The sequence below is a fragment of the Erpetoichthys calabaricus genome, chromosome 3, assembly GCF_900747795.2.
Source record: "Erpetoichthys calabaricus chromosome 3, fErpCal1.3, whole genome shotgun sequence".
In the NCBI taxonomy this organism is placed as follows: Eukaryota; Metazoa; Chordata; class Cladistia; order Polypteriformes; family Polypteridae; genus Erpetoichthys; species Erpetoichthys calabaricus.
This window is the reverse complement of record NC_041396.2, coordinates 251,783,731-251,916,286: the sequence shown is the minus strand read 5'-3', so window position 1 is coordinate 251,916,286 and position 132,556 is coordinate 251,783,731. Positions and strand designations below refer to the sequence as shown.

The 132,556-nt window shown below is 38.2% G+C and overlaps 2 protein-coding genes across 4 annotated transcripts; one reads left to right on the top strand and one right to left on the bottom strand.

The window, feature by feature from the left end:
• The first annotated feature begins 14,145 nt into the window (after nt 1-14,145).
• Nucleotides 14,146-35,735, top strand: LOC114648795 (protein S100-B-like). Its single transcript, XM_028798050.2, has 3 exons — nt 14,146-14,334; nt 25,970-26,106; nt 34,300-35,735. Exons 1-3 carry the CDS (start codon nt 14,274-14,276, stop codon nt 34,447-34,449), a joined length of 348 nt encoding a protein of 115 aa, XP_028653883.1. The 5' UTR covers nt 14,146-14,273; the 3' UTR covers nt 34,450-35,735.
• Nucleotides 35,736-37,675: 1,940 nt separating this feature from the next.
• pan2 (poly(A) specific ribonuclease subunit PAN2) lies at nt 37,676-96,406 on the bottom strand. 3 transcript variants are annotated; one of them, XM_028798047.2, is made up of 27 exons: nt 96,320-96,406; nt 92,979-93,077; nt 90,676-90,977; nt 89,741-89,910; nt 89,495-89,615; nt 85,830-85,907; nt 84,238-84,505; nt 83,691-84,036; nt 83,081-83,177; nt 75,056-75,175; nt 74,855-74,974; nt 71,026-71,154; nt 64,521-64,720; nt 64,033-64,181; nt 63,797-63,903; nt 62,163-62,261; nt 51,315-51,388; nt 50,935-51,076; nt 43,349-43,486; nt 43,202-43,261; nt 41,531-41,621; nt 40,263-40,420; nt 40,030-40,173; nt 39,742-39,921; nt 39,260-39,353; nt 38,640-38,846; nt 37,676-38,169 (listed from the first exon to the last, which is right to left on the bottom strand). In XM_028798047.2, exons 3-27 carry the CDS (start codon nt 90,967-90,969, stop codon nt 38,144-38,146), a joined length of 3,612 nt encoding a protein of 1,203 aa, XP_028653880.1. In that variant the 5' UTR covers nt 90,970-90,977; nt 92,979-93,077; nt 96,320-96,406; the 3' UTR covers nt 37,676-38,143. The 3 variants fall into 3 exon arrangements, with proteins under 3 accessions (XP_028653880.1, XP_051781167.1, XP_051781168.1); XM_051925207.1 differs by lacking the exon at nt 96,320-96,406 and adding an exon at nt 94,318-94,338; XM_051925208.1 differs by lacking the exon at nt 96,320-96,406 and adding an exon at nt 94,318-94,336 and having other exon boundaries at nt 92,975-93,077.
• Between the last annotated feature and the right edge of the window lie 36,150 nt (nt 96,407-132,556).

Below are 132,556 nucleotides of genomic sequence, written 5' to 3'. Positions count from 1 at the left end.
TTGTTTTGCAGTTTGTCTTGCTAATACCCTCTCTTTGGAGCTCTTCTTTTTAGAGCTAAAACAGTGAGGACATCCTCTGAAATATCAGAAGAGAATGTCAGTGGCACTTTTATTATTTTAATGATAAGCTGGAGTTTTTCTTGTCCGTTATGAGAGATGGACATCTAGAATTGAGCTCTGTTAGCAGCTGCGTCATTTTACCCTTTTTTTTTTTTTTTTTTTTTTTACTATCATCGCAAGTCATTGTCAATGTCAATGTCAATTTATTTATACAGCACATTTAAAACAACATAGGAATGCTGTGGCCAAAGTACTTTACAATAAAAGAAGGAAAAACATACAATTAACATAAAAAACATAAATAGAAATAAAATAAATGAACATAAATAAAATAAATAATAAATAGAAGTAATGTTACATAATCACAATGACGAAACCATCAGTATTACTGAAGGTCCTGGAATGCAAGTAAATAGAAATGAGTCTTTAATCTTGTTTTGAACAGTTCAATTGTAGACGACTCCTTTATATGATGAGGTAAAGAGTTCCACAGGCGAGGAGCAGCAGCTGCAAAAGCCCTGTCCCCCTTGGTTTTACACTTGGTACGAGGGACAACAAGAGACAACTGACCAGAAGATCTAAGCACTCTGGATGGCTGGTGTAAAACACACAATTCAGATAAATAGGCAGGAGCAAGCCCATGTAAAGATTTAAAAACTAGCAACAAGATTTTAAAATCAATTCGAAAACTGATAGGCAGCTGGTGTAAAGAAGCTAAAATAGGAGAAACAGAGTCATACTTTCTTGCCCCAAACAGAAAGCGAGCGGCAGCATTCTGGACCAACTGTAACCTGCGTATCAGGGATTTGCTAATCCCAGAATATAGCGAGTTGCAGTAATCAAGGTGAGAAAAAATAAAAGCATGAGTAGCCTTCTCAAGATCCCTAGAAGAAAAAAAAAGGCTTGATCTTACCTAATGGACAAGGCTGGAAAAAGCAATTCTTGACTACAGAATTTACTTGTTTCTCAAAAGAGAGGTTACTGTCAAAGATAACTCCTAGATTGCGGATTTGAGGTTTGCAAAAGACAGAGAAAGAGCCGAGAAGTCCAAGACCAATTTGGGCTTTAGTAGATGGACCCACTATAAGCACCTCCGTTTTATTTTGATTCAGATCAAGAAAATTATTAGCCATCCAGGATCTTAGTTCAAAAAGACAGTTGTGCAGTTGATTTATTGCAGAGTTGCAGACGGGAATATAAACCTGTGTATCATCAGCATAGCAGTGAAAAGAAATGTTAAGTTTCCTAAAAATATCTCCAATAGGGTGAAAGTATATAAAGAATCGGATAGGACCCAAAATAGATTGCTGAGGAACACCATATTTAAGAGGAGCAGTAGACAAAAAAGAGGAATTTAAAGTATCCTGTAATTGCCACTATACACAAGTATAAATAAGCATGAGAAGAAAACAAAGGACTCAGGAAGAAAAGGAAAAGGATAAGGCATCTAAAGTTCCATCAAAGCCTAAACCGGCCTCAAGTTCACAGTATGGCGTACCAGATACTGACCTGAAACAGATCTTTCAGGACATGACACTTTGGCATCGGCAAAAGCCAAGAGCGAAAGTGGGAACGAAACTGAGTGAGGCGGATAAGAACAATTGGTCAGTTCCAGGAGGATTATTAGAACTGAGCATGGCCTCTCTATTCCCACTGTTAACTACAGCTAATACCGCCCAGGAAGTTGGCAGCATCAACACCAGCTGGACTCGTAAGTATGCCTATGGAGAAGACCGAAACGCTCTGTCCGAGCTGAAGGTAATGATTGCCACACTTGGGGGATGGGACGTAAATGATATAAAGAGTGATATGAAGAAGGATGTAATGAATATAAAAAAACAAATAAAGGACCTAAACAACAAAAATGAGAAACAACTTCAGGATATACAAAGACAAGAGGAAACATTTACTACAACCGTTACAGAAATTCTGGAAAATATGATAAAAAAACAGGAAAACACAAGTAAGTTGGATGGTAAAATTAGAGTACTTCCTGCTGAGCATTAAGATATTAAGCAAACATTTATGACTTGTATAGAAATTGTTGAACAATCGACATCCGCTGCTGATGAAAAAGCAATGGCTGCAAAATCAGAATGCAAAGTGTTCGTGACAAACTCACTGCCATGGAAGACAGACATAGAAGGAACAACATCAGAATCAAAGGTCTCCCTGAAAAACGTAAAAGTCCAAACCTAGTGAAATCAGGGTTGTGTGGTCAGGGGAGGCAGGTGAATGTCATCATGAAAAGTAAAAAAAACTAATAATGATAACATAAAATAAAATTGTCCACTGGTCTGTGCTATAAATTTGTTTTCTGTATGATTCCAGTAATTTTGATAATTTTTAGTATACTGTATAGACAAAATTGCTGAATTGCCGCATTTCCTGTTCAGATACAGTGATGAGCCGAGCCGCACCTCGGACTGCGCTCTCCCTCACACACTGGGCTGATGCATGCAATTGGCGCATGCCTGTTGCTGTCTCTCTGTATATCCCCAATATAATGTTTGCACAGGTGTTATTATACACCCTGACTTTCCACAGTCTGGCTAATATCTTTAATGAATGTGTGTGACATATCTAGTCTTGCTGATCGGACATAAAACCGTCAAAGTAGGAGGATGTGAGCCCAACTGGTGCTTATTGCAGCTGTTCTCCAATGCAGAGGCCCTGGGCGCCAATAAGTTAGCGATATCAGAAACTCAAGGGCACTGCAATATTTTTATCTCTGACCATGTCTCTCTTATCAAGGAGCTTAAATTACTATGCCTTACACACTCATCTCGTAGCTGGCCTGTCATTAGCTGATTGGCACTGTAAAGAATTCATATCCAAGCAAATTGACTATTTTCTAGAGACAAATGCATCCTCAAAAGTCTCCATAGAAATACTTTGGGTAATTCTGAAGGCATTTTAAATAGGACAGATTGTTTCATATCTTTCTCACAAAAATAAATTGGATACTAAGAAGGCATCTGTGTTAATCAACGAGATTACTAGAATAGATCTAGAATATGCCAGGTCTCCAAATTAGGCACTTTATAGGCAAAGACAGGTTTTGCAATCAGAATTTAACCTCTTGACAACTAAAGAAACAGAACATTTCATTTTAAATCACAACATCATTATTATGAACATGGAGAAAAGGGCTAATAAGGTCTTAACTATTCCACAAGCAGGAAGTCCGCAATGTAATAACAGTAATTGCCAACACAGACAGAGATAAAATCATTAGCCATAAAAATATAACCCATACATTTACTGAGTACTGTAAGTCCTTATATTCTACTTATTTTAAAGAAGATAAGACACAGTGTAATGAGTTTTTCGATGCATTACAGGTACCAACCATGACTAGATACTCTTAGTGTTGTGAAACTGGATAAACCTCTGAAACTCTCAGAATTACTAAATGCTATAAACTCATTTCAAAGTGGGAAAGCAACTGGCCCAGATGGCTACCCATTAGAATTTTATACAAAAATGTTAAATAAATTTGCTCCACTATTATTAGCAACGTTTATAAAAGCTAGAGGCAACAAAATTCTACCTCAAACTTTTAAGCAAGCACTAATTTCCGTCTTTACTAAGAAAAATAAGGACTTACTACAATGTGCATTATACAGACCAGTCTCAGTCCTGAATAATGACATTAAGATACTCTCCAAAGTTCTAGTCAGAAGGCTTGACAAAGTGCTTCCTTCTGTAATATCACAAGACCAAACCGGATTTATTAAAGGCAGACATTTAGCTTCTAATCTTCAATGTTTGTTTAATGTAATATATTCACCTATTAAATCTAACACCCCAGAGATTTTATTATCTTTGGATGCAGATAAAGCATTTGCTATGGCTGATTGGGACTATGTACTCACTACATTACACATATTTGGGTTTGGCCCAAACATATGTGCATGGATCAAACTACAGTAATCCCTCCTCGATCGCGGGGGTTGCGTTCCAGAACCCCCGGCGAAAGGTGAAAATCCACGAAGTAGAAACCATATGTTTATATGGTTATTTTTATATTGTCATGCTTGGGTCACAGCTTTGCACAGAAAAACAGGAGGTTGTAGAGAGACAGGAATGCTCACACCCCCTCTGTCAGGAGCAGAGAATGTCAGAGCAAGAGAGAGAGAGAGAGAGAGAAAAGCAAACAATCAAAAATCAATACGTGCTGTTTGATCTTTTAAGTATGCGAAGCACAGTGCAGGAAGCATATCGCTTGACAAAGCAGCCACAAGTAAGCCCAGCAAGGAAGGGAGCAATGTGAAGGTAATCTTTCAGCGTTTTTTGAGGAGCGGTCGTATCCTCTAGGGGTGCGAACAGCCCCCATGCTCACAATATATTTGAGGAGTTTTATTTAATACGTAATACGCGCTCTGGTTGGGTAGCTTCTGAGCCATCTGCCAATAGTGTCCCTTGTATGAAATCAACTGGGCAAACCAACTGAGGAAGCATGTACCGGAAATTAAAAGACTCATTGTCCACTGAAACCCATGAACCAGCGAAAAATCCGTGATATATATGTAAATATGCTTACATATGAAATCCACGACAGAGTGAAGCTGTGAAAGTCGAAGCGCGATATAGCGAGGGATTACTGTACTCTATACTAGTCCAGAAGCCTCAGTTTGTATTAACAACCTTATTTCAGAATACAAGAAATGCGGTATTCGACAAGGATGACCCTTGCCACCATGCAGTGCTCTTTGCAATCGCCATTGAGCCATTGGCTGTTTACTTTTGAAATGCATCAGAGGTAAAGGGGATTATCAGAGAAGGACTTCAACAGAAAGCATCACTATACTGTATGCAGATGATATGGTACTGTATATATCCAACCCACAAAATTCCGTGCCAGCAGTCCTAAAAGCACTAGCATACTTTCAAAAGATATCTGGACTCAGAATCAATTTCAATACAATACAATACAATTTATTTTTGTATAGCCCCAAATCACGCAAGAAGTGGTGCAATGGGCTTTAACAGGCCCTGCCTCTTGACAGCCCCCCAGCCTTGACTCTCTAAGAAGACAAGGAAAAATTCTCAAAAAAAAACCTTGTAAGGAAAAAATGGAAGAAACCTTGGGAAAGGCAGTTCAAAGAGAGACCCCTTTCCAGGTAGGTTGGGCGTGCAGTGGGTGTCAAAAAGAAGGGGGTCAATACAATACAGTACAATACACAGAACAGAACAAATCCTCAATACAGTATAAAAATAAAAATTTTAGAAGTACATTGCAGAATTTAACAGTAGATGATATCACATAAATATGATTTGGATTTGTTTAGAGTCCTGGAGACCTCATCCATCAAGCTGCCTCCCATATTTGGCCATTCCACAGATGAAACAGCGCTGGGCCAGCCAATCCGATGAAATGACCCCTCTTTCCCACGATTCCTGTGATCCTCCATCAGGGATGACTTTACCTTAGGCAGGCAAAACAACTTGGCAGGTGGGCCGTGGCACCAAGTGCCACATTTTAGTACCGAGAAGAGAAACAGAGTAGGTGAAGGATAGTATCCAATTATAACTATCATGTTACTTATGTTTTAGTGTTAATGACTAACAACAGAGATGCAGTATGTACAGTTAATCAGCAGCTCCAGCCAGGATTTGCTAAACTGAAGCAGTGAGTCTTCTGCCGGTATTTAAAAGCTGAGACAGAAGGGGCATCTCTTATAGTAGCAGGCAGACCATTCCACAGTTTAGGGACCCTGTAACTAAAAGCTCGACCTCCCACTGTTATTTTATTAATCCTTCGAATCATAAGCATCTTGAGATCTTAATGTGCACTCTGGTTTGTAAGTTATGATAAGTTCAGACAAGTAAGCCAGACGAATAAAAGTGTGCTTTTTCCAGTGAACTTTCTAGCACACAATATTAGACTGGGCACCTTCCCATTTACCTTAGCAGGTCAATTTAAATTCCTAGTGGTAACTATTACAAGTAAATATAAAGCTCTTTTTAAACAACCGTTTGCTATCGGCATGGAAAAACTTAAACAAGACGTGCATAGATGGTCTACACTCCATTTCACATTAGCAGGGAGAACCAACACTGTTAAGCTGACCATTGTTCCCAAGCTTGTTTTTCTATTTGAAAGCATCCCCATATACATTAACAAATTATTTTTTAAGAAATCAGATTCAATCATAACCTTATTTATTTGGAAATTGAAATATCCATGCATCCAAAGGGCAATTCTACAATGACCTAAAGGAGAAGGTGGCATGGCGCTATCTAACTTTCAGTGTTATTACTGGGCAGAAAATACACAAGTCATAAAGACCTGGGGCCTCATGCATAACGCCATGCGTAGAATTCACACTAAAACATGGCGTAAGGACAAAAGTGGAAATGTGCGTACGCACAAAAAAATCCAGATACTTAAATCTGTGTGTATGCCAACTTCCACATTCTTCTGCTACATAAATCCTGGTTCTGTTTGAAAAGTAACGTGCATGCGCCTGCTGCCCTACCTCAACTCCTCCCAGAATTACACCTCTTTGAATATGTAAATCAATATAAATAGCCCTTAAGCTCAGTGTTCTGTGAAAAGGCAATGGCAAAAGAACGGTGGAAAATAGGGGAATTTCAGCGAATACCAAGTGGAGGCAAGGAAAAACTTACTATTTGTTGGTTTAAACAGTGGTATAAACAACAAAAGGAAGTTGATCAAATGACATAGAGTGTCAGAGAAACTCGAAAGCTCAAGTTCACAAAGTCGCACAGTGCCCGAAATAAAAAAGAAGTTGTCAGATATCAAAGTCGCTGTGAAAAGGCGAGTCAAAATTTCCACTTTAATCACGTAGTTTATTTTGTCATTAAAGTAGAACATCATAAACTTCATCTTTAAATCTTTTAATTTACTAGTTTCTCAAATCCCATTGTAACTAAAGTAGCATGTTAAATGCTTTGTTTGTATTTGATCTTCTATGTACTTTATGTGTATGAATCACTACGTGCTTCTTTAAACAGTCTTTCTCTTCCTCCGACAGGACACAGAATCTATTACATTCGTGATATTACGGCTCTCTGAATAATTAAAATACTGAGATTTATACTTGATATGATTTTCATGATGATAGGAGTTAAAGCATGTTATTAAACATGGGAACACGGTGGCACAGTAATAGTGACGAGCTGGTGCCCTGTCCAGAGATTGTTCATTCCTCCTGCAAGATGCTTGCTGCACGACCTTCGATGAAATAATTTATTGCAGCAGTACTGTCTCTTTCAAACATACTAACCTCCAATTCCTGTCCTTCCTTATCTTTCTCCAAGTAACCAATCGCCACACAATCAGCTCTGTAATAGATGTGAAGCCACCTGTAAGCATAGAATGCTGATTCTTCAAAACTTTTAAGGAACATTGAAATATCTTCGTAGTATATGTTTAATTATTCTATCCATCTATCCTTCCAGTGTCATGCCAGCCCCAGCAAAAATACGGTGCGAGGCAGGAACAATGCCTGAACTAGCTAGCGCTGCGACACTGTGTCCTCACATGTAGAATTAATAACAATATAGATTATTTAAATGATGTTAACATTTTATCTGTATAAGGTGGTCTTCTTCTTTTTCTTTCGGCTGCTCCTGTTAGGGGTTGCCACACGGATCATCTTCTTCCATACTTTCTGTCCTCTGCATCTTGCTCTGTTACACCCATCACCTGCATGTCCTCTCTCACCATATCCATGAACCTTTCGCTTAGGCCTTCCTCTTTTCCTCTTCCCTGGCAGCTCTATCCTTAGCATCCTTCTCCCAATATACCCAGCATCTCTCCTCTGCACATGTCCAAACCAATGCAATCTTGCCTCTCTGACTTGTCTCCCAACCGTCCAACTTGAGCTGACCCTCCAATGTAGTCATTTCTAATCCTATCCATCCTCGTCACACCCAGTGCAAATCTTAGCATCTTTAAACTCTGCTACCTCCAGCTCTGTCTCCTGCTTTCTGGTCAGTGCCACCGTCTCCAACCCATATAACATAGCTGGTCTTACTACCGTCCTGTAGACCTTCCCTTTCACTCTTGCTGATACCCGTCTGTCACAAATCACTCCTGACACTCTTCTCCACCCATTCCACCCTGCCTGCACTCTCTTTTTAACCTCTCTTCCACAATCCTCATTATTCTGTACTGTTGATCCCAAGTATTTAAACTCATCCACCTTCGCCAACTCTACTCCCTGCATCCTCACCATTCATTCCACTGACCTCCCTCTCATTTACATACATGTATTCTGTCTTGTACCTACTGACCTTCATTCCTCTCCTCTCTAGAGCATATCTCCACCTCTCCAGGGTCTCCTCAACCTGCTCCCTACTATTGCTACATATCACTATGTCATCAGCAAACATCATAGTCCACAGGGACTCCTGTCTAATCTCGTCTGTCAAACCTGTCCATCACCATTGCAAATAAGAAAGGGCTCAGAGCCGATCCCTGATGTAATCCCACCTCCAACTTGAATGCATCCGTCACTCCTACCGCAGACCTCACTACTGTCACACTTCCCTCGTACATATCCTGTACAACTCTTACGTACTTCTCTGCCACTCCCAACTTCCTCATACAATACCACAGCTCCCCTCGAGGCACCCTGTCATATGCTTTCTCCAGGTCCACAAAGACGCAATACAACTCCTTCTGGCCTTCTCTAAACTTCTCCATTAACATCCTCAGAGCAAACATTGCAATTGTGGTGCTCTTTCTTGGCATGAAACTGTACTGCTGCTCACTAATCGTCACCTCACTTCTTAACCTAGCTTCCACTACTCTTTCCCATAACTTCATGCTGTGGCTCATCAATTTTATTCCCCTGTAGTTACTGCAGTCCTGCACATCCCCCTTATTCTTAAACTAGGGGGCTCCGCCCCCTGCTCGCTTCGCTCGCCAACCCCTGGTGTTGGGGCATGACAAAGAGTGAGATGTATGAATTAGATATAGAATAGTGTGCAGGTTTGGATGATGCCTATATAAATACAAAATAGAGTGTTTGGCATAGAGTAATGTTTTATTGGAATATTTCTCTGTATACAACATTAGTAGTAAAGATGGTGTCTTGTCTTTGAATGAGTCTTCCTTGGCATGGATCATTTTTAACTTTAACTTTAATGTGAGATGAACGTCGAACACATGAGAAGGCAACATAAAGTTGTCCATGTCCAAAAACGGGTTCAGAGAGGTAGATGCCAACTTTGTCCATGGTTTGTCCTTGTGATATGTTGATGGTCATGGCAAATGCATGTTTAATGGGGAACTGTCGGTGTTTCAATGTAAAAGGTAATTCCAGGTCAGAACTCGTAAGGTCAATTCCAAGAATTAGAACAGTATTGTTAGCATGTGAATCTGAAAGAACTGTTGCTTGAATAACATCGTGTGTTATGGTGTTGACGACTAACCGTGTGCCATTGCATAAACCCTGTTTAGTGTTAAGGTTTCCTAATAGCGTGATTATTGTTCCGTTTTTAAGGGTAAGGTTGTGTTGTGGTCATCCGTCCGGGTTAATAGTGTTTAAATATTCTAAGGGTAAATTCAGATGTTCATTGTTGTCATCAGAGTCAACTTTGTCAGAGCTTAGAAAGAGCCGTGTCTCTCCAGGAAGTAATGAAATGACCTGGTTAATAATGTGATTAACATTAATATTTTTTGGACATAATATAGTGCGTTGTGTTAACCACATATGCGAAAGCAGTATGGGCCATTGCCTTTTGGTGGCCTGATATCTACTCCGGTAGATGCAAAAGCAAATGAACTATTGTAGGATCTAATGCAGTTCATAAAGTTTTTACTTTCAGGCACATCCATAGTTATAAGCTTCTGTAGATATTCAGGATATGAATGTAAAGGAGGCTTTCTAATCTGCCCCTTTTGACAACAACGTGTAAATTCATTATTTGTATTGCAAGTTGTTTCTTCTGTGAAGTTAAGTGAATGACAATGATTGCAAATGACATTCATTAATCCCAATGAATTTTCCTCAATAGTGGACTCATTATTGAAAGCGTTGTCAGCCAACTGGCGTAAGCGTTTAGCAGACGTCTGGCGTTGATGTCTGTGACGGGCATGTTTTGCTTGTGGTGTTTGAGTGCCGCGTTGTTGCATGTCCATTATTTGTGACGCGCTATTTTTGATTTTTAATTGATTCGCCTCCGCTTTGCGCAAAGTCCGTTTCACTCTACGTCGTGCATTGTTTGTATCGTGCCTTGTCCGTTTTTGTATGTCGGTCAGTTGAGCTTTCTGCTTTTTGAGTCCTGCTTGCTTGTTTTCTGGCCGGTCATATGCGCGTTGCTTTGCTCCCTTTTTTGTATGTCTGTGACGCGAGCTCTTTCTTTTGAAATCGTGCTTGTTTCGATGCAGCACTTTGAGACCCGCGCTGTATGCATCTACGTTCAATGTGTCTGTTCATTTGGGCATGTCTCTGTAACGGGGTTACTTGAGCCTTGCGTTTTTTGATCCGAGACATTTTTTCTCACGTATTTTCCGAAGCGCGTTGTATGCGCCGCCGTGTATTCTTTTGGTTTCATTCGTGTTCGTGTGTTTGGTCCCGTTATCCGATCCGAATCGTTTTGTACCCGTGACCGTGTATGCATGACTTGTTTGTTCCTCAGCGTGCGAAATATGGATAAGTAATAAGGAGGATCGCACTCACTGTTAATATGGAGCCTTTTCTCCAGTTGAACGGTTAATAGTGCTTTATTTTAATGAGATCCACCTATGCTGCCTAGTGTGAAGGTTTTGAGATGACGTATGTTTAATATGGACGTTTCCTTTAGATATGTGGCTTTGGGTGTCACTTCTTATTGATTTGGGGGGGGGGGGGGTGTGTGGGTGAGGATTGTTGTTGCGCGAGCGTCTTCTTTCGTTTTGTGTTCCAGGGGCTTGTTGAATCCGTCTCTTTGTGTGTGTCCCGTCCGTTGCTTGTAGGGTGTGTGGGGTGGTTTTGTGTTCTTTTTTTTTGTGTTCCAGGGGCTTGTTAAATCCCCCTCTTGGTGTGTATCCCGTCCGGTGCCTGTAGGGGGGGGGGCCTTGCCGTTGTGCGCGAGCGTCTTCTTTTTTTTTTGTGTGCTAGTTTCGTGTGCAATGGGTTTCGTGCGGTGCCTGCCTTTGACTACATTTTTCTTTGCCTTTTCCTTTTTTCTGTGCTTGCGGCGTCTCATTTCTTTGTCCTCTTTTTTCTTTGCTCACTGCTTTTTTCTGTGGTCTTGTCCGCCTCTCGCGGCCCCTCATCCGCCTCTCGCGGCCCTTTCTTGCGCCTGCGCAGTACGTCTTTTTGCAGCTACGGCCCATGGCCGGATGTGCCTGCGTCCATCATCCGGTTTAGCATTCTCGGTTAGTAATATGGATATGGGCACCAGTACACTTCTTCTCCACTCCTCAGGCATCCTCTCACTTTCCAAGATTCCATTAAACAATCTGGTTAAAAACTCCACTGCCGTCTCTCCTAAACACCTCCATGCTTCCATAGGTATGTCATCTGGACCAACGGCCTTTCCATTTTTCATCCTCTTCATAGCTGTCCTTACTTCCTCCTTGCTAGAAGCTTTCAGCTGTGGACAGGGTTCAGCATGGCCACTCTAACCAGTCTGTGGCTACACAGCCCCATACGCACTTTGTGTTCTCACACCTAGAGAAAGATGTAGGTTTCCCTTGTGCTGCTAGAACAGCTCTGACCTGTTGGCCTGGCTAGCATTACATTTTAAAACCTTTTTATGCTACTGAAGCTCTTCTGTAGGAGCGGACCAGATGGGCTAGCCTTCACTCCCCATGTGCACCAATGAGCCTTGGGTACCCATAATCACTTTTGGTGGGTTACCACTGCGTACTGGGAACACCCCACAAGACCTGCGGTTTTGGAGATGTTCTGACCCTGATGTTTTGGCCCTTGTCCAAGTCGCTCAGATCTTTACGCTTGCCCATTTTTCCTACTTCTAACACATCACCTTCAAAAACTAACTGTTCATTTGCTGCCTAATATATCCCACCCTTAGACAAAAGCCATTATGTGATTCACTTCACCTGTCAGCGGTTTTAATGTTGTGGCTGATTGGTATATATATGTACAATTTAAATATATATACTGTGTGTATAAATATATATATATATATATATATATATATATATATATATATATATATATATATATATATATATATTCACGGCATTCGTAGTCTGTGTCACAATCTGATTGTATGGGTGGTTACCTACCAGGTAACGCTTGTGGTTGGCCAGCAATCTGCTAACATCCGCCACGGAGCCCTCAGTTTGTGAGGAGCAGATCATAGAATGGTTGAAATAGTTTACTGTCAAATAAATGCAAAGAGTACATGACACGTGTTTCGCCCTCATTCTGGGCTCATCAGGTGTACACACTCCACTGCACTCCCTCTCAGGAATCGAACCTCGGACGTCAGCGCCAGAGGCGATGCCCCATACGTTGTGCCATGGCGTGTGGTTCGTTTATTTGACAGCATGTAGATCGGGATAATTACATTCACGGCATTCGTAGTCTGTGTCACAATCTGATTGTATGGGTGGTTACCTACCAGGTAACGCTTGTGGTTGGCCAGCAATCTGCTAACATCCGCCACGGTGCCCTCAGTTTGTGAGGAGCAGATCATAGAATGGTTGAAATAGTTTACTGTCAAATAAATGCAAAGAGTACACAACACGTGTTTCGCCCTCATTCTGGGCTCATCAGGTGTACACACTCCACTGCACTCTATATATATATATATATATATATATATATATATATATATATATATATATATATATATATTATATATATATAGATGGAGACACTCACAATTTAAATCTTCTGCTTGGGAGAATCAAGCCCCACCACAAATTCCTAGATGGTGGATTGAGAACTCTGGATACCTCAGCCTGTTTGGTGCCACCTACTGGAGGGCACTGGAAGTATGCTGGATAGGACACATCCTAGTAGACTCACTGGAAATTCAAAGGAGCCAGCTCCCAGGAAAGCTGGGGTGAAAAATGGAAAACTGCCATTTCCAGTAATGTGAATCCAAAAGAGAATAAAAGCTGATCATAATTGAAAGCTGATATGAATGAGAAGCAGACACTAACACCAGAACCCTAGCCTGCTAACAGGGGGCTAGCATTGCGTATTTAATTTGCCAATGATTCAGTATTTCCTTCAAGGGAGAGCATAATTCTGTTAACTGAGGAAAAGAAGTCTCTCTCCTGAAACAAGAACTGTTGAAAATTCAATTTCCAGTATGTCTGGAAATAAAGACATTTACAGTATTGCTGACCTGCAAGGTGCCCTATAAAATTATGCTATACTTTATTGTGTTTGCCATTTTCTCTAAGGAAATCTGGATAAGAATCATGGTTAATATGTCAGATGCTCATGCATGTGTGGTTACTTTAAAGTTACTTGCAATTTAATATACCGCATGGCATATGAGATCATGTACCCAGGAAATTAGAATCAGATGTTTCAAAATATATTAAATGTTGTGAAAAATGCCTTTGATTTTGACAGAGTTTTTGATTTTATATATAGAATGTTAAGCCTTGCCTATTTTTATACAGTACTTGTAATTGAAATTAATGAAAGTGTTGTCATCATCATTTACTTTCAGCTTTTGTATACTGCATTTTAAGAGATGCTATTAAAACTAGAGTTCCAATACATTTGACCATGTATTTATGTATGTGTGCTCACACACACAATTTAGAATTTTAAAAATTATCTATTAGAAAATGAGTAAAAATAGCATAGTTGTCCAGCTTGTGCATTCTGCCATGTGCAATTATGCTGAAATCTGAATGAGAGACAAGGAGAGGGCAGTGGGTTCCTTGGTGTGCTTAGAATGGAGATGGCATGGAGTAAACTAACAAGTTACACATCTGACGGAAAGATGGGGAATATCTTTTTTAAGCTTAAAATAAACTTTTAACATTTTTTTTGCAACGTGCTGTGCTCATTCCTACGCTTTGCCTTTACAAAATGACATTAGTGTCGGTTTAAGTACCTCCTCTGCTCATCTGCTTACTCAGTTATGAAGGCATTAGGCTCGCGCCCCGAGGGATACCCACTTGCCCCGCAGCAACCGCTGAAAGCCTTTTAGATGCTGTCAGGCAAGGAAGTGGGAGCAGCGACTCGAAAGGAACAAGGGCGGGGTGTTTATATAAGGGACTGTCTGCAGCAGTATTTGGGTGACACGCAGGGATGTGGAGACGAGGTTCCAAGGGGAAGGAGAAGAGCGAAGCCGATGAGTCCACCTCCTCAGGTACGTTACGCCGTTCAATCGATGCGCACCTCTCAGGTGGGTAACACGTGAGCCCTCGTTGCCCTTTTTAACGGCCTCACTGTATACAGTAATTCAAAAAAGGAGGCGATTAAATTAAAGAGAAGGAAAAAAATCACCGTATGAGTAACCGCGTGTCACGTCACACCAAAACTTATTACCGCACTGTTAAAAGCGTTCCATAGGCAGTGAAAGGGGATAACATTATGTGAACCATCCTGTTTGTATGAGTCGGGTGGAGTTGTACTTGAACACTACGGGACTCTCATAAGCAACCGCATCCTGATTGCTCGGAGGACCAGGCGGGGTTGTGGTGGAGGAGATGAATTGTATAAACTGCAGTAATCTACTGTGCTATTCCCTCTGTAATTAGGGCGGAGTGTACGTTTACGTGGTCGGTCTACACCGGCGCTTTTTCAAAACATTCATTTAGACTAAATAGAAAACTTATAGTCATAATTGTTCATCTACTTTCTAACCTGCTCTCCCATTTTGTGTCGCAGAGAGCCCATGCCGCCCTAAGCTGACAAATACGGGCGCAAATTGAATGACATCCCATTACTGGACCGCTGTGCACGCCCCGCTAACCCAGGCGGGATGGGCTTTAGGAGGAGGAAGACTGGAGCAGGGGGCTCGGACTTAATCAACTGTATTTTGTATCAGCCTTATTTTATATAGCGCCTTCTACAGCGGACACTTTTTTTACCACGTAGACGACGGACCTGTTAATCAAAGTTGAATAAAGTCAAAAACGGTACATGAGTAAAAGTGGAAATACTTCTTCCAATTTTTACCTTTACTGAAATAATAAATATTTTAGTTAAAAAATATCTGCTTTCAAAACTACTCAAGTACCTAAGCTAAAAGTACATTTTATAATTATGAGAAGGTGCAAGGCTTTTTCTAGAGAACACAATTTGTTTATTTTATTATTAAACAAAACTCAAACAATATTTTTTGCTACAGAAATGCACTTGAGAATAAGGAATCACGCAAATGCAATCCTTTAATAAATGCATAATTGCAGTCAGTGTCATGGTGATAAACCAAAGTGTAGTACTATTGAGTGTGGATATGACGTACACTGTGCCTCCCCTATTGGGATACCCGGAAGCAGTAGCTCAGCACCCCTACTCGAGAGAAGAATAACAAACTAAAATACAAAAATAAGAATAAAAAATTCGAACGTGTGCTTCAGTAGGCTTTGCACCCAAGGAACTAAGTTACCGGAACTATTCTATAACATTTCAGTAATTATTTACCGCTCTTGTGCTTATCTATCTGATCATAAAATAGGTAATTATGATAGCAATTGATGAGAAGAATTCATAATTAATTGCAGAATTGCGGTATTTAAGGGTTCCTCTAGAGTGCCTCTTTCTCTTGCATGATTTGGATCAAAAACTAATCAGCACATCGTTATCTCATAATAGGCTTAAGTTTCAAGTTTGGTATTTTTCCGTCCAGCTTCTTTAGCTCTAGACCATCCTCAAGAATCTGTGATGGACAGACACACACCCATCATCGAGGTACTGATGTTTTCTGTATCAGGGGACCCTAAAACGTTGAGATCCGTCAAAAACTGGACATCAAAACATTTGACATAGACTATAAACGATAGGTTAAGTGAACATCTTTTAACCTTGCCACTTGAGTAGATACACAATATAAAAAATGAATGAAAGAAAACACAGTTTTTGTTTATTATAGTTCACTGAAGTAAAGATGGATTTTAAAAGGGCAGTTTGTACATTAAATAGTAATACAACAATTTCAGAATTGTGGTTTATTTTTAACAAAATTTCTCTTAAGAACGCTCTGGTTTCCTTTATTCAATTTGGTACCCAATTTTATTTTTAAATAATCCGCTTGAATACTCATATAAACTATGGAATTAACTACAATTAAACTCAACACATATTATTAACTCTCCTGGCATCACTAGATGTACAGTAGTTGTCTCATAATATACTGCTGAAAAAAATTAAAGGAACACTTTTTAATCAGAGTATAGCATGAAGTCAATGAAACTTCTGGGCTATTGATCTGTTCAGTAAAGTAGCAGAGGGAGTTGTTAATCAGTTTCAGCTACTGTGGCGTTAATTAAATTAACAACAGGTTTACTAGAGGGGCAACAATGAGATGACCCCCAAAACAGGAATGGTTTAGCAGGTGGAGGCCACTGACATTTTTCCCTTTCTCATCTTTTCTGACTGTTTTTTCACTAGTTTTGCGTTTGGCTACGGTCAGTGTTACTACTGGTAGCTTGAGGTGATACCTGGACCCTAACAAAGGTTACACAGGTAGTCCAACTTCTCCAGGATGGCACATCAATATGTGCCATTGCCAGAAGGTTTGCTGCGTCTCCCAGCACAGTCTCAGGGGCATGGAGGAGATTCCAGGAGACAGGCAGTTACTCTAGGAGAGCTGGACAAGTCTGTAGAAGGTCCTTAACCCATCAGCAGGACTGGTATCTGCTCCTTTGGGCAAGGAGGAACAGGATAAGCACTGCCAGAGCTCTACAAAATTACCTCCAGCAGGCCACTGGTGTGAATGTCTCTGACCAAACAATCAGAAACAGACTTCATGAGGGTGGCCTGAGAGCCTGACATCCTCTAGTGGGTCCTGTGCTCACTGCCAGACACCGTGAAGCTTGATTGGCATTTGCCATAGAATACCAGAATTGGCAGGTCCACCACTGGCATCCTGTGCTTTTCACAGATGAGAGCAGGTTCACCATGAGCACATGTGACAGACGCAAAAGGGTCTGGAGAAGCCATGGAGAACATTATGCTGCCTGTAATATCGTTCAGCATGACCGTTATGGTGGTCGGTCTGGGGAGGCATATCCATGGAGGGAAGCACAGACCTCTACAGGATAGACAACAGCACCTTGACTGCCATTAGGTATTGGGATGAAATCCTTGGACCCATTGACAGACCCTATGCTAGTGCAGAGGGTCCTGGGTTCTTCCTGGTGCACGACAATGCCCAGCCTCATGTGGCGAGAATATGCAGGCAGTTCCTGGAGGATGAAGGAATTGATACCACTGACTGGCCCCTACGCTCACTCACCTGACCTCAATCCATTAGAACACCTCTGGGACATTATGTTTCGGTCCATCCGACGCCTCAGATTGTCCAGGAGCTCAGTGATGCCCTGGTCCAGATCTGGGAGGAGATTCCCCAGGACAACATCCGTCATCTCTTTAGGAGCATGCCCCTACATTGTCAGACATGCATACAAGCATGTGGGGGTCATAGAAACTACTGAGTACGATTTTGAGTTGCTGCAATGAAATTTCGACAAAATGGACTCACCTGCCACATCATTTTTTCAATTTGATTTTCGGGGTGCCTTTGAATTCATCCCTCTGTGTAGGTAGATAATTTTCATTTCCATCAAATGATGTGGCATCCTTTTGTTCCTAACACATTACCCAGTCCATATCAGTGTAGATATCCAGCAGGATTTTTTTCCCATTGAGATTTGATCCTTTATTTTTTTTCAGCAGTTTATATATATATATATATATATATATATATATATATATATATATATATATACAGTAGTCATATTTTTAATGCACTCCTATAGTCAATTAAATTTTATTGAATAACATTTTTCCCACACATGTAAGCATTAAGCCAACTTGCGTTAATGTTATACTACAATAATTCAAAATAGCAATCTAAGAATCAGTGGTCTGCTGAAGAATGCACTGCACGAGGATCAATTCTGTTAAATGTTTAAATGCACTCTCTTGAATCGTGTAAAGGACTAATAAGAAGGACAGCTCAGAGAAAATATGGCACACACTTTGCAATACAGTGTAGGTCAGAATAACAGTTGTGCAGTAATTCTTCAATAATTTACCAAGACTAATTATATCACTGCTCAAAGCTCACCCTTACAGACAGAACTAGAATATTCACTTAATTAGTTACCTCTTCCTCATTGTGGCTCTAGTAGATTTTGGTTGGCAGTGCAGTATTCTGTTAGTAGTCCCTGAGCTCAGATCCTATAAGTTACCAACAAAAACACTTATCTCCCCTTGACATAACCTTTTTTATTAGCACTTGCTTAACAAGAGACAGCAACACCTCCAGACACAGGGGCACTCCATTCACCTCTCGCAGGCCATGTGATTTCTCTTGAACCTGTCTTCTCCAGTTTACATTTATTTATTTGGACAGCTTACAACATTTGAGATTGGTTACAGTTCTTTTGTTTTTCCTATTGGAGCAGAGGCAGGTAAAGTGACTTGCTCATAGTCACACTGTGTCAGTGGTGGGATTTGAACCCACAATCACCCATTGGGTTTGAAAGCCAAAGCCTTAACCACTACACCACACTGCCTGCCATGGTGAACCAGCAACTTTCATGGCCAGTCTCACTCATGTCAATAACTGGGCACGTAGGAGTCTGCCACAATATCTTGTGCATACAATATATGGAAATTATTCACATAGTATATAACTAGAGGTGTCAAGAAAGTACATGTGTGCATAAAATTTTGTTTGCACAGAATTAAAAAGACTACATTTGGGACCATCAGGGGCCTAATATAAGACTGCTTAAGAAGTGGGAAAAACACCTCTGAATGCTTCTTTAAATTTGAAGGCAAATTTTTGAAAGCAAAGATTTCTTTAGGTGTTACAGAAGACACTGCATTATGTATGAATCCATCCATTTTCCACCCCACTGAATCCAAACACAGGGTCACGGGGGTCTGCTGGAGCCAATCCCAGCCAACACAGGGTGCAAGGCAGGAACTAATCCCAGGCAGGGTGCCAACCCAACGCAGTGTATGAATCACGTTTGCATTTTACAATTCAAATATGACTGTTGGGTAAAATGGCCATTCAGTTTCCATGCCTTAACAGTGAGCAGGAAGAATGGGGACGACCTACCAATGAGCAGTAGAAGTTGCGCTACTGTGCTTTTATCTTTGAATGATACGAGGTATCCTATTATTAATGTATACCGATGAATGTGTGGGAGTCACAAAAGGTGCGTGCAGAAAATTATAACCAGCTAAACAGGAGCTGACATCCTTAGGCTTAGTAGGGCAGGCAGCTGGCAAAGAGCAGCGCAGAAAGAAATGAACATTTTAGAGCAGGGCTGGGGAAACATTTTTGGTGGTGGCCTAAATTGTCAATAACAATTTATTTGTTTGCATTTTATTGTTTTTTTTAAAGTCAAATAACATTCCATACAAGCAAGTCAAGTTTAACAAAATTATATTCAAAACAAATCTAGTATCCACCCATAATAACAACTCATTTAGTGGGCCATATATAAAATCTAGGTGTGACCATGAATGCAATCTAGCATGTGTTAATGACAAGCAATACTAGGGTGTTGTACCGTGTTAGCCATTATGAAAGTAGTGAGATGTCAAGCAAAACGACACCTTTTATTAGCTAACTAAAAAGATTACAATATGCAAGCTTTCGAGGCAACTCAGGCCCCTTCTTCAGGCAAGATGTAATCTTGACAAGCATTAACTTAAAAAAGAGTTGCTCCATAAAACGGTTTAATTATTATTTAATTAAACTGCAATTGTTTTTCTTTATTAAATGCTATTATAACGAATGCTGAAACACCAATAAGTGAAGTGATTTTGCTCTGGCTTTATTCTAGTCATGAACAAGAAACTGCTTGCTCTTTGCTCAAACTGTGAATATCAACTGAGAATCCAGTTGTCACAGAAATGAACTCATCGCAAAGTTGTTTTTTTTTTTATCTGTTAGTAGGCTTCGAGTCATTTTAATTTTTGTAAGGACCTGCTCACAACTGAATAGGATACCAGTTAACAATGCATACACACAAAATACTTAGCAAAGTTTTAGAAAAAATCCTGAGTATTGTACACTGTTAAAAAAAAGGTTTCAAACTGGTTCTTCAGGTCAATGCCATATGAGAAATATTTTCCAAATGAGCCAACTGCATGAAGGCTCCACAAAGAATATTTAATTTGGATCTGCAACAGGTTCAATAAATAATAGTGAGTAAGTAATAACATTTTTGTGAAATACCAATGGCTTTCTGACATTAAAAGGACCCATGCTGCTCACTATACCACAGGCTAAGTTCAGCTTTTTTCAGTCTCTCACTATCCTGCTAAGAAGCCAACTATACATTAAAGAAATTTGTTTTGTTCACATATTAGAACCAACTTCATATACAAATAAATCTTCCCAGAATAAAAATGTTCTTTGTCAAGCAATGGTTCGACAAGGAACCAGACAACCCAGTAAAGTGTCATTAGAGAACCAGTCATTTTTAAGAGTGTGCAGTCAGCAGAAATAAAACAAAAACATTCAGTAAATGTATTTCAGTACACAGTTGCACTAGAGTTCAGTTACTTTCAGCAGCTAGAATTTTGGAGTTTTGTTCACATTAACAGCGAACATCTGCAGTAAAGTCAGGACTCAGGACGGCAACCTGAACTGCATGTCTGGCAAAGTCCTCAAGTGTCTGTGAGCCGTGATCATTCAAACTGGGGCAATGAGCAGGTTTTGCATGTTTTAGTTGTCTCAGATTACTGTAAAGTTTGAACAATGCAGAAAATATCTCCGTACCAATGCTGAAATGAGCTCACTTGTAACTGTTCTCTTCTGACTCAATGATGAAGCCTTTGAAAAACACGCAGCTTACCTATTGACACAGTAGAGATGCCACTGCCAGTAAGTGCATGTTACTCCTTGTCTCACCAGACACACGGGTTGAAGTCCAGGAATAACCAATTTTAGTTGGTCCACTACCAGAGACACATTTCCATTCTCACTCCCTTCTTTTATATTTGTAAGCGGTGCTCTTTATATGGCACAGACCCAGAGTCACACCTGAAGTTATGCTGTCAATAAAATCCATCATTGATAAAATTGCCATGCGCGCTCATATTCTTTAAAGTCATACGCACAAGACAAAGGCAACCATGCAGCTAAACATACACACTTCAGTGCTCTATACTGTCCCTATTAGTATGATAGAAGCGTGATTTATTTTATTATTTCGTGGATGACACTGTTTTGTCTTCGTAGGGTCCTAAGGTGACCCTTTTCACCTTTATACTCTTTATTATGTAGACCTTAAGAAACTGCAAAAAATCCTATCCTCTACTACTCTGTCTGGATTGACTGCTACTGTAGTTCAACACTACCCCCTTTTGTTTAACATTCTATGCATCCAGATGACTAGACAAAGTACCAGAACATGCAGGAGAGAAAGACATTATACAAACAAAGATTAAATTAAAATTTCCAATCGTGTCCAAATATAAGCATAATCAAAAATGTGAGCGTGACGATAATACTGACGACAGTAGATGCTTGTTACCAGGAGGCTCTCTGTCTTGTGTTTTGCTCCAGCTTTGTCTGGCATGCTGGCTGCAAAGGGCGGCAGAAATGGCCTCTACTCGGGATGGAAAATGGCAGAGAGAGCATGCCCTCTTTTTGCCTTTCTCTCAGCCCAGGTCTAGTCTTGCCAAGCTTGACACACCTGTTGATTGGGCAGACTCGGCCAGTTGTGGCCTGTTCATGTCCTGTCACTCGTTTTCTGCAGTTTCAAAGGAGGCACGCATTTAGTTTCAGGCAAACAAGATAGAAAGAAAGGATATACAGGTAATGAACCCATGAACTGCCTTCACAAACCTGCTTCTCTCTCAGAGTCATAAATTTACTATCTCCCTCCCCATCACTGTTGGCCAGACCACTTACAAAAGGTTTTAACTGATCTGGTAAATAGCAAATGTCCCAGAGCAACAACTGGCTTATTTGTGCATTTTAAAAACAGACAATAACTTCCCTTCCTGCTTTTATATTGTTAGACATCTGTAATGAAAATATTATAAACCTTAATGCTAGATATTATTCTTTGTTGCACACTGTATGGTAACTTATTATGCATAAACCAGCCAATTGCAACATCACTTTGTTAAGAACACCTGATAAGGTCAGGGATATTATAAATCTTTATAAGAAGCTTAGTGTACCTACTCCTGTTTTAGAATAAAACTTGTGGAGTGGTATGTGTGTATCGTTCAGGACTTTTATGTCAGCATTCCAAGTAGAATTTTCTGAAGGCAAAGTGTTCTCCTACTACTTATTTAGTCCTTAATATTAATATGGGGTTGTCATTCCTACATGGTGTGACCAAAATGTATGCAAATACCCTTAAATGAAAGTCTGCCTTGTGCACTTTGATCTCTTTGATTTGTAGTTTTAAACTGTGGAGCTGAGGGGTAAATCAAGGAAAAATGTGTCTTTGCCCCAAACATTATGGAGGGCACTGTATTGCTTAAATTGAACACTGGCTGAAATTTTGTTTGGAACATTATTTTGTTTCCATTTTTATTAACATTTTGGTTATTTACCAGTCCTCAGGGATGTGACTACATGCTTTATCCATATATTCTTCCACTGCCGCATACTGCTGATTCCTTTTTAGGTTTTTACAAATTCATGCAGCCATTACTGTGTTCCATTTCAAAACCACAAACTGGTGGCAGGAAGAAAGGATAGTAGATAATCGGTATTAAACCTTTTTGTGTTTCATGTACCCCAGGAGAATTTTGAATTGCTTAAACAGAGAAAAAATAATTAAAAATTATATGTTTATATAGCTATATAAACAATCTGAGTGCCAATGAATGTAAGGTACAGTTTTGCAGGCCGCATTCACACATACCTGATAAGTCCCAAAAGTGACCTGAATGGATAACACATAGACACGAAAAAAACCTGCAAACCGTCAGTGGATTTCACCTCCTTTCATCTCCTGAAAGATACAAAATATAAGAAAACAAAAAACAGACAGATCACTCTTTGTGCACTATGAACTATTCTTTTTAATTTTCTTGCTTTATAGTCATTCTGGTGTGTGTTCAGATCAAAGTGTGTATACATTTATTTATTTACTTGTCTATCTATTTATGTCTTTATCAATTTAAAGATCTTCTGTAATAAGCCAAATCTCCCCCTGGGGACAAAGAAAGTAAGTAAGTATGTAAGTAGGTTGGTTGGTTGGTTCATTGGTTCTATCTATCTATCTATCTATCTATCTATCTGGTTATCTGGTTATCTGCTGGTTATCCTATGAAGAGCCTTGTTGCCAAGCAAGGGCTGATGGTATGTAGTCCAAAAACATTTTGAGCTCCAAAATAAACAGCTTGTGTGGAAGATGTTAATAAAGTGTTAACTAATGTTCTTGAGATTCTGTCTGGTCATTATGACTAGAGCTTGATGATGATATATGTTACAGTATCTAAATGATCCTGTGCCCCAACCATTGGGATGAAGGCTGTGGAAGAAAACCCCCCGAGGAAGACCGGACAAGTTCAATCAATTAGATTTTTATTCAGTCACAGATGAGTACCTGGATTCTATGTTGCAAGGCAGAAGAGCAAAGTTACATTTTTTGATTGGCTTTTTATAATTTGTTCTTCCTCCCCTTTCCCTTTACTTAATCAAAAAGCATAATATCGTGTACTTAAGCATTTTATTTTATTACACTAATGGGCTATCTGTTCTTATTTTTTTCAATTGTCAGATAGACTCTAAAGAAGGAAAGGTCATCTTTCCTGCGTCAAATAGACGTGTTTCTAAAGAAACTGGAACTTGTCCTAGCTCAGCTTACTGTACTGTCTTATGATAGACGCCTGTATGAATTACCTGCTGTTAGAGCAAAATGGCTTTGTCAGCTATTAACCCTAAATAGCTTGCAAGCAGTTAATTTTTCTTTCACAAGGCACACAGTACATTACTAGAGTACCATTGTATGATATACACCTACATTAAATGACGCCAGCCAGTACAAATATTTAGCAGATGCTTTTTATCCAAAGCAACATACATGTTCTTGATGCAGAACAATTACTGCTATAAATTTAATATATACTGCTCAAAAAAATTAAAGGAACACTTTTAATGAGAGTATAGCATCAAGTCAATGAAACTTCTGGGCTATTGATCTGGTCAGTTAAGTAGTGGAGGGGGTTGTTAATCAGTTTCAGCTGCTTTGGTGTTAATGAAATTAACAACAGGTGCACTAGAGGGGCAACAATGAGACAACCCCCAAAACAGGAATGGTTTAACAGGTGGAGGCCACTGACATTTTTCCCTCCTCATCTTTTCTGATTGTTTTTTCACTAGTTTTGCATTTGGCTACGGTCAGTGTCACTACTGGTAGTATGAGGCGATACCTGGACCCTACAGAGGTTGCACAGGTAGTCCAATTTCTCCAGGATGGCACATCAATCAATATGTGCCATTGCCAGAAGGTTTGCTGTGTCTCCCACCACAGTCTCAAGGGCACGGAGAAGATTCCAGGAGATAGCCAGGTACTCTAGGAGAGCTGAACAGGACTGTAGATGGTCCTTAACCCATCAGCAGGACTGGTATCTGTTCCTTTGGGCAAGGAGGAACAGGATGAGCACCGCCAGAGCCCAACAAAATGACCTCCAGCAGGCCACTGGTGTGAATGTCTCTGACCAAATATTCAGAAACAGACTTCATGAAGGTGGCCTGAGGGCCCGACATCCTCTAGTGGGCCCTGTGCTCACTGCCCGGCACCGTGGAGCTCGATTGGCATTTGTCATAGAATACCAGAATTGGCAGGTCCACCACTGGTGCCCTGTGCTTTTCACAGATGAGAGCAGGTTCACCCTGAGCACATGTGACAGACATGAAAGGGTCTGGAGAAGCCGTGGAGAATGTTATGCTGCCTGTAACATCGTTGAGCATGACCGGTTTGTTGGTGGGTCAGTGATGGTCTGGGGAGGCATATCCATGGAGGGACGCACAGACCTCTACAGGCTAGACAACGGCACCTTGACTGCCATTAGGTATTGGGATAAAATCCTTCGACCCATTGTCAGACCTTGTGCTGGTGCAGTGGGTCCTGGGTTCCTCCTGGTGCACAACAATGCCTGGCCTCATGTGGTGAGAGTATGCAGGCAGTTCCTGGTTGATGAAGAAATTGATACCATTGATTGGTCCCCACGCTCTCCTGACCTAAATCCAATAGAACACCTCTGGGACATTATGTTTCGGTCCATCCGATGCCACCAGGTTGCTGTCCAGGAGCTTAGTGATGCCCTGGTCCAGATCTGGGAGGAGATCTCCCAGGACGCCATCTGCCGTCTCATTAAGAGCATACCCCGACGTTGTCAGGCATGCATATAAGCACACGGAGGCCATACAAACTAGTGAGTACGATCTGGAGTTGCTGCAGTGAAATTTCTTTAGCCTGCTGCATCATTTTTTCACTTTGATTTTTGAAGTGTCTTTGAATTCAGCCCTCTGTAGGTCGATAATGTTCATTTCCATCAAACAATGTGGCATCCTTTCATTCCTAACACTTTACCCAGTCCATATCAGTGTCAGTGTCCATCAGGATTTTTTTCCATTGAGATCTGATGTGTTTTCAAAGTGTTCCTTTCATTTTTTTGTGCAGTTTATTTGCAAAATAGGAAAATTAAATGAGTCATCAAGGACACACTGTGTATCAGAGGCAAGAATGTAATAAATAAGGCTAATTTCAGTCTAATATGAGTGGTAATGCTGCTTTACCAGTTACCAAAGTGACAGTCTCAATTTCGTGTGTCAACAGGGAGCGGCATGTCTAAGATTGAGAACAGCATGGTGTCCATCATCCAGATCTTTCATAAGTATTCAGGGCAGGAGTGCAAACTGAAGAAGGCGGAGCTGAAGGAGCTCATCAACAATGAGCTGTGCCACTTCATACAGGTGGGTGGAGCCATACCAGATGGGGAGGAGCCAATGGGCTGGCTGCTCACACATTTAAGCTCATGGGATACCAAGTCGAAGGATGTCATTTGCAGTGTGTGGAGAGTGATGACACCTGTTTCTAATTTTCTTGCATATTTCCAAGAGGATACAAAAAACTTGATGAGTCAAACTGTGCGTTGCTTCCTTAATTGTAAACATTTCATAGTTTAAAATGATTTTCAGAATTTTGGCTCTGTACACCATCACAATGGATTTGAAACAAAACAAACAAGATGTGATTGAAGTGTAGAATTTTAGCTTTAATTCAAGAAGTTTAACAAAAATATTATATGAGCTGTTTACGAATGACAGACATTTTTATGCATGGTCCCCCTCTTTCCAGGGCTTCTAAAGTATTTGGACAAACTAACATAATCATAAATATAATGATCATTTTCAATACTGGGATGAAAATCCTTTACATTCAATGACAGGCAGAAGTCTGAAACCCATGGCCATCTCCAAGTGCTGGGTTTCCTGTCTAACGATACTTTGCCAGTTCTTTACTGCAGCTCTCTTCAGTTGCTGCTTGTTCGTTGGACTTTCTGCCATCAGTTTTGGCTTCAGCAACTGAAATGCATATCCAGTTGGGTTGAGGTAAGTTGATTGACGTGGCCTTTGAAGAATATTCCACTTCTATGTGTTGAAAAGCACTTGGTTTGCTTTTGCATTGTGCTTTGGCTTATTTTCCATCTGTACTGTGAAGCACTGTCCTATCAGTTTTGCAGCATTTGGATGAATCTGAGCAGATAGTATAGCCCTGCACACTTCATAAATCATCCTGCTACTTCTGCCAGCAGTCATATCATCAATAAATACCAGTGACCTATTTCCATTTGCAGCCATGCATGACCATGCCATAGAACAGAGGTACTCAATCACGGTCCTGGAGGTCCGCAGTGGCTGCAGGTTTTTGCTCCAACCCAATTGCTTAATAAGAAGCACTTACTGCTCAAGTAACACTTCTGCTTCACTTTAGTTAACACGCTCGTTAAGATTTTGAACCCTTATTGCTTGTTTTAGTCTTAAACAGCTGTAGTCTTGGTTTTTAATTGCTCCTTATTAGCAGTAACATGCAAATGACAAAAGAGACCAGCATTTCTCCATTTAGCTTGTTACCACTTACACCTCTGTATTTATCGTGCACTAATTGGCTTAATTAAATATTTGGAAGGAAAGTGAAGAGAAAAAAGTGAAGGACTAAGAATCACTCATCCATTTTAGCGTTCAGATCATTCAGATGATATCCTTAGAAAGAGGAAGAAAATCCAGGATATGAGAATGACCTGACATAGCAGAGTAAAAGCACTAACGAGCCATGAAATTAAATTATTGGCAAGAATTGCTTTCTAATTAAGCAACCGGGTTAGAACAAAAACCTGCAGCCACTGCGGACCTCCAGGACCGTGATTGAGTACCCTTGCCATAGAACTACCTCCACCATGTTTCACAGATGATGTGGTATTCATCAGATCAGGGGTAGGCAACGTCGGTCCTGGAGTGCCACAGTATGTGCAGGTTTTTGTTCCAACCCAGTTCCTTAATGAGAACTCAATTATTGCTGATGAAGCACATATTGCTTAAGTGACATTTTAATGCTTCATTTTAGTGGTCTCGCTTGTTAAGGTTCTCCAACCTTAATTGCTTATTTCAATCTTAAACTGCTGCATTCAGTGTTTTAATTGCTCCTTATTAGCAATAAGATGTAAAACAGGGGTAGGCAATGTCGGTCCTGGTGAGCCGCAGTGGCTACAGGTTTTCATTCAACCCAATTGCTTAATTAGAAACCAATCATTGCCAATCGCAGACCTTATTTAATTTTATGGCTTGTTAGTCTGTGCAATGTAAGGCTTTTATATCGTAGATTTTTTTCCTTTCCAAGGATATCATCCAAATGATTTGAAGCCTAAAACAGATCATTTTCAGTCTGGCACATTTTTCTATTAAGTGTTTTATTAAATCAAACAGTGCATGATGAGCACACACAGATGTAATTGGAATAAAGCTAGCTGGAGAACTGCTGGCTGCTTTGTCTTTTACATCTTATTGCTAATAAGGAGCAATTAAAACACTGAATGCAGCAGTTTAAGATTGAAATAAGCAATTAAGGTTGGAGAACCTTAACAAGCGAGACCACTAAAATGAAGCATTAAAATGTCACTTAAGCAATATGTGCTTCATCAGCAATAATTGAGTTCTCGTTAAGGAACTGGGTTGGAACAAAAACCTGCACATACTGTGGCACTCCAGGACCGACGTTGCCTACCCCTGCATCAGATCATGAGCCATTTCCTCTCTTCTCAATACTCGTCTCTTTCCAACATTCTGGCAAAGTCTAATTTGTCCTTCCTCTGTTTGAGGTTACCAGTGGTTTGCACTTTGCAGTAAACCGTCTGTCTTTACTTTCATGAAGTCTTCTCTTTATTGTAGACTTTGGCAATGATAGGTCTACCTCCCAGAGAGTGTCCTTGGTTTGGCTAAATGTTGTGAAGGGCTCTTTACCAAGGACGGAATTCTGCAATCATCCAGCACAGTTGTCTTCTGTGGGTTTCCAGACCTTCTGGTGTTACTGAGCTCACCAGTGTGTTTCTTCTTTTCATAAATGTACCAAATGGTTGATGTGACCACTCCTGGTGTTTCTGCTATCTCTCTAAATCATAGATTCTCAACCTTTTTTGGGTCAAAGCCCACTTTTTCAAAGAGTGATTCGATAACGCCCCCCTTGGGTGAACTATACTATACTATATATCGAAAAACAAGGACAGATTTTAAACATTATTTTATTAGAAGATATTAACAATATCGTTGTATTGCTCAAAGTATGATTAAAAAATATTTATTATTAAAAAATTATTAGTGAAAGGACTGAGCTTGGTGTGATGACACTAATTTTTCAATGTTTGGTGCCATTTTTGTCATCAGCAATCTTAAATTGCTGCATTCCACTATTGACAATTTATTTCTTTTCTTTGTTAATAGAGTATTGACCATGCTAAATTCTCTTTGGGCCAAATATGATGGGAGACTTGTAGATCGTCTAATTCGTGTTGCCATCTGGGAAAAGTAGTGTTTCTTCCCAATGAAGAGGCCTATCCGCGAGAATTAAAAGATTTGTTGTTTGGTAAAAATGAAATCCACATACGCGAGCGGCAGAGACGTGAAGTGGGTGGCGTGTAGTGCAGGCAGAGGGTCCACGTAAGTTTTCATTTGAATGTTATCTATAGGTACTGCACTGCAATGTTAGGTTTGCACTTGGTCTGAAGGAATTCCAAAACAATCTGGTATTGATAAAAAAACTTCTCACGTATTTATAGTAATGTTCAATGAGCCTGTCAAAACATGCATAGATTCGGTACTCTGCACGTGCGTTAAGGATGTGCATGATCTGAGACTTAATGTACCAATACCGACTATTTAATACAGACGGGTCTTTTTTAATGGACATTTAGAATAATTGGTTGAAACATGCGTTCGATGATTTTTAGTATTAATCAAACTTTTCAGCATGTTCTTGTTAGTGTTGCCCAAGGGGGCAGCGGCTTGTCCTCATCGCCCCCTTAATATGTCTTGGACCAGAAATGCCCCCATAGATTTCTTCAGCGCCCACTGGTGGGCAGTACCGCCCCCGTTGGGAACCTTAGCCCTAAGTTGTATGTTTTGTTTTCTCAGCCTGGATTGTTTTTACTTGCATGGCCAGCTCTTTGGACCTCATATTGAGAGTTCACAGTGACAGCTGCCAAATGCAAATTGGAATCAATTCCAGACCTTTAACCTGCTTAATAGTTAATGAAATAATGAGGGAACTGCTCACACCTGGCCCTGGAACAGTTTATCAGTCAAATGTCCAAATACTTTTGAGCCCCTGAAAATAGCGGCACCACGTATAAAAATGGCTGTCATTCCTAAATACACTGTAAAAAATGTTTTGTTGGATCAACCTAAATAAATTACTTCACAATTTAATTGATTTCTTTCAAATTTTAAAAAGTATTTGAGTAAACTTAATTCATTTCAGTTTGTTTTAACCTTTTCAAAAACTTGAAATGTATTTAGCTCAAACCAAATTTCTTTAAAAACTCAAATTAACTGCGGTGGGCTGGCGCCCTGCCCGGGGTTTGTTTCCTGCCTTTTGCCCTGTGTTGGCTGGGATTGGCTCCAGCAGACCCCCGTGACCCTGTAGTTGGGATATAGCGGGTTGGATAATGGATGGATGAACTCAAATTTAAATTTTGTCCATTATTGTATTCACTGTAATGCCAACTTAAATTCTTAATTGGACTCAACTAAATATGTTCTTTATATGGTGTTGAATTCACTGTTAGGGTGAAATTGTTTTTAATAAAGCAAACCACAACAATGTTTTGCTTTAAACAATGTAAGCAATTATATTTTAAAATTTTTGCTACATTTTGTACAGTGCCTTCAAACATGAAACATGTTTTTAAACTGATCTAATGGTGGTGAATGTTACTGATCCAGCTATAGCAAAACTCTTTTAGATTTATTACTGAATATTTGCAACACAAAAATCAATTTTTGGTCATTCCTTGAACATGTTTTTTCTGTAAATATTCAGAACAAACATTTCACAAAAAGTACATATATACATATTAAATACACAATATTTTATAAGCTTTTCACAAAAAACGTTTATAAATTATACATAAAATATCTATTTGAAATAATTATATATACATATATTAAATACACCTATATATTTTGAACATTACATAACATTATATAGTATACATAAAATGTGTGTGTATATTATATATATATATATATATATATATATATATATAGTCACAAACTCGAGACAGAGTCATATAAAGGTTTGGGGCAGCCACCCGTATAATTTGGTTTCCTGGCTGCTAAGTTGCTTTTCAAAATAATACAACACTGATGTGCACAAAACCGAGTCCAAACAGAACTGAAGGAATAGGGAAAAGGTGGGGGCTTTTAAAGGGGGAGACAGGAAGTGAAGTCAAAGGGGTTGGGCTCATGTAGGTCTTCTGCCATTGGTGCGAGCCCGGACGTGACATCACAGGGGTCGGAGACGGCAAAGTCTCCAAAGCGATTTTTTGCTTTAGACCAAACAGAAGAAGTTACATTAAGCGACAGCAAGGTTTTTCAATTTGAAGTAAGGCAAAAAATTATGTTAGGTGAACAAACATATTAATATAGTTCATTACAACTACTAAAATTGCCTTAAATCAAAAAGAGCCCCTTTTCTCTTTTTAGAGTGTAGCTCATACAAATATTTTTGGATAAACCCCTTAAATTAAGGCTGACAATCTACACTTCAATTATATAATGGGTTGCTTTATTTCAAATCCATTGTGGTGGCATACAGAGCCAAAATGATGAAGATTGCATCACGGTTCAAAAACTTATGGACATGACTGTAATTAAAAAAACATCACCTCAGAATGGACTGTGTGATCTGTTATGAATAGATGTAGAATTGTAGACATTAAGGACAATTAACATACGAGGGGCGTTCAAATATAAACAGGAATTTATGAGCTACTCTTTATTTATTGAATACAATGAAATGACTTACACACTATTTTTCTGTATAGTCTCCTGCCACTGCAATCCACTTGTTCCAGTGCTCAGGAAGCTTCTTAATTCCAGGAGAGTAGAAGTCTTTTGACTGCATGTTGACCTATTCTCACACAGCATCAATAACGTTCTCTTTCGAGTTGAGTTTCTTCCCTCCTAAAATTCCTTAAATGGACCAAAGAGATGATAGTCCCTCTCTGAATGACTTGCACCACCATACACTCTCAACTGAGAGACACTTATCCCCAAATTGATTTTTAAGTCCCAAATAAATTTGAGGTGGAATAACTCCTTCATTTGTCAAAAATGTAATGATAATTTGGTGCACAACACTACTGTGTACCTCCTTCTCCAACGTGTTGATTACAAATGACAGGAAGGGGAGAAAGAGCAGCTAGCACTACTAACGACAGGTTCGTATATGCATGTGTTTGTCCAAGGAGTCAGGTCTACCTTGCACTATTTATAAGAAAAGAGCATGAAAATTCCTGTTTATAACTGAACACCCCTCGTACTTAATGTATGACAATTGCGTTTGAGCTGTAGCTCACAGACTGATGTCCACACATTCTTCTTCAGTACTTTCCTCAATTATGGCAAACTCCCCAGGCCTTGAAACAGCAAAGCATCCCCACACTATCACACTACCACCATGTTTGAAAATTGAGTTAGCTTAATGCCAGATGTAACCGAATCCATGTCTTCCAAAAAGTTCAATTATTTACTCAACAATCCGCAGAGCATTATTCCAAAAGTTTTGGGTGGTAATCAAGGTGTTTTTTGGCAAAATTTGGACAAACCTTTTATATATTTTTTATTCTCCAGAGGTTTTTGTCTTGCTGCTCCCCCGTGGATATCATTTTTGCCCAGCGTCTTTCTAATTCTGGAATCAGGAATGATGACATTAACTGAGCTGAGAGAAGCCTGCAGTTCCTTAGATGCCTGTCTGGGTTTTTCTTGGTCTTCCTGGATACGTTTTCAATGTGCTCTTGGAGTAATTTTGCTAGACTGGCCACTAATGGGCAGATTCTCCACTGTTCCACGTTTTCTCCATTTGGAGATTGTGGCTGTCACGGTTTTGTTGGAGTCCCAGTATTTTACGGATTGCTTTTGCAACTCTTTACAAACTGGTATTTTTCAATAACGTCTGAAATTTCTCATTATTTAGTCATGGTTTGCTGCATGTTGAGACCTTTTACTCCACTTCAGTTTGCTGGAAAGTGATGTTTAGATTCAGTAAAGCTGGCAGCAATCAAGCTTGGGTGTGTCTAATCAAATTTAACACATTATCACTTAAATTTAGTTCATTGATTGATCGAATGACCAAGGAGCAATTACTCTTTCTCATGGGTGATGTAGCTGTTTGTGAAGGTTCTTCCTTCAATAAACCAAATGTTCATTTAAAATCTGTGTATTGTGTTTACTTAAGATTGTCTTTTGTATTACTCTAAATAGTATATTTGGAGATCAGAAACAATCATATTACGAATAAGTAAAAATGTAGGAAAACAGGAATGGGGCAAATACTTTTTCACGGCACTGTGGATCCATGTAAACACACACCTTGCAGATCATGGGTTCTCTGTGTGGTAGCGCTTTGAGTAGTTAGAGTGTTATATACATGTAATGAATTATTTTTATTATTATCCCACACACATATTATATTCTATGTATATTTTAAACACAGTGTGGGTATTTGATATAAGTCTTACAGTTCAAGGTTGAGTTTTAATTGATACAATTACCAATTCATTCGCCCATTTCATTAATTTTCTCAATAAAACTTTATGCTTATAAGGTGATGGTGCCTTTTCCTATCAGCATACAATTCAAGATATATGCCAACACAGGAGGGGATGATCGACCAATGCATTGCAATTCTTATCTACCTGGATTCTCCCAGTGACATCAAATAATCAAAAGTAAAGAAAGATTGCACTTATACAATGTAACAGTTACCATGATTTACAGAAGCAGCAGCATATGGATTTGTCAATGCACACTGCAAACATTTCTCTCAGTCGCTTTATTTTAGTGGTGTTACCATTACATCCCTGGTACGGATGGAAAGTCGGATTGTTATTTTTGTGCAGGTGTTACAATTCTCTTGATGCTCTGTCTTTCCTGTTTTATTGTGCTAATAAGCCACATTACAACATGATTGGGACAGCACAGCAAATGTAAAGAATCCTATTGCTTAATCTTCCCAAGGGAAGGCATTATGGTGCCTTTGTCAGTATGACCTCACTCGTTGGAACAATCTGCCCAGAAATCCCCATCAGTCTTAGAAGCAGTCGTCTAACACACTTGGGTGGTAGAACTGGGCATAGCTTCCTTACACATAAAAAGGAATTTACTCTAGCAATACTAATTGAGAGAGCTTAATGTTCAAACAACATAACTTACTTAATAATTTCGCTGTATGGTAGAAAATAATGGTACATTATGTGTTCATCTTTAGTCAAGTCATGATTTATTAATAAAAACTGTGGTAGATGAGCAAAGACTTTTCAATTTCTGAGCCTATGAACCTTCAGACCTGTACAAGCTGTAATCTTGGCTTTCTTGGTTTCCTTTCTCTCTTAGAAAATCAGCGACCAGGAAACACTTGATCAGCTTTTTCTGGACCTAGATCAGAACGGGGATCTGGAGATCGACTTCCAGGAGTTTATTGCTCTAATTGCCATGGTGACCTCTGCCTGCCATGAGCTTTTCATTTCAACACAACATGAATAGGATGCTCAGATAGAACTTGAACATTGTCCAAGGTAAACAATAAAGAGACCTTTCAGTAACATTTTGATTAACATTAGACCCCCTTTGTGAGCCCTCTGGACTGGGGCAGATTTTTGTGAATGGAACATTCCTCTAAAACTTTTGTTCGAAATGAAGTTAAAAGTCCATTTTCCGTTATTTTTGATAGACTTTCAACTAGATGTCTTCCTTATTCTGTGAAGATGTTGAAGTTGCTATTTTCTTCTGTGTCATCTCTGGATCATAGCTAATCTGTCCTTCTCTGGTAGGACTATGGACAGGTGGTATGTGTTTTTCTCCAGTCAGCCCTTTTTTGTGTCAACTTTGAACAGAATGATTACAATTCAGCTTACTTTTAATGTAGCCACACTACAAGTTAGAAAACTTAAATACTTTGAAGTCATTAAATGCCTGGCAGGGAAACACCTGTTAATATGTACTGACCACAACGGTTTTACCTAGTAAATTATTTCTAAATTATGCCCACTACAGACTTTGTACTTAACCTCGTTACTACTCTTGAACTCCCTGCCTATAGAACAGGATTCTGAAATTCATCTCTGGAAGGACTGTTTCAGCAGAGTTTTACAACAGAAGCCAATAAATCCTGTTATTTAGATTTTACTCAACAGAGTAGTTTAAATCAGTGTCAGACATGCCTTCCACAGAATCTGAAGGAATTTCTTCCTGCTATGCTAGTCAACTTTGTACCTGTAAACTGCTAACTTAACCAGACTTCTTACTTCCCTCTTTTTACATCATGGCTTCTACAGAAACAATCTAAATAGGTCTGGGAAATTTTCCAATTTGTGAAATGTGGAGGCTGCTGCACATTATGTCATATATGTTACTAATAATCAGGCGACCTCAGTCTGTGCACTGGTAACTGACTGTATTACCGGAGACAGCAGCACTGAAAGTAAAATAAAGGAAGGGCCTTGGAATTGTACCAAGAGGGTTTAATATGTTATGTTAAAGATATAGGAGTATTAGAAAGATCACGTCAAACACAATGTACTGTGATTGAAGTTATGATAGTTTACCGTTAAACCTAAATGCAAACAAACATATTTTAAAGTTAAAAGACAAACCTAACCCCAAATATGGGTTTGTAGACACAAAGATACCACCAGGCAGTGTGTTTAAGAATCCTGCTCTAGAATACGGCTCTTTGTGGGGTGTATGCATGTGCCAGGCAGGCACCTAGGGTTAGTAATAGTACATTTAATATGGAACAATACCAATAAAAAGTTTCAGGCTGGTTTCCACTTCTGTGTTTTCATTGATCTCATTACAGCCAACTTTAATGTGTTTTTAAGAACATTTACGGAAATGACTGGCCATTACTTTTAGCACCAGCAAAAATCCACATGAATCAAACATGTGGCGCAGGCATATCTCACTTAGCAGAATTTGTAAGTCAACTGTATTATACAGCAAGGATGACTTGGGTTATATTTTACTAGGGGGCTTACCCCCTGCACACTTTGCTTGCCAACCCCCGTGGCCTGCACTATGTGCCAGCCACTTCACGTCTCTGCCGCTCGCGTTGAAACCCCCTCTTAAACAGTGATACAATAGGAAAAAATAGTTTTTTTACTTTGCTTGATCTGATGCTGCATGATCTTCATCTCACTTGGCACTTTGAACATTTAAAAGCCTGTACAGCAGCTCTCTTTGTCATCTATTCTTTGTCTTTAATTTCCGGCCCCAGGTGTGGTTAAATCTGTTGGCACAAAGTCTCGTCTCGCAGGATGTGAGTTCTTGATATTTTTTTAGTTTATAATTTAAAAACGAAATAAGAATCTGAAAATCTAACAACATCACATTAAAGTTCGATAAATTCTGAAAAGAATGATACCAAACATATATATGTAGGTGGTAAAATAAGCCCGATTTAAAGCTTGACAAAAAACGTGACATAAAATTGTTGCACTTTTAGGTTTAGGATTTTCTATATAGAGAGCAGATTATAAGGATGACTTGGGTTTCAAGGTAAGGTAGTTATTCTTACTAATCACAGAAGCAGAGATGTGTTGCATTTGATTATCACATTCAAGTAATTTCACTATACTCTGTAAATGTGACAATAATTATAGAAGAATGCATTGTTGAATTAATTACTGCAGCAAATTGTAAATGTGAAACAGCTACAATACCTCCCAGAATAGTGTGAAAGTAAATACATTCCCCTTCTTAATATTACGTATGTTTAAAACTCAAAGCACCATGTTACCCAAGTCTTTCAAAATATGACATGATAAATGACTGTTAAATGGTGAATTGTTTAAATGTAAGTATCCTACAGTAAAAATGGTAATCCTAGCATCATGTTTGTGATGCAGTTATTTTCTTCATTGAGTTTCTGATGCTGTGGTATTGTTTTTAAACAACTGTCAGGTAGCCAGCAGTTAATGCGCTCATTTTTAAGCCCTCTGTGTATTAGTTGCACACATAATTTGATTTAGAAATCAATTTTGTTTTAAAATAAGGCCTATAATTATATAAAATGACAGAATTCTTTCCCATTATGTACAATTGGAATGATACAGGCCAAAGTTGCTGTAATTACTTATAGACTGTTTTCCTTAGAAGCAAATCTTAGTTATCCTTCCCCTGCAGTGTACTGGGTGTAAGGAAGGAACTAACCTTGGATAGAGACAACAGAGCTCTACTCTAGTCTAATATGTACTCTTACACATGCAACCATGCTGAACCTAACACTCTCATGTTTGGTATTTGGAAAGAAACTGCCTTACACAGAGAAAACCGTTATTTGGACGGAAAGAACATGGAAATTCCATAAAGAAACTGATCGGTCTAAAAACTGAACCTGGACCCGTGAAGCTGGGAGGCGGCAGCAGCACTATCTTCTGTGCAATTCTACTGCTCAAAATTTAAACAATGTCTTTGCTACAATCCTCACTTCAGTAAGGCAACTTTTCTTAAGATTCATTAGCTTGACAGACATCTATTGATTGGGGAGAACAGACATACATCTGGGCCCAGTAAGACTGTAAACTGGATGCTGACTGACAAATTACATTAGGAATCACAATTGCAAGGGTTTGGATTTTGAACACAGCACACTTCCATTCTTTTTCCTTGTCTCATTTCTGTAGCATTCTGAAATGGGAACAAAGTCTGAGAAAAGGCTGACGGATGAGACCTGAATGCTTTCCTAACTTTAAGGAACACAACACAAACATAACAAAAATCAGAACTTTATTCATTTATAACGTTTTTTTTTTCTTTTTCTTTTTTAAATAAAAAAGTAGGTGAAATAACACCCGCCTGATAAGTTCAGTTCACAAAATAAAGTGAAAGAGTTCAAAATAATGCCTGTTTAACCCAGTTGTGCGAAACAGGTCCACTGGCATAGTGCTTGCAATCACGCAGATATGCCTGTCCTGATAAAAGGTGACTGAACTGCTAAAAAAAGGCCCACCTTGGCAGGATAAATCTATAACAGGTGGCACATCAGAAGTTGTTTGTTGAGGTAGTGGTAATTAATCCGTAATTACCAAATTAAAAAAGGAGGAATAGACAAATCCAGGCAGCAAAATTGCAATGAGGGGCAAAATGTTCATGGTTAACAAAAAAGATGAGCTTGTGCCAATTCACCTTCAGGAAACACTACTCTGGTTACAGATGTTTCTTCTTTTCAAGATTTGTCTCATAGTCCAATCACAGCAGGGAAGTCTGTAGAAACAAAAGGACAAAAAGTATTTCAAACTGGTTGCTTCAGCCCTTAGATTATGCAATTTCATTTTTTTTTTAATCAGATGTACTATGATTGGTTACAATGATACAGGAGTCAAAATTATGTCAGGCACAGTATCTCAAGGAGTACAATAACACACAGTACACCCTCCATCCAAGGTACGTACTACCAGAAGATTACAACCTCTTCCCTATTATATACAAGACCTTTAATAAAACTATTATTATTATTCTGCTTGAGTGAAATGTTTGGGACTATTACATGTGAATAAAAATGGGAACTTGATATAACTCTTAAGGGCACATGCAAATCAGTTTAAATTCTTTTTTAAATTTAAGAATATCTGTCAGATTGGACAGCTTCACAATATTTTTGTTGGGTTTTGCCAATCTGACACTTTCATGTTTAACAGCCTACAGTCTCTAAGAAGAACTAACTGAAGACTTACTCTTGGGACTGCTTTGGCCTTCATTGCCATCACAATCTGGCACCTTCCAGTCAATTTTTCTGCCTTTCTCGTATAATGCCTTCAACACCTTGCGGAAGTCCTCTTGACGGTTACCACCATGGCTAAGCTCCAAGTACTTCCTGTACAACTGCAGGGCAGTTCGTGCATCCTCAATGCTGTCATGGGTTTCACTCTGAATCTTCAGGTCTGTAAAATTGGAAACAAAAATGGTGGAAGCAGTAATTGAGGAATTCCCTATAGAAGTATTAAACAGCACACTGGTATTTTACGTCTTTCCCAACACTAGCTAATGACCCTAATCACAAAGATTAAAGATGACTAAAGGCTAAGTTGCCTTATTTATAATACCCTTCTGCACTATTCAAAGCTTCAGCAGGTGCATAAGTGACAAAACAGCAGGAGCATCATGTTTACTATGAATGGCAATCATTACATTAAATCAAAACCTGCTTTAACTGTTGCCTCCACCCACAAGCTTTAGTTTCTCAAAGCCTAAGATTACTTTCATTTACCACTGGTCACTACCCTTAGTCTGGAGGTGCACCTTAGGTTTCTTTATTTAAAACGTCACATAGAAGCAGAAACTTGGAAAGCCTCACCAAGAAAGTACCATGCCAGGAAGCGCAGAGAGATCATTCTCTTGCGGGGCATATGAAACAGATATACAGTGTCAATTACTTGGTCCTTCAGAACCTACAAGTGAGCCAAACATTAGGATATCAATAAATTAGCACCAGACACAATATGCAATTTTCATAGACTACTTGATAAAAAAAAAAGATATAGTGTGCTATGTTATCAAATAACACATACTTCTGCAATTGAATATATTCTACATTTCATTTAGAGGATTAATATTTATGTACTCCACTCTGTACTAAACTACATTATGTCTATTAGGAACCAATAAGAAGTTACTTCAGTTTCCCATACCAAGACCACTTCTTATAGACAGAGCACATAAGAATTGTTTTGTTTTAGGCACACAAAGACATTTAGAATGCAAATTAAAGGCATAATAATGGATTCATTTTTAGGTAAATAGCAAATTAAAATGCTTAGCAATACAAAATGAACAAACCAGAAGATTAATGACTCTGAAGTCCTTCTGTAGTCCATGGCCCACAAACTTGACCCCAACATCAATCAGAAAGCGCAACTTCAGGTAAGTAGATTTGAGAGTGGTTAGGTGCTTTGAAGAAATCTTAGCATCTAGGTCTCCAGGTTTAATTCCTGAGTACTGTGTCAGATAGTCCACAACCTTAGGAGTAAAGAAAGATGTCGTATTTGAAACATCAAGAATTGTGGGGGGAGCTTATGCTTGTGAACCATCAAAAAAAGAATGTTCTACTGTGAAAATGTTTCTAACCTGTTCTTGAGTAGAGATGTAGTCATCTATGAATGGAACCCCTTCATTAGGTCCTTGGCCACGCACACATGTGATTCTGGCCACAGACATCTGGCTTGGCTTGATGGTAGACTTTGTTCCATCACTTCTTAGCTCTGCCTCTTCCTGCAAGATTGGAGAGAAGCAAAGAGAGTATTAAGCATGTTTGTTATTATCATCTGGAGAAGTGCAGTGTTCACTAGTCTCTTACTCACTTGATTGAGTGTCACAAACTCAGCATCCAAGCCCACTAGATCCCCAGCCTGTGGCATCTCACTGAGCATTAGTGGGATGAAGGTAGCATGTGTCTTTCGCTGCTTCCTAGCAAGAGAAGCCTCAGCTAGCAATACACTGGCCTCAATGGGGTTCTTGACTTGCATTCACAAAAAGGTAAATACATTAAAAAAGTCAGAATTGGTAAGGATTACAGATACATAAAATACTGCTACATATTTATGATTGCCATTAAAAACTAATGTAAAACTAACGTTTTCATATGAAATGGCTGAAATTTCTTTTTAAATATAAACGGAAAACAGAAAGTAGAGGAAATCAGTTACACTACTATTGACCAATATATTGTTTAGCTAATAAATCACTAACTTTAACAGAGCTGTCAAACCACTCCCTTTATAATATGATATAAAGGAGTATATATAAGTAATTAAATACGAATGTAAAATCGTAAAATGTGTTTTCCTTAAGCATTTGAAAAAGAAATTATTAATACGTAAAACCTCCTTACATTCTTTAAAGATAACTTTATTTTTCATCTTTAATGTAACCTATACTTATTATGTAATATTAGAAAACCAACAAATTATTATTTAAAAAGCACCTATAGTGAACACCATTTTAATGTGGTTTACTAATACTGAAAGATAGTGCCACTGCTTACGCCTGGGAGGTTAGGGGCCTTGGTTAGGATCACACAGTTAAGTGACCGACACCTTGTTTTAGTTTAAAGTCCAGTCACTAGGTCACCTGCTACAGCTTTGCATTAACATTCTCCAGCAGTCAACAGACCAGTGGCCCCAGCATTGATCCCTGATGGTCGCCTAGTTCTAAAAAAAGGTTCTATAACACTTTGCTGCTTGTGTTTTAACTAGTTTTGCACCCATTTCACATTATGCCTTTAACTTCTACTTCTTTTAGGTTTATCACTCAAATCAAGATAAATAATATGCACCACTCTTTTGTTCCTTCCTCATAGAATTTTCCAGCATATTATTGAAACACATTTCCCTTCCAAGTAGACCCCATGCTGACTGTTCATTAACACTAGAATCCCTGAAGCCTACGAAAAAACTCGTAATACCAGGTCACCTTAAATTTCCTTGCACCTTCTCATCAGAAAAAAAAATGTACATCTAACTAAAGATTTCAATGGGGGATGAGACTGTGTTCTGCATTGAATAATATGAAATGTACTCATTCTAATTAAATGTTTAAAAATAAATAAAAAAAAGCCTTGGCCTCTTACTGCGTAGGTCGTATTTTGTATGATAGTTCCTCCTGGCATAGTACAGGATAGCAGGCACTTTCCAACTAAGATTGAACTGTGTTGATTCATACTGAAAGACAATGAAAATCCAAGAAGACAAAGTTCAGAATGGGAAAGACATAGTACAATTTTGTTCCTTATATATTCAAAAAGAGAAGCCCTTCACTATGACACTGATAAAAACTTAAGACGACATCCATATTACTAACCGAGAATGGTAAACCGGAAGGCACAGACGCAGGTACACGGCGATGGACCCAGGAGACATAGCGCGCAGGTGCCTACAGCGCACGTCTCATAAACCGCGAACGAAGGAGTTACGGCTCAAAAATGAAAGAGCTCAACTAACGTAAATAGGACATGAAGTAACAACGCGCCCATAGCTAACGACTAACGACACAAAAAAGAGGATTCTGCTCTGCACCCCAGAGTCAAACGTAAGACACTACGGAGTCTGCAAAGGTCCACAAAGATAGTACAGAAGGCGCGAGAAAGTACGAAAGGCGCAGGCGCCTACAACGCGCTTCTGAACTAAACGTCCACACTACACAGCATGGTCCGGGTAATAAGAATAAACGAACTCTCCGTATTAAACGTACGGCATCCTCACACGTCCAAACCATATAGCATATGTGAATCACATTAAAGTGATGCATTATTAACAGTACAACCACAGACAACGCTGCGTATTAACAGTAAGTGCTATTATCCATATTACTAAACGGTAGACAACGGATAACTAATGGAGTCACGGTCACGGCTCCAGCTCCAAAACGAAACTTTTCAACTAACGGACATACAGAAACGAGCCCGCCTGAATACAATTAATGAACACAGGCGCCTACAATGCGCCTCTCAAACAGCAGAGGCAATAGATAAATGGCAAAGAAAGGAACGACAAACAGCCGCTAAACAATTCCGCCAATTAGCTGACAACGCATTCTGTAATGCGTCCACTATTAATGAACATTCATTAGGATTAATGAATATCATTTGCTGTCATTGTCATTCACTTAACTTCCCTGAAGAAACAACTGCCAATACAACTAATGAGTTTACACGTTGTTGTCAAAGGGGTCAGGTTAGACTGCCTCCTTAAGATGAACATCCTGAATATCTACGGATGTTTCTGACTAACAATGTACCCAAAAGTAAAAACTTTATGGACTGCATTAGATCCTACAATAGTTCATTTGCTTTTGCATCTACCGGGGTAAATATCAGGCCACCAGCTGGCAATGGCCCATACTGCTTTCGCGTATGTGGACAAATATTACATCGGATTGGAACAGTGCACCCTAAGCCAAATCACGAACGCAAATATGCACAGATCTACGTGTTAGATCCAGAGGACGCAATCTATCAACGAATGAACCAATATATCTCATACATTCATCAATGTATTTCGGGTTACCCAACACCAGGGGTTGGCGAGTGAAGCGAGCAGGGGGCGGAGCCCCCTTGTTATTACATAATTTATCAGCTTTCTTTATGCACATTAGGTGGAGGAGTTTTCCTAGTTATTTAGGGGAGCCTTAACTGATGCAAAACACACACCCAATCTCCCCAAAAGAAACCACTCCTGTGAACTCAACACTTGAGTGCTGAAGTGTTCTCCCCACCCAGCATCCATTTGGTCGAAATTTTCACCTTGTCAATAGGTTCGATGAGGAAGTCATTAAAAAGGTACCATTGTTGATGAGTGACTCCCTGCAAAAAAAAAAAAAAAAAAAGACTACATATAAGGATGAACATGAGATACTAAGCTATGGAATGTATGTCTCAGAACTCACTCACCTCTTTCCTTTGATGGTAAGTCTCACTGACTTTGATATGTGCCACCAAATTACCTCCAGTTCTTGAGTCAAGGATGTGAGGCACAGTGGCCACCAGATCATAGACTACATTGCCAGCAGCCTCTTCTTCTGGACTCAGCTGCCAAAAAACAAAAAGAAAATCTCAGTGACCATATAACTAGGTGATACAGTCAAAATAAGGTTATTCCTACACTGGCATAAAATATACCAGAATTAGACTATGGCAGGGGTAGGCAACATCGGTCCTGGTGAGCCGCAGTGGCTACAGGTTTTCATTCCAACCCAATTGCTTAATTAGAAACCAATCATTGCCAATCTCAGACCTTATTTAATTTTATGGCTTGTTAGTCTGTGCAATGTAAGGCTCTTATATCGTAGATTTTTTTCCTTTCCAAGGATATCATCCAAATGATATGAAGCCTAAAACAGATCATTTTCAGTCTGTCACATTTTTCTATTAAGTGTTTTATTAAATCAAACAGTGCATGATGAACACACACAGATGTAATTGGAAAAAAGCTAGCTGGAGAACTGCTGGCTGCTTTGTCTTTTACATCTTATCCATATTACTAACCGAGAATGCTAAACCGGATGATGGACGCAGGGACATCCGGCCATGGGCCGTAGCTGCAAAAAGACGTACTGCGCAGGCGCAAAAAGAGTCCGCGAGAGTCGGCTGAGGAGCCGAGAAAGGCGGACAAAAGAGGCGGATGAGGGTCCGCGAGAGGCGCAGGCGCAAAAAGAGTCCGCGAGAGTCGGAGAAAGGCGGACAAAAGAGGGCGACAAACGCGGATGAGGGGCCGCGAGAGGCGGACAAGACCACAGAAAAAAGGAGTGAGCACATACAAAAAGGAGTCACAGAAATGAGGCGCAACAAGCACCGAAAAAAGGAAAAGGCACATAAAAAAGTAGTCAAACGCGGGCAAAGCACGAAACACATTGCACATGAAACTAAACACCCCCCAAAAAAAGAACAGACGAGCGCACAACAGCAAGGCACGACCACACCCCCCCCCACCCTACAGGCACGGGACGGGACGGGACAGGACACACACCAAGAGGGGGATTCAACAAGCCCATGGAAGACAAAAAAAAGAACACAAAACCACCCCACAGACCCTACAAGCAAGGGACAGGACACACACAAAGAGGGGGATTCAAACAAGACACAGGAACACAAAAAGAAAGAAGACGCTCGCGCAACAACAATCCCCCCCACACATCCATAACAAGTGACACCCAAAGCCACATATTCTAAAGTGAACGTCGACACCTTCACACTAGGCAGCATAGGTGTCGGCATAGGTGTCAGCATAGGTGGATGTCCTTTCAATAAAGCACTATTAACCGTTCAACTGCAGAAAAGGATACATATTAACAGTGAGTGCGATCCTCCTTATTACTTATCCATATTTCGCATGCTGAGAAAGAAACAAGTCATCAATACACGGTCACGGGTACAAAACGATTCGGAAAGGATAACGGGAACAAACACACGAACACGAAAGAAACAAGAAAATAGACGGCGGCGCATAAAACGCGCTTCTGAAACACCGGGAGAAAAAATGCCTCGGATCAAAAAACGCAAAGCACAAGTGACACCGTTACAGAGACGTGCCCAAATGGACAGACACAATGAACGTAGACGCATTCAGCGCGCGTGTCAAAGTGCTGCATCGAAAGAAGCACGATTTCAAACCGAAAGAGTTCGCGTATCAGACATACAAAAAAGGGAGCGAAGAGACAGAATAAATGAACGGAGACGTGTACAACGCGCAAATGAACTGACAGAAAAAAAAAAGCAAGACGCGAAAAGCACAAAGCTCAAATGACCGACATACAAAAACGGACAAGGCTCGATACAATCAATGCACGGCGTTGACTGAAACGGACTTTGCGCAAAGCGGAGGCGAATAAAAAAAAAGAAAAAAATAGCGCGTCACAAATAATGGACATGCAACAAAAAGGCAATCAAACGCAAAAAGCAAAACATGCCCGTCGCGGACATCAACGCCACACACCTGTTAAACGCTTACGCCAAATGGCTGAAAACGCCTTCAATAAGGAATCCACTATTGAGGAAAATTCATTGGGATTGATGAATGTCATTTGCAATCATTGTCATTCACTTAACTTCACAGAAGAAACAACTGGCAATACAAATAATGAATTTACACGTTGTCAAAAAGGTCAGAGTAGACTGCCTCCTTTACATTCATATCCTGAATATCTAAAGAAGCTTCTAACTAACGATGTGCCTGAAAGTAAAAACTTTATGAACTGCATTAGATCCTACAATAGTTCCATTTGCTTTTGCATCTACCGGAGTACATATCAGGCCACCAAAAGGCAATGGCCCATACTGCTTTCGCATATGTGGACAAATATTGCATCGCACTGGAACAGTGCACCCTGAAACAAATCAACAACGCAAATATGCACAAATCTACATCCTAGATCCAGGTGAGGCAATCTATCAACGCATGAACCTTCCTGAAAACAAACAATGCACAGAGCTTATAATGAGAAACGTCACTCATGTCATAAACAATCACCCATTAGCCAAGTCTATAAAAATGCTACATGAAGTTGAAAAGGAGGCAAATACAAAAGCAAATGCAGAAGGTATAGCGGCAACTACAATTGCTTTGGTCTTGATAAAGGACAAAGAACAAGATCCAAGACGATACAATCTGCCCGTCGTTAATGAAGTGGCAATTGTCTTTCAAAGTAAAGATGGTGAGCCTCCATTTCACAGAGATATTGTTCTACATTTACGTCCTGATAAAAACAACACACCTACATTCCAACGCATAGACATTTGCTTTCCGCTTCTTGATACTTTAACATACCCCATATTATTTCCAACTGGACAGGAAGGATGGAGTGCCACCTCTCTGAACCCGTTTTTGGACATGGACAACTTTATGTTGCCTTCTCACGTGTTCGACGTTCATCTGATGTTAGAGTTAAAATTATAAATGATCCATGCCAAGGAAGACTCATTCAAGGACAAGACACCATCTTTACTACTAATGTTGTATACAAAGAAATATTCCAATAAAACATTAATATATGCCAAACACTCTATTTGTTATTTCTATGCGCATCATCCAAAGCTGCACACTATTCTATATCTAATTCATACATCTCACTCTTTCTCATGTCCCAACGCCAGGGGTTGGCGAGCGAAGCGAGCAGGGGGCGGAGCCCCCTAGTTGCTAATAAGGAGCAATTAAAACACTGAATGCAGCAGTTTAAGACTGAAATAAGCAATTAAGGTTGGAGAACCTTAACAAGCGAGACCACTAAAATGAAGCATCAAAATGTCACTTAAGCAATATGTGCTTCATCAGCAATAATTGAGTTCTCGTTAAGGAACTGGGTTGGAACAAAAACCTGCACATACTGCGGCTCACCAGGACTGACATTGCCTACCCCTGGACTATGGCATTAGCAAATGGACTATACAAATTAAATGTGTTGTCAATCAGTAAATTTTACAGGTACCTGCAGAGAAAAATGTACTGCTTTTACATTCTCATATGGCAGACATCTTCTATTCCCATTACAAACTATGATTCCATTCCTGCTGTCTGAGTCCTTGAAACTGAGCAATATTTTTTCCAGCATAGAGGAAGGTGATGTTGTCTATATAAAGATCTCTAAGCAATTTAATCACAAATGTTTTCCAGATATTAAAAACTGCATATGTTTGCGAGGGTTGAAAAAGGTTGTTCTCATGCAGAGGTGCCACAGATAAAAGATTCCCCATCTTAAAATGCTTTCTACATTGTTTCCATATTGTGAGTGAGTGATGCCCAATTAGGGTATTAGTATATTGGTGATAACTTGCATTTATTGGGGCACAAAGCAGGGAATATAAAGAAGTACTGCAGGATTTTATTTCTATTGCGCACCAAGCCTGTGTATGTTCATCTATTTGTGTCCAGGTTTTTATAGCTTGTATGTTTGCTGCCCAGTAATAAAACTGAAAGTTAGGTAGACCCATGCCACCTTCTGTCTTAGGTCTTAGTAGGGTCGCTCTTTGGATACGTGAATGTTTTAAGTTCCAAATAAATAAGATTATGGTTGAATCTAATTGCTTAAAAAATTATTTATTGATGTATATTGGAATGTTTTGAAATAAAAAGAAAAGCTTAGGAAGGATATTCATCCTAACAACGTTAATTCTTCCAGCTAGAGTGAGATGAAGGGTTGACCATCTATGCAAGTCTTGCTTAATTTTTTCCATACAGATGGCGAAATTTTGTTGATAAAGAGATTTGTTTACTTGTGATATTTACCCCTAGGTATTTAAACTGATCTGCAATAATAAAAGGGAAGGTGTCCAATCTAATATTCTATGCTTGAGAATTCACTGCAAATAGCACACTTTTATGCAAATTAATTCTGAGACCAGAGATCTTTTGAAATTCTGTAAGTGCTGTTAAGACTGAAGGCACAGTATTTTCTGGGTCTGATATATACAGTACAATATTATCTGCGTATAGAGAAATTTTCTGTTCAAGTCCTTCTCTGATAATCATTTCAACAGTGAACTGCCAGTGGTTCAATGGCGATTGCAAACAGCAGTGGTGACAAGGGGCATCCTTGTCTGGTACCACGTTCTAGTTTAAAGTAGTCTGAACAAATGTTGTTAATACAAACTGAAGCTTCTGGATTGGTATACAGTAGTTTGATCCATGCACAAATGTGCGGGCCAAACCCAAATTTCTCTAATGTAGTAAAAAGGTAGTTCCATTCAATCATATCAAATATTTTTTCTGCATCCAATGATATCATCATCTCTGGGGTGCAGGTAAATATATTACATTAAACAGGCGTCGAAGATTGGAAGCTAAGTGTCGGCCTTTAATAAATCCAGTTTGATCTTGTGATATCACCGAAGGCAGCACTTTCTACATCCTTCTAGCTAGGACTTTGGATAGTATCTTAACATCATTATTCAGAAGTGAAATTGGTCTGTATGATGCACATTGTAATAAGTCCTTATTTTGTTTAGGAAAGACGGTGATTAACGCTTGGCAAAAAGTTTGAGGTAGAATTTGATTGTCTCTAGATTCTGTAATTGTTGCTAATAAGAGGGTAGCTAGCTGAGTGGAGAATTTCTTAAAAAATTCGACAGGGTGGCCATCAGGGCCTGCTGCTTTCCCGCTCTGAAGTGACTTTATAGCATCTAGTAATTCTGATAGCGCCAGAGGTTTATCCAGTTCCTCTGCACTAAAAGTATCTATTGGTGGTATCTGTAATGTATCCAGAAATGCATTAGATTGTGTGTTGTCTTCTTTAAACTCAGTAGAATATAAGTATTTATAGTAGTCTCTAAATGTGTGCATTATATTTTTATGGTCAATGATTTATCTTTGTTCGTGTTGGTGATTGCATTGCAAATTTCTTGCTTGTGGAATTGTTGAGCTAAGAGCTTACTAGCTTTCTCTCCATGTTCATAGTAATAATGTCTTGATTTAAAAATGAGTTGTTTAGTTTCTTTAGTTGTCAAGAGGTTGAGTTCTGAATGCAGAGCCTGCCTTTTTTCTATGAAGAGCCTCACTTAGACACCAGGCATGTACTTGATCTATTCTAGTAATTTCGCTAGTTAGCTCTGATGTCTTCTTGGTTTCTAATTTATTTCTGTGGAAAAGATACAAAATAATCTGTCCTCTTAAGAAGGCCTTTAGAGTTTCGCAGAGTATTCTTGCAGAGACCTCTGATGATGTATTTGTCGCTAGGAAGAAACTTATTTGTTTTGATATAAATTCTGTACAGTTCTCGTCTGCTAATAGAAGTGGGTTAAGACACCATCTACGAGATGAGCATGTGGGCCATAATGATTTTAGCTCCAAGATCAGAGGGGCATAGTCTGAAATAACAATAGTGTCATACTTGCAAGATTTAATCGTAGGAAAATTATTATCTATAAAGAAATGATCAATTCTTGAGTAGCAATGATGCACTGGTGAGTAGAAGGAATATGTTCTTGAGTTTGGGTTTAGAAACCTCCAGGGGTCTGACAAGTTGTGGTCAATTAAAAACTGTGTAATTGTCTTTGCAGTGTTAGATGTTATCCCCCCTGTGACAGGAGACCTATCTAAGAGTGGATTTAATACACAATTAAAGTCCCCAGCCATTATAATTTTATGAGTGTTCACATTGGGAATGGATGCAAATACATTTTGCATGAATTCCCTATCATCGACATTGGGTGCATAAACATTTATCAAAATCACTTTGCAGTTAAATAAATTGCCCATGACAATCACATATCTCCCTTAAGGATCAGATACTACATCTGATGCTACAAATGGGACTGTTCTATGTATGAGAATTCCCACACCTCTAGTTTTCTTTGTAAATCTGGAATGGAACATTTGGCCAGTCCAGTCTTTTTGCAGCCAGAACTGATCCTTGCTTAGTATGTGGGTCTCCTGTAAAAATACTATTTTAGCATTTAGACCTGTTAGGTGAAAGAATACTTTCTTTCTCTTTAATTCGTAATTCAGGCCTTTAACATTCCAGCTCACAAAGTTAACTGTCCCATCATGGAGACATTGATTCTGAATTTTTGATGTCATTTTGTAGTCTAAACTGGAAGTGAGACAGCTTTAACCTTAATTTCCAATTTTCCCACGAGTTATTGCCATGCAGCCTATTGTTATGTTGGTAATTATAAGGATTAAAAGGATAGATTAGATATAGCTTGCTCTCTTCTCATTCTCTCCCCCCCTTATCCCCCCACTCCCCATTCTGCCTCCCTACGTGAGGCTGGACCCCACTTCACAAAGTCCCAGTCCTCTAACATACCTTAAGACAGAGCACATCCAAAACAAAACAAGCCCCCCAGCAGTGGTGTTTGAGGATTAAAAAGTAGAGATATCTATTGCCGATAAAGTCTAAATACTACAAGCATAACATATAATCTTCAACAGTCTTAAAATATTAAGACAGTAAACCCAGGGAATGGTGTTAAAAAGTGGCCCTGGATAAGCATAGTAAACCCTAATGCAATAGTAACAACAACAATAAACCATGGGTATGATGTTAAACAGTCTCCTTTAGATGATGATTCCATTCCTAATGCACTGGGGCATTAGGATCCACAAACGGACCACAGGGTATGCTTCTCCTGCCAGCCTTTACTAGAAGTAATTCCAGCAGTAACCCAAGCTTTTCCTAGGTAGTCACTCATTCAAGTACTGGCTGTGCCCAAACATGCTTAGCTTCTGGAAGGATTACCTGTTCTAAAGTGCATGTGGTGTGTATTTCAACATCAATGCTCAGTTTTTCTTCTGCCTTCACCTGCTGTACTTGGGTCTTAAACCAGGTGGTTCGGCATGTGGTGGGTGCATGTTCCCAACCTCTCCCTATATCTTTATTTTATTAATTTAATTTTAAACACTTTGTAATTTTCTGAAAATGAATAAAAAGCTGGATACATCCTCAAAAGTTCGCATTCTTTTTGTTTCCAAATTTATCTCCCCCTCAGCTTCATTTCTGCTTTTAACAGACTTACTGGGATAATGTTTAATTAAATCCACTTCTTACCTCCTCTCCCTCATTCCAACTGCAGACATCGAGTTCTTTATTTTTGTTGAGGTTCAGTCGTAAGGACAAGGGAATCCACACATGCCTCAACTCCTCTGTGGAGCTATAGAGGTTCAACCCCTCTACCGTGCAGAGATCTTCCCTTTAAATTTGAACAAATGTTTATTTGTATGTTTTCATCAACAAGCTGGATCAAATAATTCTGGTGTTTTGCCAGAATTCTCACTTTATGGAAACAACAAACACCTTTTCTTGAAAGGTAAGATACAAAATTAGTTATTATTTAGCATACAAATCAGTCATTTTGGAAGCATCAGTAGCTATATGAACAGGGAACCCTCCTACTATGCTCCTTTTTCAAATAATGAAGCAATACATACCATTCTGTAGGGTGAATGTCTTTAGGTTTTGGGATATCCACCTCTTCCTTTTTCAATACTTTTTTGAAAGCATACTGGCATGGTAAGAAATAAAGAAAACAAGATATAATTAAATAAAATGGCTAATAATAGCACTCGGTATGGAAGGACTCTTAAATTCTAAATGCATTGAATTTATTGTCAAGTCAAGTCTTAGTAATCTAAACCTTGAGCCTGATTGCAATATGTGAACCTAGAGATGAGGGGAAGGCTACTATCTGACCAGAATGATCCAGCCTTTTCACTAACTCTTAACAAAGCAACCCAGGTCTTTTGAAATTCAGTCTCACATTTACGAAATTCTGATTTATTTAAAATAGTTCTGTATTTGATATCTGAAATGATGCATGTGGTCATTTTCTTTTTAAATTTTACTTTAATCTGACTTATTTTTGACTTGTGTATGCAATCAATACAGGTTGAAAATCATAATCCAAAATGCATGGCACTAGAAGTATTTTTGAATATTTACATATTTTGCATATTTTCATCTCCCTAAAACACCCACCTTCAATTTCACCAGTCTATGCATATTAAACTACTGTGCATTTTAAACTACCGGAGTTTCAGGGAGAAAGCAAAAGAAACGGAGCAAAAGTCTTGACACTGTGAGAAAGTAAAAAGCTAAAAGCTATTATCCTCTCAAAATCTCAGTAGCACAAGATAACTGAAGCTTAAAGATTAATGTGTACATGAAGAGACATGGAGACCAGTTTAGTTACTTGGCTCCACGTGTTTGAGAAGTGCTTCTGTCTATTACAATATCTTTCTGTCATTTTGACTATTGCATGGTCTTTTGACTATGGTACGACAACAGCAAATGGCATTTAGATAAGCATTGTGGTCTATTTATGTTAAAGCATCTACAGTATATTCAGGCATGACATGTTTGTATTTCCAACTGACAGTAATGTTAACTTCCTTTAGTTATTTATTCAGATGTATAGCCTGAAAGTGAATGCTATGCAGCCTTGTCTGTGCTTTTTCTGGTTTTATTAGGCACATTTACTGATTTGGGTGTTTTGGGTACCGTAATCTGTATTTGTTGTGGTTCTTTCTTATCAACTCTCTTTAAGAGCAGTCCTTTTCACTTCTTTCTGATTTCTGCAAACATAGCTGCCAATGATTTCAACCTTAGATCAACTCCTTCGCTATTGTTGTAACTGTACAAGAGATGGCATACATAGCACCTGTAACGTATCCTTTACTTTTACCACTAGTCCAGTGATGTCTTCAAATGCAAATGCATAACCGGAGGTTACAGAAATGTCTGTTCCTTGCAACAGGTTATGTTTATTTTAAACATATGCAATGTGTTCTCAGCACATATGACAAACATTTATATGGTTTATGTATGTATGTATTATATGTCTCGATCAGCGAGACTATGTTAGGAGTGAAAATTTTCCCTTGGGATGTCATGCATATGTTCAAAAAGTTTCAGATTTTCAAATTTCGGATTAGGGACGATCAACCTGTTTGTTTAAGTTCCTTGGAAACAATAGTGCCCGTCTACTATTGCTTCACTAATTCTGTTCTTTTATGTTTGGATTGTTGTTGGATACTATAACTCTGGAGATCCAGCTCAGACTTGTATCTGTCACGTGTGTTTAAATGTCTTGCTATTTTATGTTAAAAACTGAAAGAATTATATTGACACAAATATTACGATACTTTGTTATATGTACTGTATTTTTTGTGTCTTTTTTTGTCTATTGCTATAATCCTGTAATTTCCTTCAAAATTAATAACTAAGTTTGTTTATGTCCATCTACTATATTCAGGTCCTTTACTGTGACACTTGAAATATATCTCCGGTTCATCCTATTCTATTGATGATGATTCAGAAGCTGCTACACTTTGTTTGGATTCCACCTGTGGTAAATTCAATTGATTGCACATAATTGGAAAAGGCACACATCTGTCTATATAACGTCCCACAGTTGACAATGCGTATCAGAGCAAAGACGAAGCCGTAAGGTTTAAGGAATTGCCTGCAGATCTTAGAGACAGGATTGTGTTGAGCCACAGACTTGGGGAAGGGTACAAAAAAACACATGTAGCATTTAAGGTTCTCAATAGCACAGTGGCCTTCAAAAAATCTTAAATGGAATAAGTTTGGAACAACCATGACTCAGTAAAGCTTGTTGCCTGGCCAAACAAGAGCAATTGAGGGAGAAGGGCCTTGATAAGAGAGTTAACCAAGAACACAGTGGTCACTCTAGCGAACTTGAGAAACCTCCAAAAGGACAACCACCACTCCACTGATTAGTCTTTAGGACAGAGTGGCCAGATGACTCATGAAAGTCAGCTTGGGAGTCTGCAAAAAGACACCTAAAGTACTCTCTCTGCACTGGTTATAGTAGTAAATGACTTGGAGGTTAATGCAGACAGAGGCTGTATATCTGCTGTTGTTCTCTTAGACTTGAGTGCAGCATTTGACACCATTCATCACAGTAATCTTATAAATTGCCTTAGTCAAAGAGTGGCCCTCTCCACCAACATCTTAAATTGGTTTCATTCTTACTTAACAGGTAGAAAATTCTTTGTTAGTTGTGGTGATTATACCTTGGAGATCCATGATATTTTATATGGGGTACCACAAGGATCTAATCTGGGTCCATTGCTCTTTTCGATCCATTAGGTCAGATTAATCTCAAAGCATAAGGCCGGAGTTATACTTCACACAACGCGACGCATGCTGTAGCAGACGCTCCTGCTACGCAAGCGTTGTAGTGTTTATACTTGCGCGCGTACTTTGCATACATCTGGAGGAATCCACCAGGAGGCAGTGCAAGATATTATCACGGCAAGAACAGGTTCGGCTACACTGTGTTGTGAATTGCCTGGGACACCCATTAAATTCCGAATACACCTTACTGCAATATCTCTGAAAAGGATGTTTAATGATTAAATCTAGGGATGTGTCCATTCCAGCAAGCACTGGGCACGAGTGAGACACAATCCCTGGACGAGGCCTCAGCTCATCACAAGGTGAATACAAGTACACACATACACTAGCGTCATTTTAGTGGCACCAAATCCCCAAATCTGCATATCTTTGGAAGGAAACTGGAGCACACTGAGGAAACCCAGCAGGAAAACGTGTAAACTCCAGGCAGGGAATATCAACGACGTGACTCCCTGAAAGACAGCAGCGCTAACACTCCGCCACTGTGTCACACCCATGTGTGTAATTATTAACAGTATTCATTATTTAAACGAAATTACCGATTTATCTGTAAAATGTAATATACCTACTTTAATGCTTTTCATCATGAAAGTGATATCAAGTATAAATCTAAGGATTGTAAATGTGCAGAGAGTTGGAATATCATACATTTAATGTGCTCAGTGTGGCAATCTATTGCTGGCGATTCGCTGCTGTCAGGAGCAGAGAAAGCCCTAGAAAAAAAGATGCCACAGAAGACGGTATGTGAGACTTTTAAAATGTATCGTGTCATTACGATCAGGAATATGCGACGCTTGAATATAAAAGCACCATGAATACATCTGTATGTCGGCATTTTGCTTCACCACATTGAACCATTTATCAAATATCGAAGTGCGCACACCGATCTCGTAGGATCCGCAAAGCGACTTTCTGTCACATGTAGATAGTAAACAGAGACTCTGACGTCACATTCCAACTTTTAGCACACTGCGCCCCCTGACTTTTTACTGGTACTGCAACTCGCTCACGCGTCGCGTTAATTTCTGAGGACCTGCTCAGAGGACGCATCAAATGAACGCTCAAAATGCGTGACAGCCATGATGTGGGCACGTACGCGTTCTGAGCGTGAAGTATAAACCCGGCCTAAGGTGAGCTACCAAAGCCATATAGATGACATACAGCTATATTTATCGATGACCCTGACGCTCTTGGTTCTTTGATCCTGTGTCTTACTTGTATTTCCGAATGGATGAGCGGTAACATTCTCAAACTAAACAAGGAGAAAACAGAAATCTTAGTTATTGGCAAAAATGCATATAGTGAAGGTATTAGAAATAAACTTGATCCCTTAGGCTTAAAGGAGGTAAAGAATTTAGGAGTAACTATTGACTCTGACCTAAATTTTAAATCACATATTAATCAGATTTCTAGAAATGCATTGTTTCACTTAAGCAATATAGACTACAGTTAGACCTCTCATAACTTTGTAAGATGCTAAAAACATTAGTTCACGCTTTTGTTTTCAGTCGACTAGATTGACTAGAATGCACTCCTTACAGGACTACCTAAGAAAGTCATCAATCGGTTACAGTTAATGCAGAATGTAGCAGGAAGAATATTAAACTAGCAAAAGAAAATCTGAGCACATGTCACCAGTTTTAGTGTTGTTACATTGGTTACCCGTGTCATTTAGAACTGACTTATACCACTAATGGTTTACAAAGCCTTAAATAATCTCACCCTGTACTATATTTTGGAATGTCTGTCTCCTGACACTCTAAGTTGTAACATCAGATCTTCAAAATGAAGGTCTGCTTATAAATCTAAGAGCCAACCAGAAAAGAAGTGATGAGGTGGTCTTTTGCTGTTATGTACATAAAATTTGGAATACTTTACCAATAGAAATTTGCAAGGCTAATACTGCAGAACAAATTTTAAAAAACTGCTAAAAATGCATTATTTTAAAATGGGTTTTTCGTAGCTACATTTTAGTTCTCTCTCTATTACACTATAAGGGGATTTAATTATTTTCCTCTGGGTTCAGCAACTCCCTACTAATCTGTACTATTCTCTGCGGTCTTTTCCAGTTCTTCTTGGTGGCGATATGCGGCACCACCACCTGATCAAGGTACCATGATGCCCCCTGGATTGAATGGCAGGTGTCCCAGATGTCCACATGACTATCATCATCAATTACTTCCATGTGAGGCCTGAAAACCATGAGAACTAATTTAGAACATTTATGTTAGGTAGAATGCCCAGTGGGGATGTGTGGTTTTATGGCCTTAAAACCCCTGCAGATTTTGTTTCTGTCTCCAGACTAACACAAGTTGTCCCCCCACCCTGGTCATTCTAGTCATTCGAACTTACCTTTTTTCTTTATTATATACTGTATAATATTATTGCCTAATCTTGCTTGCTTATGTTTTATATTAAACTTCCTTTTATTTCATTTTGTAAAACACTTTGAGCTACATTGTTTGTATGAAAACATGCAATATAAATAAATGTTGTTGTCATCTCACTAGGACTAACAAGTTTCTTTGGTCTGATAAAACCAATATTGAACTGTTTGGCCTCAATTTTAAGTGTAAGGTCTAGAGGAAACCAAGCATTGCTCATCACATGTGCAATGCCATTCCAATGATGAAGCATGGTTGTGGCAGCATCATGATGTGGGGTTGTTTTTCAGCAGCAAGGATTGGGAAACTAGTTAGTGTTGAGGAGAAAATGAAAATATGAAAGTACAGAGGAATCCTTAAAGAAAACCTGACCCAGAAAGTCCAGGACCTCAGACTAGGCCAAAGGTTCACCTTCCTTTACCTTCCAACAGAATAATTAACCTAAGCACAAAGCAAAGACAACACAGGAGTGGCTTAGGGTCAGCTCTGCGAATGTTGTTGAGTGGCTCAGTCAGAGATCACTAATGTGTTTGGCCACATAAACCATGGCAATGGACACATATTTTTTTGAACCATGTGAGAGACACATGTATGACCATGGTTGATGCTCATTTGAAAATTTTTAGAAATGCAAATACAGTAATTGATTCCATAACCACAGTCAAGGCCATTCAAGAGTTGAGAAATCTCTTGAGACATTATGGAATACTTGAAATCCTTATTAGTAATAACAGATTACCTTAATTTAACCCTAACCTTTAATTCAGGTCTTCTAAGGGATCAAATACTATTTAAGAATACTGGACACTCTTCCACGGACATAATGGTTGTATACAGTTATATAAAGTTATATAATAGTAAGCATGTTCTGCTATGAGGGGGAGTAAGTCCTTAAGTGGTTTGAGGGTTGGGATAGCCTGCTTCCTACCACTAGTATAGTTTGTCATTAAATAAATTAAATTGCTTCATAATTATTTTTAAATGTGATAAGATAAAATGCAATGTAGGTGACAGTATCTACTTTGTAATGATCTCTGAATACAACTCACACTATATGACAAAGTAATTGCAGTCTTACAATGGGGGCATCATCTATAGCGGAAGTGACTATAGTTCAACATCAGTCTTTCATGTTACCACAAAGGAATTTTAGCCCACCCTTCTTTGCCCAGCTGCTTCAGTTCAGACACATTTATAGGCTTTGTGTATGAATTACCTGTTTCAGATTATGCCACATCATATCTATTGGGTGTAGAAATTAACTTTTGACTAGGCCAGTCCAAAATGTTAATTTTGCATCTTTTCAGCTATTTATATGTGAACTTGCTTCTGTTTTGTGTATAATGCACTTCAGCTGAAACTCATGGATGGATGACCTGATATTACAATTAAGAGTTTTCCAATAACGGGCAGAATTGATGGTTTCTTCCTTTATGGCAAGCTGCCCATATTCGAAAACAGCAAAATACACCTACACAATCACACTCCCAATTGCCACATTTGACAACTGATATAGTATTCTTACTATGGAATGTGCACATTTATTATGTCAATCATAATGGAATCTATCGTAGAACAGTCTATGAAAAGGCTTGAGGATTTTCCAGGCACTGTCTGGTAAATCAGAGATGAAGATTTATCTTTTTTTTCCCCCATTACCAGTGGTTTCTGCCTTACTAACCTCAATAAAGCAACATTTTCTGCAGGGTCTCTTTCATTGTGAAGTTAAGAACACTAGCTTTTGTTGAGGCAACACACATCTCTTTGGACATTTTTAAGATCCTTTGAGAGTTTCTGGATGATTTTACACTGTACCCGTAGGGTAATTTTGGCAGGCTAATCACTACTGTGAAGATTCATTACTATTGTTGGTGTTTCCCATTTGGAGATTTTGGCTCTCACTGTGGTTCGGTGGAGTTTCAGAGTCTTTGAAATAACTCGGAAGCTCTTTCCATAGTAACAGATATCAAAAACATTTTTTGATCCCATCAGCAGTTGTCTTTGATTGTGACATTAAATGCTTGGTGAATCGTTGTGATCACAACTTGACTCTGATGTTAAGGACCAAAATAAGTGAGGTTTACATTGAGTAGGTATGGCTGTAATCAAGTCTGGCTGTATTCCATCACCTAAATCTAATTATTTCTTAACTAGACTGAATTAACTAGAGAGCAATTGTGTTTTACAGTTCGTGCTCATTGGTATTGAACTCATTATATAAACAACTTAAAAATGGTCTGTGTCCTTTATCTATTATGAGATTTTGGATGAATGGCTGAAAGCATTGTTTCATAAATTTGCAATAATAGAAGAAAGCAAGAGTGGCAAAGTACTTTTTGATGTACTGTCTTAAAAACAGAAATAACAAAAAAAAAACAAACACTGGGATCCCAAAGAGAAAGGGGGACAGATATCCTAGTTAATTCATCTCATGCACTTCTTTAAAAATATTTCAAGGATTTTGATGAAAAAACGGCAACTGAACAAGCACATCATGTGTTTAAAAATGCCCTCCAAGAATTTACACTGTTAAATTTCTTTAAGTTCATGATAAAAAAAATATGTTGTAGCAGGCACAGAAAAAAGCACACAGTAGTATGAAACCATTTGGATGATTATCTTTCCTGTTTTACAATAAAAAAAACAAATTGTCATATTCGCTAAACTCATCTTCTAGGTAATATTCTAGTTTCTTTTCAGTACACCACAATTATACACAAATAGTAAAACCTTGCAATATGGTACACTGGTAGTTGTTGACCATGCTCCACTAGTTTTGTAACTCAGAGTATGACACTTTTCCACTTCAACTCACATTTGGAGATTTATTACTGCTAACCGATGATCTTCATACAAAGTGATATATTCGTTAAAAGCTAACTGTCTCTGCACATTTACTAGAACTCTCCGGAAAACATTTAATGAAAATCTAAGGAGAGAAACAACTTACTATGCTTCACAAAAAAAAAAAAAATCACAAGGACACCAGTATTAATCTTCAAAATTAATGATAATTATGCATAATCAGCTATACATAAAGAATTCTATGTGCAACCCGCAAAAGAAAGAGAGTGATTACTATTTAAATCATGTCATTCTTATTATGGACAGAGGAAAAAAAAACCTAACATGATAGCCTATTAAATATATAAGAAATAGGTTTAAGAGTGCTATTACAGAAACCAAAAATGCTGTTAGATGCAAAATTATTAACCACAGAGAGATAAGCAACATTTAAAAGAATATTTTACAATTCAACAAGGAGTTATTTACAAAACCAAAATAAATAATAGAATGTAATTACATTTATTAGTAGAGCACAAAATCATTGATGGAATCAAATGGGCTAACTTATTCACAATATTAAGACATTTTGGGTTTGGACCCAACATATCTGCATGGATTAAACTATACAAGGTCTGACAATTAAGTTCGCAAAACACATCCTAGAAAAAGTGCTACATACCTCACTGCCGAATATCATTACAGTCACCTTCAAAGTATTCCCCTTGGGAAGCTATGCACCAATGCCAGTGCCTAGTCCACCCTTCAAAGCAATTTTGGAAATCTTTTTCTGGAATGGTCATCATAGCTGTTCTCGTATTATGCTTGATGTCCTGAATGTCATCAAAATGTCTTCCTTTCAATATTTCCTTTATATTCAGGTAAAGAAAAAGTCATTGGGGGCCAGATCAGGTGAGTAGGGAGGGTGTTCCAATACAGTTATTTGTTTACTGGCTAAAAACTCCCTCACAGACAGTGCCATATGAGCTGGTGTTTGTTCGTTGCTCTAATGCAAGCTCTGACATTCTTGCGATGGCACATAAGAACACGCAACAACAATAATGAATGACACTCAGCAAGACACCGCCACACGTCGACATGAACACAGCTGTGAGACACTGACATACCAATGTTATGAAACCTCACTGAGCTATTTGTACAGTGCTGCCAACGTAAGTACATGGTGACAAGTTCGTAAACTTAATTGTCAGACCTTCTATATATGATGATTTAAATCAATAGCTATTGAAATCAAATCTCTTACCATGCACTTTTTTAAGCATTTGGAGATTTGGGAAATTGGAAAGGGATAAACTTAGAAAAAAATTTCTAAGCAGATGACTTGATACTCTACAGTATATTACTGATTTGTACTCATGACTTCCATATGTACTAATGCAATGGATGTGTTTTACAAAATTTCATGTCACAAGAATAACACCATATTTTTTTATGAACAGTCTTACATATTTGGTTATCTTAAGGAGATATTTTTCAACTGTCCTGCTGTGTTTCACATGCCTACAAGTCATAATTAAGTGGTGGTTTAAACACTTTCTCAATTATTTTATTTTATGCAACCTGATTAATTGTTTTAAACAACACCTTACCAACTTGACATGACTTCATGTCATTTTAGCTGGAAGAATTCATATTTTTTTCCAGTGCATTCCAATATATAACATATAAAAATCCTTCTTTAAAAACATTGGATGAAATTGCGGCTTAATTTATTTTCTGACTTTCAATTTAATACTTGGTAGCAAATATATATATATACTATGATACCATGGAAGGTATTGGACAGAAATAAACCTGCACCCATGTGATATAATTGGTGCCATAGAGAGAAAACATTACAAATAATACTCCATATAAGCTCAGCTCTGTGCACCAGTTTCCATTATGTCTGCCAACTATGAAGAAATTTGGTGATTCAATATTACCAGTGCAGAAGACACTAGAGCCTAAGATGTTATTCTGAACTGCGCCCTTCTATGGTAATCATAGTTCCACCATTAATAACATAAATAATATTTGTTATTTAGAATATTCTGGGCATTGGGAACCTTCAAAAGGTCTGTGCAAAGACAATATATTTACACCCTCTGAACAACTGTGCCTCCTATATAAACTTTTATCAAAATATTTCTACATACAACTAGAAGGTTCAGTAAAAGAAACATGGGCAGTTTTCCTAAACTAAATAACCAGCTAGTATATTGGTGTATTCAAAAAGAGTACGCCACTACATAAACTGAGACAGCGCTGGGAAGTGCATCTTAGACAACAACCTGCTTGTGGGAAAATGCCAGATATCTGCCTTATAGGGTCAAATCTTGGGAATGGTCTCTCCTTAAACGTAACAGGAATAAAACCTTTACTTAATTAATAGATGGTGTTGGGTTCAAAATAATTCCTAACTGTATATTTGCAGTATCACCCAATGAAATTTAAAAAACACAATGTGAACTTGCTCTACACTGCTAACACTGTCTTATCTTGCTCATCCAGACAAAATAGAAAAGGATGTCCTATTTTACTTACAATTTGCAAAAATAAAGACACTTTACAAGGAACATTTCAAACAAATAAAAGATATCAGGTATATTTCCATGAAATGATCATGATAGCACCTTGATAATTGACAGTAAATATACATATGGGCGCTATGACATTTTACATTCTTTATCTGGCAATTTGCTTGCCTTTGTTCAAACATATGCCAACCAACCTGGGAAATTGTCTAAAATTATATTAGCTATCAGATCCTAGGGAATTTTGGCTTTGTTCACTCATGCTCTTAACCAAACAATTTACAAGTAAATTCCTCAGATATCTTGCATTTATTTAAGGAGCTGTAGACTTGAAGCATCTCAGCAGATTGACCATTTATTATAAATAAACTAGCCCAACTCAAATAAACAGTGAAAGAAAAACAGTTATTACCTCAGCTTGAACTCTCCAAAACTCTGCTTCTTTTGCACTATTCACCTCACAATTGATTGCCAAAACATCAGGCAGACAGCGGATATTCCGTGTTTGAACCTTAAGAGTAGAGAGAAAATAGCAGAAAACAATTTAGAAAAAGAGTCTTCAGAAACCTCCCACCAAAAAAAAAAATAAACCTGTGCCCTGGAGCAGACAGAAGAACACATATCTTAAGAGTTACTCAATAACCATATGGATTCCAAAAACGTAGTCTACATCTATACTACCAAGTTTTCATTTAAAAATCCAATTTTTAAATCAAAACAATCTATCTATACTAGTGTTTTTACATTGTTTATGAATGACTATGAAACAATAAAACTAATGAAAATGTATATGATGTAGCTGTTCTCCTACTTTCAGCATGTGTGCACTGACAGAAAAAAAATCCGGGTGTCAATGCTGCCAGCCACAGGATTTATCACAAAACTGTAGTGACCAGTAAATTTTACGCATGTACAGTATTTTAGAAGAATAATTTTAGGGTAACACAGCTTTCATCTTAAAGAAATAGCATAAAGGTCAAGGTAATAAATGTCAGAAACCTTTGCAGGCATATCAGGAAACTACATAAAGGTCAAGTGAACAACAAAATGTACTGAAAGATGACTAAGAAATCAGCAGACGTCTTGTAACACAACCAGAATGGACAGAAATTTCAAGGATGGTGGCTCAACTCAAAGGTATAAGATGAACCAGAACAAAATAGACTTAATTTTTATATAAATCATTTGGATGTAAACCAATGAACCAACCAGAGTAAATGTATGCATTGATTGACACTGTATGTAAATTTAATAGTTTATCAAATTAACTTCTATTCTTTATTTCTCTGATCATTCTGAACATGCTATAACAGACTGCTTCTGAAGAATGCTCCCTCTAAAGCATTTTGCTGAGAAGTAATTAAAAGATACCATGAACAGCTTTCGTCCTGCCTGAAATGTGATTTGTCCTGTTAGAGGATGTTTCTTTCTTTCATAAGATGTTAAATTTCTACTACAATATGCAACATTCAAACTTTACAAAATGCAATTTACAGTAGATGCATCCAAGAAATCAATTCTGTAAGCGCCATGAAAAGTAACTCTTCGGTGTCTGGTATTTTTGAATATGGTTTTCTAATGTAAAGGGAGATTAATCAGAAAATAAGATGTTGTAATTTGTGGGATGTATGTAATGAGCAAAAGCAACATAGAGCATGATTAAATCCTGTGATTTTAAAAGTCCATGTTTTGACTCGTACACATAACAATGCCTAACCAGCATTTTAGTCCCTGTTTTGGGAGATTAAAATCGCGGGGGAAGGATGGATGAAAGTTAAGATTGGAGAATGATTTCTGTGTTTTTAAATGAAAACATAGTAGTGTGAATGTTGCTGTAAAATGCCTTGGAGTAAACCACTCCACTTTGTCCCTCTGAGGCCAAACAAAATTAAATGGATTGTTTTGAGCCAAAGAATGAACGGTCTATCCAAATGGGTATTATGACACTAAGATGACAGATACTTGACTGACTAAACAAGTGAATATCCAATCCCCTATGGAACTGTCTGGCAGTTACTCACAACTTTGTAGGTGGACAAAACTCACTGTTGGCTGATATTTCTCACAGTTCTCACACCAAGCTTGTGTGTTTTGCTCAAGGCAAATGCTTTTCTTCAGGATATCAGCAAAGCTGCTTTCCTTTATGGTCTTTTCTGAAATGTAAATATGTAAATTATCAGTGGCTAAATATCTTGGTATCACCTCAGACTGCTAACAGATCATCTACAGTAGAAGCAGACTGTAGTGCACTCATGAAGTAAGAGTATAGTCATCATACTAACCAGTGCTGCTAAGATCTGGGTAGTGCATAGTGAAGAGCAGAGTAAGTGTAGACCTTACTGTTTCCTTCCCACAGCGACACGTACTGCTGTTCTCAACCTCACAGCCAAAAAGTCGGCCTATCACTGACTCCCCAGGAGAGCCAAACACACTGTGAAATACAAAATAAAAATTTACCAATTTTATACAGCTTACTTCTTGGTAAAATATAATGCATTTACAAACTAAGGGAAACCATGCAGCAAAACAGAGAGGAGTTTGTGAACTCTAAATGGAATTTCAGTTCCCACCAGGTGCCTCATCCTTCAATTACAACTGATAGTAGAAGACATAGGAATGCTATTTTATGAAAGACCATCATCTTTAAAATAGCTTAGTGGTATAAATTGCTACTTTTTGTCAGCTCTGCAAAAATATCCCTCAGGACAAAATCCAGGGAAACATATATGGTCTTTACGTGAAAAAAAAGGTCTTTAAGATAATGACTTGCCTGTTACCAATACCCCGGTAAGCTTGTGGGCCCTCTTGTTCTTGTGTCTCTTGATGCAACTGAGTGAGAATGAAGCGATTCCAGCTTTGGATTAGGCGGCCAAGATTAACCTTTCCAGTCTGTTCATCAGAATCAGCTAAGATGAGACCTAGGGCCGAAGCCTCTGGGATGGTGCGGAATGCTCGCAAGAAGTTGCTGGCCTGCAAAGCAATTAAGGTAACAAATAACACACAATAACAGATCAAGGTTTAAAAAAAAACAAAAAAAACAAACAAACAACTTGTCCATTAATCTACATTCCCACCAATATCTCATCAACAAGTTCCCATTTGTCTACAATATACATTTCACAGGAATACATGTGTACTTACTTCAGAATATCATTAATGAATAATTGCCAAGTTGCAGAAAAAAATCTGGAGCACTCCTGGCATAGAGAATTACATTTTATAAAGTTTCAGGTAAGAGATTTTCCCCGTTGGGTTTTGAGGAGTACATTAGGAGATTCCCTAAGCAAATCTTCACGTGAGCAATAGTAGTACTGGATATCACAATATTTTTCACTACATTATCCTGTGAAGTGTTATTGGTGTCAGGGGAAAGCTGAATTAGACAGGATGGTGGTCTGTAGGATGACGTTGGAGATCCAGAAGATGAGGAGAGTGAGGGCAGAGCCAAACATCAAATGGTGGAAGTTGAAAAAGAAAGACGGCAAGGTTGAGTTTAGGGAGGAGGTAAGACAGGCAATGGGTGGCAACGAAGAGTTACCAGACAGCTGGGCAAATACAGCAGAAGTTGTAAGAGTGACAGCAAGAAGGGAGCTTGGTATGACATCTGGACAGAGGAAGGAGGAAAAGGAAACCTAGTCAAGGAAAGGGGAAGTACAGGAGAGTATACAGAGGAAGAGGATGGCGAAGAAGAAGTGGGATAGTCAGCGAGATGCAGAAAGTAGACAAGAGTACAAGGAAAAAAAGGCGCAAAGTGAAGAGATAAGTGGCAAAGGCTAAAGAAAAAGCATATGGTGAGTTGTATGAGAGGTTGTACACTAAGGAGGGAGAAACGGACCTGTACTGATTGGCTAGACAGAGGGACCAAGCTGGGAAAGATGCGCAGCAGGTTAGTGTCATAAAGGATAAAGATGGAAAAGTACTCACAAGCGAGGAGGGTGTGTGGAGAAGATGGAAAAAGTACTTTGAGAGGCTGATGAACAAACAGAATGAGAGAGAGACAGAAGGTTGGATGATGTGGAGATAGTGAATCAGGAACTGAAACAGATTAGCAAGGAGGAAGTAAGGACAGCTATGAAGAGGATGAAGAATAGAAAGGCTGCTAGTCCAGATGACATATCTGTGGAAGTATAAAGGTGTTTAGGAGAGATGGCAGTGGAGTTTTTAACCAGATTGGTTAATGGAATCTTGGAAAGTGAGAAGATGCCTGAGGAGTGGAGAAGAAGAGCACCGATTTTTAAGGGGTATGTGCAGAGCTGTATTAACTACAGGGGGATACAATTGATGAGCCACAGCATAAAGTTATGGGAAAGAGTAGTGGAAGCTAGACTAAGAAGGGAGGTGATGACTAGTGAGCAGCAGTATGGTTTCATACCAAGAAAGAGCACAACAGATGAAATGTTTGCTTTGAGGTTGTTGATGGTGAAGTATAAAGAAGGCCAGAAAGGAGTTGCATTGTGTCTTTGTGGACCTAGAGAAAGTATATGACAGGGTGCCTCGAGAGAAGTTGTGGTATTGTATGAGGAAGTCAGGAGTGGCAGAGATGTACGTAAGAGTGATACAGGATATGTACAAGGGAAGTGTGACAGTGGTGAGCTCTGTGGTAGGAGTGATGGATCCATTCAACAGAGAGATGGGATTATATCAGGGATCGGCTCTGAGACCTTTCATAATTGCAATGGTGATGGATAGGTTGACAGATGAGATTAGACAGTAGTCCCCTTGGACTATGATGTTTGCCAATAACAATGTGATCTGTAGCAAGAGTAGGGAGCAGGTTGAGGAGACCCTGGAGAGGTGGAGATATGCTCTCGAGAGGAGAGGAATGAATGTCAGTAGGAACATGACAGAATACGTGTGTGTGAATGAGAGAAAAGTCAGTGGAATGGTGAGGATGCAGGGAGTAGAGTTGGTGAAGGTGGATGAGTTTAAATACCTGGGATCAACAGTACAAAGTAATGGGGATTGTGGAGGAGAGGTGAAAAAGAGAGTGCAGGCAGGGTGGAATGGGTGGTGAACAGTGTCAGGAGTAATTTGTGACAGGTGGGTATCAGCAAGAGTGAAAGGGAAGATCTACAAGATGGTAGTGAGATCAGCTTTGTTGTATGGGTTGGATACGGTGGCAATGACCAGAAAGCAGGAGACAGAGCTGGGGGTGGCAGAGTAAAAGACGGTAAGATTTGCATTGGGAGTAACGAGGATGGACAGGATTAGAAATGAGTACATTGGAGGGTTGGTTCAGGTTGGATGGTTGGGAGACAAAGTCAGACGGGTGAGATTGCATTGGTTTGGACACGTGCAGAGGAGAGATGCTGGGTATAGAAGACTGTGGAAGATTGTGGGTTCGCTTCCTGGTTCCTCCCTGTGTGGATAGCGCTTTGAGTACTGAGAAAAGCGCTATATAAATGTAATGAATTATTATTATTAGTATTATTATTATATTTGGAAAAGGATGTTAAAAGATAGAGATGTCAGGCAAGAGGAAAAGAGGAAGGCCTAGGAGAAGATTTATGGATGTGGTGAGATAGGACATGCAGGTGATTGGTGTAGCAGAGAAAGATGCAGAAGACAGGAAGATATGGAAAAAGATGATCCTCTGTGGCAACCCCTAACAGTAGCAGCCGAAAGAAGATCATGAGAGGTGTTATTCTCAATTTTGTGTTAAAGGATTAGGAATAATTTTAGATCTAGGCCTGTGTGAGAGAGACATTCATATATTTAAATCAAAATATTCTGAATGGAGACAATTCCCACAATATATGACCTACAGATGTAGGTGCTTACTAACACATTCTAGGCATTTTTTTAAACTACTGTAGATACTGTACATATAAATGTGTATTTTTTTGGCTGAGTTACGGGACACTGCACACTATAGATGGCAGAATTACATTTTTTTATCTGAAATTTTAATTGAAAAATCCCTCCTGCATTATTTTTAAAGGTCATCTAAGGGTGAATTCCTGGAAATACACTGATAAGAGTCTAGAAATATTGCCTGTGTCATAATCAAAACTGGCCAATTAGGCTTCAGGGAAATATAGTGATAGAAGCGGAAAGAAAGTGGGCAAGCTGCTTTTGAGAAAGTTTCTAGCTTGTATACAGAAAAAAGGTGAGGTTTGCTAAACAATCATATTTAATATGCAGTAGTTCAATCGGTGAATTCACAGTATCTATATAGAAAATTCTAAAGGTCCATAAAATGAGTGACTTCTATATATTAAATACTGTATAGGTAAAAGGAGGCTAGAAAACAGAATTACAATGTGTGGCGCAAACACATAAGAACATCTCAGCCTTAAAGTACGTCCCACAATCATACCATGTCTTAAACAAATCATTGACTACTTAATTGCCAATAGATTAACAACAATTAGCAGTGCAGGCTTGTGTGATTCAACTTGGTACTTTCCATCATGGGCCAGCAGTTTAAAGTGCTGCAGGTGGGAGCCCCTTGTTGAGCAACAACGTATGGGATTAAACTAAACCGATTACCTCTTTTTTTAAAGTTGAAGCAAAAATGTAACACTGGTGACCGAAAAATTTTATTTTGTTACACCTCATTGTTTCAGGCATTGAGTATCATATCAGCAGCCAAAAGTGTGTGTGAAACTGCAGGTTGTATGAAATAACTAAAATGAGCAAAAAAAGGGCCCTTTAAGACTGGTATGTGACTTCTTATACTAACAAAAGAAAAATCAGAAAAAATGCCAGTTAATTACCATTGTCTTTAAGAAGAAGTCAGTGTTTGGTACATTGATGGATGCTTAACAGTTCTAGCATAAAACCTGTAAATCAGGGATCTCACGTTAAAGACATGAGCAATGAGATAGAAAAATCTGTCCCAAAATGTACTATGAATAATTATGTTTAAGGAGAAGACGTTTTCCTAATAATGACATAAGTTACCAATCAAAAATATGAATAGATTGATTTTGAGTTCTAATTTTTGCCTTTGAAAATGATAATTATAAATTTTTATGCATATTTACTAATGGAGACATTCAATCTCACAGCTATAGCCCCAATGACAGATTTTTCCAGATATTAGCCAAGCGCATATGAATACAGCAGAGAAAGAACAAAGGATATATAAAATATGAGTTAGAGGGCTACAAACACTTATCATACTGATGAATGTGATAAAATGAATACTATAACCGAGAGAGAGAGAGAGAGGTTAGGACCATACGCTGATACAGCGCATTGCCGCACCCACCACATGACAAACCAACTCAGGATCCCAGATTAGGACCTGAGTGCAGCTATGCAACAGGTGACACCTCAGCACCACAGTGAATTTTTTTGTGGTGGCTGTAACCAGTAGCAAAAATATAATTTTCAACCATTACAAAAGATGAATATATATAGTACTAGGGGGCTTCGCTCGCCAACCCGTGTTTGGTTAATCGGATATACAATTTAAAATATTTTTTTCTTTGGAATTCTTTCAATTTCATTATTTGCACTTTTACTTTAAAGCTTCATTAAAAACAATATTTTTTGGAGACACATTGTGACAACGCAATGTATCCCGTGAGTGAATATTGTTTCTGTTTCTGTAATAAATAATCTGAGTTTTTCTAATGTTTGTCCCTGTGATCTATTGATTGTCATAGCAAAAGCTATTCTCAAGGTAAACTGTAAACATTTTAATACAAATGGCACATCACAATCTCCTTTGGTGTGTAATGTTATTCACGGAATATATACATTACCTTTCTTTTTGCCTGTTAAAATTTGCATAGCTACTCCGTGATCATCAATATACACCCGACCGAATTGTGTATTCTTTGAAATTTAACTTGTCGTTGCTTAAACTATTCTGGGACCACAGATTCTCATAGCGTATGGTCCATTATTGTGTAAATCCACGTTTTTTGCATTGATTGATGCGAATGCGAAAGAACTTTGTTTTCTAATCTTTTTTTTCTGATCTTGATTTGTCTTGCTATTTTTTCAATTACACCTGGTTCTGATGATTAATCACCTTTTGTTTGGGGTAATCTATTCTTTGATACTGTAGCGACAGGCATGATAAGGTGTCACAAAATTTTTACTTGTACAATCGCCGACTTCCTAACCCCAAACACAACTTTCTAGCACCCTCTCCAACGCACCCCCCCCCTTACCGCATCAATCAATACCCCACCATCAGTCTTCCGTGCTGTACTCCGCCCTCCCTCAATCGGACCTAACAGTCACTTAAAACCAAAAAGCCCTCAACCTGGCTGGGACGCTACAATACTTTCTAATTTTACTGCTTTCATATTCTGTACCTTTCTCTGCATGTGTATCGCGCCATCGTTTGTTTGAGCCTGTTGAATTCCACTGCTTTCATAATCTCTTATCTGCCTTTTTTTTCTCTCCAACACCTTTGGGTCTCTATTCTCCGTATTGTCCTTATACGCTTTATATGTGCCGAGAGCACATGATCTGTGTGTACTACGTGCTTTTATACCACTGAGTGTTTTTTGATGGGTGTGCTCTTATATAATATCTTTTGTAAGTAGGGCGTGTCTTGCAAATATCTCATGTTCCACGTCCCTGGGACAATCTCTTGGCACCAAGTCTCATGTTTACGGTCCCCGCGAGACGCACCGTGGCAAGTCCCTGTCGTCTCGCGGGTCTTTTAAATGTCTTCCGAGAAGATCATGTATCGTAGCCTTGCTTACTTATGTTTTCCAGGTTTTTTTTTTATAATAGATAAATAACTTTTTTGTTATACATATATATCTAAGTTGGTTTTGTTCCATGCTTAAAAAGAATTTAAAAGACATAAAATCCCTTTCAAATAATATATATTTATCTACAGTATCTATCTACAGTATATACATAAACTGTATATATCATCTGTGAATAGCACAGTAATTAATCAAGTGCTTTGTTATGCCTTATATAAAGGAGGGAGGGAGAGAGAAAGTGACTGGTAGATATAGATGTCAGCAAAGTAGACAAGACTTTAAAACCTACACATACAATAGAAACTGAGAAATACTAAAGGAGATGAAACTAAAATGGATGGAAAAAATATTTTTTAGCCAGAGCACCAGCTGTTCATGTAAATGTTACATTTTGAAAGAAAGCAAAAAAAAACTGATTACTTCCCCAATATTTAATTTGAGAGGAATCTGCATTACTTCGAAAATGCATGCTTAAACAAAAGCAGAATATGTGAATTCACCAACAAACATTAGCAGAAACGTTCCACATAGGTCCTGTAACAAAACGGAAACGTTCAAAGTAAAGTGGATATAATTAACCAAATTGACTGTTACCTGGCAGGGGTCTCCTCTTGAGAGGTCCAACATGTGGAACAGAAAGCCGAGCTCACAAGCCAGGCAGAATTCCTTCTGGCACAGATGGGACTGAACAAGGCATCGAATTGGCTCTAAAAAGTACAGCACCTAGAAAGTTGTTACAGGGGAGACATTACTTTTCCAATAAAAAGCTCCTTTGTGGTAGAGCACACCAGCTGTTCAGTAAATAGAATACTTTACATATCAAGTCAAACCGACATATATTGGCTGCCGCTTTGGTTCACCCCATTTATAAATTTATTCATGTAGGGTTTTATTCCATCTTAATTATAATTTGCTGACAATCATGAATTAATCCAGTATGTGTATTTACTAAAACATTTCTGCTGTTAACTGTTGGACTGCAGTAACAACCATTTTATTCTAAGATATAAAATGATCTATCCATTTTATTGATATATTGAACATTTAGTGTCTTCATTATAACAGGACTGATGTATATATTTGATTTAAATGTCATTATATGATAGTGTTTTGTACTATTTTTAAACCTGCAGATATAAATGAGTACAAAAAAATTGATCTTAACCTTGCAACTTTCATTTTTTTTTTTTTACTAAAGAAAGAAGCAAACTAGTTTTGACATGAAAGAAAACATAGTAGCTGTCAATAATGGTTAGAAACAGTGCTATACACCACTGTTTATCAACACTGTCAATAGGTTGGCAGCTGAGGAGGGCAAAAAAAAAAAAAAAACAATTCACCAAGGAGGACCCATTTTTTGATATCATATTCTGGTTTTCATTGCACACATTACACCAAGGAGGAAACCCATTATTTACATGATCATATTCAGTTTTGCTATGCACTACTTATGACATGCAGGATGATCTTTGATATTTGTTCTCATGGCAGGCAAAACTTCATGTACATCACTGAATTTTAAATGTTATAGGGGAAAATATTGTCTGGGGTCATAACTGATGAAAGACACATTAAACTGGGCCCTGAGGTCAAAAAGGTTGAGAACCACTGCTGTGCACTACAGATGTTGCCACCATTTTCAATCATATTGCGCTTTCATATGCATATACCACCAAATGTACCCGGCAGTCACTCAATAAGCTTCATCAATGGCAAGAAGCTTGATCAACAGTTGCCTAATCAGCTGGGTCATCAGAACCTGCTGCTTATAATTCCTATTGTTCTAAGAATGTGTCCCAGTTATACCATCTCAGAGAGCACAGGTGCTGGGAAAGGTAAAGAGATTCTTCAGCAAAGACAGCATATCTATGCGGAGGGATCAATCATTAGTTAGCAGTAGTTTTTCATGAAATTATTATGCCTTTTCAACTGTTTGAAGTACTTTATTTTCTAAAACTGTAGGAAACACAAAATCAACATACTATACATGTGATTTATTTTAAATCATTTGCTGCGATTTAAAGTGCAGTAATATTGCTTTACTGTCATTTAACCAATTAAGTTGGAAATGTTTTCTATAAAATAAGAAATAAAATAAGCATTAAAATTTCTTGATGATACCATACTTCCATTAATGAACATTTTCAGTGAAGACCTAAGAAACCCATGTTATGACATCAGCATGAATGGAACTGATTTGTAACCCAGAAGCAGCCTGTCATTCTTCTATAAAGGCTATCAACATCCCTTTCTGCTTGAATATGGAAGTAAAATACACATTCCATTAATTTTAAGAAAAACTGGAGGAACCACCTTTTCAGAAAAAAGGGTAAAATTTGGAGTAGATTATGAAGAAGTTTTTAATTCATTAGATACATCACCAAATCACAAATTTGACTCAATCAGAAATGTGACTTGAACCACTTAATAAGGAGTCTTTATGTAGTTCTGACACCTGTCTTGACCCTGATATCATGTGTTTAGGAGAAATCTAGAAACAATCTGGATGCTATCATTAATTAAATGAAGTCTGCCAGCAAGTTATACTGGAAAGGCAGAGTACTGCTGTTAATTTCAAGGAATTTCAATATAGATGTAAATAGCACCTATTGAGACTTTATTGCAATCCTAAGCATAATGAAAAGGAATAAAACCACTGAAGGTGTCACACACACTGCACCTCAAAATTACTGTAGCTAACTCGCTTTACCCTATCACACAATTAAATCACTAATTTTATCATTAGCTGTGGCTGTAAAGTTTCCACGCAGATCATATTTTTTGAACATAAAACCTTAGGTCCATTACTTTTTTAATTTTTTCAGAGTAGATTCCTTCAAACTGTCTTCCAGAATAATGAATTGTCAAAAAAGAGCCTGAGTTCTATAAATAATCTTTGACTGCTATACTTGATAGGCATACACCAGCTAAAGGAAGCACTGTGTCTTTTATGTGCTTAGTGTCCTGGTTTACTTCTGAGCCAAGAAAAGGCTTGGAGAAATAAAAGTCTGGTTCATTGCTAGCTTTTATGCTAGTTTCAATATCAAGGCATTAAATTTATGAGTCCTCAGAAACTACTAATATTATAATGGTGATATACAGAATTTCTTTGCAGCTTTTGCCGATTTTTGTAAAGCATTTAACTTAGTTTATCTAGCTGCCCTGTGGGGCATCTTGAGACTTGGCGGGATCCCCCCAAAGTTTTTGGATATCATGGCCGGCCTGTACACTGGTACTGTGAGTGCTGTGCAGAGTGGAGGCAGAACCTCTGTGTTTTTTCCATTTGATTCTGGGGTTCGTCAGGGGTGTGTTCTTGCTCCTACTCTGTTCAATGATTGCATGGACTGGGAGCTGGACAGGGTCATGAGGTCGAGCAGCTGTGGGGCATCTGTTGGTGAAAAAAGATTTATTGATCTTGACTTTGCCGGCGTTGCTGTGATCTTCGCAGAGTAAATGGAGGCTTCTCACCAGGGCTCTCGAAAGACTGAGCACGGAGTCTGAGTGTTTGGGCTTACAAGTGTCCTGGATAAAAACCAAGACCCAAGCTTTAATGACCTCTTGGGCGCAGCCATCAGCAGTGTGTATGTCTGTGGTGAGAATGTCAACCTCATCTAGAGGTTTACTTAACTTGGCAGTGCAATTCATGTCTCTGATGACTCTTTCCATGAAGTCAGTAGATGGACTGGGAGAGCATGGGGGGGGTCATGAGGTCGCTGGAAAGGGGTGTGTGGTGCTCCCGATATCTCTGCAAAAAGACGAGTGCTTGTGCTTCCTGTGTTGCTATATGGTTGTGAGACATGGACGCTATTCAGTGACCAGAGATGAAGATTGCACTCTTTTGGTACTGTGTCTCTTCCGAGAATCCTTGGGTACCCCGGTATGACTTTGTGTCAAATAAGCGGTTGGTCACGGAGTCCCAAATGAGGCACATTACCTGCATTGTGAGGGAGTGTCAGTTACAGAACTATGGCTTGCAGTATACTTATTGTTGAGGACCCAAGCAGCTGGACAAGGCCAAGGGGATGCCCATGTAAAACCTGGCTGAGGCAGATAGATGGTCATTCCCGGGGGGTGGTACTAGACTGCTTGGCTGTCTGGGGGGTTGCTAACTGGGATCCCAAGCTGTTTCGTCATGTGGTGGGTGCAGTAACACACTGTACCAGTGTAGGCCTCCAATCTCACCTGTCCCGACATAAATGCCCATAATGTGTGTTGATCCAATGCACTGCAGTTAGTGGTTATGTTCTATTAGGACAACCGTAGTTATTAAAAAAAAAGAGGAAAACATCTTTCATAAAATAAATAAACCTGTTAACCTATAAGTATCAATAAATTATTTGGAAAAGGCTAATGTGTAGAACCTTGCAAATAAATCTGCAGACTAATTATCAAAATTGAACCCTTGCTTCTAGTCCCAACTTACTTGAATCATGCAGTTACAATATGCATTGGGAATGTGTGGCTCTAGCCCTGCAAACAAAGTTTTGTTGTAGTGCTTGAAGTCAAAGTCTTCCAGGCCCAACTTGGAATATTTAATGGTCACCTGAGAAAATTCAAAACAGTAGAGTAAGAGTATGATTCAATATCAGGAGGATCGTTTAAAAAACACTTGGAAAACCAGTACCTTCCTATACTTCTTAGGAACCATATACAGATGAGGTTCCTCCTCTCTCCCAATTGGGGACTCCGGCACTTGGCTATAGTTATCATATTCACTGTCATTTTCCTTTGTCTTATATGGCACCTAGAAAAAGACAAGTATACTGTATAACCTATCCCAAGTTTTCAAACCTTCCACTACATTTTACTCAGATATGTTGGCATACTTAAATACCTACAGCTTTTAAGGTAACAGATTTGTACAACACAAAAAGGAAGGTTTATATCAGTGGGGAAATTCTGACTAAGATTTTAAAAATATCTAAAAACACAACTATTCTAACATTTTAAAAAAATCTAAAAAGAAAAGCATGTCGACTGACATGAGATTAAAGTGTCCTTGTTGAAACAAGGTTTAACATAGATGCTTCTCTGCGGTCTAATTTGAAACTGCATTACATCATGCTCCTGAATTTTGTTTGTCAGAACTGCTGCACCCTTATGTACCGTCTCGCTCTCTCAGGTCAGCAGACCAGATGCTCTTACGTGTTCCCAAGGCACGATGCAAACTCTGAGGTGATCAGGCTTTTTCAGTTGCAGCCCCAAAGCTCTGGAACTATTTACTGTTGCATGTTAGGCAGGCTCCTTCACTAGCTGTCTTTAAATCTTATTTAGAAACACACTTTTACTCTCTGCCTTTTAACCCAGTATGATATGTTGGCTATCTGTATAGTTTTTACTAGAATCTCTTCAGCTCTTTTGTGTTTCTGTTTCATTTACTCTTTGCTTATTGTGTGTCTGATATGTTGGGTTTTTATTGTGCAGCACTTTGGTCAGCCTTGATGTTGTTTTTAAAGTGCTTAATAAATAAATAAATAAATAAATGGGCACATTCATAATTTTCTACACATCAAATTTACAGTAAAACACACTTAGTATGTGAAAGCAAAGGGTCATCAGTACAGCATGTAGGTTTCACTTTGTTCTCATCAGTTAAATGAAGACCTTACAGTACCAGCCACCTCCATTCTCATCTGTGTTTATATCATTTTCAATTTTGCTCTTAAAGTCAGCTTTGCCCCTCTGTACTGTGTGCTGGAAGTGATAACGGTACTTACCCACAGGGTGAGAAATGCATAAACTTAACATTTTGAACTTGTCTAACTGCTTATGTTAAACTGGTTTAGACAACAGTTAAACTATGAAGATTACTTGTATACCTATGTTGCATGTCTGTACCGAAAATTAAATTTTTATTATCTCAAACAAACATTAGTTAACGCAATTGATCCTCTTATGGTAATAAATGCCATACATTTTTTAACATAGTTGCAAAAATATTAGACAAAGCACTGAAAAATACATTAAGGACAAAAACTAATGAGATGACTGTACGTATTTTTATGAGCTATATAACAAAGAGGAAGCGTCTTAAAGAATATTTCTCTAAAGAGAAGGTGAAAGTCATGCAACATCCAAGGGGAAATATACATTGTGCATAAACACTAATAGTTGCATGCACACTAATAGTTTTCCAATCTAAATAACTTATGCATCCATTGACAATGGTGCACCAAATTAAGTATAATGTTTGTAAACATGACATAGAGTAAACAGAGCTTTATGGGGGGAAAAAAATCATCAGCTTTTGTATTTACGGTAGAATCAAACATTTTTGGAAATGTAGTTCACTGCCACTCTGACTTTGTAAAGGACCATGTTGTCTTGCCATGTTTTCATAGTAAGGTCAATATTGTCCAAAAGAGACATTTTTACACAGAGGAGATGCATATTTAGCCTGTTTCAAGAACTAGAAAACTAGGAAGGCAGAAAAGGACTTTGATGGCAATCAGGAGACAAAGTTCTTTTAGAGGGGCAAATCAAAATCAGAATCTAATACCAGGTAGGAGTCAAAAACAAAGGAATGTGACAGAACCAAGGGTCAACATTCAAAACCAGAGATCAAACAATTAAAGTAACAAAACAAAGTCCTAAATCTGGTCAATAATCTTTAAGACCAATAATAAAATTTTGTATGAATCCAAACATTAGAGCTTGTGGCCATGTGTGCCACCATCTTATAAAGCGACAGTGTGATAACTTCATAAGCTACACCTACACCTTTTTACCTGCATTTTTTATTACTCTTTAATTTAATATTTTTTGCTGCTGGAGTATGTGAATTTCCCCCTGGGATTAATAAAGTATCTATCTATCTATCTATCTATCTATCTATCTATCTATCTATCTATCTATCCATATTACTAACCGAGAATGCTAAACCGGATGATGGACGCAGGCACATCCGGCCATGGGCCGTAGCTGCAAAAAGACGTACTGCGCCGGCGCAACAAACAGTCCGCGAGAGTCGGCTGAGGACCCGAGAAAGGCGGACAAAAGAGGGCGAGAGAGGCGGATGAGGGTCCGCGAGAGACGCAGGCGCAAAAAGAGTCCGACAAGAGCACAGAAAACAGGAGTGAGCACATACAGAAAGGAGTCACAAAAATGAGGCTCAACAAGCACCAAAATAAGGAAAAAAAACATTAAAGAGCACTCAAACGAGGGGAAAGCACGAAACACATTGCACACGAAACTAAACACACCAAAAAAAAAAGAACAGACGAGCGCACAATAGCAAGGCACGACCATACCCCCGCCACCCTACAGGCACGGGACGGGACACACACCAAGAGGGGGATTCAACAAGCCCATGGAAGACCAAAAAAAAGAACACAAAACCACCCCACAGACCCTACAAGCAAGGGACGGGACACACACAAAGAGGGGGAGAGAGGCGGATGAGGGGCCGCGAGAGACGCAGGCGCAAAAAGAGTCCGACAAGAGCACAGAAAACAGGAGTGAGCACATACAGAAAGGAGTCACAAAAATGAGGCTCAACAAGCACCAAAATAAGGAAAAGGCACATAAAAGAGTACTCAAACGAGGGGAAAGAGTACTCAAACGAGGGGAAAGCATGAAACACATTGCACACGAAACTAAACACACCAAAAAAAAAAGAACAGACGAGCGCACAATAGCAAGGCACGACCATACCCCCCCCCCCCCCCCTACAGGCACGGGACGGGACGGGACACACACCAAGAGGGGGATTCAACAAGCCCATGGAAGACCAAAAAAAAGAACACAAAACCACCCCACAGACCCTACAAGCAAGGGACGGGACACACACAAAGAGGGGGATTCAACAAGACACAGGAACACAAAAAGAAACAAAACGCTCGCGCAACAACGATCCCCCCCACACATCCATAAGAAAAAATGTCTCGACTCCAAAAACGCAAAGCTCAACTAAAGCTTCTAACTAACGATGTACCTAAAAGTAAAAACTTTATGAACTGCATTAGATCCTACAATAGTTCAATTGCTTTTGCATATGCTTTTGATATATATAATATCAGGCCACCAAAAGGCAATGGACCATACTGCTTTCGCATATGTGCACAAATACTGCATCGCATTGGAACAGTGCACCCTGAAACAAATCAACAACGCAAATATGCACAAATCTACATCCTAGATCCACATTACGCAATCTATCAATCAAAGTGTTGCATCGCAACAGGCACGGATTCAAAACGAAACACCTCCCGTCTCAGACATACGTTAATGGCAGCGAAGGCTACAACGGGCTTCTCACACAGCACAGGCAAATCGATTACAGCTCCAAAACAACACGTACCAAATACTACACATGCAACAACGCGCCTCTCAAACGGCACAAGCAAAACATACACCAGGAAAATTCATTCGGATTAATGAATGTCATTTGCAATCATTGTCATTCAGTTCACTTCCCTGAAGAAACAACTGGCAATACAAGTAATACATTTACACGTTGTTGACAAAAGGGTCAAATTAGACTGCCTTCTTTACATTCATATACTGAATATCTACAGAAGCTTATAACTGACGATGTACCTGAAAGTTAAATCTTTAGCAACTGCATTAGATCCTACAAATCGGTATCCACTATGAACATTAACGGTGGCACTGCACGTGACATCCGTCTTGAAAAAATGTTGTTTATTGATGAATGTTCAATGACATGAAGTCACTTACTCAACACCATTCATAAACTTCTACAAACGTTTATGAATAATAATATTCGATTTGGAGGAAAGGTACTTTTGTGAGGAGGAGATTTTAGACAGTGATTAGCTATTCTTCCAGATGCCATGCACTCAGCTATTGCTCAGTGCACCTTAAAATACGCAGACAATTGGCATTACTTTCAAAAGATACAGTTAGTAAAAAAGATACGATGTCCAGAACCAGATCATAACAATTGCTTATTACAACTGAGAGATGGTACACTCACCCATACAGAAGGACTTCAGCCACATATTATTACAATTCCTCAAGCCTTTATCTGCGACGACTTAGTTACAGAGACATTTGGAACAGCAATCTCATTAGACCAAATGCCCCTTTTAACACAACGCACTATATTATGTCCAAAAAATATTAATGTGGAAAACATAAATACCCAAGTCATTCCATTACTTCCTGGAGAGACACAACTCTTTCTAAGCTCTGACAAACTTGACTCTGATCACAACAATAACCATCTTAAATGACCTTACAAGTTCTGAGCTGGAATTACCTTTTACACTTAAACGGCGTGTACAAAGAAATTTTCAAATAAACCTTTACACTGTGCCACACACTTTATTGTTTGATTTCTATTTGCATCATCTACACCGTCACACTATTCTATATCTCATTCATACATCACGCTCTTTGTCATTCCCAACACCAGGGGTTGGCGAGCGAAGCCCACCCCACAGACCCTACAAGCAACGGACGGGACACACACAAAGAGGGGGATTCAAACAAGACACAGGAACACAAAAAGAAAGAAGACGCTCGCGCAACAACAATCCTCACCCCCCCCCCCCCCCCCCCCCACACACACACATCCATAAGAAGTGACACCCAAAGCCACATATTCTAAAGTGAACGTCAACACCTTCACACTAGACAGCATAGGTGTCAGCATTGGTGGATCTCCTTACAATAAAGCACTATTAACCGTTCAACTGCAGAAAAGGAAACATATTAACAGTGACTGCGATCCTCCGGAGTGGCAGCAAATCTGTTAATAAATGGTCGTACATGTCACTCAATATTCAAAATACCGGTCCCAATCACAGAGACATCAGTATCCACTATGAACATTCACAGTAGCAATTCCCGAGACATCCGTCTTGCAAAACTGATAATTATTGATGAATGTACAATGGCATCCAGTCACTTACTCAACACCATTGATAAACTTCTACAAACGTTGATGAATAATAATATTCCCTTTGGAGGAAAAGTTCTTTTATTAGGAGGAGATTTTAGACAATGCTTAGCTATTGTTCCACATGCCATGCGCTCAGCTATTGTTCAGTCCACCTTAAAATACGCAGACAATTGGCATTGCTTTAAAACAATACAGTTGGTACAAAACATGCGATGTCCAGATCCAGAATATAACAGTTGGCTAATACAACTGGGAAATGGTACACTCACAAATACAGATGGACTTCACCCAGATATTATTTCCATTCCACAATCCTTTATCTCAGACGACTTAGTAAAAGAGATATTTGGAACAGCAATCACATTAGACCAAATACCCCTGTTAACACAACGCACTATATTATGTCCAAAAAATATTAATGTTAATCACATTAATAACCAAGTCATTTCATTACTTCCTGGAGAGACACAGATCTTTCTAAGCTCAGACAAAGTTGACTCTGATGACGACAATGAACATATAAATTTCCCCTTAGAATATTTGAACACTATTAACCCTGCCGGATTACCACAACACGACCTTGCCCTTAAAAACGGAACAATAATCATGCTATTAAGAAACCTTAACACAAAACAGGGTTTATGCAATGGCACACGGTTAGTCGTCAACACCATGACACGCAATGTTATTCAAGCGACAGTTCTTACAGGATCACATGCTAACAATACTGTTCTCATTCCTAGAATTGACCTTACAAGTTCTGAGCTAGAATTACCTTTTACATTGAAACGCCGACAGTTCCCCATTAAACCTGCATTTGCCATGACCATCAACAAATCACAAGGACAAACCATGGACAAGGTTGGCATCTACCTCTCTGAACCCGTTTTTGGACATGGACAACTTTATGTTGCCTTCTCACGTGTTCGCCGTTCATCTGACGTTAAAGTTAAAATTATAAATAATCCATTCCAAGGAAGACTCATTCAAGGACAAGACACCATCTTTACTACTAATGTTGTATACAAAGAAATATTCCAATAAAACATTAATATATGACAAACACTCTATTTGTTATTTCTATGGGCATCATCCAAAGCTGCACACTATTCTATATCTAATTCATACATCTGACTCTTTCTCATGTCCCAACGCCAGGGGTTGGCGAGCGAAGCGAGCAGGGGGCGGAGCCCCCTAGTCTATCTATCTATCTAAATGATATTGCATGTCACATCAATTAAATGAAAAACAGCAGCTGTCTTAAGTTCAAACAACATGTTGCCGATCATATTAAGATGCTGTGAAATGGCACTGTAGATAAGAAAAGAAAAAACTTTATGGTGGTATAATACACCAAAACAAATAAATAATTAAAAAGCAGGAGCAGACACATGTTCTTGACAATACTGTTATATCTAAGAATATCTTACATGACAAACACAAGTTAGACCTTTTCTGTCACTGCAAGACACTGAGTAGGTGAGACAGGATTTTGTTTTAAGACGACAAGATTACTGTAATGCACTCTTAGCAGGATTGGGAAAGAGACATAAACAGGCTACATATAATTGTCAGATCAGCACCCAAAACTACAGCAGCACACACCACAGCAACACCATATGATAGTATGGTGCTCAACATTCTTGCTGTTCCACCTGACAAAATAGTGCTCAACATTCTTGTTGTGCTGCCCGACAACATCAGTGCTGAGTCAACAACACAATGAGCTGGCATTCCATTACTAAAGCAGATTGAGTGTCGCTGCAGGTGAGCCTATTAAAAAGGTGATATTGATACAATCACCACTGTAGTATGGCTAAAGTTAGCGGTCCTTCAAAGGATAGCACACTACCTAAAAGAGCAATGAAATGAGCAAATATCCATTAGGTCAGTGCTGGCAAGCACCACACAGTGCTACAATATTATTAACTAAAGAAACAATGCAGAGTATAAACAAGAAAGCAGATAACAGAAACCCTTGTCTCATTCAACTATTTATTGTAACTTATCTTATTTGTCATTTACTTCAACAGTAGTTATAATAATCTTGTTTTTAGCCAATATCATCTTGAATACTTTCTATAAATGTTTTCAAATTCTCCAGATCCACTTGCAAACAAATTTATGAAAAGCTCCTCCAAATCTTTATTCACTACTGTGAATTCTCCATTGTCTCACTGTCAGAATATAAACAGAGTCTTAAATTATTCTGTTATTATTATTCTAAATTATATAAATGTTTGTATGCACAGAAATAAAAGTTAACATTTAGTACTTCCGCCTTATCCATCCATCCAGTATCTAAACCCACATCTCAAATCTGAACTGCTTATATTTAAAGCAAAATACAAATTTTGACTTTACTGTACCTAATTTTAAGGAACAAACTGAACTGTATGTACATGAGAGTAGTAGACAATGGACACAATTTAATAGTGCCCCTTTCCTGTCTAAAGCATAACATTCTTTAGTTCCCTTGCATTATACATGACACATACTCTACTATTATGCCTTCAGTAGTGACAGCATATTTTTACCTACCAAAATGGGCCCCCCTATATTTTGTGTTTGTATTTCTAAGCAACCGCTTACCCTGCTGAAAGTATACATTTTCAATGGAGAAAAAACTGAAATGCTTCATTAATATATAAGTTGAACTCATAAAGCATGAACTGTATCAATTTTGAATACTTATACCGGGTTCAGGCTGGAAAATATTTTGGACAGGGTAGACAGCAATGGCAAAAAATGTTGTTACCCAACAAAATCTCTAGGATTTACCTGATTTCGCAGCTTGTTTCTGGGATTAGGAGCATATCCAATAAAACCTACTGTCTTCATGGTACGCAGAATCTCTGGGTCAACTGGTGGAGCACGTCTATATGTTAGGCACATAAGAAAATTAAGACAATAAAAAATATTATTTGGTCTGAACCAAAAATATTGGCATTACAGTAATAAATTTACAAGCCAAAAGTGGAGTGTTTCTTCTCAAGTCACGTGTTATCAGTTTACCTTCTTGGATTGTTGGGAGTACATGAAAATGTAATTTAAGATCTAATACTTAAAGTTAAATAGGTCAACAAAACGTTTTTGCAAAAAATCTGATCAGCTCACAAAAGGTCTGTTTCCTCACTTAGTAGGGATGTTGCCAAACAGCTAATCAGCAGAAGTGTTTTGAACTGGCTACTCGTGCTTGCTATAAACAGATGTAAGAAAGAAACCAACAAGAAACAGAGCTCTCAATACATCAGTCATTTTCACAAATCTGGGGTTTTGGGGGTTGCTTTTCAAAGAAGAGATTTACAGGCACAGCTTTATCTAGCTTGACATTTGTCAAAAGAAAAATTGGAATACCAGGGGACTATAAATCTCAACTCTGTTCATTCACCTGGGTTGAGGACTAGAAAAAGCAGAAGGCCAGTCAGAAAGAAGAGGCTCTGATCCAGTCAGTGGAAATGGAATAAGAGACAGAGGCATCAGCTCATGGTTCCAGTCCAGGTGATGCACAGTGTCCACCATGCAGGGAAGTGCAAACTCTGTCTCGCGTGAATATCTGTTGAAAGTGACATCTGCTGCATCTGCCCAAAGGTGGACACAGCCCCCAGAGTCTCCAAACACCAAGGCCTGCTTGCTGGAGGACACATCAAAGCTCATGACCAACTGACCCACAGTGTTTACATGAAATATATCAGCCACATTTGCCAAGCCTGTGGGCTCACAGAACTGGCACTGACCTGAGGGAGGAAAGAAGGAAGACCATCAAAAGGACTCAAAACATAAATTCTCTTGGATTATGCTTTTCCCAGTGATACCTTAATATAACAGTGCACTCCCACTCCTAATAACTTTATACCCTCATCAAAAACAACCTCCATTTGCATTTATAATTAAAATGCCTTCATCCCCTATTCAGAGTAGAAGCTTATATTTGTTACCTGTCTGTGAAATAATAGCTAAACGGGATGTATAGGTTGGGATGAACCTCAGAAAGAGGGGATCAACATGGACTTGCAGTGGAGTGATAGCTCTCATCATTCGGAGGTCATACACCATCAGGAAACGGTCACATGCTAGTCCATTCATCCGGCTAGAGAAACCACATGTAACCAGTAGGTTGCCATGTACATCAAAATCTGACAGGCTTCCAGAATAGGCATCAAACTCCTGCTCTAGCTGAAAAGTTCGCAAGTCCCGGAGGGTTACCTTCATATAAAAAAAATAAAAAATAAAAAAATAAAAAAAAAGAAGGTTTACTGAAGACCGATATCTCTTGACTATAATATGCTCAACAGACCTCATTTTCACACCTTGCTGGCAAAGCCCTTACATTTTAATATTCTGGCCAACTGAACCATGTCTTCATAGAAAGATCAGTAGGACACCCTTTAAAATGGTGACTAGATACACATTAGGGGTGTGCGATATTGGAAAAAAAGATTTGTCAATATTTTCTTGGATTTTTGTTACTAACAATAAGTTGACTATATTTTGTGTCCTTCAAAAATGTGTTCCAGCTCACCCTTGTTAATAGGATATTAACTGTTGTTTTCTAATAATATTAATGGAAACAACATATTTATTCATTTATTTAAAACTGAATGTAGTACTAGGGTCTTGTACCGTGTTAGCCATTATGAATGTAGTGAGAAGTCAAGCAAAATGACACCTTTTATTGGCTAACTATAAAGATTACAATATGCAAGCCATCGAGGCAACTCAGGCCCCTTCTTCACTTAAAACTGATTGTAAACAAAATACAAACACAAAATCACCACTACCAAGTATTACTAAGATCAAACAGTGCATGTATGAGTAAGCCATTTCAAAATGGCCTTCAGGATTTACTTTGTAAAAATTTGCACAGAACAACCAAAACTATTATAAAATGACAGCAACAGACACTTTCCCTTAATATAAACAAGACATGGAGCCAAAGAAAAAAACTTATCAATCATAGTACAGGACATGGATAAACATTTATGTACTTTAAGGTGAATTATGCAGCATATAAGCAAGAACAAAAATCTAACCTATTGTACTTTAAGTAATTAAACACAGACTTCATATTCTATCAAATACTGCTCAAGAAAAAAAAAAACAAAGTATTTAATGAGCACACACAGTAGTCTATCCTACTAGCTTATATTTTTGATGACAGAATATGTGAAATCAAATCAGTACAACATTATCAGAATGGTAGCTAATAGAAATACTGATAGCTTGAACTTCAGCTGCAGCCGTGCCACATGCAATATCTTAGCTGCTCTATCTTTAAAATTATACATATTTTATATATTAAATACACATATATTCTGATTACGTTCATTTTTATAATCTTTTGACATTTATGAAGCAGCAAAAAAGACACTTCACAACTACATTTCAACAAAAGAATATATTTATATGCAACATTCACTTTTAAAATTTCTTTTCTTCACTTTTATCATAATAACCATCCTATTTATGTGTTATGACCTTGTTGGGAGGGCTGTCCTCTGTTACAAGAGGCAGCAGAAACTGAACTTACCTTGCCTGAGGTGTGACCACAGAAGAAGAATCGGTTGGACTGTCTCATAATGGCAACCCCAGGAACTTCTACAGAGAACTGATAGACAAAAACATCAGTCAAACAGAAGACAACAGCACACAAAGATCTTACAAATTTGCAAACAAATGCAGTAAGACAGAATAATGGATATACACTCAACTTTGGCCCTGGAGGGGCACAGAGATTACAGATTTTTATTTTAAGCAAACTCTTAATTAAAAATCAATTCATTTAGTTTAAGCAACATTTAATTTAATTAGATATTCAATTCCTTGTAACGATTATCATTCTATTGTTTACATCATGACACTGTATATAAGGGTGCTATTGTTCTACTTGATATACTGTATATGTGTTTTTAAGAATGTTTACATTTGTTTTTTCTTTCTGCTACTTATTCTTTACTAGTATTGCCTAACCTTATTTGTTTCTCTTTTCTTGTAACTTTCTTTTTGACATCTTCTGAAGCACTTTGAGTTACATTGTTTGTATGAAAATGTACTATATAAATGAATGTTGTTGTATGTAAAATTCCATCAAGCCTGTATTTGAACTTTTCTGAGAAAATCTACAAAACTGACTGGGAGGGATTTGGAAATTCAAACCCTCAAATTTCTTTCTATTCCCATTTATTTTATTAAACTCAACTATGTAATAAAGAACACACATGCAGGTTAAACAGGGTGTAATTCTAATTGATTAGCTGTTGTTTCCTTCTTAATTTAGGCCCATGACTATTGTTTATTTACAATTAAAGAAATAATTTTTGACAGGCAAGTGAATTACAATGAAAGAAAAGGGAAAAAAATAAGGTGACTCATGTGCACTTAAACTGATATACTGCTGGACAGGCCATTATAGACAGCCTCAGGAACAATGGCGAGATGCAAAGAAATAAAATACAGAACACTTTACACATTTGTTGCTTAACATGTTTTAGGATTAAAGTTTAACATAAATATATCTGGATGACATAGTGGTTAGAGCTACTACTTATGGATCTACCATCCAGAAAAATATTATGTTCAGTTCCTGTTTGCATAAAGTCTGCATATTCTCTTCATGCTTGCATGGAGTTTCTCCAGGTTCTCTGGTTTTCTTCCAAAATCCTCCTAAAAAAACCATTTCAGATTGACTGGCGATTTTTAATTTACCTAGTCTTAGTGTGGGCGTATACATGAGGTTTACCCTATAACACACTAACATATAATGCAGGGTACATTCTTGCCTTGTGCCCTATACTGGTAAAATAATCTCCTGCTACCCTCTGATCAAGTGTTCCTGAATTGGATTAAGTGGATTTCATAATGTCACACTATGTTACATATATCACTTAAAAACAGTTACTTACTTTTTTTTTTACTAAGTCTACATGATTCTCTTAAGAATATTCATCCATCCATCCATCTTTTAAACTTGCTTATTCCAGTGTCAGATAAGAATCCACAGTTTATCACAGATATATCAGAAATAAAGGAGGAACCCACAGTGCAGTCCATCACTAAGCATGCTTATACTTGGATGATTTAGAGTCAACAATAAATTTAACATGTACTTCTTTGTAATATAAGAAGAAACTTTACTATTCACTAAAAAACCATGTGAACACAACAGATTATGGAATTTCAGAAAGTAATTCAGAGCTTTTTACTTTCTGTTCCCTTTATTGTGTTGTACATTACATTTTAAATAAATAAATTTGCTATTCCTGCCCATCAATCTTTGCCTAATAAACCATAATGACAAGGTGAAAACATGTTTTCAGAAGGTTTTGCAGACTTATTAAAAATCAAAAACTGAAATCTCTCATTCCTATAGGTATTCAGGCCCTTTTGTTCAGTAGTTTGTTGAAGTCCCTTTGGCAGTGATTACAGCTGAGTCTTCTTGAGAAAATCTCTACAGGCTTTGCACACCCAGATTTGAGCAGTTTATTCCTGTCGGATCCTTTCAAACTGCATTAGATTAGATGGGAAGCATCTGAAAACTGACATTTTCAGGTCTTTCCACATATGTTCTATTCTGTTTAACTCTGGGCTTTGGCTGGGCTAATCAAGGATAGTCAGGGAAGCCACTCAAGCATTGTCTTGGCACTATGCTTAGGGTCACTGATTCCTGATAGGTAAACCATTGTCCCAGGCTGAGGTCACATCTACTCGATCACAGGTTTTCTTCAAGGACATCTTTGTATTTGTCTGTTTTTACCCTTCCCTCAATTCTAACCAGTCTCTCTGTCCCTGCTGCTGAGATGCACAGCCACAGCATGCTTCAACATAGGGATGGTATTTGACAGGCGATAAGTAATGAACGGTCTTTGCCAGAGAAATGTTTGGAGTTGTTCCCCAAATAGTTGTTTTTTGTCCCAGTAGACCATAGAATCTTTTTCCTCATTATCTCAGCGTCACTTAAATACATGCCATTTAGCAAACTCTAAGCATATGCCTTTTAACCAAACGTGTTGCTGAGAAGGTTGTCCTTTGGCAGGTTGCCCTTTCTCAGCAGTAGACTTCTGAAGCTTTATTAGAATGACTATTGCATTCTTGGTCACTTCCCTAACCAAGGCCCTACTTGCTCAGTTACTCAGTTTAGCCAAACAGTCAACAGTCAAACAGTTATGTCTCGCCAAATTTGATTATGGAAGTCTACAGAGAGTTCCTTTGACACCATGGCTTGGTTTTAGTCCTGACATACAGTGTGAATTGTGGGACCTTATATACACTGGCGTGTGCCTTACTAAGATACGTTCAATCAATTCAGTTCGTCACTGGTGGACTCAAATCAAGTTCTAGACACATCTCAATGAGAATTAATGCAAAAAGGATATACCGGACAGACCCGGGTTCGCTTCCCGGGTCCACCCTGCGTGGAGTTTGCATGTTCTCCCCGTGTCTGCGTGGGTTTCCTCCGGGCGCTCCGGTTTCCTCCCACAGTCCAAAGACATGCAGGTTAGGTGGATTGGCGATTCTAAATTGGCCCTAGTGTGTGCTTGGTGTGTGGGTGTGTTTGTGTGTGTCCTGCGGTGGGTTGGCACCCTGCCCGGGATTGGTTCCTGCCTTGTGCCCTGTGTTGGCTGGGATTGGCTCCAGCAGACCCCCGTGACCCTGTATTCGGATTCAGCGGGTTGGGAAATGGATGGATGGATGGATATACCGGACCACAATCTAAAGTGCCACAGTAAAAGGTCAGAATACTTTTATAAATCAAGAGATATCGTTTTTTTAATTTTTAATAAATCTGCAAACCTCTCTGAAAACATGCTTTCAGTTTGTCATGATGGGATGTTAAGTGAAGATTGATGGCAAAAATGCATCTGTTTAAAATTAATTCTATAATAGTGTAAAATGAAATGTGCAGAAAGTGAAGGGGTTTAAATACTTTCTGAATCCACTGGAAATATTATAAACTTCAATCATCCTTATCCTACATCTTTCTACAGTTTTGAAGTCATCAACAGCCCCTATGTTCCTATTGTGTGCATTTGATACTATATGTACCATAATACTCCATACTTTCTGCTCATCTCAGCAGAGCCTAAAAACTATACTGACAGTGTGCCAAGTTTAAAGCTATTACAATTTTTTGTGAAACTATTTGTTTGCACCCACAAGAATAAACAGCAAAATGTAGCATTTTAACTAGCATCTCACCCGTTGTGTCTCTTGAATAGTGGTAAGGTCAACCTCTACCACATAATTCTGTAGTCCACCCATCAGTGCTGTGGTATTGTCAGTTAGTAGTAAACTATGCATATCTACGGACTCTTCCATCCTGCAATTAAAAGACAGGAAACAAACAAAAAAAAAAAAACACCTTAACCATATAGAGATTTTGCATTTCAACAAGCCTAGCCAGCCTTTCCACCTTTAACAGTCAGCTTAACCAAAGTCACTTACGGAAAGTCAAACATGATCAGGCCACCGCGTGTCAGACACTTAAGGTTGTTCTTGGACAGGAATAACACTCCATTCTCCAAAGTTTGGATCTGTCGAATGTCATCAGATGCATGGACCTGAAATGAAGAGTATCGTCCCATTGTTGGGCCAAAAAAGGAAGTGGCATGACCCTGTTAAGAAGGACAAATGAAATATGTGTTTAACAATATAAGGACAAAATAATTACAACTTGTGCATTTTTGGAGATGGGCAGCACTAACCTGTTTGCTTCTTTCTCATCCTTACCCAAGGAAGACAAACAAACAAATATATAAAATAGCTTTAATCCAAAAAAAAGCCGTAATTTCAAAATTAAAGTTCTAACACAGAATTTTTTTTTTTTTTACTTATTTTAGGAAATGTGTAGTAAACAAATTTCAGAATTAAAAATTTTTGTCCACGATGGGTGCACCTTTTGAAGTTCTTCAAGCAGCGACATAGCTAGATCTATTTTTTGAGGAAGCCTGAACTGAAACATACAATTCACCTCTTGTGCAGGTATGGTGGACTGGAGAATCAGATCACTTTTTAATGCTTTCCATGAAAAAAAAAAATTCATGTTCTTATTTACAGTGTGCTGTTTTTTTTAATTTTCATCATGTTTTTACAAATGGTGCTTTGGATCCCTTTTAACCTATTGACTGAGCATTGGTCATGTTATCTTAATACTAACACACGTATAGCTTGAAACATTATTAACATTAGCTTTACTAGTAAAATTATGAATGAAAACTGAATAGAACTTTTACAAACTGTACTTAAAAAAGGATCCATTATCTGATGCACACAAATCTGAATAAACCTTTGTGTGTGCAGTGTGCATATATATTCAAACACACATACATGGATGTTTTTAGCAAATAATTTCGTAATTATGCACTTTTGAATTTACCTACCCTGTGATTACCAATCCACAAAAGCTCTTCATGTATATCAAAATGTGTGGCAGACACGGGAACTCCCACTTCAGACACTACTGTGTGTAACTCTGAATACATGCCCTCCACAAGGTGGACCGGCTCAGCCACCTGAACTGGCACACCTAGTGCTTCGGGGTCCAATTCAACGCCCTGTAGTAAAGCTGGGTCTAGACGAGGGTCCAGAGGAGGTGATAATCCAGGATCCAGGCTGGCATGAAGGGCTGGGGAGAAATCCCCCAAACCTGGGTCAAGTCCATCAAAATTCATCATTGGAGCAGCTGTATGGAAAAAAGAGAGAACAACTAAATTGTACATTAAAACAGAAGCTTTGATGTGAATTTCTTTTATGCAAGATTAAAACATAACATGTTAAAAGTTTAATCTTATGTAGATATGTTACATTTAAAAAAGAAAAAAAGTAGCACAAACACAGTGCTAGTATATAGTACATATACATAACTTGTCAACAGCAACTCATTATGCTATTCCCAGTGTTTACCACAAACCAAGTCCCTGTATTTCCTCCTCAAACAAAGAAATGAATGAAATGTAGTACTGTATCCATGACTCACTTAGTATATTACAAACACATGAAACCTTATAAATTGTCCCAATATATTTAATGCGCCTAGTGAAATTGTAAAGCTATTATTAATCTGCATCAATATGATGTGATTTGTAAAACTTAAGAATTCATTAGAAGTGTGTTCCTTAATTTGGGGTGACAGCTGCAGTAAGGAAAAAAAAAATCAAATCTCCATACCGTAAAATAACATAGAATGGGGTGTTATTTCAGAATATTCAGAAGAAAAAAAAAGATGTAAGCTCAAAAATAAGCAGTTGGTTATAAAAAGAAATGAATAACTCTCTCTTGCTCAAAACAGTGTTTAGTCTTTCAAAATCAAAGCACTATTTCTGGGCAAACTACCTGCAATAAAAAATCTTACATACAATATATTCTTCATTTCAAAAGATAATCAGTTAACCGCACACTTAAAATTACCCTGGAGCAACATATGAAACTGATGAAGCAGAAGGTATAATAACTAAATGGTCATTTGAGAAAAATTAGTGAAAGCAAGCTGAATACTTCATTACAAAAGAGGGAATTCCTTACTATGTAAAAATAACAGCATTTACACTTTGTGTTCAAGCAAAAAAAAAAAAAAAATCCTAATTGGAAATGCTATTTTGGTCACACAGAGACAAAGGATAGAAAAGGGGATGCAACCGTTCAAAATACTAATAACCAATAGAAGAGCTTTAACAATTTACAAGTGTTTGTGAGTAGAGTAAACGCACAGGCATCAGTTTAAAAAAAAAAAAAAAACTTTGCCTCCTGGGAGAAAATTGAATGTTTACAAAAGCTCTTTAAGTAATGATAGATAAATATACACACACATATACACAAACAGACCAGAATGACTAAAAATGAAGAAAATAATAAAGGAGGAAACTTCTTACTTAGCATTTACAGTCACAGTGAGGCATTATACAAGAGTATCGCTGTTGGTGAAAAACAGCCCCAGTTGCATTTCCCAAGGCACTTCTGCTGAATGATTTTTTGGCTTAAAGTACTCCATGTTAGTGTGTCAGGCACAGGTTGTGCAACATTGTTCATAAAGGCCCTCAATTCTTTTAATTCTCTCCTTCACTACAAGCTCCTGGGGGTCCAGAGTCCATTTTATAACTGAGTTTGCCTTTTCAATCAGCTTGTTAATTCAGTGGGCCTCTCCTGAAGTGATGTTACCAGCCCAGCGCAGCACATCATAGAAAATCGCACTGGCCATCACAGAGTTATAGAAAATGTGAAGGATGTCATTACCCACATTAAAAGGAACACAGTTCCCTAAGAAAAAAAGGACCTTCTCTGCCCCTTCTTATATACAGTAGTTCCTCTGTGTTATGAGACTAGACCAATCTGTCATTAATGTGGACCCACAAGTATTTGTAGGAGTGTACAACCTCCACATCCCAGAATAGTGACCAGACATACAGGCTCTCTGATATTAAATTACAGATAATTCTTTCTATACCAAGAAACAAAGTTCTGCACCTGACTCCTATACTTTGCCTCATCTCCTTTATCGATACAGAATCATCTAAGAATTTCTGCAAGTAACATGAACTGGTTTTATATTTATAATCTGAGGTGTATAGAGTGAGGAGTAAAGGAGACTGCACTGTTCCTTGTGGTGCTCCAGTGTTACTGACAATTGGGCCTCGCAAAATATTGGGATAATAACTATATGGACAGTGAAGAGGAAATGCTTACTCACAGAATCACAAAATGAACTACTCCAAGGTGTAAAGATTACTGACAAGCAGGATGCTGTGCGGACTGATAATTTTCAGGCTCCTTGGTGTGGAGTGTCTTTCTGTAAAAACAGATTACAAAAAGAGGAGGTAAAAGTAGAAGCTAGGTGAAACTGACAGGCTGGCGTGAATAAAGTAAAAACATTTGTGAAATTATGTTTAAAACAATGTTAGCCCATAAAACGCAAGAGACACTTTTGCACACCATATTGAAAAGAAAAATTGAGCAAGCATAATAATGTAAATGAAGGTTATAATAAGATAGTTGTTATTGACTGTCTGTGTTCTGTAACATTTACAACAGCATACAAACAGGTAAGAAAAGCATAAAGAAAAGCTTATGGATATTAGAAATAACTTTGAGATCATTTAATGGAAAAAATAAAATGGTCATACCTAACCACACAGGAGCTCATCTTCTACATACACCCACAGAAGTTTGTGAAACATATAGTATATATGTAGTACTGTATATGTGTATAACATATAATGGACATTTTGTTGCCGACTGTGAATGTGGAGCACAAAATAACTGCAAGGAGTTAACCAAGTGTAATTTATGTAGTAGTACAACACATATGTTTAAGATTAACCCACAGTTAACAGAACTAAAACAAAAGCTTTTCAGGAAGGAGTGATAATGATGCTAAGTTATGCATCAGAAGTACAAAGTGAAGAACTGCATATATAAATCGTAATTATGCAGTATTATGTATAGCCTTTTTTTTAAAAAAAAACAAACAAAAAAAAACAAAACACTTGTATCTATATCTGCAGGCAGCACTGCAGTGTAGTACTTAATTGTGCTGCTTTGCAAATCTTGTGACCTGAGCCAAATCTCTACACTTGTTTCAGTGTGAATTTTGAACATTGGTCATGGGCCTATTTGGGTTTTACATAGGTACTTCATGTTACTCCCATATCACAAAACTGTGCAATATTATGGTTGATTGGCACATTTGAATTAGCTCAGTATGGTACATGTGCCTTAAAATGGGCTGGTTCTGCCACATACCAAATATGGTTAAGATATTTAAAAAAATAATCAATGGTTGTTTATATTGTCCTTTAATTTCAGTTGTTTTAGAAGGATTTTTACTAAATGAAATTTCACATTTCAGGTGTGATGGTTTCAGATGTGTATAAAGTAACGAAAGAAAAATGATCTTGGGAGACAGAAAAACAGAAAATACTTTTTGAAGCTCTGCACGTAAGAAGACTGCATAAAGATGTATAGGTTAATCTGATGGGAGACTCAACAATAGCTCATCATAGTCAATGTGAATACTGAAGGACTTGTACCTGGTGCTGTCATGATAATTTGCTCATTAGTATGGAACCTAACAAAAAAGAATAAATAAATGTATTTAGCTATAGCCATTTAGTTATAAACTGAAATAAAAATTATCTAGTTTTAGACTTTATTATCCAAAACTAATACATCAAGAAAAAACTATTACTGCATTTAAATTATCGAATTGTTAAAGAAAAAAATTTCTAGGCTACACTCTTGAGTTTGTCCCACAGCTTCTTTTCAGGGGACTATACAAAGTTATTGTCTGTTATACCTGCATTTTTATCACTCTTTAATAGTTTTTTTATCAGTATGCTGCTGCTGGAGTATGTGAATTTCACCTTGGGATTAATAATGTATCTATCTATGACTTTTTGTTTTTTACATAACTGGGATTATACGAATATAAAAATGAATGTCATACCTTTTTTGAAAATATGTGTCAACTATTCATTAAGACGTACGAATTGCAGAGAAAAGTTCCTAACTCTTTTGTATAATATTAAATATTTTTAAAAAGATAGTTATATATATTCTTCAATTACTTTCACCACAAACACTGGGGCAAATGATACTGGATGCAAAGGTGACACAGCCAAGTATAGGGGCTTCCAATAGAGTAACTTTTTGTTTGTGTTGCTTAAAGATAATTTAATGAATTTTTTGTTAAAATAATTTGTAGTTTAAGAGGTAAGCCGATAAGGGGTTTCAGGTACAAGGAGTACATCAGGTAAGCTAATTTGTGTTGAATAAAATGAAGTTACATTAAAATATGTAACAAAAATTAAGTTACATTAAAATATAACACAAACACATTCGCTGACCTGATGTATTCCTTGTGTGTACATTCATGTTTATCATAGCATTAGCAAACATAAATGTGTTGCATGCTGGTCTGACATGCACGTAAAATTTCACTGTTCTCTGGGCACACAACTATACTAATCCTACTGCTACTTCAGTGTAATTAGTATGATAATGCTTAAAACAATTGTTTTCAAGATTCATTCCTGCAGACGACTATGGCTGCTGGTGTTTATTTCAACCTACTTCTGCCTTTAACTGGACTCCTACCATTAAGCAAGCTGTTATAGTCCAGTTTCTACTTTTTTTTTATGTAAATCCAGAAATTACAATTCATTTGACCAGCTCTTTACTGGTATGTGGCAAACAAGGGGAGAATTTGTTTTCGTCATGCTTTTTAAGATTTTGCTCTTTTTTAACATGTTGATTAAGCCTTTTTTCTTAATAATTAGTATACAACGAACTGTTCATCTTCAAGCATGCCATGATATTTACATTCATATCTGTATGGGTGGTCTGTATTCGAATTTAATTAAGGCAGAACTGCAGAAAAAAAAACGAATTACTTGTAACACTAATGGGAATTGAGTATTTAAAGCTATGGCAAAAAATTGTAATTTCTCCTAAATTCTGCTTTAATTGTAAAACAAGAGACGAACAGGACAGAGGTAAATACAATATCTGTTCAATAAGAAGTAAGACTGACCCACAATTGATCGAAACTACTTATAATAATATTTTCAGCCACAACGGTAAAATGAGCCTGAAGTTGAGAAACGTGTTACTAGTCATCTGGAGACACGGGATACCGGGGGCTGATCGAGTACTCCGCCTGGCCCCGGTCTCTTTCATGCCCTCAATATGCAAATGTACTGGCCTCCAGAGTTTCCACTCATACACGTGTATGATAGAAGTCCTCACGAATTGGATTCACGTATGACGCCCCAGTTCCTCGCTATACTTGACACGTGCCTTTGTTATCATCGTCTATCTATTCGCACACGCATGAGGTCTTCTTACAGAAATGAATGCGTAACTTGGTTATCCTGTACCCCTCACATTCACCAGTAAGCATCGTAATAGCCCCCGCTCCTAAAACGTTTATGTATGACGTTCTATACACCTATACGTATGTACAATAAGCATATTCAGACATGAATCGCACAAAAAAATAGCCCCACAACACCCCACAAGCACTAATGTTACCATCCAGTGAGATTGCCCGCTCCTCTGATCCATGATATAAACACAACAGTACTTCCGACCTCAGCGTCAAATCGCGCACCAAAGGCGGAGCATTCCAGTTTGATTAACAACTATTTCTTCCAATCGGAGCCAACCGTTTACGGGTTTGTCACAGCAGCTGGCCAATCTATCCGGCTAACACGGTGCATGCGAAAGCGCATTGATTTGACGTCAGACCAGCTGAGCGGGAAGAAAATAAACGATACAAAACTGTGGCTGGAATAGGACTTTCAGGCTCACGAGTTTTGGCGTTTATGAACGCCTGTTTGGGACTATATGCGTTCTCTTTTGGTAGACCACCTGGACCCGCTGCAGTTTGCCTGTTGGCCAAAAGATTGGAATGGAGGATGCAATTATCTGTCTGCTCCACAAGGCTTAGTCTCATCTGGACAAAGCAGTCAGCACTATGAGGATTATGGTTTCTGATTTCTCTAGTACCATCCAGCTAACTCAGAGATGTGCAGGTGGATGAGCCTATGGTGTCCTGGATAATGGACTATATGTCGGGCAGACCGCAGTTTGTGAGACTCAAAGACTGTTTCTAAAACAAATGTGAGAAACACTGGAGCACCTCAAAGAACAGTCCTGTCTCCTTTTATCTTCACTCCGTACACCTCAGGTTATAAATATAACACCAAGTCATGTCACTTGCAGAAATTCTCGGATGATTTTGCAATTACGGGGTGTATTGATAAAGGGAATAAGGCAGAGTATAGGAGTCCGGTGGAGAAGTTTATTTCTTGGTACAGACAATTGTCTGCATCTTAACATCAACAAAACAAAGGAACTGGTTATTGATTTTCACCACACCAAAGAGCTTCTATGTCTGGTCACTATTCAAGGACTGGATGTAGAGGTTTTCGATTCCTACAAGTAATTGGGTGTTCACATTAATGACAGGTTGGTTTAGTCTTGGAACAAAGAGGAACTATATAAGAAAGGGCAGAGCAGCCTCTTGTTTTCTTAGGAAACTGTGTTTGTTTAATGTGGGATGTGACATCCTTCACATGTTCTCTAACTCTGTGATGGCCAGTGCAATTTTCTATGCAGTAGTGTTCTGGGCTTTTCACACCACTTCAGGAGGGGCCCACAGAATCAACAAGCTAATTAAAAGGGCAAGTTCAGTTATAGGATGCACTCTGGATTCCCAGGAAGTTGTAGCAAAAGAGAGAATTGAAACAAAATTTAGTACCATTATAAACAATGCTGCACACCCTTTCTCTGATACACTGTATGTATTAATGCACTCAATGTATTATTGAGCAGAAGTGTGTCAAGAAACGCTACTGGGGTTCATTTATACCAACAGTAGATAGATAGATAGATAGATAGATAGATACTTTATTAATCCCAAGGGGAAATTCACATACTCCAGCAGCAGCATACTGATACAAAAAACAATATTAAATTAAAGATTGATAACAATGCAGGTAAAAACAGACAATGACTTTGTATAATGTTAACGCTTACCCCCCCACCCCCCCCCCCCGGGTGGAATTGAAGAGTCGCATAGTTTGGGGGAGGAACGATCTTCTCAGTCTGTCAGTGGAGCAGGACAATGACAGAAGTCTGTCGCTGAAGCTGCTCTTCTGTCTGGAGATGACACTGTTTAGTGGATGCAGTGGATTCTCCATAATTGATAGGAGCCTGCAGAGCGCCCGTCGCTCTGCCACAGATATGAAGCTGTCCAGCTCCATGCCAACAATTGAACCTGCCTTCCTCACCAGTTTGTCCAGGCATGAGACGTCCTTCTTCTTAATGCTGCCTCCCCAGCACACCACCGCGTAGAAGAGGGTGCTCGCCACAACCGTCTGATAGAACATCTGCAGTATCTTATTGCAGATGTTGAAGGATGCCAGCCTTCTAAGGAAGTATAACCGGCTCTGTCCTTTCTTACACAGAGCATCAGTATCCATCCATCCATTTTCCAACCCGCTGAATCCGAACACAGGGTCACGGGGGTCTGCTGGAGCCAATCCCAGCCAACACAGGGCACAAGGCAGGAAACAATCCTGGGCAGGGTGCCAACCCACCACAGGACACACACAAACACACCCACACACCAAGCACACACTAGGGCCAATTTAGAATCGCCAATCCACCTAACCTGCATGTCTTTGGACTGTGGGAGGAAACCGGAGCGCCCGGAGGAAACCCATGCAGACACGGGGAGAACATGCAAACTCCACGCAGGGAGGACCCGGGAAGTGAACCCGGGTCCCCAGATCTCCCAACTGCGAGGCAGCAGCGCTACCCACTGCGCCACCGTGCCGCCCGCATCAGTATTGGCAGTCTAATTTATCATCTAGCTGTACTCCCAGGTATTTATAGGTCTGCTCCCTCTGCACACAGTCACCTCTGATGATCACGGAGTCCATGAGGGGCCTGGGCCTCCTAAAATCCACCACCAGCTCCTTGGTCTATTCACACTATTTCCCATATCATTTATTTATTTTGCAGGCAGGCCAGGCATATGTGTAACCTTATAAGCAGTAAACTAAGATAAACGATTCAACGTTCAGGTTTAAAGCCATGTATGCATGGTACAATAAAACTGTTACTTGCATGCCTTGCACAGAGTATGGAAAGTACAATCCCAAAAACACACACAAAAATACATTCAGTGCAATATATGCAAGAAACAATCATGCAGCTCGGACCTAGGTTTTTATATCAACCTTTTATTAGTTGAAGTTCGACAAACTTTTTAAACACATAAATACTGTTATATTTAAGACTAGCAAAATACCCGCGCTTCGCAGCGGAGAAGTAGTGTGTTAAAGAGGTTATGTAAACATATATATACATATACATATATACATATCTACATATACACATATCTACATATACATATATATACATATATATATACACTAGCAAAATACCCGCGCTTCGCAGCGGAGCAGTAGTGTGTTAAAGAGGTTATGTAAACATATATATACATATACATGTGTGTGTGTGGGTGTGTGTGCCCTGCGGTGGGCTGGCACCTTGCCCGGGGTTTGTTTCCTGCCTTGTGCCCTGTGTTGGCAGGGATTGGCTCCTGTATTTAGGATATAGCGGGTTGGATAATGGATGGATGGACATTTGTATGCATAGCCCCATTTTCCCGTTTTTGTTTTTTTTCTTTCTTCAGTAATATTTCAGCAAACCCGGAGCTTGTCAGTTCAAATCCTGGTACTGACACCACTGTGTGACCCTGAGGAAGTCACTTCACCTGCCTGTGCTGCAAAAAACAAAAGTAATGTAACAAATTGTACCTCAGATGTTGCAAGTTGCTGGAATAAAGGCATAAGTAAAATAGATAAATATGTATTATACACATAGGAACTATTCATTTATTTTCAGTTAAGTCATCTGCAGCAAACCTTTATAAATGAGGGTTTCTCCTTGTTTCTTCTTCATTGAGGTTTTCTCTTGGAGAACTTTTTTCATTTCATTGAAAATTAAAGCAGCAGCTGCCAAAATATGTAGCTTTCTTATTAATTTTTCAACATTGTGTAAAATAAGTTTATAAAGTAACATAAAAGGCTTAAATACTGGTTATCCTTTTACACTAAAATATTACTAAAGAGATACAAAAAAAGTAAAATTCATATGTTGTTTTTCTTTAAGGAGATTAAATATTACTGAAGAAAGAAAAAAAAAACTAAAACAGCCAAATGGGGCTATGCATACGAACTTAAAAGGTTTAAATAAAACAGAAATATATACCTTTATTCTTACTTCCTTAACTTGTGGAGGGTGTATCCTGTAGCAAAGCCCTAACTTTTTTCATGAAAGCTCGTTTCAGTCAATAAGTCTTAAAAACAGGTGTAAAGATATTGACAATAAGCTATGCAAACCCACCAAGACATACAATCGTCTGAATCAAGGCGCAAGTCGAAAAACACCATCCCATACTATTAGTTAACGATTAACACATTTCTATATGTATTGTAAGAATACAATACAACTGATAATATGTTGCACTAATTTATCTGGTGTACCGACATTTTTGTGCGTTTAACGGCTGAAATCTAACGTGGTTTGTGCCCTTCAGAATGAAAACAGTTTGCATTTACCTTTTTCATAAAAGGCGAGCTTTTAAGCCTGAGAAATCACCCCGTAAATGCACACGTTTAATTGCACATGTGTTAATATGTATGCTTACACAGTATTAAAAGACACTCAACAATTAACGTCATTTACCTTCGTTCCCGCGTTTGAGTCGTGCTGTAAATCTCTTCTTTGTTTTCAGTTCACGTGATTACGTAGGAGGCGTGATGACGCGCTATGTGACTCCGCCTCCTCCATTAGAGTATATGGACAAAAAAGAGGTTCCAGTTATGACCATTACGCATAGAATTTCGAAATGAAACCTGCCTAACTTTTGTAAGTAAGCTGTAAGGAATGAGCCTGCTAAATTTCAGCCTTCCACCTACACGGGAAGTTGGAGAATTAGTGATGAGTGAGTGAGTGAGTGAGTTAGTCAGTCAGTCAGTGATGGCTTTGCCTTTTATTAGTATAGATTAAAGAGTCTTTATATGCTTTTTGTATAAAAGCACATAGGACATTTAAATCAATCTGTACAGTCAGGTACATGAAACAGTACAGGTCACCCATATACCATACGACAAAACAAGTACAAGATAGTACAAATACAGCACAGAACAAATACATAACTAGGTAGTATGTTGAGGAATGTTTTATTTGTGTTTAAAGTACAGTTTACTTATACTAACTGGTGCACATTATTGAAAAGAGAACTGCTTTTTTTGAACTGAGGGGTGCTAGCTTTGATACTAGAATACTCATAGCTGGAACTCAGTTTGGAAAACAGACTATGCCCAAGATGAATAGGGTCTTGCACAAAATTGCATCAGTCCTCTTTCTGCAGCGTTTGGTTTACATGGCTTCCATTGTGGGAAGAATAGAGCCAATAATACACTGTGCTTGCTTCATCACCCTTTGTAGTGATTTATTTTCCTGGGATTTGGCATTTCCATAGCAGACTGTGATCGTTTCAGTCAGTACGCTCTCAGTAGTGCTGCAGAAGAAGCTCATCAGTATTTATTTTGCATATTACACTTCCTCAGGGTCCTGCTCTATTTTTTTAAATGATGGCAGTGATGTTTTGTGACCAATTTACTTTCTCTGACATGTGGAGACGGAGAAATTTGAAACTGCCCACTCTCTACATCAGTGTTCCAACAATGCAGACTGGTGAGTGAAGTCCAGAATAGTTTTGCTTATGTTCAAAGTGAGTTTGCTGGTGTGACACCAGTTTTTCCAAATTACAACAAAATAAAGAACTTAAGGATGTGAGCTGAAACACAACACTTTCTTTTAATCACTCACTACTTCTTGCATACAGTCTTGTGTACATCACTATTCAGTGCAAACATGTACGTTAATGGAAATGTCATACAGGCACTACAAAGGACAAAATACAAATCAACATCCCCCTTATAAGAACAACATATACCGAGCACATTTTCAAACAAAAAAGAGGTGTAAAAAAGGTAACATAAAAAATAAAAAATGTTAAAGATAAAAAATAAGCAAATTGATGAATTAATAAAAATTAAAATATTGAAGAATTCCTGTGGAAATTAAGCAAAAGTTAAATTGTTGAGAGTAGACAATTTTTAAGTATTTAACACACAGTATATAGGCTAAAATAAATATCACACTTGATAACATATGCTATCGTCAGATGGTCTGAGAGGAGGGGAAAACAAATTCTCTGGTTGATTGGACGATGGAAAAAAATAAATCCTCCAAGACCAAAAGACCACCTGGTCCTACCTGGGTATTCTACGTAAACGTGAGAGAGCGACTCATAATTGTTGTAATGCATTGCCGATTTGACGCGCAGGTTTCATTCATAGTTGTAGCATTCATATCCTTCCTAACATCAAAGGTAGCTCCATAGGGCATACTCTGTTTAGGTCCAGAAATAGTAGGTCTAATGTAAACCTTAACTTTATCCATTTTATAATCATTTTAGCTGTTTTGCTAAGGAAAGAGGACACCTACTCTCTCTGTATATACTGTTCAGGGTATTTCCAATAACTTAACAAGTTTTTAAACTTTTTAATGTTTTTTTTCACACCTGTGAAGTGTGAGAGAGTATAATAGAAACATCAGGACATCTGCTGTAGATATCCACAGGTTCTCCTCAAAGGGGTTCGCTGGCATCCACATGTACTGTATATGTTGTCAACCCTTTTCAGGTCAGTCCAAGTAGTAGAGTGCAGCTATACTATATGACCAAAAGTTTGTGGATACCCTTTCAAATTACTGAGTTGAGGTTCTACATTCATTGTTAACATGTGCATAAAATCAAGCACATCACCAAACAATCTCTGTTGACAAAGGGTGGCAGTAGAATAGGTCATACTGAAGACCTCAGTAACTTTAAATCTGGTGCTGTCATGGGATGCCACCTATTCCACAAGTCAGTACATGAACTTTCTGCCTGCTAGATCTTCCCTGGTCAACAGTAAGTGCAATTATTGTGAAGCGGAAATGTCTAGAAGCAACAACAGCTCAGCCACAAAGTAGTAAACCACACAAACTTACAGAGTGGTACTGCCAATGTGCTGAAGCTAATAGTGTGTAAAAATTGCCAATCATCTGTTTCAAACCGCATTTGTTAGCAACATCAATGCAAGAACTGTTCTTAGGGAGCTTCTTGGTTGGTGGAGTTGGGGTAGTAGTTTGGGAGAGTTTTTTAGGGTTTGGGCTAGGCTCATTTGTTCCAATGAAGGTTACTGTTGAGGCTGCAGCATACAAAGACATTTTAGACAATTCTACTCTTTTATCTTTGTGGCAACAGGTAGGGGGACAGTATTTCCAGTATTTTTTTCCAGTATTACTGTGCTCCTTTGCAAAAAGCCATGTCCATAAACTTATTGTTTGATGAGGATGGCGTGGATGAACTCAAGTGGCCTGCACAGAGCCTTGATCTCAACCTTATCAAAGATCTTGGAATCAATTGGAACATTGATTGTGAGCCAGGTCTTCTTGTCCGTTATCAGTATGTGACCTCACTAAATCAATTGGGCACAATTCTATATTATTGCCCCTGGTTTAGGAATGGAATGTCAAACAAGTACATACTTGTAGGTGCTGTAGGTGTTATGGTCAGGTGTCCACAAAGTTTTGGCCATATAATGTAATGGCACATTCCTAAATTAACATACCGGTATTTTGATCTTCTCCTAGATTTCTGCATTCAATCCATGGCCACTAGGTGGCATGATAACATAGTGGTTAGAATTGGTGTTTCACGTATTCATTGCCCTAAGGTTAAAACTTGTTTGTGGCTGTTGTCAGTGTGGAGTGTAGGTATACTTCCTGGGCGTTTGTGAGTTTTTCTTTGGATATTCCAATTTTCCTAGCATATTCCCAAAGATATGTGTGTGTTGTACTAATTGATGAATGTAAATTGGCCCCAGTCGGTCTATGTTGTGAGTCAGCTCTGTAATCAGCTGATTCTTGGCTTCTGCAGATTTGAGAATGTAATAATATTATTTATATGATGTATTTTTTGTAAAGTGTCTCTTTCCACTTGCCGCCACGCAGGTAGTGTGTTTTGAAAGGTACTAGCTTTTTTTCAGTGCAAATGATAATGGAATCAAGTGGTATTTTAGGAATGAAAATTGTGGTGAGGCTGTAAAGATCAGAAAAATGGCAACTGTTAGAAGGGGCAGAGCCATGTGACAGGCTGAACAGAGGATGTGAGTGCACAAATGAGAGATCAAGCACTTAAAGAGCAGCACTTTCAAAGATCTAACCTGCTACTTAAAGCTATTGGTCTGGGTATGGAATGTGCCAGCACTGGACATGGTAGAAAAAAAATCTCTGATGCTGTATGGAAGCTGCTGTGGAGGATCAGAGTAGTAGCAGTGGCATTGGTAGGTGGTATACAGTAGGTAATGGTCTTCATATGGTCTTTAATAAACCTCATATGAGAGAATGATGGACAACCACTGCATTTCACAATGTATTAGGTTACCAGCACCAGTGATGATAAAATGTTAGTCAAATACTGCCACATAAATGCCAAAAACACATCTTTTGATATATCTTACATTCTAGGCCTGTACTGCATCTACACAATCTGAACGTTTATGTTGTATACTTTCCAACATACTCAGCAGCAGGTCTGTGTGATAAGGACTTAAATTGATATTGTGATTATTTCAACCTAACATGCAATATTTGATACATCTCAATATGTTTTTAGAACCCCTTAAAGACTAAAGATCAGCACAGTGTAGACATGTACTGTATATGCATATTTTTCAAAATAATAATATAAAGTTTTAATAAAGTTTTTTTTCCCATATTGAACAATTTCATGAATTGCTGTACCTCAAGAAACAGCACAAAAGACTTTTTCCCCAATTTTTTATACCTCCTCCACTTTAAGTTTTTGTATTTAAGTTTCAGTTTTATGTATTGCGTTCAGCACCCTGCCTGCTTTGCTCGCATCTGTGTCTACCAGTGTGTAAACATGACTCTCTGTCTCTGTTTGATGTATTTATGTAAGCAAAGACAAAGCTCTTGATTAATTACTACACTCATCACAGATCATAACACATGTACGTATGTATATTACAGTATACATATGTTGTTTTATGATTTTCATCATTTGCAATGGTTCCAAATTATGTATTTGCTTATGCATACTTTTTTGGTGGGTTTACAAAGAATGTGCAAAGCAGTATTACGATAGCCACTGTCTGTCTGTCTTCCCATATGAAACAACTTGGCCCGCACATGGATGAATTTTGTTGAAATGTTTTATTCTTCAAAGGAAGTTGTTGAGACAGTTCAATTTTCATAGAGATGTCTTGTATAGATCACGCTGTATGCTATTTTAAAATTTCAAAATACATTCATCCATCCATTATCCAACCCGCTATATCCTAACTACAGGGTCACAGGGGTCTGCTGGAGCCAATCCCAGCCAACAAAGGGCACAAGGCAGGAAACAAACCATGGGCAGGGCACCAGCTCACCGCAGGGCATGCACACACACACACACACATCCACACACGAAGCATACACTAGGGACAATTTAGAATTCCCAATGTACCTAACCTGCATGTCTTTGGACTGTGGGAGGAAACCGGAGTACCCGGAGGGAACCCACACAGACACGGGAAGAACATGCAAACTCCACGCAGGGAGGACCCGGGAAGTGAACCCAACTGGTCTCCCAACTGTGAGGCAACAGCACTACCCACTGTGCTACTGTGCTGCTCAAAATTCAAAATCTCCCATTGAAAAGCTTTGGCAAATTTGCAAACTTCTCTATATTAAAACAAAGAATTTAGCTTGCTGTTACAATTTTATTTTGAGGGCAGTTACACCAACTTGTGACTTGCAAGTATGAATTAGTTTGCTGTTTCAATTTTATTTTGAGAGCAGTTACACCAACAAAGTATTTTGTGTACTTTCCTATTTTTCACCTCTGATACCCACTATTGACAGCAAACAGATCCCCAGTACAAGTTAATAAAGCACCAGCAAACTGTGAGTATGAAAAGTAAGTCGCTGTAACTGGCTCCTTGAGCGCATGTGAGATAGCAAATCTGTCAGCTAGTCTGCGAGGCATGTGGAAATCTCTATATCAGCAAATTGTTTCTGCTACTTGTACATGACATCTTCCCAGCACCTTGAACACAAGCAGAAGAAAACTAGTAAATCAGCACCTCAGTCCTCCCAATGTTTTAAGTCAAAACAGGTAAGTTAAATGATCTTCGTAAATATAAAAATACAAAATGCAAGCAAGAAAAACAAAAGGTTATCTAGATATGAATGAAGTATTTGTGCTGTTATGCACAAGAGTAAATAAACATTTACTCAGCATTAACCTTACACTAAACTAACCTCACAGCATCATTACCTACAGATTATGATGATTTACTATTTCTCCGTCAATATAATTTACTAAGTGACCAGACTTGCCATTGACTGGGACAGTCCTGATAAAAAACTGAAGAATATCAAAATGTCCATGTTTTAAAAGGCTGCACATCTAATAAAACATTGCTCCACTGAAACAAATATCCTCACAATATATTTAGAACAGCGCAAATGAAGCTCCAAGGAGAAGCCATAAAAACACCCCCTATACCCCTGGCCCTCCACCTTCTCCTTGAGGTAATTTACATATAATTGCACAGTAAAAACTCCTGAGTGGGAAAGGTTGATTAAGAACTTGTGTTAAATTTGAACAGAATCACAATAAGTACAGCAGAACCAGGCAAAAAGAGAGTGCTGACATTTACTTGTTTTCCCTGTGCCCTGATCTCTCTCTGATGAAGATGACATAAAGCAGGCATTACAGAAATGAGGATGGGCTTAATGCATGGGCATACATTCTACACAAGTGTCTCAGTTTGGAACTTTGAAATTTTGGTCTTTCTATAATTTACCATCAAAGTGCAACGTTCATCTAATATCTGTAATAGTCAGTCACTGTAATAAAGTTTGTATTTCACTTATGTTATTCCCTAACATTTGTCTTAACTGAATAGCTCTGTAAGTCTCATTTCATAAAATTAGAAGGGCCAGACACGCTCAGACAAAGAAGAAATTAATTTAAAAAGTTTTCTTATTTATATATGTTAATTATTAATTGCAAATAATTAGTATCTTTGTGTCTTTTTATGTGTGTGAATGAGAGTGTTCCCTGGGATGTTACTAGCCTGTTCAGGCCTGTTTTCAGCCTTTTGCCCAGGTTAGATAGACTTTGGCCCCTGAAACCCTGAAATGGATTGTGAAGGTTCTAGAACCTACCTACTGAACTCAGTCCATTGAGGGCCTGCACAGTCCTTGAACGCACCTGAATGTTATGCCATGTGTGTGCCATTCCTAACTTGTTCTTGTCGGTAACAGCCTGTATGATTTCTGTATTTATTTATTTTATAACATTTATCAGCATAGTACATACTGGCATCTCATACTGTATGTTGCGTTCAATGCTCTAAAAAGCTTCTTGAATATTTTTTTCTCTACATAATAGGTGAACAATTTAAAGGACCGGCACCAGGAAAGAATCTATAAAGTGGCTCTTGAAATTGTGTGGAGTGTAGTGATATTTTGGTGGAAACTAAGCCCTTTCAACTACTCAGCAAAACTTTACTTTTATCTTCAATCCCACTGTACAGTGAATTAACATCTCCCTATTAAAATCTGACATTATAAAAATCACACACTTTTATTTTAATTTATATTTTATTACCTTATTACTAGCCTCTGCTTACAAACTAATATGGTTGTACTGTATATATCATTTCCCCCAATAATCTTAATTGATTCAGTGATCATCAGGGCAATTTATACATAAACTAGTCATTTAGCCCGTTACAATAACGGGCACTAGAACAGTAGTGCATAAACATTAGTAGGAACAGTCTATATTATATGGCAAGGGACTTTGACCTCATTCTTTTTGTTGGTCGTATTTTTCTTTCTTTCAGCCTTTCTTTTGTTGATGTTTACTTGCTGAGCTGACCGTTCTTCGTGGGCTGCCGCCGTGTATTGTGTGTCTTTAATTTTCTGTGACAGTAATACTGTCTTGTACGGCTCTATTCAATAAGGGCACGCACAAAAAGGCGAGCTTCAAAAGGGTGACCTCAATTGAGAGCGGCGAATAAAGGCGTTCGTAGATAATTTAGTTCAAATGGCTCTGGAATATGTGAAGAGCAACAAAGGTGCAGATCTTTATTTACACGCGCCTTTATTCGCTGCACCCAATTGAGGTCGCCCTTTTGAGGCTCGCCTTTTTGTGCGCGCCCTTATTGAAGGATACCGTCTTGTACATCCGCTGGCTTGTACGTCCGCTGGCTTGTACGTCCGTAATATACCTTTAATTTTCTCTGACGGTAATACAGGCGTGCGCGTTGGTAATATGCCTTTAATCTCCTCTGACAGTAATACTGGCTTGTATGTGGCTGTAATATGCGTCACTGTATTGTGTACCTTTAATTTCCTCTCGCAGTAATACTGGTGTGTATTTCCGTAAAACGCCTCTAACTTTCTCTGACAGTAAAATCGCACATCGCACCGTGCCCCGCGCATGCGCACTTCACCAGAAGACACCCACACACGGACACCTGGATGCACATAGGGATTTTATATATATAGATGTTAATGCATAATGAATGCACTATATGTTAAATATCCATTATTGTAATTAGGAAGCTCAGTTCACCTGAAAAACAAAAATACAAACACAAGACAAATTTGGGTACATCAACATTGAGTAATTCACAGAAAGGAAAATACAAAGACTGCTGTGTTTAGTCCCACTTGTAGAGTTTCAGTAGTGGAGGTGGTGTGGAATAGACAGATGTGGGACTACGTGTGGAACTCTCAATTTTGGTGTGAATTAGTGGTTAGTGATAGTTATCTGACCACTGATAAAGTACATGTATTTTGAGCACTCAGATTAAGTGGATTAAAGTGTGCTTTGCAATATGGTAAGGTCTTATCTTCTTCCATCTGTTGCTTGAAACATTAAATATTAAATATAACACTATTAAATGTTAGAACTTTAACTAACAAGACATTTTTTATCAACGATCTTATTAGTGATAGAAAAATTGATTTTATTGTACTAAGTGAAATGTGGCTTGGCTCTGATGGCGTGGCAGTTTTAACCGAATCTGCGCCTCTGGATTACAGTTTTACTCGTGTGGATCGCCAAGGAAAAAGAGGCGGTGGCCTAGCAAACATTTACTCAAGCTGGTTAAAGTGTAAAGATGTCAGTTTTGGTAAATTCAAGTCCTTTGAGTATCTCGCTGTTGTTATTCATGGAGACTCTCACATTCTAGTATTATCCGTGTATAGACCTCCTAAATTTAACGCGTCTTTCTTTGAGGAATTCTCTGACTTAATGTCACTTTTAATTACGAACTATGACACACTCTTAATAGTCGGCGACTTTAACTTTCATATAGATAATCAGTGTGACCAAAAAGTAAAAGAATTCATGAACCTCCTGGACTCTTTTGATTTGAGACAGCTCGTTAATCAGCCTACACATAAAGCAGGTCACACGTTAGACTTAGTAACTACTAAAGGACTAAAAGTTGATGTAAGGCAGGTCACTGATATTGGTCTACAAGACCATTTTCTTCTACTATTTAATGTAGAAATATTGATAGAAAACATTCATGAGAAGCATATTGTTAAAAAACACTTCTTTGACTCATCAGCAGCTTTAAAACTTACAAACATTCTAAACAATCAGTCTGTTTATAGTGCCAACTATAATAGCGAGGATAATGTAAATAGTAAGGTGGAAAGATTTAATACTAAAGTGAGAGCTGCTGTTGACATAGTTGCACCTGAAAAGACAGTTAAAAAATCTTCTAGCATTGTTATACCATGGAAGACCCAAAGAGTGTCTGATTTAAAGAGAACCTGCCGTAGAGCTGAGCGTAAATGGAGGAAAACTAAACTAACTAAAGACTATGAAATATTAAAGGTTAAAATAACAGAATACAATAACACAGTCCGTCTTGAGAGGCGCTGCTATTTCTGTAAGATTATAAATAACAATGCTAGTAATCCCAGAGTCTTATTCTCGACGATTGATCGTCTGCTAAACCCAGGTAACTCAAAGGAATGCCTCCTAAGTACTTCCAGTAAAACCTGTGAGGCTATTGCTGTATTTTTCAATCAAAAAATGAATGATATTAGAAATAACATAGTATATCTCCCCAACACTGAGGATCCTCTTAAACCCCAGTACTCCGTTACAAACAAATTAAATTCACCAGGATAGATTTACCTGATTTATATAAAATAATTTCTCAACTGAAACCCTCCACCTGTGTTCTTGACCCAATACCAACAAGTTTTTTCAAAGAAGTACCAGGCGTGCTAATTGATAATATTCTTGACATAGTAAATTCGTCATTAGATACGGGGGTCTTCCCAGACTGTCTTAAGACTGCTGTAGTTAAACCCCTACTTAAGAAAAATAATCTTGACCCCTCTGCTCTTGAAAATTTTAGACCCATCTCTAACCTGCCTTTCTTAAGTAAAATTCTAGAGAAGACAGTCATTATGCAGTTAAATGACCACCTCAATAAACATGCTATTCTTGATAAGTTTCAGTTGGGTTTTAGAAAAAATCACAGTACAGAAACTGCACTCGTTAAAGTAGTAAATGTCTTGCGGGTAAATGCAGACAGAGGCCATTTATCTGTTCTCATCCTCCTAGATCTGAGTGCCGCATTTGACACCATTGATCACAATATTCTTAGAAATCGCCTTAGTCAATGGGTGGGCCTCTCTGACAGTGTCTTAAACTGGTTTGAATTCTACCTGATAGGGAGAAAATTCTTTGTTAGTTGTGGTAATTACAACTCAAAGACACATGATATCCTATATGGTGTTCCACAAGGCTCTATTCTGGGTCCGCTGCTTTTCTCAATCTACATGCTTCCATTAGGTCAGATTATCTCAGGGCACAACATGAGCTACCACAGCTATACTGATGACACACAGCTGTATTTATCAAAAGCACCTGATGACCCCGATTCTCTTGATTCACTAACACAATGTCTTACTTGTATTTCTGAATGGATGAATAGTAATTTTCTAAAGTTAAATAAAGATAAAACTGAAATTTTAGTGATTGGCAATAATGGATACAATGAGGCTATTAGAAACAAACTGGATGCATTAGGATTAAAAGTCAAAACAGAGGTAAAAAGCTTAGGGGTAACTGTTGACTGTAATTTGAATTTTAAATACGCATATTCATCAGACCACTAGGAGAGCATTTTTTCACTTAAGAAACATAGCAAAAGTTAGACCTCTTATATCATTGAAAGATGCTGAGAAATTAGTTCACACGTTTGTTTTCAGTCGACTAGATTACTGCATTAGGATTAAAAGTCAAAACAGAGGTAAAAAGCTTAGGGGTAACTGTTGACTGTAATTTGAATTTTAAATACGCATATTCATCAGACCACTAGGAGAGCATTTTTTCACTTAAGAAACATAGCAAAAGTTAGACCTCTTATATCATTGAAAGATGCTGAGCAATTAGTTCACACGTTTGTTTTCAGTCGACTAGATTACTGTAACGCACTCCTGTTAAGACTACCCAAAAAAGGCATAAATCGTTTGCAACTAGTGCAGAATGCAGCTGCTAGAATCCTAACTAGGAAAAGAAAATCCGAGCACATTTCTCCAGTTTTGATGTCACTACACTGGTTACCTGTGTCATTCAGGATTGACTTTAAAATTCTGCTTATGGTTTATAAAGCCTTAAATAATCTTGCCCCATCTTATATATCGGAATGTCTGACATCTTATATTCCAAATCGTAACCTTAGATCCTCAAATGAGTGTCTCCTTAAAATTCCAAGAGCAAAACTTAAAAGAAGTGGTGAGGCGGCCTTCTGCTGTTATGCACCTAAGATATAGAATAGCCTGCCAATAGGAATTCGCCAGGCTAATACAGTGGAGCATTTTAAAAAACTGCTAAAAACACATTATTTTAACATGGCTTTCTCATAACTTCACTTTAATTTAATCCTGATACTCTGTATATCCAATTCATTATAATAACTATTCATGGTGGCTCTAAAATCTGTACTAACCCTCTACTCTCTCTTCTGTTTCTTTTTCCGGTTTCTTTGTGGTAGCAGCTTGTGCCACCACCATCTACTCAAAGCACTGTGATGTTCCAACATTGATGGATTAAAAGCCAGAAGTCTGCATGACCATCATCATCAAGTCCTTCCGTGAGAACTTTAAATACAAAGAGGACTATTTCATTTTTGTTAGGTAGAATGCCCAGAGGGGACTGGGTGGTTTCGTGGCCTGGAACCTCTGCTGATTTTATTTTTTTTCCAGCCGTCTGGAGTTTTTTTTTGTTTTTTCTATCCTTCCTGGCCATCGGACCTTACTCTTATTCTATGTTAACTAATGTCTTATTTTAATTTCTTATTTTGTCTTTTATTTTTCTTTTCTTCATTATGTAAAGCACTTTGAGCTACTTTGAAAATGTGCTATATAAATAAATACTGTTGTTGTTGTTGTCTGCTCATACAGTATACAATGAAACCATGAATCTCTTATGCATCTTTGTTTAGCATGGATTCCGTTTTGCTGAGGAGGCAGAGGAACACATTGCAGGTGATATTGTACTGCTTGAACTGTCACCCATGCTAAAAACAACAATTTGCAAACAGCAGAGTTAACCCACCTGTTCTAAACTCTTCCTCTTCTGTTCCTTGTTTCATTTTATTGTTACACTCATCACTGTCAGGCAACATGGGGAGAGCTGATGTAGAAAAGAGTGCTGCAGATTTTATTTAATGTTCAGAAGAAGTTGTGAACAACCAAATAACAGTGCTGAACACTGCAATATTAGCTGTTGCATATCGATTTTTCTTATATATGACATCAAATCAAAAATTACACAGTAGTACTTTTGGTAGCAAACCCATTGCTAAAGTAAGCACGGCTAGCGGCAGGGATTTCACTGTCATTGGGGGATTACCGAAATTTTCAGTGCTGACATCAAACTCTGTAACATTTGACAGTTCTGGAGTCTCATTTATAAACTTTGCATAGATTTGAGCATTTAAATATGCATATGCAAATAACTAGGAAAATATGTATGCCAAAATAAAATCAGATTTATAAAACCTGGCACATTTCTACACAATTTAACTTTATAAATCACAATCATCTTGTAGATGTGCATACTATAACATGCCTCAAACCCTGAAACACCCATACATAGACTATGCTAATGAACCTCATACATAAGCAATCACAAAGCTGTAGACCTTCACTGACTGGTAGTGCAGCCTCTCACCTGATGCATTCCACTACCGCCAACTGCATTTCAGGACTTCGATGGTGCACTAGATACTGCACTGAACCATCTCTTCTCAGCGCTCTGGAGTTGGGCAAATATTAAGGTAACAGTGTCTGACTGGGTAGCCATTATCACTTGGAACATGTAATGATATGATTACTGTTACAATGGATATTATTGGACATTTTAAAAACAGCAGATTCAGCCAGTAACCTTACCAACATGCCAGCCATCATGTATTGCAGCACCACATGCAAGTCACCTGCCAATGCTACTTTGCCTCAAAATAAATGAATAATGAGTTGATCCAGGCTAGAGAGCCACAAAATTTGTCAACCTCACCTTTGCTTCACAGATGACTTGTGTATTAATGGGATGTTACTGCTCGCAGTTAACAAAAACAGCGTAATTCTCACTAAGTGCCCTTATTGCTATGAGTGCTCTCAATTGCTCTGATTACATTAGGAAAACTGAATGCTTCTTAGAAGCCTAAATTGGCTTATAAGCCAGCCATCACCATGAGCAAATAAAGAAAAATCCTGCTGGTTTGTAAAGGCTTTCCCCCTTCATATAAGGCCTTTTGCATGGTTTCAAATAATGGCAAACAAACCACGCTATGTCAAACTATTAGGCTGTGAATAGACTCTAGGATATGGAACGTATAGCTGTCTGTTCACAGGAAGTAAATCAAGCCTGTGTTTAACTGCATTTTGGTTTCTGGTCCTGAAAAGTGACAACAGGCAGTTCTTCAGTGCAAATACACAGCATTGGCCTTCTTCAAAGAGAATTAAAATAAGAGTCTATACATCATATTTATCACTTTTGAGCTTTAATTTGTTTGTCATTTCAAACATATTAAACATAATGTCACATTATAATAATAACTTGGTGATATGAATTCTTACATGCGTGAATCATCATGGGCGGCACGGTGGCGCAGTGGTAGCACTGCTGCCTCGCAGTTAGGAGACCTGGGTTCCATTCCCGGGTCCTCCCTGCGTGGAGTTTGCATGTTCTCCCCGTGTCTGCGTGGGTTTCCTCCGGGCACTCCGGTTTCCTCCCACAGTCCAAAGACATGCAGGTTAGGTGGATTGGCAATTCTAAATTGGCCCTAGTATGTGCTTGGCGTGTGGGTGTGTTTGTGTGTGTCCTGTGGTGGGTTGGCACCCTGCCCAGGATTGGTTCCTGCCTTGTGGCCTGTGTTGGCCGGGATTGGCTCCAGCAGACCCCCATGACCCTGTGTTTGGATTCAGCGGGTTGGAAAATGGATGGATGGATGGATGAATCATCATTTTGCTGGTTTGGCTGCATTTTCCTACTTGATCAAGGGTGTCATGATTTCCCACTTTCTCTGAAATGTGGCGCATGGATGGCTCAGAGTTGTCTTAAAGTTCTCCCATCAAGTTTTCTTTTCTAAATCCTGACTTTTGTATGTAAAGTTGTGTATGAACTTGTCACACCTCTTTTCATGTGTAAGCAAGTTTAATAAAATTGAACCCAGGCCATTTCCTTTTTCCGATAACACCTAAAAGGATTGTTAGTTGAGACATTGTTCACACTTGACCTGTACCTGCTAGGGTTTTTTATTTTTTTTTTTTGATTGGGTTGTGTTTTGTTTTACCTAAAAACACATGAGATACATTTTCAGACTCACTTAATCCATTTCATAGTTGAAAGAGCTTACATGCAGTCTCCACACAGACTAAACCTGACAGAGGATTGGAATAAAGGGCACTAGACCTATTAGGCAGTGATGCCAACCACTGTGCCACAGATGCACGCTTCCTTTCTTTACTTAATCATTCCTTTCCTTGTGTTTACTTTATACATTAAATTGGCCTGGAAATGTCAGTTTTTTTTAAATGCAATTATAACATGTAATTTGCCTGCCCTATAAAAGGCTTTGTCTATGTCTAAATTTAGAAAAGCTGATTTCCATTGACTTTTGTAGGAAATGTAATTGCAGTACTTAATATGCAAAGATCATTCATTACTTTTCTACCAGGTATAGGGCATATTTAATTATATTACGGTATATTGTTTTCCAGGAATTCCATTTTAGGTAGTAATTATTATTTAAAAAGTGTAATCTTGTCCCACGCTGCCCTATGTGAATTTGAGGAACCACTGCAATCCAGTGGGGCTACCATCTAGTGCTCTGGAGAGATAACGCCCTGTGTACACTCTCTCCCCTTCCATCTCATGGGCGTCCCAGCTGGGTAAGGCCTACACCCCATACTAACACTCACACTAGGCCCATGTAAAGTTTCCAACTCACCTGTCTTTACAATGTAGGAGTAAACTGAATTACCCAGAGAAAAACCTACAAAGGCAAGGGGATAATGGGCAAAATCGACACAGACAGCAACTGGACATGGAATTCGTACTCAGAATGTCAGCATGCTTTCTTTGTGCAATCAAATATAGGTCTAAAATAACTTTCATGGTAAAATTTTGAGAGTGAACTCCAATTCTCAGGCGTTATGGGATGTGCATCTAGCAAAATAACATATTCACCAAGGTCATTCTGTTCTGCCTATAGAGAAATGTTCTTTTACATTTAAAGTGTCATTGTCTTTGCATTTTAAGTGTTTTTCTCTCACTGTGTCAATATGTCCAGTTAAGTGAGATTTGAAAATTAATGGAATTTTTTCTGACCCTCCAAAAATAATAGGGGAAATTAATGGCTTTACACCTCTCTATAGCAGGACAGTAAAGTGCTGGTGCTACATCTAGTATTGTGCACACATACAGTACAGCAACACTAAGGGGATCTGATATTCTAGGTCTGGGTCTCCAGGACGACATAAATATTACTGCACACAAATAAGGATGTGAAACCACAAGAGAATTTCTGAAATGTCAGAAAATAAAAAGATTACATAAGAGTGGAAAGGTAAGTACACTGTCATCATCTTCTTTTCATTTTGGCCATTGCATCTCAGGTGACTCTAATGCTGGAAATCCAGGAAAACTGCAGTAAACTGTATACATTACTCCTAATAGCAATGGCAAAGTCTTCCTAGTTAGACTAATGTGATTAACACATTTCAATTTTCTTATTTAATTGACACTTGCACCAAAGCCACTTGCATATTACAAGTACATTACACATTTCTTACATGGTTTTTAACAACAGGAGCACACTGATGGTTTATACTCTAGCACTTTTGCAACTAGGTCTTGTGTTTTAATAAATTTAAATTAAGCATAATGACTGTCCACTGAAGCTGCTGTTGTGTGGATTGGTGCCTTCTTCAGGGTCATTTGCTGCTTTAAGCTCAAGGCTGCCAGAATTGGCTTTAGCACCTAAATGGTCCTGAAACGGGTTGAACAATTTTATGTTAAGTAAATTTTCTTGTGCTTGCTCACATCCTATGGTGGGCTGAGGTGCAAGGCAGCAGAAGACCATACTGCTTAGTTGTGATAAAGACTGAAAAGAGAGCTGGTCTTTTCTGACATCTGCAATACATAAAACCTGAGCATCATGGAATAATTTTCTATATTTTATTACAGTCAGATTAATTTTTATTTTTATAGTCTTTATTTTGGTACTGCTATCACAACACCATTTTGTTTGGCATGAACAATTACATTCTATTTTTTTCTGTCAAGGGTGATACCATATTGTTTACTATTGCTTTGCCTATTGTATGTTATGTTGTCTTGTTCCACCTATATAAGATGGAAGTGCACAGTTTCTGGCATCCTAGCTTTCAATTTCTTTGGTTTCTCATTTTTCTTTACCATACTGGATACTGAAACAAAGACTTTAGTGTTAGGATTTCTTACTTTTTCTCTCTGTACAGTATTACATAAATAGCCATAAAGGGATTTGTGAAATACCAAAGAGTTTATGATTTTAATAATTTTATAATAACACAGGCTAAGCTCAGGTTTTCTTGATCTGCCAGCATCCTGCTAGGTAGCCTACTATACATTAAAGAGTTCTGTGTTGTCCACATATCAAGAACCCTTTCAAAGGACCAACTTCATATGCACGTATAAATATTTTGAACCTGGCCTTTGGTTTTCCTTTTTGAATTCCTGATTATCCCTTTAGCTAATCTTCTTTTCCTGATCTGTTTTTATATTTCTTGTCCTTTGGGATGAATATCTTTTCACTCTACTCACATTAGTAGGATGGCTTACTAATTACAATTTCTGCACTCTCACAATTTGATAATACTAGATCCCTGCCATTAAGCATGCTTCCTAATTCATTTACCCCTTCACCTTACCTCATTTACTTATTTTAGATTCAATAAGCAGTGCTTAAGGGAGAAGCTTCCAGTTTTGAGGTTTACTTGCTGGGCATCTACAATGACATCATGAAATGAATTATGAAATCTTGCAGTAATTCTGAGTTCTGTTATGTATTTAGTTTAGGTAGAGGGCTATGCAACTCTGTACTAGGTGCATTGGCCCAAAGGTTAATTATTGACTTTGTGGTTATACCATTAAATTTTTTGTTTTAACTTCTTTATTAAGTTCCTTAGCAGCTTTTTGGCAATGAAAAGTGGGGCCTAGCCAGTTCAGGTTGTCTGGGCATCTACAGAGGGTGTATCCTATTAGAGACATGCTGGGTGTAATTCACTGAGAGGAAACCCCAGAGGCTGCACGGTGGTGCAGTGGTAGCAGTGGTAGTAAGGAGACCTGGGTTTGCTTCCCGGGTCCTCCCGGCGTGGAGTTTGCATGTTCTCCCCGTGTCTGAGTGGGTTTCCTCCGGGTGCTCTGGTTTCCTCCCACAGTCCAAAGACATGCAGGTTAGGTGCATTGGCGGTCCTAAATTGGCCCTAGTGTGTGCTTGGTGTGTGGGTGGGTGTGTGTGCTCTGCAGTGGGCTGGCACCCTGCCCAGGGATTTGTTCCTGCCTTACACCCTGTGTTGGCTGGGATTGGCTCCTGCAGACCCCTGTGACCCTGTATTAGGATATAGCGGATTGGACAATGGATGGATGGATGGAAACCCCAGACTAGATGCTAGACATGCTGCTGATTATATGTACCTCTCATAAAGCCTTGGAGCACCTTTGAATTATCTAGAAGTTGCCTGACACTATACTCTTAATTAGGTTTGTACTAACCAGTTCAGGTTGTTAGCACCATTCTAGTGGAATGAAAATTATTATTATGAAGATTACTCCTAACTGTGTAAGAAATACCAAAAAGATTATATCATTGCACTAATGCTTATTTATTGTTTTATTTCAGATGTAATTCTTTTTGATAATTTCAGATAAATATGGCAGCTCACTGTACTTCAGACTACATGTATTAGTTCCCAAAGTGCCGTCCGCATGAGTCAAGTGATCTGCAACGTGATGGTTGTCATATCTGAGCTTTTAAATCTTTATGTCAGATCATTGTTTTCTTAACAATATTTTAAAATTTGAACCTACCTACTATTCAATTATATAAACCTTTACTTAGTAACAATGAATCTTTGAACATCCTTATTTATCATGTAATCAAAGGCACAGCAATTTTATTTCTACAGCCTATTGTGGAACAGAGTGACTTGCAGAGTCCCATAAATAGTTGCAGTGTAAGCTGGGCCATCCTCTTTAATTGCAAAACAACAGAAAGCATTGGGTGTCAAAGAAATAAATGGGCATGCAGGAGTGCCGAAACACATAGTACTGCCTGTTTCAAATATGAGAGATGTGACTCAGAGCTCCATTGTGAAGAGAATTTGTATCATAAATGAGACACCACATTCCGGGGGGGGGAGCCTGTTTAATATTCTCCTGACCAAAAGTGGCAAGACTTGCGGAAGACAATGGGGTGTGGTTAGTCACTTTCATAGGCAGTCTTCTTTGAGACAAGACAGACTTGTTCTGGGGTGTTACCAGAGACCTGAACAGATTTGGCAAGGTGTCCCTCAGACACAGATGTGTGAAAATGTTTCATAATGACCATATGCAATGGGGAGGGACAGATGGAGGAATGAACTTGTACTCAGACAATGTTGGTAGTTCTATAAAAAGCTCTAAATGACATCTAACTGCCTCAACTCTTTTCTGGGACACTTGATTTCCTGCTCTGTTTGGTTCCCTTTTTATGCATTCTTTCTTTTGTGAGTTTGATCATTTTCATTTACATCCTTTTTTTAAATTTGGTTTAATTTTTTTATTGGTTTTGATTCTTAATTTAGAGTATACAGATTTGTTTGTAATTTGATCGCCTTCTTTAGCAATTAATTTTTTTGTATGTATTTTAAATATAGTGAATCTTGAAACTTTTGGAGATTTTTGAGTTTTTGGATATACATAATAAATTACTGTAAATATGAATATTTTTGTTTATTTTGGGCCAGGCATTTGGCAGTCCCCTCTTCCATAAAGTGTAGACCTAAGGCATGTATTGAATTTGAGGCCAAGGCCTTATTTTAAATATTCAGGCCTTCCTTCAGTTTTGTAGCCTGTATATACTCAGTAAGAAAGTCCTTTATGTAAGACTGGAAAGAAGAAGCCACACCTGAAAAAACCTATATATATATCCTTATCTGCAATTTCTGCAGGATGTCTTGCAGGGAATGATACACATAACACTAATATGAGCAGTAGTATTTCAGTAGTATGAATACATACAACGACCATTGACATAAACAGCAATATCCATTGTTGAGAATATATTTAACAGAAAATTCTGGAGATAAAATGGTCACTTAGCTTCGTAACATTGTCCATATTAGAATATAAAATAGCTAGCTAGCTGTTGTCATGTTATGGCCAGGATTTTATCCCTGGCTTAAGTATCTTCGCTTTCTATTCAAAGTTTTTGTAGTTTTTTAAACATTATTTAGTACATTCTCTTTTTTATTTTCTTTATTTATGATTATTGTTTTGTTTGCTAATTTTACATTGTTGATTTATGTTGCTTATGTACATAGTTGTACTTTAAGTTATAACCCTTGCTCTTTGGGATTTGTGTCTGGGGGGTCTGGGCCACCAAATGTTGCAGCTGGTGAACTGATGGCACTACTACAAGTATTTAACAACCCAGCAGACCACAGAATGACTAGTAAGTAATACCTACTTCTGTCTTTCAGTGTCCCTTTTTGGACTTTGGATTACTGGTTTCATAAGTGATTTAAAATGTAATTCTTTTGGTTATGGACTCTGTATTTGGCTAAAGATTTCAATTTTTTTGGTATTATGGACTAATTTTGTTTACTTTTTTTATAATATATTTTCATTTTTGCCTTTGGTTTGTCTTTTGAATTTGTTAATAATTCTTTAAAAAAATATAAGAGCATTAGTTTTGGGGGCAGAGGTTTGAAAATTGCTCTCTTATTCTTCTTTTTTAATTCAAATGCTGTCACACAAGTGTGTTGGAGGGCTCCGTTAGATTCTCTGTCAAGGTTAATAATAGCCCACCAGGGAGAGATGAGGTGCTGCTGCTAACAGTGTCTTCTTTTTTTTCCTTACAGCTCCGAGAATCCACCCAGTGAGGGCAAGCAGCCATGCCCCTTCTGGTCTCGCCGACACAAGACCTGGAAATGCCAGAAGGAGGCGTCACTTTTGGCACTAGCAAGCTGTAGGATAAAAGATAGATCCGATTAAAAGCCTTTTTAAAACTCCCATATGGGATTTGTGCAAAGACGCACACTTTATGTTTCCTTTACAAAACTTTTTTTTCTTTAATCCTATAACAAATAATGGAACAACCCAGTTGGTGTCCCAAAAATTTTTCGACTTTGAGTCTGTCACTAATGTGCCCGACCAGAATGCCTACCCTTTTTTGTGAGGCCTGTATAGGCCTGAAGTCTACCTTTCAAGTTTGGTGTAAAGCTCATTTTCGGTAATAAGGTGAGGCTGACTCCTGAAGGTGAAGCCATCTTTAAGCTTCAGATGAGCCAGACACCTCAATTACAATCAGAATAACTTCAAGAAACAACTACTCCCCAATTAACATTTCTGTAGATTAAATAAATCAACTGGCTGATGTGTACTACTGTATAATTTGACCTTTAGCATTGATAACTGAATACTGCTAATGCATTCTAGAGATTCAATATATTTTTCCAGAAAGTCATCTGAATAGACACACATTTCCTCTACTAAGCATATCAGAACCAGCAGTTCTCATTACATCTTCATTCACCAACTGTAAGCCAAACCAAATGACACAAAGTTACCATTAAAATGGAAAAAAAGTTACTTTTATATCATGGTCTTCTCTCTTCCTTTTTGTCTTGCTTTTCTCTGCTACTGATAGATACAACTTTTTAATGACACCATTGCCATTTGATCAAAGTACAATGGAATTTGTGACATAGCAGCTCATTCAATAGCAGGGCTATTGGACAGGTAATGATGAACTAGAGGTGTGCCTAAGAAGCTGCTGTAGGCATTCTAACAGAGATCTGATCCCTTTAATTATCTGATAAAGAGAAACTCTGTTACTGGAATTGTTAAAAAAATGAAGGTGGTATGTCTGGTATAAAAATAAATTAGGGCTCCTAGTTTGTAACAAGCAATCTAAAGGTCACAAAGGATGTGTGGGACACAATTTTTCAATAGTATGTGCCATAATCTGAATCTTCTGGAGCCTGACAAGGTACTGGCCCAAAGAGCTGGTGCATTGAAGGACTGATATGAAGGAGTTGATAGAATTCCTTCTAGCCTAAAAAACCAAATGAAACAAGGAGCACAGCAGAGACAGGGAAAAATGAGTGACCTAAGGTTATAACCAGGAAAGCTTCATGATTTGAGCATGAAGATGGGGCAGAATGTTCAGTGTTTGTACTTCTTCTGTGTTATACTTGTGGGGTTACAGTTAGTAAAAAACTGACACACCCTCCTTGGTTGATATGGGGAGTGACACAACCACTATAACAAAATAAAACAGCCAATGTACCAAAGAATATGACAAGGTGGTTTTAAAATTTACCATTGTTAAAAGAACTCAGTTTGTTTGGGTAGTTACAGTATCTTTCTATCGCTGTTTTATGCTGTCACCCTGCTCTGGGAATTGCCAGACACCATCTCTGCCTTATCTAACGTTAAATCCGTTCTTCCCTTTTTGCTGTGCTCTTCTTGCTCCTGAAGTCAAACAGGATGAGGCAGTTATGGAAGAACTCAGAGGAATGCTTAGTAACTGACTTGGAAAGTTTTGGTTTTGGTTCGATATGTGATGATTTTCCAAAACTCTCGATTTACCAGTTGATCTACATCCATGTCCTCACCTATGATCAGAAGCTATGGGTAATGACGAAAATAATACAATTGTGAGTACAAATGACAGAAATGAGGTTTCTTTGTAGAGTGATAGGGTGAAATACTGACTATGTGCGAGAGACTCAGAGTAAAGTTGCTGCTGTTCTGGATTGAGTTGAGCCAGTTGTAATGGTTTGGACATGTCATAAGGAAGCCCCCCAGGTGGCCCTTGCCAGACCTGCTACATGCAAGTCTCACTACACAGAGACCCTGTGGCAGACCAGGACATGCTGGAGGGATTATATCTTTTGGCTGATTTGGGAACACTGAGAATTTCCCAGGAAGAGCTGGGATCTGTAGTTAGGGACAAGGAAGTCTGGGCTGTCTTGTGGCTGCCACCACAACCCTCACCAGGGAAAGTGGTTACAGAAAATGAATGAATGAATTTTTATTTCATATTGTTTCATTTATTACTGTTTCCCAGTGACTTTTCTTCAGTGCCATTTTGTCCTAACTAAAAAGGAAAGAATTGGTTTTTGAATAGTGAATAAGAGTTTGATTTTGGCCCAGCATGTGGTGGAAAATAAAGAATGATTTCTGTAAAGACACTACTAAATGACATTTCCTTTATTGATTCCCCTCAAGAGAAGACTTATTACAACTCTGCTAATTTCTAAAATCTTTATTTAATAGAAATGGCATTTTTCCTACTGAACACTTTGATAGCATATAAAGGAAAAGTTAGACAATGAGATGATACCACCAACCAGTGTGACTTGCTTCTTACTGGATGTTTGACTTTTTAGTGATCTCAGGATAGTCTGAGGAATGGCCTCTGATCTCCTCTGTTTCAGAACTGATTGAGAAAAGCAGAACTCTACATAAGGTATATTTACAAAATACAGGATTAAAACTGAAGAAAAACCTATGCTCTCAAAAAAGAAAGATGAAATTGGGAAGGAAATTTATGTCCAACAAATAACATGCCTTACACACCCAACTGTTGATTTCATTTTGTGTTGAAGAGCATACAGGTATAAACTAAAAATCTGTAGCATGACTTCAAAAGTGCCGTCAGTCAATGATCCTCCAGTAATTTGGCAGACACGGAACAATTCTCTAAGGAGTGATGAGCAAACAATGCCAGATTGCCAACAGACATATATAATTTCCAGTGACGTGCGGTGGGGTTCATGGCTGGTGAGGCACTGACTCCTTCATAGTCAGATTTACAAATTTATGAACCCAAAAGAGTAGCTTATTCACTATTCAACTGGCAGCATGCTCATTGACTACTTGTTATATATCATATCACACCAGCATTCTTATATTTGCACATATTTGGCTAAGAAAGAACGTTACATTTATAGTGGTAAGAGAGAGCGGGGAAAGTACATTTGCTCTGCATCCTCCATGTGTTCTAAATTTGCTGTTGCAACTCCACAATTCATACTCATTCAGTACAAATGAAAGTACAAAATGTGGATGTGGTGTACAAAAAAAATGGATTTCAATTTTGACCTTGATTGAAATATTTAGTTGTTTTTAAAAGCTTTTAATTCTGATGCTTTAATCAATTTTAATACAGACTGTTCAACATAAGGATAACAAGAAAAACAAAAAAATATTTTGTTTATGGTCAAAATTTAGTTTTTAAATATTGGATTTTAGTCTGATCCCATTTTTTATAAAACTGAAAACCATTTATGGTCTTACCTTTATTTGTAAATGAAGTCCATGCGCCTGTCCTATTCCACGAAAATCTCCGTCACTTTCTTGTAAAAGTCCCTCCTTATTTTCCTTTAGTTTTAAAAGTATTAATCTTCCATTCTGGCAATCAGTCGGAACAAAAAGTACAAATTAACGGACCACTGCAGCGCATGTGACTTTCTGATATCGATAACTTATTGGCGCCTCTGCGTAGAAGAACAGCAGCAACGAGCACCTGTTGGGCTCACATCTGCCCCCTTCAGTAGGACACGGTGCTGTCTGCCTCACCTTGTGCCTTTTCACTATCAGCAAGACTAATTATGTCACACACATTCATTAAAGATATTAACCGGACTGTGGAAAGGCAGAGTGTATAATAAATGTGTCTGCAAACCTTATACAGAGAGACAGCAACAGGCATACGTCAATTGCATGCATCAACCCAGTGTGTGAGGAACAGAGCAGTCCGAGGTGAGGTTGGGCTTGTCGCTGCCGCACCTTGTGTTGCTTCCCTATATTTGATTAGGAAATGCTCAAATTCAGTGATTATGACTATATAACTTATCAAAATTATTGGAATCGTACAGAAAACAAATTTATAGCACAGACCAGTGGACAAATTTATGTTGTTATCATTATTAGTTTTTTTACTTTTCATGATGACAGGTGAGGCAGGCCTCCCCTGACCACACGTCCCTGATAATTTCTTTCCATACTGATCATCAACCCAAGGAGATTTACAGATACAGCATACTCTATCTGTTTCCTTATTTTTGCATTTAGATCCCTGCAGCATTAAATGACATTGAAAATGTCAAAGTTGTGATGTAAACAACAACAACAACAACATGTATTGCTATAGCCCATGTTTATACAAATCATGTAGCTCAAGGTGCTTTACAGGATATCAAGGAAGTAGTTATATGTAAATAAAAAATTACAATTATATAGGAATAATCTATACTAATAAAAGGCAAAGCCCTCACTGACTGACTCACTGACTGACTGACTGACTGACTCATCACTAATATATATATATATGTGTGTATGTATGTATGTATGTATGTATGTATGTATGTATGTATGTATGTATGTATGTATGTATGTATGTATGTGTGTATATATATATATATATATATGTATGTGTATGTATGTGTATATGTATATATGTAAATGTGTGTGTATGTACTGTATGTGTGTATAAATATGTTGATATGTGTATATATATGTATATATATGTGTATGTGTATATGTATATATATATGTATATATCTGTATATGTAGATATGTATATATGTATATGTATATTTATGTTTATGTGTGTGTATATTATATATATATATATAAGACAGCAACACTCATAACAATAACAACACAATTACATTGACAATCATTTTACGTTATTTTTAAAATGTTTCCTTTTCTTTTTCATAACCTCTTTAACACACTACTTCTCCGCTGCGAAGCGCGGGTATTTTGCTAGTAATGCATAAATAGTAAACAGAAAATAAATAATGCCAATTTACATAAGAGAGATATGTAAATTGTAAAATGTAAAATGATATTACATAAGACAGTATATACAACATAATTAAGAGAAATAGAGTCCTTGAATTTTTAATAGTTTTTTAAGTCCCTAAATGGCAGTCCAATGATAAGACGAGTTGGCCAGAATGGACAGAAAAAATAAAGTCCAATGCATTATCCAACAGTGCATACAACCTGCCAGTCAGTTTACAGATTCATCAATATTTTCATGTCTGAGATCTAATACTGTAATACTGGTACATTATGTTTTATATTTGCAAAATAAATTGGGATGTACAGCATTTAACATACTTTTACATGGATTTATTAGTTATTATACTAGTAGTTTTAACTTCATCCATGCATTGTGGGGTGATAAAAAAGGGAATAGAACAATACATGAAAATCTGAATAAAAACAAACATAAGGTTAATAGATGCTAAGTTGCTGTGTTATACATTAATAACAATATTTAAGGTTGGATTGTAGCATAAACATGTTCGGCATGTAAAGGATTTACAAATGACAACATAAATAACATTTTTTAGCATGATGTGTTTAGTGTTAAGCCAATTTGGGGAGATGGTGGCACTGTCAGTGGAATCAAACATTTTTGAAGATGAGAATCAACCCTCAAAGTGCCTTTTAGCAAGATAATTAGATTAAGAAATGGGAGCCTTAATACAAAACACCTCCTTATGTCAAATTAGGTATAAAAATGTAGAGCAAACAAACTTATTTGCCTGAATGGGTCTCTGGGATGGAGAGCCCAACAAACTAACAAGTCGGATCATTATTTCAAACAAATTTAATTTGCCTTTATCACATGCTTAATACGATTGATATTTCCATAGTCTCCAAGGGAAATTCCCCTGAAAACAGCTGGAACTTTTGGATTTTTTTTATGTTCCCATACTGCTCTAGGGCATCTAAGGGATCATTATATTGCGTGTGGCAAAAGTGTAAAAAGATTCAATCAGAGTGTCAACATTGTGTAATCACAGGGTGATTCTGGTTTAAAGCCATTCATTCATTGTAAAATAACAGAGGATTTTCAAATATGAATGGTGAGACCACAAGTTATCCCTGCCCCTTTTGGTTTTTCACACAAACGACTGAAATGTCATTCAAGTTCCCATTTAGTGCATTCCTAGAATACAACATGTGTGACTAAGTGAGCAAATGTGACAGATAACACACAATCATACAACAAATAAAAAATGGCTACATTAATAACTCCTTTCAGGTTGCTAAATTGAAAAAAAGGAATGTATTAATTCTGCTTTAACAAATTATGAAGTACATGACATCCTAAAATCTTTACTTCTATCCCTACAAACAGTACATCTACCCAGATTTAATTTCTGATTGGTCCAATATCCAAACCTTAAGAAATGTTTTAGCAATCAAGGAACGTAACATAACATGCTAAAATCTGTTTAATCCAATTAAGGAACACAAGGGTTGGGGTGTACCACAACAGCAAAGGGTGCAAGGCTGGAAAGGCCCTGGACAGGGCACCAGACTATCACAATGCCCTTCTCCCACATACACACTCACACATACACACATACTCATGTAGGGCTAATTTAAAGTCAGTGGTAAAGCTAAACTGCATTTCTTTGGGGCTGTTAGAAAAACATCCCCATGAGCATAGGGTCGACAAGTCACCTCTGAACAGATAATAACAGGGAATGGAATCAGAATGTAGGATGTTGAGCCCGTGTGGCAGCAGCACTAACCACTATGGCCAAAATCAAGGAACAACAAGTACTAAAACTGTGTGTTTTTTTCAATCATAATCTGGCTTGTTTATTATACAAATGTATTAGCCAATTGGTGAGATGGTCTGATGACATATTTTCTTTTTTTTCTTTCTGAAACACATTTTATTTTTCAAGTGTCTTAGTATTAATTATATCTAAATATACACTTAATAAGTAAATTATTAGGAATGCTATACTAATACTGGGTAGGGCCTCCTTTTGCTATCAAAAAAGCCTCAGTTCCTCATGGCATGGATTATTCAAGATTTTGGAAACATTGCTTTGAGATTCTAGTTAATGTTGACATGATCGCATCACACACTTTCTGCAGGTTTGCCAGCTGTACATTCATGCTGTGAGTCTTCCATTCTACCGCATCCTGAATGTTTTCTATTGGTTTCAGATCTGCCATCCTGGAAGGCCACTGAAGAGCACTCAATTCATTGTCATGCTCACAAAATTAGTTCGAGACAAATTTTTCTTTGTGACATGGTGCATCACCATGCTGGACTTAGACATTAGAAGATGGGTAAATTGAAGGGATGCACAAAGTCAGTTATAATACTCATATAGTCAGTGGCATTCAAGCAATGATTGAGTGATCCAAAGTGTGTCAAGAAAACATTCCTCACATCATTACAGCGCCACCACAATCTTGGACTACTGACACAAGGCTGTTGGGTGCATGGTCTCATGTTTTTGATGACTGCCGTCTTGTGTCTCAGCAGAAATCAAGGTTTATCAGACCGAGCTACATTTTTCCAGTCTTCAACTATATAGTTTTGATGAACCTATGCCCACTGGAGCTTTGGATTTCTGTTTTTAGCTGACAGGAGTGGAACTTGACGCGATCTTCTACCATTGTAGTCCATCATCCTCAAGGTTTCACATCTTGTGCATTCTGAGATGCTTTTCTGCTCACCCCAGTTTTTCAGAGTGGTTATCTGAGTTACTGTAACCTTTCTCTCAGCTCAAACCATTCTGGCCATTTTCCTTTGATCCCTTTCATCAACAAGGCATTTCTGTCGGCAGAACTGCTGCTATTGTTTGTCGTACCATTCAGAGTAAACTCTACACTACACACTATGTAGAAGTTGCACTGTCCCCATGACTCTGTGACACTCCTGCAGCTGCTTTGTCTTCATGCTTCCCTGTAGACTTTGACAGAAATTAGAGATGTGTGAGGGTGTAATATGTACAAAGTTACATTTCAGTCATAAACTGCTTGCTAACTATTCTTAACACCACTCCACATGCATAGTATTTGAAAACTTGAATGCTTTTAAATAAAGCACAAAATTATTTACATTTTTGGCTGCATTAAACTAGAAGTACAATCAAAAGAGGCCTACTAACTATGTTGTGGTTAACACCATGTTGCTATAATTTCAGGATAGCACTGCTGTTTCTGCTTAATAAATCATTTTAAAGGTCTATTAATTTGAGAGTCCTGATGAACTGCCTCGGCTTGTGCAGCATGGTAAGCGGTCATGTTGAAAAGGATGCTAAGCTGACCACTTCTACACTCTGACTCTGCTGCCATATCCCCCACTCATAAATCAATAGGTTTCCTAACAGCAAGGCCCACCAGGAATAATCTCAGTAGTCTTTATAGTCAGTCGATCTTTGGTTGGAAGTTAGTAGTGGTTGTTGCTGAACTACTCATCAATCAGTCAGTCCTTGATGATCAACCTAACCAGCGTGTTTTAATTAAAAACGGAAAAAAATGAAAATACAAATAAACAAAAACAGAATATCTGAACGTACAGATACAATAGTGACGGCAATCTGATTGGGTATTCGAGCAGAAAACACTGCATGGATCCAAAGTTAATTAAGTAAAAGTTAAAAAATTTTTTTTTCCGCCATGCAACTGTGCTGGTTGTTCTTTGCCTCGGGCCCCACCCTAATGGAGAGGCCGCAAAGGTGACAAACAGTCTTTTTAATAACATACTAGTGTATCTTAATATCAACTTAATATCAACATAGTTAACTTACATGGAACGCAGTTTTTAAGTTTAAAAAACGGCATATTTTGATTGTGTACATCTTGTCGCCTCCACATATTATCCAGCTAAATGGTTAAGCACATCAGGGGTACTGGAGCGCAAAAAACAGCAAGGAAAAGCTCTCACTTAAACTTTGATTCTGCTTACTCACTTATTTCTTTCTTGCCAACTAGCAGTAGGTCGTTGTGCCATGTTAGCCATTACGGATGCAATGAAAAGTCAAGCAGAATGACATATTTTATTGGCTAACTGAACAAATTACAATATGCAAGCTTTCGAGGCAGCTATGGCCCCTTCTTCAGACAAGATTTTGCCTTAGCTGTCTGAAAGCTTGCATATTGTAATCTGTTCAGTAACCAATAAAATATGACATTTTTCTGGACTTCTCATTTCTAGCCAACTGACAACTATACACCTGGCCAAAGGTGCAATGACAAAGTGTACGAAGAAGAGCAAAGTAACGAGGTGGAGAGAGACTGGTCGTCCGTTGATAAGAGCGATCTCGCAAATAACACAAAACAAACAGTGCGACTTTTGTAATAATGAGAAATGGATGAACGTACAGCAAGTTATAATACTGATAGTGCCAGTGGTCCATCACAAGTTACCAGTACTGATCCGCATTGCGTCCAAAATCAGACGCTCACCACTGATGTAATAATTGCTCTTATCGATTATGCGCTCAGTCCTTGAAATTAGTGTACGTTGTGCGTCATGCCGTCTGCATTATTATCTCAGGTGGATCGTGATCTCATTTTTTTTCTTTTGCTGAAATGACATCCCACTCGTGAATGGGTCTTGTAGTGAGCTTTGTCATTTTATTATTTTTAAATAAAGTACGTAATATTGAGAACATTTATACATTTATCATAGGCCTTTAGCCTGCAATTGCTCCGTCCTGGGAGTGGCGTTAATCCGCATCCAGCCCTGCAAGCAGATCTTCTAAATTGCAGGGAAAACCTGGGGGTTGGTGGCAGGATTGGCACTCCAGCCACTGTAAAAAAAAACTATCACAGTGTTCCACTCCATTTGAACTAATGTGGTACTGAGGTGTCAACCGTTGCACGATTGCACTGGGGTCCTAATTTCGGGTCGTGTAGTGGTTACATCAGTGCATGTTCTCAACCCTACACATGGACGATACAGTCGTATCACACACATCTTCGAAATGGGAAAGAAACGTGAATTAATTTTTAAAAAATCACAAAAAGCACATATTTTTCCGCAAACTAGTTTTACATTATTTTAACAAAAACAATGACAACTGAGTAATTATCTATAGCGTTACTTTGTATTACACAATACGTACGGTGTAATAACTCATAGTTATACTGTTATACAGGTTATTGCACAGTAATTACAGTGTAATTGTGGACACTTAACGTAAAGCGTTACCTTTCTGTCTATCAATAATCTTCAAAAGTTGACCTTAAAAGAAAACGGAAACAGGCAGCTGTGCTGAATATTATATTTTTGGAGTAAGATGGCATAAAAATCACTAGAATAGTCCAGGGGATAGTCACGTGAACAGCAATGAATAGGTAAATTCATTTAAAATACAATGGAGCGATTATAGGAGTCCTGTGTGTACAGCATGAAACGTTTTTGTGGTACGCCCTTGACCCGACCCTTCACTCTCCCATCGGAAAAGCCAAAAACAACACCTGCCCTATTCTTTTATGCAAATTAGCGGTTCCCGCTGTGGCTTGCCAGCTGTTCCGACGTCACAGATGTGATTCAGGGGATCTGGCCGTCCACAATAATGACAAATGAGGAAGCGAGCAATTTTACGTATATCCTACTTTATTCATATACTCTCTAAAGTAAGAAGAGTGTATTCCACGTAAACTACGCTCACCTTTTCTCTTTTCCCCAGACGCGGAGATCCATAGTGTGAAAAGCAGCACGCGATTGAGTCACAGAATAAAACGTCGCAGTCCCCTGCCATGCCCCCTTGCAGCCTTAACTCATCATACTCTTCCATCACTTTTTATGACGAATAACAGGTGACAGTTGCGTGTCATTAGGGTGAAATGTATATTGCGAACTGACTAAAAAGAGAAGCAAAAATGTTCTTCAGAACTGGACAAGTGTAACAATATCAATAAATCTAAATAAATAAATGATAAAAAGGGTGCATGTCCTTAGCTGGCATTTTACTTTATCCATTTATCTGAGAGTCTGTCTCTGTTCCTGTGCAGTTTATGTTGTACTTTTCATGAAGGACATAATCCCTTTATCTTTACCTCTGTAATATGATCTCTTCACTTTTAACTTATTATTAACGACATACTTAAGTTGGAACAAGAAAAAAGGAAAAAAAATGTCAGATGTTTTTGCTCAGCTTTTAGCCTTCAATTATGTCCCACTTTCAGTGTTGGATTATAACGTTAACATTTAACATTATACAAAGTTGTTGTCTGTTTTTCACCTGCATTATTATCATTCTTTAATTTAATATTATTTATTGTGTCAGTATGCTTCTGCTGAAGAATGTGAATTTCCCATTGGGATTAATAAAGTGTCTATCTATCTATCTATCTATCTATCTATCTATCTATCTATCTATCTATCTATCTATCTATCTATCTATCTATCTATCTATCTATCTATCTATCTATCTATCTATCTATCTATCTATCTATCTATCTATCTATCTATCTGTCTGTCTGTCTATCTATCTATCTATCTATCTATCTATCTATCTATCTATCTATCTATCTATCTATCTATCTATCTATCTATCTGTCTATAAGCCATGTGATTGTGGATTCAAATCCCACCACTGACACTGTGTGACCCTTTGCAAGTCACTTCACCCACCTGTGCTCCAACTGGAAAAACAAAAGAAATGTAACCAATTGTATTGCAGATGTTTTAAATTGCTTTGGATTAAAGCATTGGCCAAATAAATTACAAAGATTACTTTACTTGTTGTACCATATAAGATTTAAATATGCACGCAAATAAATAAAACGTGCAATTTAGCTAGCTAGCTAGAATGCTAGCAGTTTATTCTGCCTTTTACAGAAATTCAATAAATAACTATTATTATTATATTATAACAAACATCACCCCCAAAGGTGACTAAAGGAAAGAAACTAAAAAGAAAAAAAAAACTTCTGACTTGGCTAAAGATATAAAAAGCAGTCCTAGTCACACTCAAGCA

What these genes read in the sequence shown, in the direction of transcription:
- LOC114648795 (XM_028798050.2), top strand. Translation starts at nt 14,274, where the DNA reads ATGTGGAGACGAGGTTCCAAGGGGAAGGAGAAGAGCGAAGCCGATGAG. An exon ending in CGATGAGTCCACCTCCTCAG is followed by an intron (nt 14,335 to 25,969) that starts GTACGTTACGCC and finishes GTGTGTCAACAG; the next exon opens with GGAGCGGCATGTCTAAGATT. An exon ending in AGCTGTGCCACTTCATACAG is followed by an intron (nt 26,107 to 34,299) that starts GTGGGTGGAGCC and finishes TTTCTCTCTTAG; the next exon opens with AAAATCAGCGACCAGGAAAC.
- pan2 (XM_028798047.2), bottom strand. Translation starts at nt 90,969, where the DNA reads ATGATGAATTTTGATGGACTTGACCCAGGTTTGGGGGATTTCTCCCCA. An exon ending in GACATTCACCCTACAGAATG is followed by an intron (nt 51,077 to 51,314) that starts GTATGTATTGCT and finishes TCAAATTTAAAG; the next exon opens with GGAAGATCTCTGCACGGTAG. An exon ending in ACATCTCTACTCAAGAACAG is followed by an intron (nt 39,922 to 40,029) that starts GTTAGAAACATT and finishes TTTACTCCTAAG; the next exon opens with GTTGTGGACTATCTGACACA.